A 144,179-nucleotide genomic window follows, 5' to 3' on the forward strand; every position below is an offset into this window, starting at 1 on the left:
TCCTGCACACAGGCCCACTGCTTTAAAGAAGAGAAAAAAAAAAAAAAAAAAAAAAAAAAGGGGCCTCTGACCTGAGCTCATCATTGCGCATCCATTCCATATGCTTGCATGTGACATCACATACAACATGCACGTGGGCTTGATGTGAGAGGTGGATCAGTAGGATGAGTGTGCCAGGACAGGTAGAGGTCTCATCTCTGCTTCCTTTCACCACTCTGCATATCATAGATGAGAAGAGAGTACAGCGGTGGGGACAGAAGAGCAGGAGGAGTTCAGAGGTGGGGACAGATGTGCAGGCAGGGTACAGTGGTGGAAGAGATGAGAAGGGGGTTTAGCAGTGGGACAGAAGAACAGGGGGTTCAGCGTTGGGCCAGATGGGTGGGGGGGGGGTAGGGTGCTAAGAGCAGTGGGGCAGATGCGAAAGGAGGTGTATTGGTGGGGCAGATAAGCAGGGGGAACAGTGGTGGGGCAGGAGAGCAGGGGGGTACAGAGGCGAGACAGATATGCAGGACGTACATTGGTGGGGCAGATGAGAAAGCAGGTTACAGTGGTGGGGCAAAGGAGTTCAGCTTTAGGACAGATGAGAAGGTGATTCAGTAGCGGGACAGAAGAGCATGGGGATGCAGCGGTGGAGCAGATGTGCAGGGAGGTACAGTGGTGAGGCAGATAAGCAGGGGGGTTAAAGTGGTGGGACAGAAGAGCAAGGGGGTACAGTGGTGGGGCAGATGTGCAGGAGGTACAGTGGTGGGAGGGATGAGAAGGGGGTTCAGCGGTGTGACAGAAAAGCAGGGTGGGTGGGGGTAACAGTGATAGGGCAGAGAGAGAAGAAACAAGGTACATTTGTGGGACAGATGAGCAGGGGGTTACAGCGGTGGGGCAGATGTGCAGAGGGGAAAGGAGGTACATCGGATGAACACATGAGCAGGGGGTTACAGTGGTTGGGGCAGGAGGTACAGTCGTGGTGCAGATGAGTTCAGTCTTAGGACAAAATGAGAAGATGTTCAGTGGTGGAGCAGATGAGAAGGTGGGGGGATGACAGTGATCTGAGGTGTGAAGGTGCATGAATTGGGGCTGATCCGAGATGTGCGAGTGCAGGATGTTAAATTCCCACTACTAAAAAGTGGTTTACAGCATTTACTTTATAAAAAATCTTTTTGGTGATTGAGAGTGTGAAATTGACATTTGTTATAAAATCGGCATGCTAAATTTTTTTGAAAACATTTCAGCACACTGCTCAAAAGGTTGCCTACCCCTGGTCTACAGTATGCATTTCTTAAAGAGGAGCACCAGGCTCCTTCGGGGAAAAAAAAAATAAAAAAAAAAAAAATTAAGTTAGCAACTACAAATACTGTAGCTGCTGACTTATTAGGGCACTTACCTGTCCACGAATCCAGTGGTGTCCGCACCGGAGATGTTTTCAATCGGCTCTCAGGTGCTGCCACTGCTATCTCAGCTAATGGAAACCGGCAGTGAAGCATTGTGGCTTCACAGCCAGTTCCCTATTGCGCCGCAGCATAGTCAGCTGGAAGCATGTACTTGTCAAAACCAGGTGACTATAGCATGTTAGACCACTTTTAAAATGAATCACTTGCCGAACGGATCACTATCTATATCCACACACACACATTGCGGTTTGCAAGTGCTTTACTGGGATTATGGCTGAAGATATGAGCCATAACCCCGGTATCATTTTTTTTTTGCAGTCAGTGGCTGGCTTTCTAATAAACTGTTATGAGCAGCGTGGGGAGGGCTGCCCCCGACACTTGCTGGTGTTTGAGCTCACCGTTTCAGCCAAGAAACAGTTCGATGGTGCAGATACTCTTTGATCGACTCTAGGGCCTTGGAGGACCGGAGTGACGTTATGACATCACTTCAGGTCCAGGCTGCAAGTAATTTATTTTTTTAAAGCAAAAGATCAGGGGTAGAATGTTGTGGGTGGCCTTGTAGGTTGTGGTTAGTATTTTGAATTTTATATTTTGGAGTAGGGGAACCAGTGTAGGGATTAGCAAAGAGGAGCAGCAGTCACAGATTAGTAAGGCATTTCAGTCTAGCAGCAGCAACATTCATAATAGGACTGAAGGGGGGATAGCCTGGGTAGGCCAGTGATGAGAGTTGCAGTAGTCGAGGTGGGAAAAAACCAAGGAGTGACCAAGTTGTTTTGCAATGTCGTTAGTCAGGGGCAAATTCTGGAAATGTTGCAGAGGTTTAGGAGGCAATATGTAGCCAGTGATTGGATGTGGGGGCTGTAGGATAGGTCAGAGACTAGGATTACACCCAGCACCTTGGCGTGTATGGAGGAACCAATGGTTGTGTTGTTGATCTCAATGGTAAAGTTGGGAGGAGGAAATATTACAAGCTCAGTTTGAGAAAGATTGAGTTTAAGTGGTGTGATATCCATACCGATATGTTGCTCAGCAGGTTTGATATGTGAGGAGATTGAGGGGGTGAGTTGAGTGGAGAGATCTGTATCATCTGCATAGGAGGTGGCAGTGGAAGGTTATCAACTGGCCCAGGGAAGAGGTAGCGAGAGAACAGGAGGGTCCCAAGGATGGAGCAGAGGAGATTGTGTAGTATGCTACACTGAAAATGCGCTGAGATAGGAGGAGAAGAGGAAAGAGCAGAATCGGAGGCTGGAGGGAGTGGAGTTTGTTGAAGAGGAGTGGGTGGTCAACTGTGTCAAAGACAGCATAAAAGGTCCAAGAGTGAGTATAGAGTAATGACCATCAGTTTTAGCAGTTAGTAGGTCGTTTGAGAGTTTTAGTTGGGCAGTTTAATAGAATGTTGTGGGTGAAAGCCGGATCGAGAAGGTCGTCATTGAGGTAGGCGCTCATACGGTTGTGGAGAAGGTGAATACTATGAACAGTTGTTCCAGATTCTGTTCACTCCAGTCTTAATAAATTCCTCCCATTGTTTGACAACCAAATTCTGCTGTGGTCAACATCCATTTACCTTTGCTCCAATGTTTAGTGATCAAGGATAATCACACGTCGTAACCAACGTATTTTTTTGTGCCCCAAATTTCATATCCTTGTTACTTGAGAAATAGTTCAGTGACATACCAGTTCTGGTGTTCTGAACCCAGGAAGGAGGTGACCATATAGCACACTAAAGCACTTCTAAAATTAAACTTGGTGAAAAAAAAAAAAAAAAAAAAAAAAAAAAAAAAACTCACACAAAACAGATGTAGAAAAATAAAGTGCTTTAATTAAGCAAGACAGAACAGTGCATTAGGAATGGGGGTCACATGCTGCACTCTCTCAGCTTCACATCTGCTTGTTTAAGAGAAATCCAGGTGTTCAGGGTGCAGGAGCGTAGCTTGGACCATATTAAGTGATTGTTCAACCCAAATATCTGAGCAGCAAACTGAGCTGCTGCCTCAGGGGACAGAACCGTAGAACATCCAAGACCTGCAGCAGGATAGAGGGTGCAAGTTAAACATTTTCTGGTTTATTAAAAGCAATGTTATTACTCATAAGAACTGGTTGGCTGTTTTTTTTAGTAGTGTGCGTGCATTTCTCTTACCACTGGGCATCCTCAGGGAAGACCAGATATCCTGAGCTCCCCAGTCAGCCGTAAGAGGGGGGCAGTTAATTACTGGATATGCAGTATTTCCAGAAAGAACAGGGCCCAAGCCATTGCTTCTGCCGGCAACTGCAACAAACACCGTGGGAATGCCATCGCCTAAGAGTGAAGCACAGAGAACTAAAATGTGAATACAGATTTTGACAATGCAAGAGTAAAACGGGGCGCTATAAGGAACCCATTAAATAAAGTATATCTACACACACACACACAAATATACTAATTGCTTTATTATTGAAAACCTCAAAAACAAATAAAATGTTGCAACATAAAATCATGCAGTGTAAAGGAGCTGAGGACTTTGTCAAGATTTGTATTTTCGAATGGGTCATACTCTTGTTTCTTGTATCCTAAAACTACTACCACAGCATGCTCAATTGCCATTATTCACATCTGTATATTGTGATAACCTTAAACAAGAGGCAGAGCATAAGAAGTCAAACTCAAGCAAACCTTTTTTTTTTGGCATAGATAGACTTGGCAAAAATTCAAACTTGAGGCCCATGCACACTAGAATGCAGTGTGGGAAAGCCATGTTTCTGTGCAGCTTCCTGCACTGCATTCCAAATCACACTACCCTTGCTATCTGTGGTGGGTGTCAGTGCAAATTTAACACCCCAAACACAGATGGCAAACAGTGCATTGGCCCACACTGTACAAAAGTACCATGCGTTTCAAAAAGTAGCACATGTACTACTTTTGGTGCGGCCTGGTGTGATTTCAGCCCATTCAAAATTAGTTGGGGCTGAAATCGCACTGCAAGTGAATCTTACGGGAACTGCACAGCGTTCCTGTACGATTCACATGAAGTTACTAGTGTGAATGGGCCCTTGCAGTATATTGGCGTTTGTGAACCTGCTAGTAAGATTTAGATCTAATTTCCTGTTCCTCTGACATGAAATGATGGGAGCGGGTGTGTGTCTGGTGCAGGAACACAAAAGCCAGTAATAACCTGACAGCTTCCAAATGCCCCTCCTATTTTACTGGAGAAAAAAAAAAAAAAAATAAAATAAAATTAAAAATTCAGTCTTGTCCTCACTGAAGAGGTTTCCCACCAGGAAAGAAGCATAAATCTTACAGTATGAGACAAAGGCTGCAATAAAAACCCAACAGGGTTTGCATACCTTCCCCACTTTAAGTTCTGACCTTAACTGGAGAATGCTATGATGTAGGGGTAGAACCAATCGTCTTTTCCATAATAACCTAATCAAAATACCTTTAAAAAAAACTCTTCATAAAGTGTGATGTGCTTGATTTTCCTATCATTTACTTAACGAGGAAGTAAACATCCATCATAAGGCTTACCTATAGAGGTAATGTAAATATCTCCTAAACTTGCGCCATTTAGGAGGTATTTACTGTACATGCAGCCAGTGAAATCACTGGCGCATGAGCTCTGAAGGAACGGCCAATCGTGCGTTTCTTCAGAGCCCTGTGCCGTGATCGGCAGCTCTGGCTAGTCACAGAGCCAAAGTTCACGAACATGGAAGCAATAACGGTGAAGATGAAAGCTGTCTCCAGCGATGATAATCGCATCGCTGGAAGGCTTAGTTTTGAGGCAAGTTTCACATAATGTGCTAGTATGTGATGCATACTAAAACATTATGCCTTTGCCTTGCAGGTAAGGGGGAAATAAAAAAAAAAAAAAAAAAAACACACCACGCACTTCTTAGGAGGTGAAGAGACCCCATTCTAGCAAAGTGGGAATTCTTACCTTCATATTCAGACTTGATTCTCAGCGTTTCATCAGGACCCTTGTGGGCAGAAGTCACCCTGAGTTCACATGGAATGCCATAGTTTGCACAGGATTTCTTGATTTTCTCACAATGCACCAAGTCTGAAATGGAACCCATCAGCACAACCACCCTTCCTTGGCTCACACTGGTCAGTAAGAGCTGAAAAGACAGATGTCAGTCTTTTCAATCAGCAGCAACACAATTAAAACACACAGTAGGTTTAGTGATTACCAGCCAAATGATCTATACATGTTCAGCTTCAATTCTTGTAATGTATATGCTTTTACTACACTCCACAGCCAGGTCACTACACCACCTTGCAATTTAGCTTACCGACTCCTTAGACAACAGTTCAGATCTCTTATGAAGAGAGATGCTGGAGGTGGGAAGGTGACACATGAAGCCACACTGCTGAACCAGGAACTTGTGTAACAGATGTGTTACAACCACAAAACTACACAGAATTACAAAAAGTCAAAGTATTAAAAGGGGTTGTAAACCCTTGTTTTAAAAAAAAACAAAACAACAAAACAAACACCTGGCAGTGACTGGCCCCCCAGTGACCACCCCCATTTCACTTACCTGAGCCTTGGAACTTCACCCGGCAGGGGCACGCTCTTCCTCTGCCCGGGGTTCTCGGCTCTCGATTGGATAGATTGATAGCAGCGCAGCCATTGGCTCCCACTGCTGTCAAATCCAATGACACGGGAGTCAGGGCCAAGTCATACATTCGGCGGCTATGGACACCGAATGATGGACTCAGGGGCGCGCTTCTCCTAGGGGGTTATCTGATGTGGGGTGGAGCCACGAGAGGTGCCAAGGGACCCCAGAAGTCGGCGTTCAGGGCCACTCTGTGCAAAAACGAGCTACACAGTGGAGGTAAGCATATTTGTTATTTTTTTTAAATAATCGAAGCTTTACAATCACTTTAAGACTGAATTTAGCAGTTTACATGGATTTTAGCTTGAAGGTCATGGAAGGTAAAAACAGGAGGGTGGGAACATTTCTATTGTAGAAGACTAGTTCTATAGCTGCACTGCAGAACTATGCTAAAAGGACACTGCTGCAACACCTAAGTACTGATCCAAGGCAGGACAAATGGGACAAAAGTGGGGGAAGATGGTAGTTGCGCTGTGATGAAAAAACCCAACAGGGTTTGCATACCTTCCCCACTTTTTAATCGAAGCTTTACAATCACTTTAAGACTGAATTTAGCAGTTTACATGGATTTTAGCTTGAAGGTCATGGAAGGTAAAAACAGGAGGGTGGGAACATTTCTATTGTAGAAGACTAGTTCTATAGCTGCACTGCAGAACTATGCTAAAAGGACACTGCTGCAACACCTAAGTACTGATCCAAGGCAGGACAAATGGGACAAAAGTGGGGGAAGATGGTAGTTGCGCTGTGATGAAGGGGGGGGGGGGGGTGGGGGAGCTACAAAGATGACTAAAGTGGCAAAGTGAACTAAAAAAGCAGAAAACGGGCCAATGCATGAATAGATCCTACATGCTAAAAGAACATGGTGGGGATGCAGTGCAACGCAACGTAGCTGATCAACATGACATGTTGCGGGCAGATAAAGCCTAATATATAAAAGGTAATCGTGAAACAGTGACTGCTTGAATATAGCAAAACAAAAATGCATATACTAACACAAATAGGATGAATGACACCATGCAAAAAAAAAAAAAATATATATAGTGCAAGAAAAATATATGTGGGCTAGTGCCCCATTAGCAAAAACGTGCCAGATCCTGGTGAACTACAAGTGACAAATCCCTAGGACAAACATGAATATTAGTTCTAATATATCCTCCACTGTGGTCGCTGCAAAGTTATTTTACATGCTGTATACTTTATTTTTTATATTTCGCTTGGCATGTTCATCATTGTCACTGCCTGTATACATGGAACGTCTACACCTGCGGGTCATTTGCAACACAGGATGTACACCTTACAGCTGTAAGGTAAGCCGCTTGCAAACACGGAGGTGTCCTCACTGAAGATCCCCCCTCCCTTCACGATTGGACTTGTTTTGTGTTTCTCATCACGTGTTTGTTTTTTGGACTGGATGATAGAATTAATATTCATGTTTGTCCTAGGGATTTGTCACTTGTAGTTCACCAGGATCTGGCACATTTTTGCTAATGGGGCACTAGTCCACATATATTTTTCTTGCATTATATATATATTTTTTTTTTTTTTGCATGGTGTCATTATTCATCCTATTTGTGTTAGTATATGCATTTTTGTTTTGCTATATTCAAGCAGTCACTGTTTCATGATTACCTTTATATATTAGGCTTTATCTGCCCGCAACATGTCATGTTGATCAGCTACGTTGCACTGCACTGCATCCCCACCATGTTCTTTTAGCATGTAGGATCTATTCATGCATTGGCCCATTTCTGCTTTTTTAGTTCACTTTGCCACTTTAGTCATCTTTGTAGCTCCCCCCCCCCCTTCATCACAGCGCAACTACCATCTTCCCCCACTTTTAACAAAAACCTTTGCCATTCTAATCACTGACAGAATTTCCATCTTCACAACTGTACAAATACAATGTACTGATAGCAACCATTTATCTTACCTCCACCCTGTCAGCAACCCACTCGAAGTTGCGTTTCACCATCTGCATCGCTTCTGGAGTGATTTCTTTCAGATCCCGGTAAGTCTGCAGTAAACACACAGGTCACCATAAACATCCTCTAGGACCACTTTAGGAATATTTAAATAAAAAATAAACTCAAACTTTTATTGCACATTTAGGGACAGATATTTCAAGACTGACTCATAAAAGCAGTGTATTGCAAAGGATTAACAGAGCACAAGATTTCACCTAGATATGATTGAGGACCTGGAACACACCAAGCTTTCTTACAAGGGAGATCTCAACCTGTTTGTAGACTGTGTGGGCATCACACACCTGGCTTGTAGAAAAGCCAGGATCAAGATTTCTCCTAACAAGCATGGCCAACACAGGGGGATGAGCACCCTGTGTCATATTTCCCATATTCAAAACCTATCTGCCATCTTTAGGAAATGTTCAATACCGGTTAGTAACAAATTCATTGACTACATTAAAGGAAAGGCAATACATTTAGCTTTAGATATGCTTTTTGGACCGATTCATCTGGTTGCAGAGGTCCATACAGTATGCAAGAACTGTATGTGTCTGGAGCAGTGTTGAGCTGCATGTAGATGGCCTATGTTACTCGATTGAGATGCAGCAGATGTACAGACTCACCAGCACATCTAAATTTAAAAAGGGAAGGGTGCACGCATCCCTGTCAACTCAGATGGTATGGGCGAGTCTACACAGCTATTGCATCTCCATTGGCCAACATAAGCTGCCTGCATGCAGCTCCAGACAGATACACAAATGGCGCTTGCACACTGTAAGGGTCTTTGCATGTGTATGTATTAGCCCAAACTCAAACGGATATGTCTACAGAGCTTCATTTACAAGCCTCCCAACAGCATTTCGTTACCTGTTTATCTTTCTGTTGGCTCTTATCTCCTGAAGGCCACAGACGCCACGAGTCATTGTCAATCACGTCAGCCAGAACAAGTTCTTTTTTGGTCACATCAACCCCAAATTCAATCTGGTGTAGATACAGAAAATAGCAAAAGATTACTTGATGATCGATTATACATTTAAAAGAATACTATTACAAAAGGAATCGTTCAGTATACACAAGTGACACTTACCAGAAAGAGATTGACATGACTTTCACTTTGCCTTGCGGTTTTGTGTTGTTGGATTATTAGATTTCATATATACATTAGTAAATCCTTTAAAGTTATCTTTTGCATATTGGGGAATCTGATTGGCAGAGTGGTTTAAAGAGCAAATTTTAGGCAATAAAAACGGCCTATCAAGGAAAGCTGCTACTGTACCAATATCAGAAAGTTCACTATCATTTAATTCTAAAAGCCATCTAGAAAGCCTATGTATGATGAGTGGGTCCACTTCCTGAGCCTGTAACTTTACCTTAGCCTCTGATATCACCAGAATCAACCTTCTATAACATTTTAAAATTTGATTTCTTTCTCGTACATCACGGGACACAGCCTCAGTAATTACTGATGGGTTATATAGGGTATCACTAGGTGATTGGACACTGGCACACCCTAAACAGGAAGTTCAACACCCTATATAATCCCTCCCCTTACAGGGATACCTCAGTTTTTTCGCCAGTGTCTTAGGTGTTGGTCACATGTAAAGATGTGCTGTGATGAGCCCCAAAGGGAATATCCTATACTGGGGCAAGCCATGCAAACCGGATCCATTTCAAGGTGTCCTTTTTAGGCCGAATTGGATGGTACCCGGGCCTCGTGTCCGAAGAAACAAGGTTTTATCTGTAACGCTTCTCTTTTTAGAGAGCTGGACCCCGGGATCGAGTATTTGGTTTTTCTAGCCATATCCCTGGCGGGGTGCTTCACGGGCCCAGAACTGTGGATCCTCCTTTTCTAGGGGGCTCCTGTCTCTGAAGGCTTTCCAAGCGGAGCCCACTGTGAGAGGTGAAGATTGGGTCTGTATAACAGAACCCTGCAGCTGGATAAGGTAAGGGAGATTGCTCAGAATTTTAATTCTAGTAGGTTTCTCCTTTAACCACTTGCTTACTGGGCACTTCAACCCCCCTCCTGCCCAGACCAATTTTGAGCTTTCAGCACTGTCGCACTTTGAATGACAATTGCGCGGTCATACAACACTGTACCCAAATGAAATTTTTATCATTTTTTTCCCACAAATAGAGCTTTCTTTTGGTGGTATTTGATCACATCTGGGATTTTTATTTTTTGCTAAACAAAAAAAGATGGACATTTTTGAAAAAAAAAAAAAAATCATGTTTAATAGTTTGTTATAAAATTTTGCAAACAGGTAATTTTTCTCCTTCATTGATATGCGCTGATGAGGCAGCACTGATGGGCACGGATAGGCACAGTTAAGGCGGCACTGATGGGCACAGTTAAGGCGGCACTGATGGGCACAGTTAAGGCGGCACTGATGGGCACAGTTAAGGCGGCACTGATGGGTGACACTGATGGGCGTGCTGATGGGTGGCACTGATGGGTGGCACTGATGGGCGTGCTGATGGGTGGCACTGATGGGCGTGCTGATGGGTGGCACTGATGGGTAGCACTGTGGGCACTGATGGGTAGCACTGTGGGCACTGATGGGTAGCACTGTGGGCACTGATGGGTAGCACTGATTGTTGGCACTGTGGGCACTGATGGGTGACGCTGGTGGGCACTGGTAGGCAGCACTGCTGCCTATTGCCTTGTGTTAGAAGATCGCCGTGATCGGGACTGATGTCCCGATCACGGCCGCCGGTGATCGGGTTTTTTTTCCCTCCTCGCGCTGTCAGCGCGAGGAGGAAAAATAGCCGATTACCGGCTCTGTTTACATCACATGATCAGCTGTCATTGGCTGACAGCTGATCATGTGGTAAGGGGTCGGGACCAACCCCTTACTCTGATCTGTGATCAGGCGAGTCTCATAGACTCGCTGATCACCGGGCGCGCAGGCCGCTCATGCACGGGACGACGTCAATAGACGTCGTCCCGGCAATTTAGATCCGCGCTGTTGCCGTCATTTGGCAATGGCCCGGATCTGAAGCTGTTAAGTAAATGTATGCTATGCCTATTGTCGCCACCGGGGGCTGCCAAGAGCACATACCTTCACATGCTTTATTTTGTCTGTGTCAGTGTTCACGCTGCAGTGCTCCTCCAGCCGAGCTCCAGGTAGAATGGGCTGGGGGGGGCCCCCTCTTCCACAGGGATATCCCCCCAGGATTAGGGGGGCCACGGTGGTCTGAAAGGCGGTAGTATACCGCGCTGCTGCCGCTACTACTACTGGCAGATCCCATCATCTGCCAGCCTCTCTCCTTCCTCCTCCCCTCCATGCTTGTCCCGGAGGGCCGCCTCGCGCAGGAAAGCACTCGTTTTTGAAAACCGAGGAGGGTGGCGGAGCGTTAGAGCAACGTCCCTAGACTCCCACACATCGCTGGCTGCACAGGCTATAAAAAGCACACTTTTATAGGTGCACGCAACCTTTGGAGGGACACAGAGCTGACGGTCGCATGTAAGGTGGGACACAGGCATTCTCCTAGGCAGCATTTACTTAGAAACATTTGGCTGGGCATTGGTAGCAGCGACAGTTGCTGTACTACATCGCTCAGCAGTCAGTGTTTTATTTGTGTGATACCGCCACCTTGTTGCTTTGCACTATGGGTAGAAGAGGTACAAATACCCCAAAAACCAGAGGCTCTAAGTGGAGAGGTCAGACCCATCCTCGATCTAAATTGATTCCTAAGGATTCGATCCTTTCGCATGGAATCAATAGGGTGGTCAGTAGTCTCCATCCTACAGGGAGGAGAATTTCTGGCATCAATAGGCATCAGGGATGCGTATCTGCATGTACCCATTTTTCCTGCTCATCAAGAGTACTTGCGCTTCGAAACAGGATGCCATTTTCAGTTTGTGGCCCTGCCTTTCGGGCTAGCCACTGCACCTCAAGTATTTACAAAGATCTTGGCTCCTCCTCTGGCCAGATTAATCGCTCGGGGTATAACTGGCATAGCATACCTAGACAACCTGCTCTTGATAGACCGGTCGGTAGCCTGTTTGAGCGGGAACTTGATGACCACAGTCAACTACCTGGAACACCTAGGTTGGATTCTCAACCTAGAAAAGTCTCTTAAAATCAGTAAGAAGACTAGAGTATTTGGGCCTGGTCATAGATACAAGCCAGAAGTTATTTTTACCTCAGGCAAAGATCAGTGCCTTAAGAGAGCGGATTCAGGTAGTCAGGACCAAAAAAGGTCCTTCTGTCCGTCTTTGTATGACGCTGCTGGGAAAGATGGTGGCTTCATTCGAAGCAGTTCCCTATGCTCAGTTTCATTCAAGACTGCTGCAACACAGTATCCCGTCTGCTTGGAACAAGGTACAGGCATTAGATTTTCCGATGCAGTGCCTCAGTTGGTGGTTAATACCCGAAAGCCTGCAGAAAGGGAAATCCTTTTTACCGGTTAACTGGACAGTGGTAACAACGGATGCCAGTCTTTCGGGTTGGGGAGCAGTTCTGGAACAGTCTGTGGTCCAGGGGGAATGGTCCGAAATCGAGAAGACCTTACCCATCAACATTCTGGAGATCCGTGCGGCATATCTAGCCCTAAGGGCCTGGACTCTCAGGCTACAGGGCTGCCCTGTCAGGATCCAGCCCAACAATGCCACAGCAGTGGCCTACATCAATCATCAGGGAGGCACCAGGAGTCGTGCAGCTCAGGAGGGAGGTGAACCAGATTTTAGTCTGGGCAGAAAAGCATGTTGCATGCATATCAGCAGTTTTCATTCCATGGATAGAGAACTGGGAGGCGGACTATTTGAGTCGCCAACGGTTAGTCCGGGGGAATGGTCTCTTCACCCCGATGTCTTTTGGGCCATATGCCAAAGATGGGGGATACCAGATGTAGATCTCTTTGCGTCCAGGATCAACAACAAGGTCGACAAGTTTGTGGCAAGAACAAGGGATCCTCTTGCATACGGGATGCGTTGGCGATTCCGTGGCATTAGTTCTCACTGTTTTATGCTTTTCCTCCTATTATGCTACTGCCACAGCTCCTTCGCAGGATCTGGTAGGAAAAGAAGTCGGTACTTCTGGTGGCCCCAGCGTGGCCCAGAAGAGCTTGGTATGCAGAGATAGTAAGAATGACAGGGGGTTCCCCATGGATCCTACCGTCACGTCCAGACCTATTATCTCAAGGTCCAGTATTCCACCCTGCCTTACAAACGATAAATTTGACGGTTTGGCTGTTGAGACCCACATTCTGAGGAGTCGTGGGCTTTCAGGTCCTGCAATTTCTACTTTAATCAATGCTAGGAAGCCAGCTTCCAGAGTGATTTATCATAGAGTTTGGAGGACTTACTGTATGTATCCTGGTGTGAAGCCAGGGGTTGGCATCCCAGAAAATATGTCATTGGTAGAATTCTTGACTTTCTACAAATAGGATTAGAGATGAAGCTGGCCATGAGTACCATCAAGGGCCAGGTCTCGGCCTTATCAGTGTTATTTCAACGACGACTTGCTTCTCATTCCTTGGTCCGAAGCTTTATGCAAGGGGTGATTAATCCTCCAGTTAAAGCGCCCCTAAACCCCTGGTACTTGAATTTGGTTCTGTCGGTTTTACAGGAACAGCCTTTTGAGCCCATATGTCAGATTCCCTTGGTCTTATTGACAAGGAAGTTATTTTTCCTGGTAGCCATCGCTTCTGCTAGAAGAGTATCAGAGTTAGCAGCCCTTTCCTGTAAAGAGCCTTATTTGATCATGCATAAGGATAGAGTGGTATTGCGCCCTCATCCTAGCTTTCTACCAAAGGTGGTTTCAGATTTCCATCTAAACCAAGATATTGTTCTGCCTTCCTTTTTTCCAGATCCCTGTTCCTCGGAAGAAAGGTCACTACAGTCTTTGGATGTAGTAAGGGCAGTCAGGACCTATCTGGAGGCAACTGCTCAGGTTCGTAAAACAGATGTTTTGTTCATACTACCAGAAGGTCCCAATAGAGGGCAGGCAGCGTCAAGGTCTACCCTTTCAAAATGGATTTGACAAAATGATTATTCAGGCTTACGGTTTGAAACAAAAAATTCCACCTTTTCAGGTCAAGGCACACTCCACAAGGGCGATTAGTGCCTCTTGGGTGGTGCGTCACCGGGCCTCTATGGCTCAAATCTGTAAGGCCGCAACCTGGTCTTCAGTCCATACATTCACCAGATTTTATCAGGTGGATGTGGGAAGGCATGAGGATATCGCCTTTGGGCGTAGTGTGCGGAAGGCAGCAGTACGAGGTCCTCAGGTCTGAATACACCCTACGTGTGTGGTCCCCTCCCCTCAAATAGCATTGCTCTGGGACGTCCCATCAGTAATTACTGAGGCTCTGTGTCCCGTGATGTACGAGAAATAAAAAATCCCATTTTCTAACAGCTTACCTGTAAAATCCTGTTCTTTTGATGTACATCACGGGACACAGAGGTCCCGCCCCTCTTCTAATACACTTATATAGCTTTGCTACAAAACTGAGGTATCCCTGTAAGGGGAGGGATTATATAGGGGGTTGAACTCCGTTTAGGGTGTGCCAGTGTCCAATCACCTAGTGATACCCTATATAACCCATCAGTAAATTACTGAGGCTCTGTGTCCCATGAAAAGAAGAGGATTTTACAGGTAGGCTGTTAAAAAAAAAAAAAAAAAAAAAAAAAAAAAATCCTATTTTTGGCAGCAAGAGGCCTCTTCGTAACACCACTTTAGCGGATAGCGATATCCGTTTATGCCACAAAAACACAGCAGGCTGCGTTGTGGAGCCTGCGGTATGGCCACACACACAAAGAAAAAAAAAAAAAAAAACAAACACAAAACTAAGGTCCTGAGCATGTACTCCCATGTATTTCAAGGCTTTCTTTTACATTTAAGAATTTTACTTTGAATGACAGTTTTGGGGGGGGGGGGGGTTAAAAAATTATCCAGTTAACAAGAGGAAGGGCGGGACTTTAAATGAGGTCATGACTAAATTACCATCAGGTACCTCCATCCCTAAGCGTAATGGTCAAAGAGGGGGAGTCGGGACTTTAAATGAGGCATTGGCTGACAACCAGATAGAATAAATAATAATGTTTAATAAATAGGTATATACAAATATATTCATATAAACAGATAATGAATATGTACCATACCATAATCATACATAATTGTACATTTAATAATTTTATCGGGCTATCCTAGGCTATACTTGGTGCTTATATCCTTATTTCACATATGGTAAACAACAATCACTTGTCACCATTCTTATGCACCCTACTTTATGTACTTAGCCTATTATTTCTGACATCCTTTTGGGCTCTTGGTCCTATCACATTCCCATTCCACTTTTCACCAGTCTTCTTATTTTTCCATTTTTGGATTCATCCCATTTCATTACTTATCCTTACTTCTTTTGGCATTTTAGGTCCCCTTCACATTTGCTTGCCCATTGCTGTATGTGCTGATCCCACTGCCGGACCATTACCTCAGCTCCCGGTTGGATGCCTCCGCCTTGCTCTCGGCTCCATGTTCATGGGTTGGCATACAGGGTGGTTTTGCCAGGTACAGTGGTGGTGCATTTATTGTGGTTTTGCCCCTTCTTTATATAATTTTATTACCTTTCCAATCAACCCATCTCTCCCCCCCACTTAAGGCCTAAGTTCTCTGGTTATGTATTTTCCAGATGCAACCAGACGTATATCGCATTGCTCCTGATGAGTGGAGGGTTCCACGAAACGCGTAGAGCTTCTTAGATGCGATGTCATCATACTGATATCACCTGAATACCCATTGTGGTCTCTTTAGGATCATGAATGAATTTATATCTTTTTTGTATATTGCCCATGTGGAATAAGGGAGGATTAATTGTATTAATGGAAATTATTAAATGTACAATTATGTATGATTATGGTACATATTCATTATCTGTTTATATGAATATATTTGTATATACCTATTTATTAAACATTATTGTTATTTATTCTATCTGGTTGTCAGCCAATGCCTCATTTAAAGTCCCGACTCCCCCTCTTTGACCAAAAAATTATCCAGTTTCAGTTACACTAATCCCTGACCCATATGCTTACACTAAAGCAGTTACTGTGCAGTACTGTAGAGTCTAGTTTTCTAAAAATGTCAGAATTTCAAAAATATCCCATCTCCCATACAAGAAGCATACACGTACCTTCATGTCCACCAGGGTACAGTCCTGTGTAGACCATGCTTTCTCCAAAATCTCAAAGATGGCCACTGTGGAATGCTTCATGATGTCCACCTCCGCCTGACCAATCACAAGACCAGCACCAGTAAGCTTTGCAGCAATTAGCTGTTCTTCAGACCACTGCGGATCATTATTGGCATCATCCTGCAGTTAAAAAGCAATGCATATATTAGTGGCATTAAGAACAAGGACTAGTGACTGCAGTCGCTGAAAGTGAACAGAAAATTAGCCCACCTTGAAGAACATCTCTACTTTGGGGGGATAAAACTTGTATCCTTCTTTGACTCCAGGATTTCTCTTGAGGAAGGAGCCAGTGGCTATTCTCCTGCATACCCACTCAATAGGAATCATCTCACAATGGGTGGCAATGAATCCTGTCTCACTACACTTCTTGACAAATGCAGTCTTAATACCTGAGAGACAAACAGCCAAGATTATTTTAAATTCCCATGACAAAATCTGATCAGAGGGGGAAAAAAAAAAAAAAAAAAAAAAAAAAAAAAAAAAAGGGGATTATATAGAATACACATTATATTTATTTATATTAATTAGTGTGTAATTGTCATTTCTGTCTGTTGCTTTATTCCTCTGCTATCGGTATGGAGAAAAATGGTGACCCGATGCAGGTGCTTCAGCACACAGCCTGTGATTGACAACATCAGCTCCGTTCCTGTGTGCTCTATGAAGGGAGGCGTCTCTCCTCCCTCCAATCACCTCTCAGAGCTCTCCTGACTGAGCTCTGCAGTATGTAATTTCATCTCTCCACCTAGTTTCCTGACAGCTCAAACAAGCTTTATAAAAATTCTGGACTTTGTCTGCTTTCTTCTCTACAGCCAAACAGGTATAACTTATGTAGGAGGATTGGTTTAATCGCGGTTTTACCTAAGGTCAGTCACTTCACTGGGTATATGTAAGGGTTTATAACCACTCAGCAACTCATAATACATAACTCAGCAAGAACACAAGGTCACCAGATAACAGTGCAGAACAATCAAGTGTTCTGAAAGTTCCTTAAAGTGTAAACTAATAGTTTATTAAAATTGTATTTATTTTTTTTTTTTAAACCTGTATACAATTTAAAACACATATTGTGTTTTACCAACATCACTACAGGTTTTCTGAACATTCGTTTTTCCCTTCCAAAAAGTGATGTTCCATAGAGTCTGAACAGGCAGTGAGAGGGGGGAAGTTATTAACTAGACTTATTCCTGTGTGCAAGTATAAGCTTGAGCCACTGAGCTTTGTAAAAATTTTCAGCCTGGTATTTTTTTTTTTATCTTAGGTTAATTCCAACCATAAAAACATACAAAGCAGCCAAACATTTCCTTTAAAGCGAGAGTAAACCGCTGGGTGTTTCTTTCCTAAACTGAAAAGGTAAATGTCATAATGTACTGGTATGCATTGCATATAGGTTTAAAAAAAAAAAAATTCAAGTTAGACTTACCGGTAACTTGTTTTCCTTGAGTCTTTCAGGACAGCACTTGAGAGAGTGACTCCTCCCCTTGCCAACAGGAAACACCTCTTCCACCAAACTTTAAAAGGAGGCTCCTTTCCACACATTGTCAGTAGTAGTAGAGAACCTCCGGCCCCAAACTGGAACACATAATCGAGATATGATTAGTCACAGTATATATATGAAAAAACAATAGGGCGGGATGCTGCTGTCCTGAAAGACTCAAGGAAAACAAGTTACCGGTAAGTCTAACTTGAATTTTCCCTTATCGTCTTTCAGGACAGCACTTGAGAGGATAATAGAGACTTACCCCCCTAGGGAGGGACCACAGCCTGCAGAACCTTTCTGCCAAAAGCCTGATCACCTGCTGATAGGAGATCCAGTCTGTAATGACGGACAAACGTTAAGTAGCTTGACCACGTAGCCGCCTTACAAATCTGATCTGGGGTGGCACCAGCTCTTTCTGCCCATGTAGTGGCCTGGGCTCTTGTTGAATGAGCCCTAATTCCCAGCGGGGAAGATAAACCCATTTGAGAATAGGCTACAGAAATAGCTGTCTTAAGCCATCTAGCCAATGATGCTTTTGATGCTTGTTGGCCTTTCTTGTTTCCAGAGAAAAGAACAAATAATGAATCTGAAACTCTAAACCCTCCTGTTACTTCCAAATACTGTAATAGGATACGTCTTACGTCTAAATTGTGAAACTGCTCTTCCTTTGCACCCGAAGGGTTAGCAGAAAAGGTTGGTAGAGTAATCTCTTGAGACCTGTTACTAAAGCTTGCCACTTTTGGCAAAAACCCCGGATCTACTTTAAGGACAACTCTATCAGGAAAAACTGACAAAAAAGGCTCTTTTACTGATAGGGCGTGCAGTTCACTAATCCTTCTTGCTGAAGTAATTGCGACCAGAAAAATAGTCTTCAAAGTTAAATTCTTTAGGGATATGGCCTGTAAAGGCTCAAATGGTTCTTTTGCCAGAGCCTGCAGAACCACCGAGAGATCCCAATTTGGGAAATGCTTCACCGGTACCGGTCTCGACCTGGAAAGTGCTTTGAAAAATCTCATGATCAGAGTTTCTGAAGATAAGGATCTCTCCAGATAAACTCCCAAGGCAGCCACCTGCACCTTAAGAGTGCTGACCGCCAGATTCTTGTCTGCACCCTTTTGCAAAAATTCCAGCACTGAAACTAGGTCTTTAACCCCCCTATGTTCGGAATGACAGAAAGAAACATAGACTTTCCATACTTTGGCGTAAATATCCCTGGTTACCTTTTTCCTACTGGAAAGCAACGTAGCAGTTAAACGTTCTGAAAAGCCTTTGCTTCTCATTAATTGCTCCTCAGATACCAGGCAGTGAGCTTTAACCTGTCTACCCCTGGATGAAGCACTGGCCCCTGAATCAACAGATCCTGACTGAGCGGGAGATGCCAACATGGTTTGATTGCCAACTGCAGAATCGTGGAAAACCAAGCTCTCTTTGGCCAATATGGAGTAATCAAAATGATTGATACTCTCTCTTTCAGTATTTTCCTCAACACTAGAGGGATTAATCGAAATGGAGGAAAAGCATACCCCAGGTGAAAATCCCACGGATGTGCCAGAGCATCTATCCCCTGAGAGCAAATGTCTCTCTGAAGGGAGAAAAAATTCGGGAGCTGCGTGTTTTGTTTTGAAGCAAACAGATCTACCTGCGGAAGGCCCCAAACACTGGTGATTAATGCAAACACCTTCCTGTTCAGACTCCACTCTGATTCCTGAACTTTTTGTCGGCTCAGATAATCCGCTACTTCGTTCAATGTGCCTTTTAGATGGACTGCGGATAGAGATAGTAAGTGGTTCTCCGCCCACTCCAGAATCTCTACTGACAGTAAGTGAAGGGCCCTGCTTCTTGTGCCTCCCTGTTTGTTCAGGTAGGCTATGGCCGTGGCATTGTCCGACAAAATCTGGACATGGCAACCTATGAGGTTTTGAGAGAAGAAAGCTAATGCTAGGGCAACTGCCTTCAGCTCTCTCCAATTTGAGGATCTTTGGGCCTCGAACTGGGACCATGTTCCCTGCGCTAAGGCTTGACCCATGTGGGCCCCCCATCCCTGCAAACTGGCGTCTGTTGTGACCACTTTCCCGGTCGGAAAAGACCAAAGAAGACCTCTTTGCAGTACCACCTGACTTTTCCACCACCAAAGTGAACGTTTGACTCTGGTGGGAATCTTTACTTTTGTATCCAAACTCTCCGTCCTGTGGTTCCATGTCCTTAGAAGGAACCTCTGGAGAGTCCTGAAATGCAGCCTTGCCCATTGGATGGCTGGCATTGAAGAGGTTAATGTCCCCAGAGCCGACATAACCTTTCGGACTGAAATCAGTTGATTTGTTTGTAGTGCCGTTATTACCCTTTGGACCTTGATCTTTTTCTCTTCTGGGAGAAAAATCTTTTGCTCCACTGAATCTATCAAATAACCCAGAAACAGTACTTGCTGAGCTGGGATGAAATTTGATTTTTGAACATTCACTATCCACCCTAGTGACTCCAAATGACTGCGGGATTTGTTCAAATCCTCCTGCAACTTTTCCCTGGATGGGGCAAAAAAGAGGAGGTCGTCCAGATATGGAATTACCGCAATCCCCTGGAGTCGAAGAGGGGCGAGAGCTTCCGCCATTATCTTCGTAAAAATACGAGGAGCTGACGACAGGCCGAAGGGAAGGGCCCTGAACTGAAGATGTATAATCTCCTTGCCCATATTCACCGCAAACCTCAGGAACTTCTGGGACTGAGGTGCTACAGGAATATGAAGATAAGCATCCCTCAGATCGATTGATGCCATAAAACAATCTTTTGTCAGAATGTTTCTGACCGTGAAAATTGAGTCCATACAAAACTTTTTGTATAGGACTGACTTGTTCAGGGGTTTTAGGTTGAGGATAAGACGGAAGTTTCCGGATGGTTTTCTTATCAGAAAGATTTGTGAATAGAAACCCTGACCCTGTTCTTCTGGGGATACTGGTATCACTACCCTCTGGTGCCTCAGATCCTTTAAAAGGTTCTTCATGGCCAGAGCCTTTGTTAGATCCCTTGGTAGGTTTGTTACAAAGAATCTTTCTGGCGGGCGATCCGAAAACTCTATCCTGTAACCTTGGGACAGCATGTCCAAAATATATAGACTTTCTGTCATGCTGGCCCAAAGGGGAAGGAAACTTTGAAGCCTTCCCCCCACTGGTACGCACAAGTCATTGTGCTTTACCGGAGGCTGCAGGAGGATGGAAAAGGACATTTCCTTTGCCTTTACCCTTCTGCAATGCCCAATTTTTTCTTTTCTCCTGGGGTTTGGTTTGTTCTTGAGCCCTTTGGGAACGAAAAAACCGTTTAACTGGCTGCTTTTTCTTTTTGATGGGAAAAAGACTTCTTTTTATCAGCAGTTCTATCTAGAACCGCATCTAAATCAGGTCCAAAAAGCAAGTCACCCAGGAACGGTATCCCACACAGCTTGTTTTTGGATGCCGCGTCCCCCCGGCCAAGTTTTCAACCACAGAGCCCTTCTGGCTGAGTTGGCTAGGGCAGCAGATCTAGCTGTCATTTTAATTGATTCCGCTGAAGCATCCGATATAAATGCGACAGCGGCAGACAGAGTTGAAAATGAATCCAAAATTTCTTGTTTTGGTGAGTCTGCTGAGATATGGGCCTTAAGTTGCTCTAACCAGAACTCCATATTTCTGGATACCACTGTAGTTGCCATAGTAGGTTTAAGATTTCCCATGATGGATTGCCAAGCCCTCTTTAGTAGCTGGTCCATCCTTTTATCCATGGGATCTCTCAACACCCCCATGTCCTCGAATGCCAAATCTGTAGACCTCGAGACCTGGGAAAACGCGGCATCTAGTTTGGGGTTTTTGTTCCAAACCGCCGCTGGATCTTCATCAAAAGGGAAACGCCTTTTTAAGGCTTTGGGAAAGAAAGGCTCTCTCTGGCTCTGCCCACTCTTTCTTAATAGCTTCAGAAATAACAGAGTGTACTGGGAAATTGCGATTTTTGTGCTCGCTAAGCCCTGCATACATTTTATCATGCAGAGATAACTCCTTTCTTTCCTCCTCCAGACCCAGTGTGGTATAGATTGCTTTTAACAGGCCATCTACCTGTTCTAAAGACAATTTAAATCTTGAAGGTAAATTTTCTCCTTCCTCACCCTCATCAGAATCCTCAGATTGAGAGGGGGAATGTCCCTCTGGGGTAGGAGATGCCTCAGTCTCCATCACCGGGACTATAAGTGAGCCTTGGGAGGACTGTGAGGTAGTAGGCTGACTCAGGGATGGGTTTGCTAGGGAAGAGCGAAATGATTGAATAGTCGCATCAAGTTCCTTTTTAACTGATGCAATCAAGTCGCTGCAAGCGGAAGAAGCTTCTTCTTTAACTAGCAAATCAATACAAGCTTGACATAACGTCTTCTTCCATCCTTCAGGTAGCTTGGATTTACATGAAGGACATTTTCTTTTTGCCACTGGATCAGAGCTCTTGGCCTGCCATGAGACAAAAGAAGAAACCATCCCAGTGAGACAACCTGTCCTATACCCAAGGATGCTCACCACAGGTGCACAGTAAGAGCTAACTGCTTTATGTGCCCAGACAGGCCCCTGCCACCGGGGGGGGGATAGAGAGAGAGAGAGACCCCACAGTACAGGGAAGACAGTATACAACTGCACCTTACCTGGGCCTTGCTGGTGCCTGTGCCTGTCCCACTCGCTGCCGCCATCGATTCCATCGAGGAGCGCTTGCTGTGTTTGTGTGGCTAAACGCCGGTTCCGGACTCCAATAGCGCCAGTGCGCCGGACCAGAACCGCTAAATAAGCACCAGCCCCGTTCCTCCCCTTTCCCTCTGCGATTTCCGGCGGAAATGACGCCGCACGCCTGTTCCGTGGGCGCCGCCCCCTCCGGATGCCTCACTTCCGGCGGATGGAGCCCCGCTGCCATCCCCAATATGGCGGCGGTGCAATGAGCAACAGGCGGTGGACCTGAGACAAAAATATAGTAAACGGCCACCGCCTGTCTTGCCGCCACCTAGGAGCGATGCCCACGACAGTCGGACTCACCCTGAGCCCATATGAAGAGGGAGAGGGAGCCCAGCCAGCAGCACTTCACCTCAGCTGTGGAATGGGAGGAACAGCTCTCATGAGGTAAAAGGTGTTTGATGAAAAAAACCAGGAAACCTGAGCTCCCAGGACAGCACCTGAGAGCCCTGACTTCCCCACGAAGTGTTCCCTCCGGAGGAAACACAAAAACTGACAATGTGTGGAAAGGAGCCTCCTTTTAAAGTTTGGTGGAAGAGGTGTTTCCTGTTGGCAAGGGGAGGAGTCACTCTCTCAAGTGCTGTCCTGAAAGACGATAAGGGAAAAAAGTGGTCAGAGATGGGAGTTTCCTCCCACTTTAAATAGAAATCATCAATTTCCAAGATAACAAAACCTACACTTCCTACACTGCCTCAGACAATGCACAGTACAGATATGCATGACCACAGTACATAAATCAACTCCCCTGGCAACTAACAATCTGATGGCACAAATTATGACTTGTCCCTAAGGAGAGGGAGAGGTAGGTAGGTATATTGGCATCAGAACCTGCAACCTCTTAAAATGTATTTTCTATTGGTGGTGCCACTAATATACTTCATATATGCATGGCACCATGTAGCAGGAAAGGGGTGAAGAACAACCCAGTCAAGGAACGGAGGCAAGGGATCCAGTGTTATATACATTTTTGGTATGCCTCAGCAATAGGTCAGCAAAGAACATTGAACTTTGAGCCATGCTGTTTGTCGGAAATGGCATTGATCCCCATTACAGTTTCTGGGGTCCACATCGCTCCAAAAGAACAGTTTAGAAATAGTGCTGTAAATTAGATAAAATTCCTTTCAGACGGCTACAATTAACTAATTTGCAGACTTTTCCCCAACTGCCCCACAGAGGGCATAAATGTGTGCTTGTAATTCAATTACTGCATTGCCAGAAGAGATCTGTGTCCCGAGCAAATACTCACAGCATGCATCCTAATTTAGCCATTTCCTTCTTGGAAATAAACAAGGAATATTGTGATTTCTTGTATGGGTCAATTGTGTAAGATGTCCTTAAATCAACCAAAAAGATAACAGATGACTTCTTTCAAATCAGACATTAAAGTTCTGAGAGTTAATCCAGCATCTGTCCAATACTATTGAGCGGATGGGTGGATGTGTGCAACCTTTACTCCATTAAATCAGTCCCCAGATCTCAATTAGAAGTTTACCAACAACCCAGTGTACTAATCAGAAATAGACAATGATGGCTCTTATTAGAGAAGTATGGCCAAAGCCTTTTTGGACGCACTTCTGGGGATCACAGGCATGCCCTTGGTTCCGCACTCCTGTGTCCCAGATTCAGCCAACAGTTGGCTAAAACCCGCTGTCAGAGCCAGTCCAAGCTCTGCAGGGAACCCAACAATGTTGGGAGCCGCCCAGATTCCTGACCCGCATCCTGCTGAGAGCCTGAACCCACCGTTTTAGACCTCGCCACAGCCCAGCTCTCCAGTGAGCACTGGTGACTGACAGTGACTGGCTCACTGAAGACTGAGAACTGAGCAGTCAAAAGTCCACTGATCAGTCAGTTCTCAGTGTAGAGCCAGCAAGGGAAAGCTGCAGCATCAAATCAATGCTGCAGCCATGTAGGCAAGTATGAAGGTTTGTTTTTTGTAAACATATACATGGACATGGGTCACTCAGTGAAATATTTTAGGGCCAAGGTTTAAGCAGTCTTCTAAATTTTAGTGGGTTACGCTGACAAAAGTGGAAAACAAATCATTTAGGCTCCTGCAGATGCAGTGAGCTTTGAGTAGCTCATCTGCAAAAGAAGCCCACACTGTGGCTGCTATTTGCTTCCAAATTTTTAGTGGAAAACCTAACTCAATAATATAATCAATAAATAATGCAATGAAGGCTATTAAAGGAAGACAGCAAACTTATAGCATGTGATAATTCTTACCGGCCTCTTGAAGCAGTTTGAAGACACAGCTGGTGGTCTTGTTAGAGATGGAGGCTTTGCCCTCCATGTGATCCTTCCTGGCAGCATTCCCTGCTGTGATCTGATCCTTGGACTGCATGAGAACACATCCTGGGTGATCAGGCAGCTCATACACCTCTTTTGTTTTGCCCTCATTGATCTTCTTGCCAAGTCTTAGTTCTAAATACAAATATAAGGTCTGTAAGTTGTGCAAATCAAATAACAGAGTGTTAAGCAACATTTACAAACATCCTTTTTTGTTTGCAAAGTAGAAATGACCTCCAGGCTACAGGACGGCCGAGACAGGCCTAGAGGATCATTGCAATCTTTGCTCTAGGCTTGATGCATGTTCCCAGATATGTTCTATTTCAGAGGCTGCTAAATGACTGGTCCTGGAGAGCCTAGAGAGTAAGGCACCATCCATGTTTGAAGACCTTGTTGAGCCAACATATCATGGGTGCTCCTTAAAATTGCATAAGCATTTTAATTTCCAAATTCAACATTCTAAAAAATACATTGAAATTCTCCAAAGTAGTAGACCATGCTTGTTAGTAGGGTTGTCCCAATACCAAGCATTTGCCCAAGTACTTGTACTCAGGCAAATGCTCCCGGTACCTTGAGAGTCAGCAGTGATTGGCGCGTGGGGGAGTTACAAGCTTCTCTCTCCCCCCCCCCCCGGCTTTCAGCTGCTTTAGTGACATACAGCAGTGATCGGTGCTTGTAACTCCCCCACACGCAATCACTGCATCCTCCATGCCCCCTCCGTTCCAGCTGTCCTCCTTTGTGTATGGATAGAGTCAGCTGACTCCGTCCATTCACATAACTGAAACATTGTAATCTCCTGTGATTACGATGTCTCAGTTTATGAATGGAGAGGAGCCGCTGTCTTCTCTCCATTCACTCTCAGTGCAGCTGAGGCTGCAGAGAAAGGGACTGGGGAATCTCTATCCCCGGTCTCTGTCTCAAGGGGGAGATATCAGGAAAAAAAAAAGTATTGGTAATCGGTATTGGCGAGTACTTGGGGGGGGGGGGGATGTAGACTCATCAGAAATCTTTCATATGATAATGTTAACATACAATGGCTCAGAGGATAGGGAATTGAGAAGTCTAAGTAGCATAAATGTTAGGGTTGCAAAGATACCGGCATCGGTGCTGATACTAAGCATTTGCACAAGTACTTGCAAATGCTTCGATACCCAAAACCAATACCTTTGCAGTGCTATTTGACCCCATTCAAAATGAATGGGCTCAAACCGCACTGGAAAGAATCGCATGTGACTTGAACAAGAATGCAGTGCGATTCCTATCCAAATCACACACTGTTTGTCCCACCGCTACTGTGAACCCAGGGCTGTCAGTTACTTCAGCCTCAGTTCACATAGTAGCTGTGCAGGAAACTGCATATGATTGGGATAGTAATTGCACCACATTCCTGTTCAAATCACATGCGATTCTTTGCAGTGCGATTTGAGCCTTCTCATTTTGTAAGGGCTCAAATCGCACCACATAGGTATCAGTAAGGGCCAATTCACACCAACTTGTGCTATAATGTATGAAAAAAGCATGTCCCTTTACCATCCATTTTTATTGTGTTTTAATGTGCGCTGACATACACTAATATGCAATTCGCACCGAAACAGCTTGAGATGTGTGAACCAGCTCCATTGAGAGACAGTCACAGGCTCCTGACATGCAAATTGGATGCGGGGAAATCCCCATCCAATTCACACTGGTGTGAACCCAGCCTTAATGTTAATAGGCCAGAGCCTCTACTGCCCCCTGTACAGTGGAGTCGGGTGCTGAGAGTTACAGTCCCAGCTGCAGTAGTCAGATTACTGCGGGATTGCTTGCACTTCAGCTTCACCATTCAGTAGACATCTTGCTTTTTTTTTAATTTTCTTCATAAAATGCATGGCGCTCTGTTTATAGAGGATAAACACCTCCAATCACAGTGCTGCGCAGTCATTGAAAAGAATGCAAAAAGTTTACTGAATAAGTGAGCCACCTGAAGTGATCTGAGTACTCCAGCTGGAACTGTAAATCTGGCCATACACTTATCAAAAATTCATAAAGTCCAGCAGAGTCTGGCCAAATTTTGATCAATGTGGCCTCTACTGCATGAGAGAATTTGCTTATTTGATCAACTTCTGTTCATGTCCCCAATTCAGCTAGGGATTTTGCAGCTGTGGTGGCAACTCTGCACATGCTCAGTTTTAAGTGAGTTCCTATGCTGAGCATTTCCTCCCCATCACATCTGAGCAGCCCATTTGAATATAAAGTCACTTGTGGGTGTATACACACACTGGTAAATGAGAGCCCACTCCCTTCCCCAATGGGGAGGGAAAAATATATATATATATATATATATACACACACACATATACATATATACACACACACACTAGAAGCTCCTCCTGCTTATGGTTCCCTGCAGACAGGCGAGGAAAGATCTGGGTCATGCGACAGCTGTATATCAATTAGGAAAAAGGTACTTAGGATTTTTTTTTTTTTTTAATTAAAATAATTACAGTGCCATCATCCACAACCAAATAGAAGGGGCCATGTAAATTAAACAGCTTGTTTAGTATAAGTTTACAGTCAATTTATTAAAGAACACACATTGATTATCACCTGCCAGTAGGCAGTCTATTTTAGCAAAGGACAAAATAAGAGGAGAACTCTGCACTTTCCAGTATGGTAAAAGTATACAATGTATCAGTGTTGAAATGTTCTGCCCTGAGCTCAGGAATGAAGATAAATTGTAACATTTCACCAGGAGGGAGATCGTTCTGTGAATGAAAGCAAGCTAGAATGTTTTCAGTTTCATAGTATTTCAGGGTGAATTTATTTCTTCCTATGGTGCAGGGTTAGCATGTAAAAAGAAAATTGTGCAAAAACACCAAGTAATATTGCAAAACAAATATTTAACACTTTGGGTAAACACTACTTTTGAGATAAACACTGTACAAGTTATCTTAACTCTAAAATGTATGCAGTATTTATCTCTTAGTGAATTGGCCCCTTTCACGCAGACAATCCAATCCACCTGTCAGTTTTTCAGGCAGACCCTCCAGTCTCTTCTATGAAGTGGCAGATGTCAGCAGACAATTCTTCTGACACCCACCCCCATCTGATCCAGTCCGCCAAAAACAGACAGATGGGGGACCTATTCCCCATTAGTCTGGCATGGAAACAGACAAGCGGGCAGTTTTCAATCCGATTGCCCCATAGATGAGTGGGCTGTGTCCGCTCTGTTTATCGGAGACGGACCTGTCATCCGTCTGCTCAGTGGGGGATCAGCAGAGAGGTCCTGCTGAGCAATCAGATCCCACTTTACAAGCCGCCCCCCCCCTTCTTTTTGGGCCTTAAGGCAGCTGCTGATACCCTAACCAATTCCCATAGCAGGCTGCAGTGCCCCTGAGAGCCCTCACTGTGCTGCAAAACCTAGAGCAGAGCCACCCATATTGCCCCCCCAACCTTCAGCTGTGCACCCTAGACCCCTAAAGTCCTTCTCTCCTCATCCCTTACAGAGCCACCAAATCTGCAGGAGTCCCCACAACCCCTTCCCCAGTAACACCAGAATTTCAGTATATGTTTTGTATTCCTGTACTTTACTCTAGGTTCACACATGTGCTGGGGGGGACGGGCAGTAGAAAACACGGCACGGTTTTACATAATGTCGCAGCATCATGTGGGTAGATCATGTGATGTGTTTTTCAAAAAGGTTCAGAGACTTGTTTCCCTGCGGGTACAGCAGTATATTTAATGAACGAACTGATGTATCTGTGATATGCACATGGAAACGTACAGACCCTGAGTGTGAGTATAGGCTTTATTCACTGTCAGGGTATGGAAGTTCTGGAAGAAAGCACTGGGCAGGGGTCAGAACACTGAAAACCTGTGATCTACATGATTAGATAAGACAGAGGAAGGGAACCTGGCACCAATCAGGGACAGGCCCTGACTGGGACAAAAAATAGGCCTGGGCATTTTAGACTGAGCAGCCCATGGCATATTTACTGGGAGGCATGGAGAGCATGAGGTGGCAAAGAGAGCACAAGCAGGGGCAGAGAGCTCAGAGGGGCTAGAGAGGGGGGGGGGGCTGGAGGCACCTGAGAGCATGGTTGGAGCCTGAGAGCACTGGGGAGGGGGCACAATGAGCATTGGGAGGGGCTTGAAAGCTCTGGGGGGGGGGGAGTTGGTGATCAGGGGGCGGGAGCCTGAGAGCACTAGGGGGCAGTAGAAAGAAGCTTGACGGGAGAAGCAGCTGCATACACAGTAGAAGAATCCATCTCTTTATTTTTCTCCTACAGCCTCTGAATGCCCACGGGAGGGACAGAATGAGAAGCAGGCATTGGAAGGCTGTAGGAGAAAAATAAAAAGAGATGGATTCTTTTACTGTGTATGCAGCTGCTCCTCATAACCAGGCGCCCACATGGGGAGACAACACTCACTTTCCCTCTGGCCGGCGGCTGCGTCTCACGTAGACCCCTCCCTCTTTATGGTCACAGCTAACGTGACCTGTAGTCTCCACCCCCTGGCCGAATTGTAATGGCAGCCAAAGGAGCGGCTCAGCTGCATTGGCCCCACAAGCACATGCAGCCCGGTGTGCCCTATGGCAAGTCTGAGCCTGATCAGGGAACACAGAACCATACAGTGAGCTCATCTGCTGCCCACACATGGAGGAGGCAGGCTGACAGAGCAGTGTGATCAGGAGAGGGGGACACAGGAGGAAATCACATGACCAGTGATTACAGAGCACACAACACGTGTTCATCTACTCACCGGAGACCGCTTCCATCTTCACCCAGGTGTACGCTTCTCCCTGCAATGACAACACAGCGTCAGAACACAGACACATTGTTTTATATATAAAACCCCCTCCTCTAATCACTTCATACACAGTGTGCTCCCAGGCCGGAGCACATGGCTATATTATTACCTCGCCTAAGGTCCGTACAGCTAGAGGACAGCTCACCAATGTAGGCACAGAGCCCCGGGGAAACCGACTAGTAACGAAGGCATATGCCCCCGCCCCCTCTGCCGGACCAATCCAAGAATCAGTAAAGACGAACACTGTCCCCGCCCCTCCGTCTGTCCAATCCTAGAACCAGTAAGGAAAGTCTTTGTCCCCGCCCCCTTACGCCTGCCCAATCTCAGCTCCCCTCTCCGTGTTCCCTCAGCGTATCAGAGGACAGCCGTGCCGCTGCTGGCGGGGGATTCGGAGCTCTCCTCGGGTTATATGGAGGGAGAAGTGTATAGAGCTGCCAGTAGTAGCCCCAGCACACTTTGCTCTGAATATAGTGGTGGGGGTGGCACAGGCATTACAACTGTAAGGGGCCCACATGTCTCCAGTCCAGGGGCCCGACTGCCCTCCCCCCCTCAATCAGGATGTTGCCGGTGTCTTGCCGAGAAAGTTCCCTCGGCAGATAAGTTCCCCTCTGTACTGCGCAAGCACTGCGCTTGCGCAGTACGAATGACTAGGAGCCGCCGAAAACAGCCGAAGATGAAAATCTTCAATCAGCTGTACACGGCGCCTGCGCCCTAGGTCCAGGCTGAAGCCCCACCATCCAAGTGGACCTAGAGGGGGAATAAAAAAGTGCCGAGTGAACCGAGGCCGTGCCCGAAGCGTGGCGAGCGAAGCGAGTCCGCGAGGGGCCCCCTTACAGGCATCGTGTACAGCCGATTTCTTCTGCATTTCGCTTCGGCTATTTCCGCCGGCTCCTACTGCGCAGTAGATGGGGGTCCTTATCTGCCGAGAGGAACTTTCTCGGCAGAACACTGGTGAGAGGAGGATAGAAAACGTCACTATAATTTTCGCCAGCACCAATCCCCCCCCCTTAACAGCTGGCCCGCCTACAATCAGCACAAATAAAAACTCAAGTGTGTTTCTTTAGTGCTACGTTTGTGCTGTTTTGTGCCATAAAAATTTACATTTGTGCTGCTTTTATTTTTAAGATATTAGCAATTGTTTTTGCCAGACCATGACATCACCTAGCCCCCTACAACGTCCAAATGACACAAAACTGGTCTCGTTGGTTAGTGCTACGTTTGTGCTGTTTTGTGCTGCTAAAAATTCCATTCTATATTTTATCGTTTTTGCGTTATTAATGATTTATTAAAGGTCAGTCAGCCCCCCTACAACGCCCAAATGACACGAAACTGGTCTCGTTGGTTAGTGCTACGTTTGTGCTGGTTTGTGTTGCTAAAATTTTTATTTGTGCTGTTATGGTTTTTAAGTTATAACAGTTTATTTTTTTTTCAAACCCCACTCACTTTGCCCACCATACAATCAGCACAAATAAAAACTCAAGTGTGTTTCTTTAGTGCTACGTTTGTGCTGTTTTGTGCTGCTAAAATTTCCGTTCTCCCTTTTATCGTTTTTGCGTTATTAATGATTTATTAAAGGTCACCGAAGGTCACTCAGCCCCCCTACAACACCCAAATGACACAAAACTGGTCTCGTTGGTTAGTGCTACGTTTGTGCTGTTTTGTGCTGCTAACATTTTTATTTGTGCTGTTATGGTTTTTAAGTTATAACATATTTTTTTTTTCAAACCCCACTCACTTTACCCCCCCTACAATCAGCACAAATAAAAACTCAAGTGTGTTTCTTTAGTGCTACATTTGTACTGTTTTGTGCTGTTTAAATTTATGTTCTATCTTTTATCGTTTTTGCGTTATTAATGATTTTTTTTAAAGGTCACTTAGCCCCCCTACTACACCCAAATGACACAAAACTGGTCTCGTTGGTTAGTGCCTCATTTGTGCTGGTTTGTGCTGTTAAAATTTTTATTTGTGCTGTTATGTTTTTTTAGTTATAACAGCTTGTTTTTATATTTGTGCTTTTTTTGTGTCATAATAATAAAAAATTGTACTGCTTTTATTTTTAAGATAATAGCAATTTGTTTTTTCCAGATGATATCACCACGCTCTCCTGTCACGTACTTGGTTAGTGAGCTCCTGGTTAGAAAGCAGCCATGGAAGCACAGTGCGGTATGAGTGCCTGTGATCAGTCCAGTAAACTGTGTGGTAGCAGCAGTCAGCAGGTGGATGTGGCGGCAGAACCAGCTGGTGGCAGATGAGCTGGCACTGAGCTTGGCTGGTGGCAGATTGTGGGTAAGCAGCTGGAAGCAGGAGACAGATGAGACCTTGCTGGGCTGAAGAGCTGTAGCAGGCTGGATGAGCAGGATGCAGGGTCAGATGAGCCGGGTCCATAATGGTCAGGCAGATCAGGCATAGACGGCACACAACAGGAAAGTCGGGTCACAAGCCAAGTCAGCAACAGGAGGTAAATCAGGCAAGAAGAGAAGGCAGAAGCAGAATCCAGAGACGAGCCAAGGTCAGGGCAGGTAGCAGTCAAACGGAGGTCAGGAGCAAGCTGGGTTAGGATCAGAGGTCAAACACAGGAATCAGGAATGAACACACAGAAGCGGCACACCAAATTGCAGCCTGTTTAAATAGTCTGTCTGGTGCCAGCATTGGTGACAGGCTCGCGCTCATCTGCCCAGCCAGTTGCCAGTCTGCGCATGTGCATATGTATGTACAGGGAGACATCATTTGTGCTATGCAAAAGCCTTCCCTGACACCCCCTACAACAGCCAAACAAAATGAAAACGGGCTGGTTGGTTAGTGCCACGTTTGTGTTGGTTTGTGCCTATTTACTTTCCATTCTATCTCCTTTTGTTTTTCAGTTATTGTTTGAACCCCCAAGTTATTCAGTTATTTAATAAAGGTCACCAAAGGTTACCCCAGCCCCCCTACAAGAGACAAAAGGCATGAAACTGGGCTGGTTGGTGCCTCCTTTGTGCTGGTTTGTGCTGTTTAAATATCAGTTCTACCACTTTTTGTTTTTCAGTTATTTACTATTTATTAAAGGTCACCAAAGGTCACTCAGCCCCCCCTACACATGAAACTGGTTTGGTTGGTTAGAGCTGCGTTTGTGCTGTTAAAGTTATTATGTGTGCTGCTTTGATTTCTTAATTGTAAAAGTTTGTTTTTATTTGATCAAACCCCACCCACTTGGCATCCCATGTTATTAGATACTATAAGGCCTCATGCACACGAGACGCTGTTAAACGTGTTAAATAGTAAATAACTGAAAAACAAAAAGTGGTAGAACTGATATTTAAACAGCACAAACCAGCACAAAGGAGGCACCAACCAGCCCAGTTTCATGCCCTTTGTCTCTTGTAGGGGGGCTGGGTAACCTTTGGTGACCTTTATTAAATCAACAATAACTGAAAAACAAAAGGAGATAGAATGGAAAGCAAATAGGCACAAACCAACACAAACGTGGCACTAACCAACCAGCCCATTTTCATTTTGTTTGGCTGTTGTAGGGGGTGTCAGGGAAGGCTTTCGCATAGCACAAATGATGTCTCCCTGTACATACATATGCGCATGCGCAGACTGGCAACTGGCTGGGCAGATGAGCGTGAGCCTGTCACCAATGCTGGCACCAGAAAGACTATTTAAACAGGCTGCCATTTGGTGTGCTGCTTCTGTGTGTTCATTCCTGATTCCTGTGTTTGACCTCTGATCCTAACCCAGCTTGCTCCTGACCTCCGTTTGACTGCTACCTGCCCTGACCTTAGCTTGTCTCTGGATTCTGCTTCTGCCTTCTCTTCTTGCCTGATCTACCTCCTGTTGCTGACTTGGCTTGTGACCCGACTTTCCTGTTGTGTGCCGTCTATGCCTGATCTGCCTGACCATTATGGACCCGGCTCATCTGACCCTGCATCCTGCTCATCCAGCCTGCTACAGCTCTTCAGCCCAGCAAGGTCTCATCTGTCTCCTGCTTACCCACAGTCTGCCACCAGCCAAGCTCAGTGCCAGCTCATCTGCCACCAGCTGGTTCTGCCGCCACATCCACCTGCTGACTGCTGCTACCACGCAGTCTACTGGACTGATCACAGGCACTCATACCTCACTGTGCTCCCATGGCTGCTTTCTAACCAGGAGCTCACTAACCAGGTACGTGACAGGAGAGCGGGGTGATGTCATCATCTGGAAAAAACAAATTGCTATTATCTTAAAAATAAAAGCAGCACAAATTTTTATTATTATGACACAAAAAAGTACACATATAAAAACAAGCTGTTATAACTAAAAAACCATAACAGCACAAATAAAAATTTTAGCAGCACAAACCAGCACAAATGAGGCACTAACCAACGAGACCAGTTTTGTGTCATTTGGGTGTTGTAGGGGGGCTGACTGACTTTTGGTGACCTTTAATAAATCATTAATAACGCAAAAACGATAAAAGATAGAATGGAAATTTTAGCAGCACAAAACAGCACAAACATAGCACTAACCAACGAGACCAGTTTTGTGTCATTTGGGCATTGTAGGGGGGCTGAGTGATCTTTGGTGACCTTTAATAAATCATTAATAACGCAAAAACGATAAAAGATAGAAAGAAAATTTTAGCAGCACAAAACAGCACAAAGGTAGCACTAACCAACTAGACCAGTTTCGTCTCATTTGGGTGTTGTAGGGGGGCTGAGTGACCTTCAGTGACCTTTAATAAATCATTAATTAAGCAAAAACGATAAAAGGTAGAACGGAATTTTAGCAGCACAAACCAGCACAAACGTAGCACTAACCAACGAGACCAGTTTCGTGTCATTTGGGCGTTGTAGGGGGGCTGACTGACCTTTGGTGACCTTTAATAAATCATTAATAACGCGAAAATGATAAAAGATAGAACGGAGATTTTAGCAGCACAAAACAGCACAAACGTAGCACTAACCAACGAGACCAGTTTTGTGTCATTTGGGCGTTGTAGGGGGGCTGAGTGTCCTTTGGTGACCTTTAATAAATCATTAATAACGCAAAAACGATAAAAGATAGAACGGAAATTTTAGCAGCACAAAAGAGCACAAACGTAGCACTAACCAACGAGACCAGTTTTGTGTCACTTGGGCGTTGTAGGGGGGCTGAGTGACCTTTGGTGACCTTTAATAAATCATTAATAACGCAAAAACGATAAAAGATAGAACGGAAATTTTAGCAGCACAAAACAGCACAAACGTAGCACTAACCGAGACCAGTTTTGTGTCATTTGGGCGTTGTAGGGGGGCTAGGTGATGTCATGGTCTGGTAAAAACAATTGCTAATATCTTAAAAATAAAAGCAGCACAAATGTAAATTTTTATGGCGCAAAACAGCATAAACGTAGCACTAAAGAAACACACTTGAGTTTTTATTTGTGCTGATTGTAGGGGGGCCAGCTTCGCTGAGCTCAATACTCTCTGCTTATCCATCCCAGCGGAGGCAGAGCCTAATAGCTGATGCAGGATTTGCTCAGACTGTGATTGGGCAGGACAGGGACAGGGGGAGTGGCCATGGACAGTGCACATGGACACAGATAGCAATAACAGATCAGAGAGTGCTGCATGGAGGGTAAGTCACAAATATTTAATGTGTGCTGCTGACTGTGCTGCCTGTACATTTTAGTGGGACACCCTTAGGCTGACTAGCTGCCCATAATTGATTTACATTGTGAAAATGGATGACTCTGGGTGCAAATGAGTTACATTTTGCAGAGCCTTTTCACTATGTAACAGTCATCCTCATCCACAGTCATCCTCATCCATTTTCACAATGCAACTCAATCCTCTTCATCCGCACCCAGCATCTACTCCATCCCTCCAGTCTCCACAACGCACGCTTCCCCACCCAGGCCGACCACCATCCATCCCTCCAGTCTCCACAGCGCACGCTTCCCCACCCAGGCCGACCACCATCCATCCCTCCAGTCTCCACAACGCACGCATCCCCACCCAGACTGAACACCATCCATCCCTCCAGTCTCCACAACGCAAGCTTCCCTACCCAGACTGATCACCATCCATCCCTCCAGTCTCCACAACAAACGCATCCCCACCCATGCCGAGCACCATCCATCCAGTCTCCACAACGCACGCATCCCCACCCAGGCCGAGCACTATCCATCCAGTCTCCACAACGCACGCATCCCCACCCAGGCCAAGCACCATCCATCCAGTCTCCACAAGGCACGCATCCCCACCCACGCCGACCACCATCCATCCCTCCAGTCTCCACAACGCACGCATCCCCACCCAGGCCGAGCACCATCCATCCAGTCTCCATAACGCACGCATCCCCACCCACGCCGACCACCATCCATCCCTCCAGTCTCCACAACGCACGCATCCCCACCCATGCCGAGCACCATCCATCCAGTCTCCACAACGCACGCATCCCCACCCAGGCCGAGCACCATCCATCCAGTCTCCACAATGCATGCATCCCCACCCACGCCGACCACCATCCATCCCTCCAGTCTCCACAACGCACGCATCCCCACCCACCCTGACCACCATCCATCCCTCCAGTCTCCACAACGCACGCATCCCCACCCACCCTGACCACCATCCATCCCTCCAGTCTCCACAACGCACGCATCCCCACCCACCCTGACCACCATTCATCCCTCTAGTCTCCACAACGCACGCATCCCCACCCACGCCGAGCACCATCCATCCCTCCAGTCTTCACAACGCACGCATCCCCACCCATGCCGAGCACCATCCATCCCTCCAGTCTCCACAACGCACGCATCCCCACCCACGCCAAGCACCATCTATCCCTCCAGTCTTCATAACGCACGCATCCCCACCCACGCCAACCACCATCCATCCCCCAGTCTTCACAACGCACGCATCCCCACCCAGGCTGAGCACCATCCATCCCTCCAGTCTCCACAACGCACGCTTCCCCACCCACGTCAAGCACCATCCATCCCTCCAGTCTCCACAACGCACGCATCCCCACCCAGGCTGAGCACCATCCATCCCTCCAGTCTCCACAACGCACGCTTCCCCACCCACGCCGAGCACCATCTATCCCTCCAGTCTCCACAAAGCACGCATCCCCACCCAGGCTGAGCACCATCCATCCCTCCAGTCTCCACAACGCACGCTTCCCCACCCACGCCGAGTACCATCCATCCCTCCAGTCTCTACAACGCACGCATCCCCACCCAGGCCGACCACCATCCATCCCTCCAGTCTCCACAATGCATGCATCCCCACCCACGCCGAGCACCATCCATCTGTCCAGTCTCCACAACGCACGCATCCCCACCCACGCGGCACTTTACCGCCGACGCACCTACCGCCCCAGTGTGAAAGGGGCCTTACTGTTAAATATTTAAAGCACTGATGACTTTTAATCCACTTTTCATATATTAAGGTGTAAGAGTGTTAAAATAAAAGTGGGTGCACCGAAGAACTCGGTGGGATGGCCAGTGGGCCGATTCGGTGGGACGACCAGTGGGCGGGCCCTGGAAAATATTGGGGGTCGGGCCCTGGCCTAAAGCTGTGTAAGGGGTTTATGATGGCTGCTCTGGGGGTGGGGGTGGGCAGAGCCGGTACAAGGGGTGGGCGGAAGGGGCGGATGTCCTGGGCGGGACAATTTATTGGGGGTGGGGGGGGTGCAGTGAAGTCTCCTAAAACGGGCATCACTAAATGGCGGACCTTGGGCCAAATGCGGACCGCCTCACTCTCCTATGCGGCTCCCTGCGGTACTGCCATTTAGCAGTCTTTTCTTCCCTCTGCTGTCTCTGTAATCCTCACACAGAGCCGACAGCGAGAGGCGGAACTGTTCTGGATGGAGGGCAGAGCTGCCGGAGGTTAACAAACAGGTGATTGGCTGCTAGGATGAAGGGCGGTCTCAGCAACCAATCACCATCTTGCAACGCTTCATCCCTCCAGTCTCCACAACGCACGCTTCCCCACCCAGGCCGATCACCATCCATCCATCCCACCCCAAGGCCACTCCAGCAGTCTAAGGATTTGAAATCTCCGCTCTTCTCCATGTACGCCTCCAGGACAGACCAGATCAATTCTGACTGGTCAGCACAATCCAATCAGAATTGATCTGGTCCATGCCAGAAGCACCTAGTTCTTGTTCACACTGAGGGCGGGTTTGAAATCCTGCGAGTTCAGCTGAAGTTCGGGGGCAATTTGAGAGACATGTGTGCGGGTTCATGCACAGATGTCTATTGAAATCGCCCACGAAGTTGTCAAAAGTAGTGCAGGAACTACTTTTGGGAACCGGTGAGGCGTCACACCGATTTAGACGGTCCTGTTGCCAGCAATAGGCTCCGTTTTGGCATGTAATTTGAAATGTCAGATCGGCCCGAGGTGAACGGGGACTAAAAGTGATTGTAAACAATCACCTTGTAATACAACCCATTCAGTTTAGGGGCACGTTCACACCATATGTGCATGGAAACTGATGGGAAAACTGCGCAGATTTCACTTGCAGAGACATCACTGTACCGCAGTTTTCTTGCACGTGGACTTCAGTTTTTATGCATATCAGTTATGTGCCCTATTCACACCAATGTTGGTGTGACACCAGTTCTTTTCCCTGTGCATAAGGCTGGGTTCACACTGATGCGAAGTGGATGTAGGTTTCACCGCATCCAATTCGCATATCAGGAGATTGTGACCAGCTCTCAATGGAGTTCACTCATCTCTGGGGCGGGCATGGTTCAAATTGCAGGGGGTCCTGTGCGTCTTTTGGTTTGTTTCAGGTGCGAATTCAGCGAAAAATTCAGACCTGATTTGCACCTGAAACGGTGAACAGGGACGCCCCGGACCCCGCAGCTATTGTGAACCCTCTGCATACACGTTGCAGATTCCTGCACAGAAAAAATCTGCATGCTGTGGTGTGAACAGGGCACATAGAGAACCATTGTTTTTTTTTGTGTCCTTGCAGAACAAGCGCAGAAAAACTAACGTCTCTGCACCATGGTGTGAACGAAGCCTAAAACTGAAATGCAAGACAAAACATTTGTGTATAGATATAAAAAACTTTTTTTTAATACCGCTTTTCCTTTTTTTTAATAAGTGATCACAGCTGGGGGGGACGAGAGGAAGCAGCAGCACACCGAGCTTCCCAGTGAATGGCTGTGCAGAGGGGCACAAGTCTGATCATTGGAGGAGAGCAGGCTGAGTTCCCAGCATAGCTAGAGAACTGACCATGGTGTGTTCTCCTGCTTACACCCCTTTCACACTGTGGTGTTTTTCAGGCGCTTTAGCATTAAAAAAAGCACCTGTAAGGTGCCTGAAAGAAACCTCATCTGCAATCCCAATGTGAAAACCCGAGTGCTTCACGCTCAGACCCCTTTCACACTGGGGTTTTTTTAGGCGCTTTAGCGTTAAAAAAAAGCGCCTGTAAAGTGCCTGAAAGAAGCCTCATCTGCAATCCCAATGTGCAAGCCCGAGTGCTTTCACATTGGGGAGCTGCGCTGGCAGGGCGTCAAAAAAAGTCCTTCTTTTTGCAGCGCTTTCGTGTTTTTTCCACCAGGCTGGGTGTGCTGATGGCCCGAGCCCTTTCACACTTCCAGCGCCCGAAAAACGCCTGAAAAACGCCCCAGTGTGAAAGGGGTCTTAGTGTGGTCAGTTTTTAATAGAAAATCAGAGGGACTGGCAGGATTACCAGGGATTTCACACAAAGGAAGCTACACAAAGAAAACAGGATATGTTTTCATACAAGTACATGGTACAGCAGGCACAAATCCAGGAATATGAAATGCTGGGATAACAAACACTTTAAGGAGAAGAGGGAAAAGAGCAGGGATTTCACATTCCCAGACTGCTGGAGTGGCTTGAGGCCTACCATCTGTCAGGATACCATCTGTCAACTCAATACGCATATATTTAGACCTGGAACAACCTACGTCCTCTGTCAAGTTTTTTTGAACCACTTCGCACCTGGCCTATAGCAGATTGACGGCCGGGCGGTGGTTCAGTTATCCTGACTGGGCGTCATATCGTCCAGCAGGATAACATGCCGCCGCACGCCCGTGGGGGTGCGCATTGCGGCGATCGGTGAAGCGGTGCTCTACCGATCTTGGTAAAGAGCCCCTGGCGGAGGCTCTTTACCACATGATCAGCCGTGTCCAATCACGGTTGATCACAATGTCAATAGGAAGAGCCGTTGAACGGCTTTTCCTCACTTGCGTCTGACAGACGCGAGTAGAGGAGAGCCGATCAGCGGCTCTCCTGACAGGGGGGTCTGCGCTGATTGTTTATCAGCTCAGCCCCCCCTCAGATGACCACACTGGACCACCAGGGACGCCACTAGGACCACCGGGGAAGGGGGCAACATGTGGATGGCGAGGTATGTACCCCATAGCCATCCACATGTGCCAATCAGTGCCCACAAATGGGCACTGATTGGCACCATTATATTTCAGTGATGCCCAGCAATGCCACCCATTAGTGTCATCAGTCCCACCAATCAGTGTCATCAGTGCCACCCATCAGTGTCCATCGGTGCCACCTGTCAGTGTCCATCAGTGCCACCCATAAGTACCCATCAGTGCCGCCTATGAGTGCCCATTGGTGCCACCTATGAGTGCCCATCAGTGCCGCATACCAGTGTCACCTATCAGTGCCCATCATCAGTGCCACCTCATTGGTGCCACCTCATTGGTGCCCATCAGTGCCGCCGTATCAGTGCCCGTGAGTGCAGCCATATCAGTGCCCATCATTGAAGAAGAAAACTTACTTATTTACAAAAATTTTTAACAGAAACAAAGAAAAACTTGTTTTTTTTCAAAATTTTGGGGATTTTTTTTTATTTGTTGCGCAAAAAATAAAAACCACAGAGGTGATCAAATACCACCAAAAGAAAGCTCTATTTGTGGGAACTAAATGATAAAAAATTTGTTTGGGTACAGTGTTGCATGACCGCGCAATTGTCAAAAGTATTGGGACGCCTGCCTTTACACGCACATGAACTTTAATGGCATCCCAGTCTTAGTCCGTAGGGTTCAATATTGAGTTGGCTCACCCTTTGCAGCTATAACAGCTTCAACTCTTCTGGGAAGGCTGTCTACAAGGTTTAGGAGTGTGTCTATGGGAATGTTTGACCATTCTTCCAGAAGCGCATTTGTGAGGTCAGGCACTGATGTTGGACGAGAAGGCCTGGCTCGCAGTCTCTGCTCTAATTCATCCCAAAGGTGTTCTATCAGGTTAAGGTCAGGACTCTTTGCAGGCCAGCCAAGTTTCTCCACCCCAAACTCGCTCATCCATGTCCTTTTTGGACCTTGCTTTGTGCACTGGTGTACAGTCTTCTTAGAACAGGAAGGGGGCCACATCCAAACTTTTCCCACAAAGTTGGGAGCATGAAATTGCCCAAAATGTCTTGGTATGCTGACGTCCTAAAAATGCCCTTCACTGAAACTAAGGGGCCAGGCCCAACCCCTGAAAAACAACCCCACACCATAAAACCCCCTCCACCTAATGATTTTGACCAGTGCACAAAGCAAGGTCAATAAAGACATGGATGAGCGAGTTTGGGCTGGAGGAACTAGACTGGCCTGAGCAGAATCGCATTGGGAGAGCCCGGAGAGGTGCCAGTGGGTGGAGGGAGGGGGTAATATCCCCTCCCGCCGCCTGTAAAAGCAATACAGCGGCTAATCAGCCATTAGGATTGCTTTTAGATGAAAAAGCATCACCGGCTGGAAAAAAAAAAAACAGTTATGGCATACAGCTGCAGCCATAACCCTACATATATGTAAGTGATTTGGTGGCAAGTGGGCAATATTTAAAAATGTACTTAGTTGTGTCAGCAATTTTTTAAGAGGTGTGAATAGGCGTGGATCTGTCAACGACCCAAATTGTGCCTAAAGGGGAAGCTGCAGTAGATAATTATAGTGTAGAAAAGTAGGGGAAGGTTGAACTCCTCCCTGCAACTGGGAGAAGGTCTAAAATCCTTGGGTATTATACCACTGACACAAATATCTAATTCCTTGTGTAGACCACCTTTGTGGGTCAGGAACTATAAGCAGCTCAATTCAGTGTGGGATTATTCCATAGTGGGTTGTTTGGGGAACTACTTTAAGAAATAGAGACAGTAGTTTCCAGCATGGTGGTACCTTTGCAAGGGGGTACTTGACTTTTATAGATGTTATATAATGTTTCAAAAGACGAGATTATAGCAGCTTCAGTGGCTTTACAGGCGTTAGCCATGGAGGGTTGAAGCCAGTCATGAACACTGACTAGTTGTGACTCTAAATAATAGAGGCAAAAATTAGGAAATGCTAGACCCGCTACGTGGGTCGGTAATTTCAGGACTTACAGTGCTATTCTAGGGGTTTGGCGATGCCAGAGAAACCTTGTGCAAATAGCATCAATCTGTTTGACTTTACAGAGAGAATTAGCCACAGCTTAAAAGAATTTTGGTAGATAAATCATTTTGAGCAGATTAACTCTACCCATGAGATCCAATAAAGGATCCATCCACTGTCTGGTCCACTCTACCCACATACAAAGAGATACATTCTTCTATAATGAGGACTCGTATGGAAGAAGATGTACAAATGTGAATAGGCAGCAGTTCTATAGCCAAAGCAAATAATAATGGGGTAATGGACACCCCTGGCATGTACCTTGGTAAACGGAGAAAGCAGCTGAAGCAAAAGTTTTTACGTGAACTCCAGGCTACCAGGTTGGTATATAATAGTCATATCTAAGATATCATCTGGGGAGGAAAGCCTTTGAGCTGCAGTACATGAAACAGGCCACTCTACACTGTCGAAGGCTTTACAAGTATCTAAGGCCTGGTTTACACCTATGCGTGTTTTAGTGCATTTTCAGTTTTGCAGAAACACACTGCAGTCCATTTAACATGGTTTCCTATGGGTCAAGTTCACATCCATGCATTTTCTACCTGTGCGTTTTTTTGGAAAGGGTGAGGAACTTTTTTCCTACAGCAGGTTGTGTTTTTGGTTGGACTTTAACGGAAATGCAGTGGAACGCATAAAAAATGCAGTGCTTGCATTTTTTATGCATTTCTGCTGTGTTCTTGCTGGTTTTTCCTGCAGCCAACAGACACTTCCCAAAAACACAAAACACATGCAAAAAAAAAAAAAAACAAAACACACCCGGAAAATGCATCAACCGCAACCTGCATAGATGTCAACTAGGCCTAGGTCGACAATGGCTCACATGCCAGAGTGATCATGAGGGTATTGTAAGTTGTGAAAGAGCCTCTGAATAGAAAATCTTCCAGGAATAAATCCCCCCTGATCACTCTTCACTAAACGTGCAACCACTTTATTAAAATGTTAGCGAGATCTTTAGCCAAGATCTTAACATTAACATTGATTAACGAGATGGGTCTGTAGGAATTACATAGGTTGATCCTTGTGCTGCTTTAGGATAGGAACGATTAACCCCTCCCTCAAAGAGGAGGAAGAATGCCCTCCTCCAAGACCACAGTAAAGGTCCTGAGAAGATATGGACTTAATAAATGTTTAAATGTAGCATACCATTTGTCTGGGAAACCATCCAGGCCTGATGTTTTATGAGAAGGCAATCCTGAAATCACAAACTCCATCGCATAAGTAGAGATAGGAGCATCCAATCCTTGGCTCCGGTGAGGAGACAGGGAATGGTGAGAAATGTGTGGCAAATATTTGGATAAAAGGTCATCCGGATATTGTGCAGTACTGGCATTTAAAGAGCAAAAGGACATGAAGGCATCCAGAACCTCATGATGTGAGGTGCTAAGTTGGCCAGTGGAGGTTCAAATGTGAGGGATAGGGGTAGGGACATACCTGTATCCTCCAGAAAGGGTTTGGCTAAATATGCTAGAAGACGACCAGCCTTGTTACAAAGCTCAAAAATGTTTTGGGTAGTGTATAGCATTTTCTTTTTAGTGAAATCTAAGAAATCAAAGCTCATATTCCCTACGTTTATGTAACCAGGTAGCATGGGTATCTGAGGTAGGGCCAGCACTGTAGTCAGTCTTAGCTTGAAACACAGTGGCTTCTAGTTTGTCTGTGCACACTTGAGTGTTTTATGCCAAAATGTATTCTGCTACATGTCTTTGGTAAAAAGAAATTTCAATAAGGGTATCTTAATTGTTATGTGTGAAAGTTATAGAGAGTCTACAAACTGTGGTGTGTGTGTGTATGTATGTGTGTATATATATATATATATATATATATATATATATATATATATATATTTTATCGTATTTCTTGAGACCCTGAGGTATTTAGTAAGAGGCATAGTGAGGTTTTGAATTTGTGTTTTTTTTGTCACAAGTTTTTAGAATATGAAGAAATGAAACACAATTTTTTTTTTTACTATTTGTTTTGTAAATTCTGTCACTGTCATAAGAGTAGTTCAGTGTCCCCATAGCGGGGGGGGGGGGGGGAGATGAGGGATTTTTATTTTTTTCCACTGTTATTGCTTATACAATGATGATCACTATATAAATAATAGTTTTAGCTGTCATGAATGGGTTAACAGCTTGCTTATGGTTGTGGTCTGTGATTGCCTATAGCTAATCACATGGTACAGGTAGCCAGGTACCATGTAAGTGCTGTGGCCAATCACAGATCACAACCCTAAGCAAACTGTTCATGGATGGAAATCCATTCATGACAGTTTGTTTAAATTGTTATCATGTGATTGCTATAACCATATCACATGATACCCGGTAATTGTAATCCACTGTGTCTGGTCACAGGAGGGATGCGCAGTTTGTGGGCTTCCAAGACCTTTTGTGAAACATTTCTCACAATATATTGCTTTTGTTTTTACCTACGTTTGTTGAAGAAAAGAACACTTTCCTGGTGCCTCCATGGCAGCATACCTGTGATAAGCTCCACCCCGGAGTCCTCCCCTCAGGATAGTTAATACATTATAAAAGTGACAACCATACCCCCCCCCAATAGCATTCTCCTTTTTTTCCTCATACCTGATGGATAGTGTCAGTGCGTGTCTTTTCCTCTGCCATGTGCAGCTTCCGTCTGGGTTCAAGCCTCTCCCAGATGCAGTCCCCTATCTTGCGCTGCTAACAGCGCTGATAAGAGGGGAGCCCCTTCTGAGGGTCTTTTGGGGCAGCAGCAGATTCCAAACTTGGAACGACAGTCCTGCATATTGGGCTAAGCTGGCTTTCTACGGTGGGGATAGGTAAGGGCTTCCTTTTTCTGAGCCTTTTGTATATTGTGCCTGTATATTTCTTTTTGTCCTGTTTTTCCTGTCTTCTCTGGCTTCCTGTGTGCGGCGAGCGCCAGGGCGCGGAATCGCCACTGAAGGGGTGGTATTCTAATGTCTGTTACCCTCCGATTGGCCGAGCAATGCTCCGGCTGTTCGGCGCATGCGCAGGCAGCTGACGCTTGCGGCGCCATCTCTCTTGTGAGTAAAGCCCTGTGGGCTTTCCCTCACTTGGGGCGGAATCGTTGGGGGGCGGAGCGGGGAAGGGGGTCGGGCAAGTCCGCCTCCCCTTTCCCTATTTATATGTTTAGAGCGTTAGTTAGCCTTAGGCTCATTCTTAACAGGTCCTGCCCTTGGAATGATCCTGTAGCCTCAGTAGTGGACGTATATGGTGAGTAATTTCTGGTGTTTTAGAGGGGGGAGTAATTTTTTTTTTTATAAAAAAAAAAAAGGTACATGTTCATAATAACAGAGAGAAAGTGGCTTACTTAAATACATAGTATATATTTCTTTGGCTATATGTTTCTTTTTTTTGGGTATATGTGTAAAAAAAAAAAAGAAAAGTAATATATATTAGTGTAGCTATACTTAGTGACAGGGGGAAATGCTGTACATTCTTTCCCCTTTTTTATTGTATGGCTTTCCCTTTTCTCTGCTCTAGTATTCTACTTTGCTGCTTTTCTCCCTCTGCCTGCCCCCACAGTTATGAGTCAGCCGCCGTCAGACCAAGACCCTCGTTTTCTTAGGTAAGGACACGCACCTAATACAAAAAGAAAAAAGAAAAAACATTTTTTTTTGAGCAAAAGAGTGCCTTTACGCTGTTACTCTAGTTTCAGCCCTATACGCCAAGACATGTCTAATAAGACTTCTGGCTGTCACAGTGGACACTCCCGGCCAAGTTCTGATCACAGTCGATCGACTAGTTCTCGCCACCATTCCGATGGGAGGTCAACTTCTAAAAGACATTGGTCATCCAGCCCTCCCAGGCGGGAAAGTGCCAAAAAATGCCGGGCATGTGCAGCAACTCCTATGAGAGATAAGCTGATCTGCAAAGACTGTTTTTGGGGTTATGCTGAACAAGAAAAAGCTGAAGTTCAGCAGGTGACGGATTTAATAAAAAAAGTGGTCAAGGACTTTTTAGCCAAGCTAATGCACTCATCTCCCTCGCAAAAGGTCATAGCTAGTGGGCAGGTTCACCCTTCGGAGTCAACCCTTCCAGGCCAATCAACCGCGGGTCCTCAAGTGGCCACATCAGGACCACTGCCACCGACCACAGGAGACAAAGATGAATCAGATGATTCTACGGCTGAATCAGAACCCTCAGGCTTTAACTTCTCTTTAGTGCAGCCATTTGTTTCTGCGGTCAAGCAGGCCATCAGCTGGGAGGAGGCGGAGGAACCGCCTAAGAAAGCTAAGTCCTTCAATTTTTAAAGAAAAGACTTGCCTTTTTTCCCTTTATGGAAGATTTGAAGGATCTTATAGAGGGGGAATGGAAGAAGATGGACAAACGCTTCTCCTTAAACAGACTTCAAAAGTTATACCCTTTAGCAGAGTCTGACTCTTCTCTTGGACACTCCTCTGGTGGTCGATGCTGCAGTGGTGAGCCTAGCTAAAAACATCACCCTGCCAATGGAGGACTCAGCCTCCTTTAAGGATCCATTGGATAGGCGCATCGACTCAGACCTAAGGAAAGCCTACCAATTGGCAGGAGGAGCCTGCAGGCCAGCTATAGCATTAGCTTCAGTTTCTAATGCCATCAGGGTCTGGACCGAGAATATTGAGGTTGACAATTCGTCAAGATCTACCTAAAGATGACATCATTAAAGTACTGGAGGAGCACAAATTATCTGCAGACTTCGTAGGGGAAGCAGCAATTGATGCGGTGAGGTATTCAGCTAGAGCGATGTTGCACACGATTATGGCCAAACGAGCTCTGTGGCTGAAACCTTGGGCAGCCGACGCAGCATCGAAACAAAATTGGTGCAAAATCCCCTTTGACGGGAAAGCTGTGTTTGGGGATAGGCTGGAGTAGGCAATCTCTCGAGTGACTGGGGGAAAATCAGGATTATTTCCCCAGGACAGGAGGGTTAGGCGTCCTCGAGTTGTTTCTTCTAAATTTCAGGAACAGGAACTTCTCTCAGTTCCGTCAAAGTAGGGATCCCAAAAAGAATTGGAGAAGTACTCGAGCCACTTTTCTGAAGTCAGACAAACAGAGGAGTCTCTCCAACCTCCAGGAGGGGAGGAAAACTTTTTGACAGGAGGCCACTCCAACTTCCTCCAGTAGGGGCCAGGTTGAAGAGGTTTGCCGAAGTCTGGTCCAGCCGGTGCAAAGATCCCTGGGTGGTATCTACGGTCTGTTTTGGTCATTTTTGGACGTTCCTAGATCATCCCACACAAGACTCATTCATTCTAACAAAACGACCAGCTTCACCCCAAAAGGCGGTGGCTCTGCAGAAATATCTTCACCTACTGCAGGTTCAGCAAGCGGTAATCCCTGTCCCTCCTTCCGAGAGATTCATAGGATTCTATTCTCCTCTCTTTCTTATCCCCAAAAAGAGTGGAGAATGGAGACCAGTAGTGGATTTGAAGAGGTTAAATAGTTTCATTCATTTGGACTTTTTCAAAATGGAATCCTTACAAACTATCAACCAGATGGTCCAACCGGGAGACTAGATGATCTCAGTAGACTTGCAAGACGCCTATTTTCACGTCCCCATTCTCCCTGTCTTTCAGAAATTTCTAAGGGTGGCGGTGGGTCCCACACACCTCCAGTTACAGTGCCTTCCTTTCGGTCTGTGCACATCCCCAAGCATATTCTCGAAGGTGTTAATCACAGTCCTGGCGCCCCTCAGGGAAAGAGGACTGCGAGATTTTCACTTTCTGGATGACATCCTACTGCTAGCACCCAGTACAACGCAGCTTCTGGAGAGGAGGAAGTCACTGTGTCAGCGAATTTCGATCTCAGATCCCATGAGGAGGGGTCTCCTCTGGTGGTCACAGAAGGGCCTAATCTCAAGACCTCGTCTTCTTCAATGCCCCTCCTGAAAAATCCTTACCACCGATGCGAGTTTGATGGGTTGGGGAGCACACTGTGATCACCTTGCAGTACAAGGGAGGTGGGACTTTCCAAGACATTGGAGAATACCCCCTTTGCGGGAGTTACGGACAGTCTATCTAGCCCAAGTGAGTCTGGGAGAACATCTACACCAGAAGCAAGTCCTAGTACGCTTGGACAACAGAGCAGCAGTGTCGAATATCCAAAGACAGGGGGGAACCCACAGCATCCCTATACTAAGAGAAGTGGAGCCCATTATGTTGTGGGTAGATAGAAATCTGCTGGATCTGAAGGCGGTCTACCTTCTGGGCCATCTGAACAAGGAGGCAGATCATCTGTCTCGTCGTTTTCAAGACAACAACGAATGGTCTCTTCACCCCTCGGTGTTCAATTGGATCATGAGTCTTCAGAATCCTCCGGAAATCGACCTTTTTGCCTCACCAATGAATATCAAACTGCCAAGATTTCTCGCCTGCCTCATCCTCATCACAGAAGCAGTAGATGCCCTCTCGAGCATGTGGCATTGCAAAACAGCTCATGTGTTTCCTCCCAAGCCCTCAATCTCGAAGTTTCTGCTCAGGTTGATGAAGGAACCAGTCAGAGTGGTGGCAATTCTCCCATACCGTCCGAGGAGGCTGTGGTTCCCCTGGGCAATGGTCCTCAGTACATGTCGCCCGCTCAAGATTGCAGTGCTTCCTAAACTCCTCTCCCAAGGGAGATTTGTGCATCCAGCTCCTCACAAGCGGAATCTGCATGTTTGGATGTTGAAAGGGAGAAACTCCAGTACTTAGGTTGCTCTGCAAATGTGATCTCGACTCTTTTGAAGGCCAGAAAACCCTCCATGAATTATGTTTATTCAAAAATCTGTAATAAGTTCAAATTGTTTGTGGCAGACAAGTGTTTGGATCCCATAATGCCATCCACTGCACTCCTCTTGGATTTTCTACAAAGGTGGCCTGGACCTAGGTCTCAGTCTCAGTTCACTTAAGGTTCAGGTGGCCGCTATCTCGGCAGCCACCCAGAAAAGATAGGCAGAAAACTCGCTCATCATTCAATTCTTCAGGGCAGTCAAAAAAATCCGGCCTCCAGTAAAACGTTCTTTTCCTGCTTGGGATCTGCCCTTTGTCCTGGACTGTCTGATGTCTCAGCCTTTCGTCCCTATAGAATCCGCTTCCCTATGGAACCTGACGCTCAAAACAGTCTAATTGCAGTGACTTCAGAAAAAAGGGCCTCGGAATTACAAGCTTGGGGGCAGTAGATGAGCACATATCTTTCTTTCCGGATAGGGTGGAACTGCGAAAAGTACAGGGGTTTGTCCCAAAAGTCTCTTGTCGGTCCACTCTCTCAGAAGCCTGAGCACTTCCTACCTTTACAGATCCACTCTCAGGTTCACTACAAGAATTGGACATTTCCAAGGTGCTAAGATGCTACCTGAAAGCCACAAGTACCTTTAGAGCATCAAACAAATTGTTCATACTTCCTTGGGGCAGGAATAGAGGAAAGGAAGCTGCATCAAGAGCTATCGTCTAATGGATTTGCAAGCTGATCCAGAAAGTGTATAGGGCTAGAGGGATGGATCCTCCGGCGATGAAAGCCCTCTCAACTCAACGAGGGCAGTCTCTTCATCGTGGGAGACAAGGGCTAATGTCTCTCTAGATAACATTTGCAAAGCGGCCACTTGGTCATCCCCAAACACGTTCATGCGTCATTACAGAATTGATCCAGGGGCACTCACTTCAGTGGAGTTTGGAAGAAGGGCGATTGAGTCAGCTCTTGCGTTTCCTTAATAAAATTTTCTTTATGAGCATTACCCACCCTGTTAGCTATTTATTTTATCAGAGGTATGCTGCCATGGAGGCACCAGGAAAATAGAAAATTGTATCATACTTACCGTAATTTTCCTTTCCTGGTGCCTATCCATGGCAGCATACATGCCCTCCCATCGTTTTCAATATAATAGGAGAATGCTATTGGGGGGTATGATTGTCACTTTTATAATGTATTAACTATCCTGAGGGGAGGACTCCGGGGCGGAGCTTATCACAGGTATGCTACCATGGATAGGCACCAGGAAAGGAAAATTACAGTAAGTATGATACAATTTTCCGTTTTATTAGTAAGCATAACTTTATCTAATGCCAAAATAAGTATTTATCCAAATGATTTTTATACCATAAACTGTAGAGGGGCAAGTGTCAGCTAGCTGCTTAGGAATGAACGACATATTTGCCCATAGCAAATAAAACAGTTTTTGTTTTCCGACTGCTAGGGTATGCGCACAAGGCCCATTTTCATCAACACAAATAACAGCAATGCAAATTTATTGCCGTTTTTAATCCTTTTTAATAATTTTAATCTTTAATTCTTCTTTTAAACAATGCTTCCATATTTCATTCAGTCTTCATTCTTTTTTCAATCCTTTTTTCTAGCTGCTTTTTTTTCACTGGAAGATGCACAAACCTAAAAAAAAAAAAATTGAATGAAGACGGATTAAAAAAGGAATGAAAATGGAGACCTGCTTTCCACTTGTTGTAGGGGCCAGCAGGACAAAAACTGCAGCATGCTGCAGTTTTAAGGTATGAAAGAAAATGCAATGTACCAAAAACACATGGCTAACATTTAAGTGAAGAGACTGGCAAAAAAGTAACACCTGAATGAAGAAGCACTGTCCTTTCTGCTTTTAGTAGAAACACAAGGAATAAAAAGGATTAAAAACACAGTTATTAGATGGCAGGGTGCACATACCCTAAAAATATTTAAAAGGGAAACTGGAAAATGTTGTTTGTGATCCCTGATCCCCTGTGTAACTTCGAGGCCCCATAAGCACTCGCATTTCCCTATTTCACCTGTGGTATGGACATAAAATACAGCTGAAATAATCTACATTCAGTACCCCAAGCACTGTCAACAAGGCATCTAATCTCTCAAATCAGATAGTGGTTTTCTTATTTTGGGGGTCATCTGAAAATATTCCTGCCCTGTGCACAGAGATCTTAACCCACTCAATAGAGCACGGGAGGGTAGTAACTCCCGTCAGATTTTTTTACATCTGTGTTCCATTGGGGAGATTTCTCTTCACTTCTTGTCCCATAGCCACACAGGAAATGAGAAGAAAACCCTGCAAATTAAGGGAATTCCTTGGGGACCCCCAGGTCACCAGAACTAGTGTCCCCGATATTTCCCCTTTATTACTTTTCTGAGGACAACCCAAAATGTGGGATTTTCTTTTACTTTCACTTTCAATGATAATGGTAAACAGGACAAATAGAGAGGGTGAATCTCCTTAATGGGGGGCACAGACAAAAATAAAAAGTGACAGGTGTTCTAATCCCTCTCGTCTCTTTCCAAAACTATGAAAAAAGTTTTGCCTTTAGTTATGCTTGAAATGCAGTTCAGGAGTACAGATGTGATCCTGTTTTAAGTTTACAGTCACATGACAGTCAGAATAAAATACGTTTTACTGTGAAATGCTGCATGTCTGACAGTATCAAACCGTTTCCTTCTGACCATGCAGAGATCACATTGAAGTCATTAGCTCAGTCAGAAATGAACAATAAAAAGAAAATCTGCAGCATCAAAGTGCTTATGTAACCTGATCTACAGTTACATGTAATAACACATGGTAATATCTCACCTGGTCATTTACACTTGGCTGTCCTAATACACCGCCTGTTGGCTGAGGCTCCCAAGGACTGTTATGACTCTGAGGAGGACTGATCAGTTTTACTGCTAAAGGTATTTCACATGAGTTAGCAGAATCCTGATGTGACTGTTTTGTTGGCTTGTGAATCCATACCTGCTTCTTTTTATCTGGACAATGAAGTTCTATGAAAAAAATGTGCAGAAAAATTTGAAATTTCACACTCCGTTCTAACAAAAGATCATCAAGACTAGGGTCAGTTATGAAAAAGACATTATCCCAGTATGTCCACCTATAACAGTTATAAGTGGATTTTCATTTCATTCAATGACTGATTTTCTGAACCTGCTGGGGCCATCAGAGATCTCACTTCTGGATTTTTCATTCCAAATCATCTATCTTTTTGCTAAGTTAGTTTAGCATTCTGGGGGAGCTTAAAGGGGTTGTAAAGGTAAAAATTTTTTCACCTTAATGCATTCTATGCATTAAGGTGAAAAAACTTCTGACAATACCGCCGCCACCAGCCCCCCCCCGTTTTACTTACCTGACGCCTCGAAAGTCAGCTTTGCGTTCCCGACATCTATTCCTCCGCTCACCCTGGCCACTGATTGGCTACAGTGGATGGATTGGAAGCAGCGCAGCCATTGGCTCGCGCTGCTGTCAATCACATCCAATGATGCGGCGCACTGGGGGGCGGGGCCGAGTGATACAGTGAGCGGCTATAGCCGCCGGCTGTATCATGGGAGCGCGCCCGCAAGCACTAACCACCATGCGAGGGAGCTCGCATTAAGGTGGTTAATGCTTGCGGGGAGGAGCTGAAACAGCCGCCGAGGGACCCCAGAAGACCAGGTTCGGGGCCACTCTGTGCAGAACGAGCTGCACAGTGAAGGTAAGTATAACATGTTTGTTATTTTAAAAAAAAAAAAATTTTACCTTTACAACCCCTTTAACTAACGCTGGCCATACATGTTCAAGTTTCTTGTACAATTTTCTTTTAGATTTACCAAAAACCATATAATATGAGGTGAAAACTAAACAACACTTTCAATTGTTTCCAATTAGGCAGGCCCTTGCACTACATAGCTGAAGGTGAAAATTGTACAGAAAATTGTATGAAAATTGTATAATGTATGGCCAGCCTAAAAATGATGCACCCAGAATCTGGTGCAGCTGTGCATAGTAAGAAATCAGCTTCCAGGTTTTATTGTAATTTAATTTTAATTTACCAAGCTGAAGTTAGAAGCTGATTAGTTACTATGCACAGCTGCACAGATTCTGAGTACACCAGTTTTAGTAAATCTCCCCATGTCTTTGGCTGTTAGTACTAGATGACAGATGCAGATTTGTTCTCCAATGAAAGAAAGGCAGAGCAGTGGCGTTGCCTACAGCATTGTGACTGTTTATAGGGTAGTAGAGATAAACAATAATATGAACAAGATTAGAATGTCAGTTAAAGCTGAAAACTAAAAATTCTCCCCTGCAGTGGGGTTGCGTCTGCACTGCAAGGGTTGTCTGCTTGTTTAGTCTAGGGTATTGATCTCTAAACTGTGGCTCTTTGGGAAATATTTCATCCTCTGACACCAACAATGGGGCATGATTACCCCCACTGACACCAACAAGGAGCACAATTCCTCCCAATGAAACCAACGATAGGGCACAATTCCACTCAGTGACACCAAAGATTGGGGCACGATTCTTACCACTCAATGACACCAACGATGTGGTACAATTCCTCTCACTGACACCAAAGATGGGGCATTTGTTTACTGATGCCGGTGTTCTGTCGAGAAGTGCCCCCCATCGAATAGTGCCCAGTAGGTACTGCGCATGTGCCGTACAGAACAGCACAACAGCTGATTTGCCGATCAGCTGGGGTGACATAACCACGCCGCATGCAGTGGTTACTCATGGGAGATACCATTTCACAGGCACAATTTAAACCTATACAAACAGTGGGGGAGACCGTAGTTCTCAGATTGCGCATCGCTGCTGATGGAGGGCAGCTAGTGGTTGTGTTGAAGAGCTGGTTTTGTCTGTGTTGCAACCCGCTCTTTCACACAAAACCGAACGTTCAACACAGCAAACCCGCCCTGCTACACAGACACAACCGGACCATCAGCGCACTTTAAAAAGACCCGCAACAGCGAGGCACAATGTGAGAACTATGGTCTCCCCCTGCTGTTTTTTATAGGTTTCAATTGTGGCCGTGAAATGGTATCTCCCATCGAGAGATGCCTCCTACGATGTGCGCTTGCGCCCTGGTCACGTCACTCCAGCTGATCAGCAAATCAGTTGAAGTGCGGCTCCGTCCTGCGCATGCGTGGGCACTATTCGATGGGGGGCACTTCTCAACAGAACGGGACATTTTCTACTTCAATGGTCATAATCCGGCCCCCAACCCCCCCCCCCCCCCCCCAAGTTTGAAGGACAGCAAACTGGCCCTTTGTGTAGAAAGTTTGGAGATCCCTGGTCTACGGGTCTTTAAGAGCAATTGTTCTTACTCAGTCCTCTGTTCCCCTGACAGGTGGCGACCCTCCATGCAGTGGACTGTCCCTCAGCCTCCTCATGTCCAATACAGGGATTTAGATCCTGCATCGGTCTTGACATCAGGACTGTAGACAGCCAAAGCATTGGGGAGAAGCTAAAGGGACCAGTCTAGCAACCATAGGAACCTGTAGGAGCAGAGAGTTAAATAAATAAATCTACTTTTCCATGCCCGCTAGACCTAAACGAGCTGTTAAAGGTTGCAGTACAGATGCAGTCCCACTGCAAGGGAGAATTTTTAAGTGTCCTAGAGTACAGCTTTAACACCAGAAGAGATATACAGTTTCTTATGGGTTTTTTATGGTGTATATTTTACTGAACTGAATCTTGGAACTCTTTTGTAATTTGGCCTGTCAGCATCTTAACTGTATTAATATCAACTGTAACATAATAAAGAACCACTCTTGTAATAAATATTGTACTCTTATAACTTTGCGTGATTACGTTTCAAATGATTAAATTCACTATATGATTTTTTTTTTTTAAGAAATTTTTTTTTCCCCACACTTACTGTATATGCAAACCAAGGTGTTAAAACACCTTTAAAAGAAAAAGGCAGAACAAAAAAGATAGTAATGGTTTATCTCAACCCCGTTACTTTATTTTGTTGGTCTGCAGATAAATGGTGAGAAAAATTTGCCATATAATTCGTCTCTTGTAGTCCACTGAAGGGCAGGGAAGGTCTTTAACCTTCGGTTAACATTGCTGCCTATAGAAGAATTTGAACACTGGAAAAAACTGTAGGCCAGTCCAGGATAACCTCTCCTACCAGCATGCCTTAATTTGTAGCAAAGCAGTGAAGCCAAGAGCATGATCATTAACACAGAGGAATGATCCCAACAGGTTTGCATCTTTCATGAGGATCCTCAAAAAAGACAGGAAGGAAGGACCCCAAAGCCTGGGACACCTATGCCTTGGCAACAAACAAACTGGTATATCCAGAGACCCAATCACTTGTCCCACAATGACAGAATGTTGCATTGCAGAGGTCTGGAATGAAACTAGACAAATGGAACTGTCTCAAATGATGCAACCATCAGGACCTCATGCAGGAGCAGAGAGTCTGACAGCTTCTGGTCTGGAGAGTTCAATTCTCAGACCTGAGTGCCTTAAGTTTCTCCTCTAAAAGGAACACTCCAACCTTAGCTGTGTCCAGGATGAGACCCAGATTCTCCAGATATGTCAGTTCCAGCAGCAATTTCTCAAGGTTCAGGCTTCATCCGAACTGCTGTGATGTCTAGATGGTCAAAGCTACGTTGTCTGACAGAGCTGAAGCTGACTGTTGCCTCAATAGGAGGTCATCTAGGTATATCACAATGAGGATGCCATGAAAGAGCAGCAAGACTAGTAAAACTTGAGGTGCAAATCAGAGGCTGAAAGGCAAGGTGCTGCAAGGGACCCCATAGCAATGCATAGGATGGGTGAACTGGCGCTGCAGGGACCCCACAGCAAAATATAGGAATCACTGCTTCTCCACTGGAGCCGTTGTTGACACCTTAAACAAGAATACTAAGGAGAACTCATTGGAGATCTGTTATTCTGTATGGTAATACAGGAAGGTTGGAGGTGAGAAAACAACAATTAGATTAGTCTTCAATACAACAGAGCTGAAGGAAAAAAAATGAAGGCATGCTGGTAGTAGGAGGGGATATCCTGGGTTGGCCTACAATTTTTTTTTTTTGCCTATAGTAAAAGTAAAAGAATAAAAAAGTGCTAGAAAAAAAATTAGATTAGTCTTTAACACAACAGAACTGAAGAAAAGAATGTTCATACTCCCTAAGGCACCAGCAAAAAAAGGAGACATGCATGTAATAGGAGGGGTTATCCTGTGTTGGCCTACAGTTTTTTTGTTGTTTGTCAGTGAAAAATCCTCATGTAGACAACAGGGTGATTTACTAAAACTGGAGAGTGGAAAATCTGGTGCAGCTGTGCATAGAAACCAATCTGCTTCCATTTTTTTGTCAAAGTTTAAAGTATATCTAAAGGCAAAACTTTTTTTTTTAAGGTTTTGGATAAAGTGACAAGGGATTAGAATACCTGTTAATTTTTATTGCTGTATGTGCCCCTGTTTTATCCTCTCTATTTGTCCTGTTTACCATTATCATCGAAAGTGAAAGCAAAAGAAAACCCCACATTTTGGGTTGTCCCCAGAAAAGTAAAAGAGGGGGAATCTTACATCTGGGAGTCCCCAAAGAATTCCCTTAGTTTGCAGGGATTTTCCCTCACTTCCTCTTTGGCTTTGGGACAGGAAGTGAAGAGAAAGTACCGCAATGCGACTCAGATGGTGAAAAAAAAAAAAAAAAAAATCGGACAAAAGTTTTGTCTATAGTTCTACTTTAAAACTTAACAACTTAGGAGCTGATTGGCTACCATTCACAGCTGCACCAGATTTTGCACTCTCCAGTTTTAGTAAATAAACCCTAGTATGACCTGGGAGTTAAAGACTTCCTGGGTCCCTCAATGGGCTAGAAAGAAAAATAAATAAAACCATGTGAAAGAGAAAAAATAAATCAGTATACTGAATAATAGAATTACATGTATTAACCACATATAGTTTTTATAATACAACATATTTTGCAATAGTGATCCTTTAAGCATTAGAATAGGTGTTGATCAATATTAAAACAACTGAAACTTGTCTCACCATTGGGGGAGGTTTTTCGCTTTAGTGCAGATAATGCTTGATTACTGAGCGTCACTAAACTTTCTTCTTCTGTTAAAATAGAAGAACAGATCTGAGAAATACAGGATTTACAGATCAAATGTTGTGAATGAGATCAAAAAGACAAGTAAAAGTCTGTACCAAATCAAAGTGACAGCAGGAGCAACACTCCTTCAGGAGAAAGAATGGGATGGACAAGCCACTGCCACAACTGGGAGAAGATACGGACCTACGCTTTTCAGAAGTGGCATAGGAGCCTGGGCTGAAGACTGGGTTCTCTACGAATTGCTTATCTACTTGCATTTTATCTACTAAATACGTTTCTCCCACAAATGTTTAGTTCACAAAAATAAATATTGTACAGGTGCTAAACTGCAATTATTGCTAGTAGCCGTTATAGCCGTCCCTGCCAGGAGAACACAATGGCTTAGTGGGAGGGATACCTCCATCAACACTGACTGTGTTGATGGGGGAAACAAGTGATTTTCTTTCCTTCAACCACCGTCTATGGCTGGCCTTTAGTCTTTTAATGTGTAGCGATCCCCCTAATCACTTTGAACAGTGTAATCTTCTCCCAGCTTAAATGATTAGTAATCAGTTACAGAGATTTATTTTTTACATGTGGTGATCAGCACTGCTGCCACTCCCAAGTACTTCTTATCTTGCTCTTGTACATGGCCTGATTGGCAAAAGGGAAGCCTAATGCCCCGTACACGTGATCAAACATCCATGGATTTTTTACGATGTTGGCTCAAACTTGTCTTGCATACACACGGTCACACAAATCTTGTCGGAAATTCAGAACGTTAAGAACGCGGTGACGTACAACACATACGACAAGCCAAGAAAAATGAAGTTCAATAGCCAGTGCGGCTCTTCTGCTTGATTCTGAGCATGCATGGAACTTTGTGCGTCGGAATTGTGTACACACGATTAGAATTTATGACAACGGACTTTGCTGTCGGAAAATTTGAGATCCAGATCTCAAATTTTGTGTGACGGAAATTCCGATGGAAAATGTCCAATGGAGCCTACACACGGTCGGAATTTCCGACAACAAGCTCCCATCGAACATTTTCCGTCGGAAAATCCGACTGTGTGTACGGGGCCTTGCTTGCAAATCTGAAGCTGCATATGGCTGAGCTTCTTTGATGCAGCCCAAATAAATATTATATTTACCTGAGAGGTTCTCTGCTCCACTAAATGATCTGGACTCCTCTAGACAGATTGCTTGGTTTGGGACACTACCACATGCTTCATTTTCAGCAACCTGTGCTGTAACTTTTGGAAGATGTCGCAATATGTGATCAATCTGATTGAAGAATTTTACTGTTTGTCTCATTGTACGTTGGTTTTCATTGTTTTCGTCTTTTTGAATGCAATGATATTCGTATTTTAGGTTCTTGTACTTTCTTCTGCACTGCTTCCAGTCTCTGTTGATCCCATACTCCATCAGTCTAAGTGAGATCTCTTCAAAGACCTGTTTGTTCCTGAAGGTGCCATCCAGCCGACGGGATATCATCTCATCTGACCAGATGTGCAGCAGAGATTGGACTTCATAATCGCTCCAGTTCCTGCCCCCTCCTGTGTCATTTGGAGTCACTATTCTGAAGTCATTGTCAGGATCATCTGGGGTATCATCTGGATAAATAAAGGATGATACAGGAGTTACAGGTGAATATACACTAGTACTTTGGACACCAATATCAGCATGTACCACTCGTTACTCAGTTTGTATGATATTTTTGAATATGGGAGGTGTGGTTACACTACATTTTCCACAGCTCTTAGTGTTGCCCCAGGGAAACCACTTGTTTGCTTTTATTCCTCTTTAATTGCTCCATTTAAGGTTTGAACCTAATAGGATGCTAAGAAGCAATTCAGAACATTCTTTTGAGAAACTATGCAGGGTTAAAGTGGTTGTTAAGCCACTCTGACTAGTTTATATCATCCGCTCTGGGTCCTAATGATGTGTCCCCCTGTGTGTGTGATTTATAAAAAAAATGCTGATTATACCTCATTTCAGAGCGCCGATCTGCGCTCACGTGACCGGCCAGCTCTCTCTTCTCCCTCTCTGATAGCTGCAGCAGGTGGGGCGGAGATTCCCCCACTGACTTCAGGCAGGACAAGGAGAGGAGGAGAGAGCTGGCCGGTCACGTGAGCGCGATCGGTGCTCTGAAATGACGTATAATCAGATTTTATTTTATAAATCACACACACAGGGGGTCACAGCATTAGGACACAGAGTGGATGGTATGAAAATACCATACTGTTTGTTTCAGCAGCAGGAGGGGCAGGGGCTGGCACTGTCACAAGCTGACAGGTAGGGAGGGGAAGGGGGAGAGCAAAGAGGAGAGTAGACAGGAGAGAGCGGCTGACGGAGGAATGTAAACTGACCACAGTGTCAGGGCACAGCACCCATGATGAACCGTGGTCAGTTTACAGAGGGGAAGGCATAGCCAGGCAGGATCAGCCAGGTATTCCAGGTGATACAGGGGGCCAAATTACACAGCACAAGCACTGTGCTGTATAACATGCTTTAAAGGGACGGGATCCAGGAATGCTTTAAGGATGATTGCTACAATATCAATGTATAGGAATGTAGGAGTCGAGGCAGTCAACAGCATGTAAAAGGAAGATGGCACTGAGCCCCACTTCACAGTGGTGTCCTGGCATGGTGTGTAGAAAGACGTCACTCTCCTCCTGGTAGACTTATTGTACCTATGGGTGAAGTGACACTGCTGCTTTGCCTAAAACCAAGCAAGACCTGTCAAAACTGTGGTAGGGGAAGTGGAAAATGCTACCATCAAGGCCCATGGAGACCTTTAATAAGCCATCAGAGGACTAAGGCTAAAAATAAATATTCATTTTTGAAGGGCTGGTTTGGCTGAAACGATTATAGGGGGCATTCTGGAAAAAGGGTCACACTTCTCTCTCCCTTCACTAAAAGTAGCTTCCACAGTTTTCCAACCAACAAATTCGGCCTTTTTCAAACCTGCACTGAACTGAAAGTTGGAAGATGATCGAAGGCTAAAGGGTAACTCAGACAGTTCCTCTTTTAAAAGATTAAGGCTCGGTTCACATTGGTACGATGTGGGAAACCCTGCAAATCCACTGCGGTTACCGCATCGCACCTGACTCACAGGCAGTTCATACTGCCCTATGCGAACCGCTGGGAGTGTCAATACAAAGTTAGTGACACCCCCCAGATCGGTTCGCATATCTCAGTGCGAACTGTCAATTCGGACAGGAATTGGATCGCATAGGTGTGAACACAAAAAAAAGGGTCCTGCACGACTTTGTTTCCGAATGCGATGTGAATTCAGCCAAGCATACAATCTGTATGGCTGAGTTCGCATCGCACAGATATCGCATGTGATTTGCAGTGCGTTGCGAATCACATGCGATGTCTGACATACCACCAATGTGAACCCGGTCTAAAGGATTACCTTTACCAAAAAACTGCCTATGCAGATAAGGGGCATCTGTAGATAAAATCAAACTATGCATCTTTGACTAAAGTTGAATATTGCCCTTGTTATAGGTGTAGGACATTTACGTACAGTACCTCCTGAAGCCTGACTGGAATACTCCTAGGACATTGCTAGGATGTTGCTAAGAGAGGACTAGTCATTACTGCTCTCTTCCACTATTACAGGAGTGAGCTCTGAAACGCTGAGCTCAAGGCCTACTGCATCAGGGGAATGAAAAAACATGTGAGGGGGTTTGAATCAGAGAATGAGCTCACAGCTGTGATGATGGAGGCGAGCACCTGAACACTTAGTAACTAGCACTCTGAAAATACTGTGAGAGGGAAGGATACTTTGTTGCAGTAGTGGCTTCAGTAAAGGAACCCTCAACTGGCTCACTGGAAATCTAGGGAAGGGTGGGTCTCTACTCCAACCTGAAGAGTTTTTTAAGACTACTGCCCCTAGGTGGATTAGGTATCTAGGGCTTTTTGACCTTTCCTGTCTCTTTTGTTTTCATGTGGTGCATATATTGCCGTTACTCTCTTGGTTTTCTTAAGAGACCCTGATACCACTGTAATTGCGCTTTTAGTTTGCTTGTTTTTGCTTGTCTGCAGGCTAAAGTCACAGATAGTTATGCAACGTATACTAAAAATTACAAAAAACCCAAAAGTATGTAATGTCCAGCCAATGCTATTAAGCAGTTATCGTTTAAAACTTCCATGTAAAAAGACCTTCTGTATGGTAATACCCCCTGCATCTTCTACTCCATGCACCAACCTGGAATAGAAGGGCTGAATTATGCACTATTACTATGAGCAAGAAGAAAAAAGCAAGGCCTTAAGAAAGGATATCCAAGTACTGTTTTCCTGTTGGAGAAGACCTGTTGGCTCCTCCACATTATTCACACTACCTTGGGTATGCCAGAAAAAAAAAAAAGGGAAGAAATACGGAGAGGGACACTTTTCCTGCATGACCAGATTTATGGCAAGATACAAGAGGACCTGTTATCCAAGAAGATGTATGTTATATATTTTTGTTAGGACAAAAATAAATTATATATTTATTATTATATACAGTATATCATGCACAAGTGAACAGGTACCAGGGAACAGTCCAAGGAGGTTTGTCCTGTAAAGAAAAAAGTACTAACTATATCAAGATGTGCTCGCCACTAACGAAAATAAACTTAGGTCAGTTCCTGACTAACAGGAACACTGACCCAGTGTTTTTTAGTGTTCTGTCTGCACTATGTTCATGTAAATCTGGGAAACAGAAGCTTCATGCTGGAAAGCCCAGGAAACACAGATCTTGTAGAGTGTGCCTTGACTGGAAAGAGTAGAACCGTATCCTTAAAGTGATTGTAAACGATCACCTTGTAAAACAAACCATTCAGTTTAAAATAGAAATTAAGGCAAAACATTTTTGTATAGATATAAAAAAAAAAAAACATTATAAATGCCTTGTTTCCCTTTTTTATAAGTGATCACATCCTCTCTGTTCTCAGCTGCATACTAAAGCTCAGGGAGGAGACACAGCAGCACACTGACCTTCCCTGTGAATGGCTGTGCAGTGGGGACATGTGAGGAAAAGTCTGATCATTGCAGGAGAGTACACTGAATTTCCAGCATAGCTAGAGAACTAACCACAGTGTGTTCTCCTGCTTAGTGTGGTCAGTTTTTAATAGGAAAGCAAAGGCACTAGCAGGAACATCAGGGATTTCACATAAAGGAAGCAATACAAAGAGAACAGGATGCTTTCTCATACAAGTACATGGTGCAGCAGGCACATATCAGGAATATGAAATGTTGGGGTAACAAATGCTTTAAAGGGGTTGTAAAGGTTCAGGTTTTTTCACCTTAATGCATCCTATGCATTAAGGTGAAAAAACATGCGACAATACCGGCCCCCCCCATTTTACTTACCTGAGCCCGTTCACCTGCTGCGCTCGCCCGCGATTTCCTCTTCGCCGCTCAGCCTGGCCGTTGATTGGCTAGAGTGGATGGATTGAAAGCAGCGCAGCCATTGGCTCGCGCTGCTGCCAATCACATCCAATGATGCGGCGCGCCGGGGGGCGGGGCAGAGTGATACAGTCAGCAGCTTGTTAAGGATAAGAAAGGGGAACTTACAGTACAAGACGGAATCTAACTTGGACACTTGCCTAGCAGTGATAATGCCAATGAGGAATGCTATCTTATGAGGTAGAGTAGACAAGGGAATACCTCTGATAGGTTCAAAAGGCATTTTCTGAAGAGCCTGGGGAACGAGTTGAGATCCCACAAACTCAACGGAGATTGTACAGGAGGAACTATGTAAGTTACATCTTGTGCAAAGGCATTTACTAGGGAATGAGGGGCAATCAGCCTTTGAAATAAGAGCCATTATTTGTCCCTAATGGTATCCAAAGCAAATTGTTGATCCAGGTTGGATTGTAGAAAAGTTGGGGTCTGTCCCATGGTTTAGTTCTTGTGATTAAATTTTCTAACCTTGCACCAGGCAAAGTACTCTTTCCATGTAATATGATATATCTTGCGTGGCCTCTTAGCTTTCAGGAGCATAGAAATTACTGATTCAGAAAGACACCCCTCCCTCACGGGACCTAGGCTTCAACAACCATGCTGTCAAGGCCAGGGACTGTGAAAACCGAGTTGCCCTTGGAACAGGGGATCTGGGTAATTTTGAAGGGTCTCTGGGGTAAGATCTGTTGAAGTTGAAGTACCACAGTCTCCTGGGCCAAATCAGTGTGATGACAATCACCAAAATTCCCTCGATCTTGATCCTGTGGTGCAGACAAGGAAAGAAAGAAATGCATAGATCAGGTTATATTAACCCCATCGATCAGTATACCACTCAGCTTTTACCAGTGGATCCTTGCACTTGGAGACAAATTTGTGCAGTTTGTTATTGATCTTGGAGGCTAGGAAGTTCACATCCAGTGTTTCCACCTGCGATACTGTACAGGTCTTGGAAGACCCTTGGGTAAAGATGGAGCAGGTTAGAGCAGGCCAAGAGATAACTGAATCTAATAATACAATATCAGGCAGAAGCATAGCCCAGACAAGCCGGGTTACACATGAGTAGATCAGAGTCCAAAATGGTACAGAATCAAAGTGGAGTGTAGGATGACTGGGTCAAGCAAGAGCACACCAGGTAGCATCTGCTATCACGAGTACCGGTGGTGTGTGGAACAGGTGCTTTAGACATAGGCAGTGGGGAGCTGGCCAATCACTGTTGTTTCCAGGTAAAGTGAGTTGTACTTTTTACTGACACTTCAACTAAGTACGCCAAACTGACAGGTTAGTCCAGGAAACCTCCTTAGGCTGTGTCAGGAGAAGTGTCAGGAGAATCTTCCAGATTCCAGGGTTTGACTAGCCAAAAGACATCCTGGTCCAGGGTCCCAGGTGGAATTAGTATGTCCATTGACTAACTTCTTATACCACGTAACCAGAAAGTTGAGCTGTAACGGCCTGGAGAGTAAATAGGCAAATCGGACAGGGCTGTTTCCTCTGCATTAGGGATCGAACGGGTTTGCACATACTAAGGCAACTTAAACATACCAAGTATATATTTTGGTTAATCAAAACATCATTTGCAGTAGCAGGGGGTGTTATGTGGCCGAAGGTAACATTATCACTGATAAGCAGTAGCAAGAACAAACCGAGATAATAACTAAGACGGTGACCCTTGCAATGAAAGCAATGGCAGGAAACTAACACTGAAAAGCCAAATAGACAGTGTTAAGTGCATGTGACAGAGCTGTTTTTTTTTTTTTAATCGACTAATTTTGATTAATTATAATGCACATACGGATCCAACTACTTTTAGCTGATCTCCTTGCATTGCAACTCTGCATTAATCAGTGGTAAATGTGGTATACACTATATACGGCGTCACCCTACAGTGTATTTAAATAGCACCGTTGTTATGGCAACGGCCAAAGCCGGACATATCGGGGCATGGCTAGGACGTCACACATCAATCAAAAGCAAGCGCCGCCATCATGGCAACAGCAGAAGCCAATCCACACGGCAAAAATATCACAGCTTATCAGCCTCTAAGGACAACAATGTTAAAAACGGATGTTATCAAATTTGCCTACACTTAGCTCACTGAATGATCCCAGTTAACCACATCTATATTTACCATCACTGTCCAGGCTGTCCGGTGACGTCACGGACATCGACGTCACCGGACTCCTCCCCCCTTCCCTTCATTAGCAGACGGAGGCACTTGGGGAAGGGGGAAGGAGTATTTCCGACGGAACTCCCTGAAGACCCAGAAGCCGGCGGAGAGGTGAGTACCGCTCAAAAAAATTAACGATTAATCGAGGAATTAATCGTTAATTTCCGCAGCCCTAAAAAAAAAAAAAAAAAAAAAAAAGAGGAAAGACATCCACCCTCCTAAGGAACCAATATAGCCCTAAAATTATAAAGCTATATATTCCAAACTGCATAAAGATAGTTGAATGTCATCAGTGCAGTGTATGGCAACTATGGTTTCCATGAAGTAGATTTATGGACTGATAAAACGAAACAACCACATTAAGAGGAGGTGGGCTAAAAGGAACACAAATGTGGGGGCTTTTGTTTTCTTTAGGCCTACCTAAAGTGACCATCCCAACTTCGAAGCCTATAAATGCATTTTAAGCTTGCTGCCAGACCATAATAATAACAACCATATAACCCATTTGTATCAGTGTTTAACATAACCTGCATGTGAATCCAATACACTAAAGAAGCGTAACAATGAAATATGACCAAAGTCTCATGCTTACACCACATGACTGTAGTACATTAGGGATTTGTTACGGCATCACCATGAAAATGACATTTTCATTCATGTACAGACCCAGGGACTGGAAGATCAATGGGCATTTTACAAATACAAAAGCAGAATAGGGGCTTGTTCCCATGGCTTTCCCTGTTTCATTTAGATGTGGACATAGTGGAGGAAAGATTCAGAGGAAAACAAAAGTGCATACAAAGCAGTTGCTCTCTATGTATATACAACAGGCCTGTGCATAACCTAAAAACTGCTTGGAGACCAAGCTCACAGTCACACACTCGGACTTGTACTAAAATCTCGCTATACATGAGGTCACGAAGATCCAGTTCCATAAAAATTGGATAAGAATGTATCAACTAATGAATACTGAATCAATTTGTCCACATACAGTACACGTATCTTCCATATGGATATAACATCGGACTGCACTGTTTGTTTCATGCTGGGTGCGGCAAGGCTGTATGTACATACAATCTAACCACAGAAAAATTGAATTACAATTTATGGAGGTCCGATCAGTAAAAATTTCTTCCAGTAAAGGTCCGAATCGCATGATTCATCCAATCCTCCCATCCCCCATATCATAATAGCGTTCTTACATCAGTGTCCTCAGTCCCCCAGCATATCACAATTATCCCCGCCCCCTTTACATCACAGACTCTCAATTCACAGTTCCCCCCTTCACAGTAGTGTTCTGAACCCCCCTTCACCCCCCCCCCCACAGCCATGTCCTCTACCTCCCCTTACATCCCCCAACAGCCATGTCTTCTACCCCCCTTCACACTCCCCCCCCCCCCCACAGCCATGTCCTCTACCTCCTCACACATCCCCCCGCAACCATGTCCTCTACCCGCCTTTACAACCCCCCCTCCCTCCATGTCCATTTCCTCTTCCCCATTTCACATCCCACCACAGCCAAGTCCTCTACCCCCCCCTCCCACCCTCCCCTCCCCCCTAAAGCCATGTCCTCTACCCCCCTTCACACACCCCCACAGCCATGTCCTCTACCTGCCCTCACATCCCCCCGCAACCATGTCCTATACCCCCCTTTACATCCCCCACAACTATGTCCTCTACCTCCCTTTACACCCACCCCCTCTTGTTCATGTCCTCTACCTCCTCTCACATCCCCCCACCCCCACAGCCATGTCCTCTATCTACCCCCCTTCACACCCTCCCCCCCCCCCCCACAGCCATGTCCACTACCCCCTCAGATCACCCCTACAGCCATGTCCTCTACTCCCCTCACATCACCCCTACAGCCATGTCCTCTACCCCCTTAACACACCCCCTGCCCCCCACAGCCATGTCTTCTACCTCCCTTCCCTCCACAGCCATGTCCTCTAACCCCCTTCCCTCCACAGCCATGTCCCCTACCCCCTTAACACCCCCCTCCCCCCACAGCCATGTCCTCTTCCTCCCTCCCCTCCACAGCCATGTCCTCTACCCCCCTTCCCTCCACAGTCATGTCCCCTACCCCCCCTCTTCCCCCCACAGCCATGTCCCCTTCCCCCCCAGCCATGTCCCCTACTCCCCCCTTCCCCCACAGCCATGTTCTCTACCCCCTTACCCCACCCACCCCCAGCCATGTTCTCTACCCCCCCTTCCCCCCCAGCCATGTCCTCTACCCCCCTTCACACCCTCCTCCTCGCCCCCACAGCCATATCCTCTACCCCCTCACATCACCCCTACAGCCATGTCCTCCACCCCCCTCACATCACCCCTACAGCCTTGTCCTCTACCCCCTTAACACACCCCTTGCCCCCCCACAGCCATGTCCTCTACCCCCCTTCCCTCCAAAGCCATGTCCTCTACCCCCCTTCCCTCCACAGTCATGTCACCTACCCCCCCCTCTTCCCCCCACAGTCATGTCCCCTACCCCCCTCTTCCCCCCACAGCCATGTCCCCTACTCCCCCCTTCCCCCACAGCCATGTCCTCTACCCCCTTACCCCACCCACCCCCAGCCATGTTCTCTACCCCCCCTTCCCCCCCAGCCATGTCCTCTACCCCCCTTCACACCCTCCTCCTCGCCCCCACAGCCATATCCTCTACCCCCTCACATCACCCCTACAGCCATGTCCTCCACCCCCCTCACATCACCCCTACAGCCTTGTCCTCTACCCCCTTAACACACCCCTTGCCCCCCCACAGCCATGTCCTCTACCCCCCTTCCCTCCACAGCCATGTCCTCTACCCCCCTTCCCTCCACAGTCATGTCACCTACCCCCCCCCTCTTCCCCCCACAGTCATGTCCCCTACCCCCCTCTTCCCCCCACAGCCATGTCCCCTACCCCCTTCCCCCCCACAGTCATGTCCCGTACCCCCTTCCCCCCCAGCCATGTCCCCTACTTCCCCCTTCCCCCACAGCCATGTCCTCTACCCCCTTACCCCACCCCCCCAGCCATGTTCTCTACCCCCCTTCCCCCCCCAGCCATGTCCTCTACCCCTCTTCACAAAACAGCCATTTCCTCTACCCGCCCCCTTCACATCACCCCCTCACCCATATCCTCTGCCCACACACAGAGCCATGTTCTCTGTCTTCTCTGGTAGTATCGCCAAAATGCATACATCTTACCATGTACTAAACACAAAGCACTCCTCTCCAGGTACTCCACGTTTCATTCCACTAAAAGCTAACAACAAGCTGGACTACTTCCAATACTGCACACAGTTAAGAGGATGCAGAGACTTCCACACATTTCTGGACAGCGGGCGACACAACATTGGAAGAGAGGCGGGAGCTGCCTCTCTTCCAATGTTAATTTTAACTGTTAATTTTTCAAGTTACCCACCAGGTGATTGGTTGCTAGGACGCAGGGCAGTCGGAGCAACCAATCACCAGCTTGTTGATAAGAAAGATTAACCCCCCACGTGAAGTGGGAAGATGCATCCCACTGGAACTTTGCTCCTGTGCCAACGCATCAGTACTGACACAGCCTTCATCCTGCTCTCTGGACCAGGTTCTCTGCCCAGGGGCTCCCCAAGATCCTCCTCCATCTCAGGGTGAACCTCGGATGGGCCTCCCTAGGACCCGTTACTCAAAATCAGGTCCAAAGGCTCCTCGTACCCCCCAGCCGGCGGCTACCTCGTCTGCACGACGGTCCGTGGTTGGGATGGCGGCCGGTGCGCACACAGCTGCGGAGTCGGGCGCGGCTGTGGCCCCCACAGGAGCGGAGATCCTGGCGGCCATTACATCCTGCAAGGAAGCCCTGACAGCTAAGTATGACTTCTTGACAGTGGATGTCGGTCTCATCAGCCAGGATATGGACAAATTTCGGTCCCACATTACGGAAGTGGAGGACAGGGTCTCCACGGTGGAGGAGATGGTCCGGTTGCACTCCAGAGAGGTGAGGGCCCTGCAACTCCAAGTGAAAGCGCTCCAGGAGCGTGCACTAGACACAGAGTACCGCCTCAGGCGGAACAACATCCGCATACTTGGATTGCCTGAGAGAGCTGAGGGCCCTAGACCCGCTGAGTTTACTGAACAGTTACTGTCCACTCTGTTCATCCTGGGTAATTTTCGTAATGGAAGGAGCCCACAGGGTCCCGCCGCTCCCCCCGAGACCTGGGGCCCCTCCGCGCCCCTTCCTGCTGTGGCTGTTAAATTACCGTGTTTGGGATCGCATCCTGGCAGCGGCATGTGCCATGCCTGAAATTAAATACGAGAATACCGGGCTGTTCTTTTTCCCGGATTTCTCTCAGGAAGTACAACAACGCCGCAAGTCCTTTACTGACGTGAGACGCCAGCTCAGAGAAAAGGGAATACGCTTTGGCCCTTTGTATCCCAGCAGGCTGCGGATCACTGATGGTGACAACACTCGTTTCTATGACACCCCGGAGGCTGCGGCGGCGTGGCTGGATACTTGCTAACTACATACAGCCGAGGAACCATGGTCGAGTACATCCAGCAGGGAGCAGCTCAGTATCACTTTCCCCTTCAACAGGATTGTTTCCTGGTAACTCCCAGCATTACCCACTCTCTGTCTCCAGTCCTTTTCTCCCTGCTACATTCCAACTTTGTCCTAATTGAATGTCAGATATTTTTTGCTGGCTAGACTGCAGCTCACTCCTGCCTGAGGAACTCCAACAGCTACCACTGAATCACCCCACCTTTGATCAGAAGAGACCCCTGTTGTCCCCTGTTTCCCTCCCCACACTTTGGATCCCCCTCCCTGAGCCAAGACGGACCTCTCCGGGGAGTGCTTCATCCACCTCCGGCCCTGAGGCCCAACTTCTAGGGGTCCCTGTGACCTAAGGATTCTATGTTTTTTTCAGTTATGGGACAAAACCCTGCATCAGTTTTTATGGTTCTCTGGCCTATTTTTTTGGCCTCTGAGCTGGGTATGTATGATGTCTGGGTAGGGTGTTATGTGTTCTGGGGAGAGGGGTTTCTCTGTTTTGAAGATATGGATACACAATGTGCTGCTGAAATGCTTCGTTGGTCTCTGAACCCAATGAATATATGTGCCAATATTGGGTTTACTTACATCTGTTGGGTTGTTAGGCTCATCCTACTCCTGTTCCCCCCTGGTGTTCCATGATGGCTCCCTCAGATGCTGAGCTACTGACCATTTTGTCGTGGAACGTCAGGGGGCTTAACTCCACATACAAACGATCACTGTTATTCCAATATTTAAAACTGAATAACCCCAACATAGTGCTGTTGCAGGAGACGCACTTAACTGGTAGCAAGGTTCTGGCTCTGAAAAAGCCCTGGGTGCAAAGGGCACTTCATGCGACCTATTCCTCGTATTCTCGAGGGGTGTCTATACTGATCAGCAAATGAGTTCCATGTGTAATTCATGATGTTCATTTGGATCCCCAGGGGAAATTTGTTATGGTAGTGTTGAGCATTTATAACAAGAAATATGTCATCGTGAATGTCTATCTGTACACACTCTATGAGAGGCTGGCTCCGCATTGCCCAGCGTATGTTCTGTTCATGGTAGATTTTAATGCTACACTGTCCCGTGACCTAGATAGGCCTTCCCCTCAATCTACTTTTAATCCTGATCTCGGAACGTGGGCTTCACCCCCATGATAGAATGTACTCCTACTTTTCGACCACATTTAAAACCTCCTCCCGAATTGATCTGGCTTTTGCCAATGCTGCCCTGCTGGCCAGCATCCAGAAGGCAAGTTACCTTCCCTCTGGCCTCTCTGACCACCACCCACTTAAATTGACCATTAGGACCAACAGGTCGTGGAGCAAAGCCCATTGAAGGTTACAACCCCATTGGATTAATAACAAGGCAGTCCATGACAGAGTTTCTCCTTCCTTGCAGGACTATTGGGCGCACAATGCGGGGTTAGCCTCCCTGGAGATGACATGGGACGCTTCCAAAGCTCACAGCAGGGGTCAGTATATTTTGGCTGTGGCGGCGGTGAAGGTGGAGCTTGGGGACAAGGTCTCTGACCTGCAGCACAAGGTTGAAGTGGCTCTGAATCAATATTCGGCCTCAGCAACGGTCCTCAACTTTGAGCACCTTTCATCGCTTAGGCGAGAACTGCATCTCCATGTTTTAGACACCACCAGGCTTGGTATACAACATAGCAGACAGGAATACTTTGAGTATGGAGACAAGAATAACAAACTACTAGCGCTGCTAGCACAGCAGGATAGGCCCTTAGCGGTTATATCGGAAATCCTTACGGCAGATGGCGTATTAGTCACCTCTCAGTTTTATACCTCTCTGTATGTCTCCTCACTCCCTGATGGTTTTGACCCTACACCTATGATCTCCATGTTGGACACGCTAGCACTGGGATGGCTCTCTGATGCGGAGAGGCAACTCCTTGTCTCAGAGATCATTCCAGAAGAAGTCACAATGGCCATTAAGTCTTTCCCGGCAGGTAAAACCCCGGGGCCGGATGGCCTGCCCATAGAGTATTATAGAACCCACACAGAACTACTTGCCCCCAAACTAGCTCTGATGTTTCAAGCCTGTTTGCAACAGGGCTCCTTACCGTCCTCTATGAGGGAACCCATGTCTTTCTCATTCTAAAGCCTAGAAAGTGTGTGGCCTTGCAATACAAAAATAGGGTATATATCAATAAAAATGTACCATCATCCAAATAGGTTGAAAAGGATCATTTGGGAGTATGGGCCCCACCCCAAATTCACCGAGGACAAAGAGGGCAAGTAGACTATTGCGGTACATATAAAAGGAGATATAACTATAAAGTACAAATCATTGTAAAAAAAACATATACATTAAAAAGGTTCAGATGACATGATATTTCAACATGTTTTGCGGATTTACCACTTCATCAGGACAATACAGCTTCAGAGAGTGTGTAGCAACAAGGCCACCCGGCCAAGTCTCCCCCGGCGATTGGGAAGGGGATATATGACACAGGCTAGATTCTAAGTCATGAATATATTAGTATATGGAGCCCAGAAACCTATGGCCATAGAGGTATGTATACATCACAGGTTTAAATGAGCCTATGTTGGCTGCATCAAACATGTATAGCAACAGGTAAGAGAACCTTGGGCGTAATATCCAGGATCAGTGATGTAATCTTCAGGGCTTGTCTGGGTCTCCTACTAGATATATATAAATAAATATTGTGAAATTTTACTAATGATTTGTAGTTTATAGTTATATCTCCTTTATATGTACCGCAATAGTCCACTTGCCCTCTTTGTCCTTGGTGAGTTTGGGGTGGGGCCCATACTCCCAAATGATCCTTTTCATTCCAAAGCCTAATAAAGACCCTAAGCTGTGCGCCTCCTACAGGCCAATAGCACTTCTCAATTGTGATCTAAAAATACCAACCAAGTTACTGGCCACTAGACTTAATAGAGTAATAAAATCCCTGATTGACTCTGATCAAACGGCCTTTATGCCCGGTAGGTCCACAGACATTAATATACGTAGACTATTTTCTAATATTCATGCCCCCCCATACTAACCAGGGCACTAGGACCATTGCCACCCTAGATATGGAAAAGGCATTTGACACAATGGAGTGGGTATATCTGTGGGAGGTGCTTAGAAGAATGGGTTTCCCACTGAAATGTATTGCTTGGATACGCACACTGTATACCGGTCCCGTGGCATGCATTAAACTGAATGGCTCCCTGTCTCCTCCGTTCCCCCTGCAGAGGGGCACCAGACAGGGATGCCCTCTCTCCCAGGTTTTGTTCACCCTGGCTATGGAGCCTATTGCTGAGGTCCATAGGGGCTTGACCGAGGTTCGTGGTCTTAGGGTGGGCTGGCTGGAGGAGAGAGTGGCTCTCTACGCGGATGATCTGCTGCTGTTTTTAAATGACGCATGTGACACTGCGGGGCGCACTCGGTATCATGGGTCCTCCTCACCCCCCTCTCTCCCACTCTAGTGTGTTGATCAGTTTACCTATTTAGGTATTATCATCTCAAGAGAGAGTAGGGACTTTGTGCGGCTCAATCTTGACCCTGTCTTGGTAGCAATTAAAATCAAACTGAAAGCGTGGAGCAATCTTCCCCTTTCCCTCATTGGGCGCATCAATCTTCTCAAAATGAAAGTCCTCCCTAAATTTACGTACATTTTTCGGAGCTCCCCACAATGGCTGACCAAAACTTTCTTTAATTCTCTTAAACAACTCTTCCTATCCTTTATTTGGGGGCCTAAGCCACCTAGATTCAAATACACCACTCTGACCAGGCCTGTGAACAGTGGGGGCTTGGCTCTCCCTGATTGCCACAAGTATTTCTTGGCCACTCAGCTTGTGACCGGCCTTTGGTGGTTGCAGCCAGACCTGACCAACTCTGCGACGGTGCTGGAGGCGGCTATAGTGGGGTCTCTGGAGGCCTTGAAGGGGTTGCTATTCAGGAGCCTAAAATGCCTCACCATCTCACCCCTTCTATGCGTACCATTATGCGGGCATGGAAGGTGGGTGAGGCGCTGAGAGCACTCCGAACTCCTGGTCTCCTCACACCCCCCTGTGGCTGAACCCTAACCTATCACAGTTCAATACCATCCCCGATCCACAGGCCTGGGCCAAATACAAAATACTGACCCTTGAGCATGTTATCACCAACAGAGAGCTCACCCCCTTTCATGTTTTATGCAAATGTAATGTGCCTGCACGGGCCCATTTCAGGTATTTTCAAATCGCTCATGCCTATAGGTGTCAGTTTTTAGGCCAATCAGTTGTATTGGCATACTCGGAGCTCGAATCCACCCTAAGGGTGGAAGACTTGGAGAAACCCACGTCTCAGCTCTATGGGTCCCTGCTGGTTGGTGCCGGCCCCGAGTTATCCTCCCTCCGCAGGAAATGGGTGGGGGACATACCGGAGCTGGACGAGGATGACTGGAGGGAGATTTGAGACTTTCCCTTCTCCCCTCTGGTCTCAGCTAGGGACAAACTGGTCCAATACAAAATTGTGCACAGAGCTCACTACACGCTTCACAGGCTGCACCAGATGTCGCCGGCACATTCTCCGGCATGCTGGTGTTGCTCCTACCAATCGGGGGACTTTTTCCACATTTTTTGGGTTTGCCCAGCTATCGAACATTATTGAAAAAAAGTACTCCAGGTGATTGCTAAGGTGACTAAGAATCGTGTTCCTTATGATCCTAAATGTTGTCTGCTGGGGCTGGTGGAACAAATGTCAATGCTCAGAGCCAGGAAAATACTCATATTCCTGCTATTGTATATGCTCGTAAGGCCATTACGATGAACTGGAAACAATCGTCTCCCCCCTCTGTCAGATTCTGGAAAAGCCTAGTGAATGCTAGTTTGCCCTTTTATAAAGCCACCTACTCGGGCAGGGGTTGCCCACAAAAATTTGAAAAGGTATGGACCTGTGGGCTAGACGATAATACCACGGCAACTGATGCAGTAACCAATTCCTAGATTAACATTATATCTCTAGTCTGTTAGTATATTGACCCAACTATTCTCATGTTGCATTATCCTGTCGTTACCAATTTGAGCACAGATTCTTATGAACCTCTCCCCACATTGAGGTTATAGTATAAGTCAGTTTGTTTATGTTGTATGTTGTGCCCTGTTGCGGTCTGTTGCTGGATCAGAGGAACCGCCCCTGCGTGGGCAAAGGTTTGGCCGCTGCATGAGCTAATTTTGTTTGCTAATGAAAAATTCAATAAAAAAGATTTTGCAAAAAAAAAAAAAAAAAGATTAACCCCGGCAGCTCCTGCTCCCACCTCACCCCCCTCCAGAGCTGTGTGGCCTTCCTCTCTCTGCTCTATGAGGTAAGGCTGTAAGGAGAAAATGGCTCCTTAAGTGGCGTGACCGCAGCGGTCCAGACTGGATAGTGATGCAGTCCGCGATTTAAAGATGCCTGGTATATGATCTAAGTCCAGTGTAATATGCATGGTGTGATCGCGCACCTCTACATTATCTATGAAAGTTTGTAATATTGTACAGTCAGAATCTATTTGTGCAGTGCAACCTTTTACATACAAACATCAAGAGACACTTTTTTGATAATATGGTTCATGGCAAAATGACAGGAAAATATCTTAGAAACAAAGTGATAAAAAATGGGAAAGCTGAAGTCCAGAAAGATAATGAAGTTAGGTATGTATTTGAAAAAATAATTGTCTTTTTAAAACACACCTGATGTAAGTACATGAAAAAGCATCTGAATCAACCGTGATATCAGCCTCCTGTAATTCACTGAACAGCAGGACATCTGTGCTGTCAAGGAAAAAGCTGATAAAAGGAGACAGCATAGTCTGCTGCTGTCCCTTCGTCGACCAATCACAGGCTGGGGGAAGTACTCAAAATGTAATTTCCTCAAAGCGATCTCATCAATTCCCCCTAGTGGTTTTTTGCATGGCTGTGTAAATCTCAGAACTGGCTGAGCAGAATTACAAATCCTTTGGCACTGGCAAATCCTTTGGCCTTTGGCATTTGGCAACAGCTCTAGTACAAGTATTATGACTGTTTTAGCTTGTAAGATCAGCTCTAAAGAACTAACAGAAAATCAAGGCTGACAGAGAAAAAGCATAAGAAAAGCTGCAGGGTTTGTATTCTCAAATTCCAGTGCTCCAATTATAGAACAGTCCGCATGTGTTATGGTAAGGCTCTCCCTTTGAGAAGTCTTGGGTGTAAATGCATAATTAGGCCGTGGTTATAAAAAAAAAAAAAAAAATCCCACATAACTGATCAATGACCCTTATACAAGGATATGGCAAGTTCTCACCTACAGATGCGGATTCTTCTTTAATGTGGGTCTCTACAGCATTTCCTCTAGTAGGCAAAGCATGCTCCTCTCTTTCATGACTTTGGCCTAAAGATAAACAGGTGTTGTATTAATAACATTATATTCATGCTTGGTAATACTGGTATAAAGTCAGAAATTACAGTGATTGTCAAGCACAAAGTGCTCAAGATTTTAGCTTTACATTTAAAGTGGTTCCAAAAGGTGTTTACCTTAAAGTAGAACTATAGGCAAAACATTTTTTTATCATTTTGGATAGAGTAATGGAGGGTTATATACCCTGTAAGGTTTAATTTTGCCATATTTGTCCCATTGCGCAGATTTCCCTTTCACTTCCTGTCCCATAGCCAAACAGGAAGTAAGAAGAAATTCCTGCAAATATAGGGAATTTCTTGGGGACCCCCAATTCACCAGAACTAGTGTCGTCATTGGAAGATTTCCCCTCTATTACATTTCTGGGGACAACCCAAAATTTGGGATTGTTTTTTAAAGCAGAACTTCAGTCATTTTTTCATCTTTCCATCTATTAAATCTTCTGCCCTTGTTGTTTTAACTTTAGATAGTAAAACATTTTTTTTTCTGCCAGTAAATACCTTATACAGCCCACTTCCTGTTTCTTGTCTGGTAAAAAGTCTAGGCTTATGACATCATGCACAGCTCTCTCTCCTGTGAGTGTTTGCCAGGAAGTGAGGGGGATGAGTCATAAGAGGGCCAATGAGAGCTGCAGAGCTGGAGGTGTGTGTCTGTGTAAATACAGGAAGTGAATAGGCAGCAGCTTCAGCTGCCCACAGTTAAAATGATTGCAGCCAGACTCAGTGGAGGGAGATTTCTGCAGTATTTTTAGTAAGTACAGAATCACAGTATATATAAAATAATATGCAAAGTGGATGGAGGGAAACTTCAGAATGGCAAAGATGTTTTTATTACAAATTATGTAAGCAGACTGCAGTTCCTTTTTAATGTCACTTTTATTGATAATACTAAACAAGACAAATAGAGAGGGTGCAAATCTCCCTAACTGGGACATAGACAGTAATAAAAACTGACAGGTGTTCTAATCCATCACCACTATCAAAAACTAAAAAAAAAAAAAAAAAAAAAACTTTGCCTGTAGTTATACTTTAAAAGATCTACTTTGTTCTGGAAGGAGAGATGTTACGTAAGGAAAGTGCTGATCCTTGAATAATGTTGCATGTTACATGTGTTGGGAAATGTATTCTTTATCTACATTATAAAAGGTCACTGTCCTGAATCTCAGTAGTAAATTTCAAAATCCAGAAGCAGGCAGACCGGTTTCTTAACTGAACTGTTTACACACCTCCTTAACCCCCAATCCATGTTGAGTACATTAGAGAAAACACTGATTTTGGCTGCAAAGAGACTCTTTAGATGTGGTTATTTGCATATACCGATTTAGAAATTGCTCCCTCTAGTGATATGTAGCTGACATTAAAAATACATGGAGGGAATCTTTACTGACAGCTTCAGAAAGGAACACAAGGGGATGGCAACTCAGTGCAGTATCATTAGATGTTTTATAATAATAAAAAGCTAAATAAACACTTACAGGAAACAAGGTAAAAACCACATGTATATAGCCAAGTGCAGGGAGACAATCCACCCTGAGGAGCCATGAGAGGCCGCCAGCAGCACACTGTCACTAGTTGGGAAGCCAAATCCACCAATCGCGGAAATGAGAAGAACCACCCTGGAGCGCAGAAGGAGATGTGACGTCACACTGTGGGCAGGAGGGGTTTCTACAAACCAATTTATTTATTATTATTATTAAACATCTAAAGACACTGCACTGAGTTGGTGCCCCCTTGTGTTCCTTCTTGTGTTCTCAAAAATTGTTCCTGTGTCAGAAGGTGCTGCTACTGGAGTGTTTTACTCATCCAACCTGCGTGACTTCCATAACGGTATATGTTGCATGCGTGGACTTATTCTCATTCCTAGCCTTTTTTTTTTTTTTTTTTTTAACCGCGCCTTTTTCCATGAACAGTCCGCTTTGCACTATAAGGGGCGTCTCACGTGCATTATACCTATTCCTTGCACCATATTAATCCTTTTTATTGCTTTAGAAAATTCTAGTTGCCTGACTAATCTGCATATATATCTCCAAAGGACTGGTTAAGGCCCCTTTCACACTGCTGCGACTTGAAAGTCGCGCAATGATTTTGCCACGATTTTAGTGAATGCCAGTGTAAACTTGAGGTTTTTTGGACCTCAACTCGCATAAAAGTTGGACCAAAGTAGTACAGGGACTACTTTGAAGTCGCACAGATATGAATGGTTATCATTGGGAAACCTGGGGTATGACTTGTCATGCGACTCTGATGTCCAAAGTCGCAGGAAAAGTTGCACAAATGTGAAATGGGCCAAAATGGTACTATCCACAGGTCAATGTTCTGATCGTGTTTGCCTTAAACATCTAGTTGATAGGGCATTTACTTACCGGTCTGTAATGTAAAATTTACCCTTACTCAGAAATCCATAATCCTTCTGGAGTGGGTTACTTTCATATCTGTTGCCTTAAAAGCATATCTAAATCCAGAAAAAAACAAAATATTTAATATACTGCAGAATACCAGTCCTAAGATGTGGTGGCTGCATTTGTTTGTTTGTTTTTCAGACCAAAAACATTTATAGCAAGTACATACCAGTAAAATACCAGTCGATCTTGCCAGAAATGTCCTTGTCACTTTCTGTGAGCTGAACTGACGGCACAAAGTAGCTTATTTTTCTATTGTAACCTACTAATCCGATCATGTTTGAACAAAATAAGAGCTTCCTCCTCCAAGCTTGGTCTCCTAGATCTCTTGCGGTCACCTGAACGCCAGGTGCCAGGCATAGAACAGAGCTGTCATTGCTCCATACACACAGAGAGAATAACTGAATAAAAGACCGCTGCACACCGATGATGTCCCTGTCTGCACAAGTTTTATTCCAGTGAACAACCAACATGACAGTCACAGACTAAAGCAGTGATGGCGAACCTTGGCACTCCAGATGTTTTGGAACTACCCATAATGTTCTTGCACTCTGCAGTATCCTTGAGCATCATGGGCAGGACCGGATTAACATAAGGGCTATAGGAGCTGCAGCTCCAGGCCCCTACCATAATATAGCCCAAGACACTGAGTCTAAACACAATCACCAGCCTCCAGCCGGCTACATTGCCTTGTAGACAGCTCACTGTACAGGCCAGTACAGTGAGTCTACACACAATCGCTGGTCGCCCACCGCCGGCAGGCATCTACATTGCCTTGCAGTCAGTTGCATGGCTTCTGCGGCGCGGTACCAGTGCGCCAAGGCTGAGCGTGCTCCTCCCCAACATACTTCCCTGCCAGGTGGAGCTTGCTGTCCCGGCCGGCGTGACGTCAGCCAGAGGCTGGCCCGGGACTCGAGGCTCGATGGGAGGAGAGTGCGGGTGGCGCTGCGAGCATGGAGGAAGCACTACACAGCTTCAAGTAAGCTCTGCAATAACTAAGGGGCTGGAGAAGTTGGGCAGATGGTTCTTTGCTATCCTATCCTATGTTGCGTCAGCTCAGCAGGAGGGGGTTGATTCTTGGGGGGGGGGGGGGGGTTAATTGACAATATTATTTGTAATATGCAGCACAGATCAGTGCAATGCCCATCAGAGCAGACTATCAGTGCAGACTATCAGCACCACCTATCAGTGTTGCCTCATCAGTGCCACCTATCAGTGCCCATCAGTGCAGCTCATCAGTGCCACATATCAGTGCTGTCTCATCAGTGCTGCCTTATCAGTGCCACCTATCATTGCCCATCAGTGCAGCTCATCAGTGCCGCATATCAGTGCAGCTCATCAGTACCGTATATCAGTGCCACCTATTAGTGCTGCCTCATCAGTGCCACCTTATCAGTGCAGCTCATCAGTGCCACCTATCAGTGCTGCCCATCAGTGCAGCTCATCAGTGCCACATATCAGCGCCCATCAATGCAGCCCATCAGTGCAGCCTCATTAGTGCAGCACATCAGTGCACATCAGTGAAGAAGAAAAATTACTTATGTGCTAAGAATTTTTTTTTCAAAAATGTCTGCCTTTTTTCGATGTTTAGCAAAAAATTGAAAACACAGTGGTGATTGAATACCAACAAAAGAAAGTTGTATTTGTGTGAAAAAAAATTCTAAACATCTCATATGGGCACAGCATTACAAAACTGCGCAATTGTCATTCAAAGCGTGACATCACTCAAAATTGGCCTGGGCAAGAAGGGGGTGAAAGCGCCCGGTAGGCAAGTGGTTAAAGGAGTTCACATTTGGGAACATGTACCGTATATACTCGAGTATAAGTTGTTCCGAGTATAAGTCGAGGCCCTAATTTACCACAAAAAAATGGGAAAAACTTATTGACCCGAGTATAAGACGAGGGTGAGAAATGCACAGCTACTGTAAGTGGAAAAGAGGGTCAACAATGCCCATTTGCAGCCTCACTGTGCCCATTTGCATGCCTCACTGTGCCCATTTGCAGCCATAGGTCCCCCCGAACTTCAAACTCGGTAGTTAAGTGTTCCTAGATGCCCCCTAGCTGCAGCCAAAATTTGGGGTCTCTGAACCCAAAGTGTCCCGAAATGACATTGCTGCAGATGGACACAGTTGACCAACTTTGGGGCCCCGTATCTCGGGGCCACTTAGTGCTAGGAACCCCAAATGGTTTGCAAACCCAGTGGAACTAGCACCATAAAATATCCAAAGCTGGGGTTCCTAGCACCAAGTGGCCCTGAGATACGGGGCCCCAAAGTCGGTTCGGAAAATGACATTTTTTGCTGCAGAAAAGTGCTTGACTCGAGTATAAGTCGAGGGGGGCACTTTCAGCACAAAAAAATGTGCTGAAAAACTCGACTTATACTCGAGTATATACGGTAACATGCTCCTGCAGCAAACTCACCCAAATCCACTGGATCTAGTGCCAGCAAACGGAGCATCTTCTCCCTGAACTCGCTGTCACGATTTAAAAAAATATGTAGTTCCTGTGTGCCACCAAATAATTGGATATGAGAGAATGTTAATCTATGGGGGTAGCTGTTAACATCAAATATGTTTCCCCCACATGGAAATTATATCTTATCAATGGGTGAATGCAGCACTCACTCCTACAGTAAATTACCCCACTGTGTCATCCTACTGCTGTTAATTGACATACTGATTAAGTGCAAAAAAATATTTTCTGCCTACTTGGTATTGTGCATTGTTGGGCACAATACCCAGTAGGGGTAAAATATTTTATTATTAGTTTGTTTTTTGTTGCTCTTAATCAGTATGTCAATTAATTAGTTATCAGCAGTAGGATGACACAGCAAACTATTAAAAAAAACACAGTCTTGTGGGGCCCGCCTGCCCGGCCACGTCATTCATTTACAGGGTTCTATGAATGGGAAACTACAAGTACCAAAAGTCTTTGTGGCTATCAGCTTGTAGTTCTCAACTAACTAACAGGGTGCTGTTGAGCACTTTAGATAGTTCATTGTCATTTTCTGTCAGAGTGTAACTGCCTGCCTATAAAAGGTAGGAGCAGACAGATGCACTGACAAGTCTACAGGAGTCCAGCATGGCACCCGCAATCTGCTGATCACGGGTGCCATGCTTTCCAGGCTACTAGTAAAAAAAAATTTTTAAAAAATGCAGATTTTTTTACCTGCAAAAAGATGTGCACTCATGTTAATTCTTATAAAAAAAGTTGAACTTATCCTTTAACCTCCCCCCCTCGCCAAAGAGTTAACCACTTTATTTCCATAAAAAGACCCACAGAAATCCTCAACATCAGGCCCATGATGCTCTTAATCTGGCCCTGATCATGGCAAATGTAATTCCAAAACATCTGGGGTGCCAAGGTTCGCCATCACTGGACTAAAGCCTAGTACACACTGGTAGTTTTTTTCAAAAAAAAAAAAAAAAGACAGCTCAAAAGGAGCAACTGTACTAAGGGCACTTTCACACTCACAGCGCCCGGGCGTTGTTTTAGCAGCGATTTTTGGCCGATAATGGAACGCTTTTAACCCTAGCAGCCGAAAAAGGGTTAAAAGCACCGGCAAAGCGCTGCTTTGATTTCAATGGCCAGGGGTACTTTAGGAGCAGTGTAAAGTAAACACCACTCCTAAAGCACCTCAAAGAAGCTGCTAGCAGGACTTTTTTTGACGTCCTGCCAGCGCACCGCTCCAGTATGAAAGCCCTACAGTGATGTTGTCAGCATGTCCTTTCCTTTATTCTCTCTACTAATCTCATGAACTGCCATGTAATGAAGATGAACAAATGCAGACATGATTGAAGTCCAGCCTTTGCCTACCTACATAGATACAGTGGTAGAATGAGAGTAGTTACAAAGAGACAGGAAGAGTTATTTGCAGGATTACCAGCTGAAAATAAAAAAGGAAAAAAACTGGAATATAAACTAATGCAGCCACCACCTATAGGGACTGATAAGCTGCAATATATTACATTTTGTTTTTTTAGGTTTAGATACGCTTTAAAGTCTCCGTACTAGGATGGTATAGGCTAGTAAAGCAAAGTCTATAGAAATACAGCAATCAAATGCAAGTACAAGCAAGGGAAATATGGAAGTCACAGCTAAATATTACAATAAAAATCTCTGTCTACTTACTGAAAATACAATTAATAGTTTTCCTTTGATGCTCCCTTATGTAACAGTGAAAGATATCCTTATCAATTCTAATAACTGTTTCTAAAGTAAACGGCAGTACAATACATAATACAGATAGAAGTGCTTGCAGGAAATATGAGAAGGGCTTATGCAGGCCACTTAACAAAAAACTGAATATTAGTTTTAAAATCTCATAATTTCAGGCATGGACAACAAATGTAACATCTTACCAATGGAATTAAGCTCCTGCTTTATGTTGGGAGTATTATGATCCATGGGGTTTCCTTCTGGAATTTCAGAGATATGACCTAAATATAGGAAATATATTTAGCATTTTAACAACCTCAAACAGACTCGTTATTTACCGAAAAGACAAGCTATAAAGCATCCCAACCTCTCTGTCATCAGGGACCGGGCGCTCGTCAGGGATGAAAAGCTTATTGCATGAGATGCTTTTTTTTTTTATTTAACCTATGGTGCCCATACACTAGATGAAAAAGCGTTTAAAAACCTGTAATTTGGACAGTTTGTTTGTTTTTCGGCCAGTTACCGGGCATAAATCAATAATCGGTTGTGACATTTTTGAGCCAAAAAATAAAAAAACTAAATCGATGAAAAAGTTTGGAAAACTTCTGCGGAACAGATGATAAATTAAAAGGTTATTGTGTTTCTCACCAGTTACAAGAAACGTACAACCAGCGAGATAGGCAATTTTTATATACCCATTTTTTTCTGTGAATGTTCCCTGAAAAAATTAAATTAAGTAATATAGAGACCAAAATAATGCAATAATAAAAACTATTTATTGTTTGAAAATCAGTCATTTCATATCGTTTGCTCTCATGACCCTGTGTTCATTTTTGGAAAATGCGTTTTTTCAACAATGTTTTGACTGGTCTATGGCTAGCGTAAAGCTCAATGCAGGATTCTACAAAGAAGAAAGCAAGTCAGTGGACCATGGTGTGGGATATCTGGAAAGTCTAGTACACAGAAGATTTTTGCAAAGAAAAGAAATAAAACATTTTATGTCTGATTGAATGCTAAAATTGAAACATATTTTCATAACATTAAAGTGAATCTGTGCCCAAACTATGCACACTTATTTATACATTCTAAACAAGCGGTAAAAGTTAAAAAAAAAATCCACAAAAGAGGCACTGAAATCACATTACTTTCATTGCACCAGGATCTGTGCAGGCTCTAATGTAAAAGCACAGCAAGTGTTCCCAAGCTGTTGGGGGGCTATCACACAGGCAGTCCTATCAGATCAGGCTGGATTCACACCAGTCCAAATTCCAGCTCTGTTCTCTGTGCGAAGGAAAAAAGCAGCTGTTCAGCGCTTCCTCTCCATTGTAGCTGCGGAACAGCTGAGCAGGGAGAGGGGGATGTGTAGCGAGGAAGGGGAGAGAATGCCTGATCACAACGGAAAGCATTTGCGAATAAGATGCGTTCCCATAGAAGAATATGTTCCTGCAATTTGCATCGCACTGCCTAGAAAATGCACACGTTTTTTGGGCAATGCGGAGTGCGAATGCAACACACATATGTTAACCAGACTGACTGAAAGTAATAGACTTTAAAATGTTCTGCGAATTGGATGCGGTGTAAGCTGCATCCAATTTGCATAGGTGTGAACCCAGCCTTAATCTGTCAGTTTTTCTGTCATGAACACCTGCCATGAACATTAAAAATTATTATTTTTTTTTTTTAAATCGTGCTTCGAGGGTCGTAGCTCTGCGACCTGGGGTCACCACTGGTAAAAATTTGGGGCTCCTACGACCTATGGTTCCAGAGATACGGGGCTCCTTGCGCAGCCTGTCAGAAGCTAAATACAGAGTGGTCACTTTAAATACAAGCTGACACACTCTGTTTGCAGCAGACTGAGAGGATGAGCTCACAGTGCTTCTCCTCACTTCTTGTTAGAGACACTGAGCTCAATGAACAGCTTGGAGTCTTGGACCAATGGTAAAGTACCATTAGCTCCAGCTGTCCAATAAAAATGCTGCAGTGGAGGCACGCCTCTCACTGCAGTGAGATAGAAGGGGCATGTGTCTAAAAGACACATGCTTCCTTCCAGCCCAGTCCTCTTAAAGCGGAGGCCCACCCGTAAAAAAAAATGCCACCAAAATTCCTAAAAAAATTTTTTTTAAAAATTTGGAAAAAAAAAAAATTTTTATACTTACCTAAACCCTTGTTGCTAGGCAGTCTTCCTAATCTGCCTCTTCCTATTCCACGGCGTGTTCTTCTCCTCGGTGAGCGGCCCCGTTGTCTTCTGGGAACTGTGTGTCTTACCAGAACACCACGGGGCCATTCACAGATCGCTGCGCCGCTCGCACGTGCGCAGTAGGAAACTGGCAGTGAAGCCGCAAGGCTCCACTGCCTGTTTCCCTTACATAGGATGGCGGTGCCGGGACCCGAGAGCCGAGGGACGGTTCGGCCTCGGGCGGCCGACATCACGGGCACCCAGGACAGGTAAGTCTACTTATTTAAAGTCAGCAGCTACACTGTTTGTAGCTGCTGACTTAAATTTTTTTTTAGCTGGCCGGAATCCCACTTTAACTACAAGGAAAATGTGTTTATGTGTATAAAATTTACCCACAATCCCATGTTTTTCTCACACAGTTAAAGGGGTTGTAAACCCTTGTGTTTTTTCACCTTAATGCGTCCTATGCATTAAGGTGAAAAAACTTCTGACACTGACCAGCCCCCCAGACCCCCCGTTTTACTCACCTGAGCCCTTTGATCCCTCGACAGCTCTTCCTCTCTGCCCGGGGTTCTCTGCTCTTGATTGGATAGATTGATAGCAGCGCAGCCATTGGCTCCCGGGTGCCAGGGCCACGCGGGCGCTGGGGCCGAGTCCGGCTTTCTGTCTATAGACACAAAATGATGGACTTGGGAGCGTGCCCGCAAGTTAACCCCCCCGGGAGAGCGCTTCTCCCAGGGGTTTTACCGATGCGAGGAGGAGCCACAAGCGCCGCTGGGGGACCCCAGAAGACGAGTTTCGGGGCCACACTGTGCAAAAGGAACTGCACAGTGGAGGAAAAAAAACCCAAAACTAAACAAAGGTTTAGTGTCACTTTAAGAAAGAGAAACTGATTCTGTTGAAAAGGTACTGTTATATTCAAGCTAAATCATATATTTATATACTAAATGTTATAACATAGGAATTTATTATTTATCTATTTACTGTGAAATTACTAGTTGGAAGTTAAAAATTCAAACTTCAGTAATTTGTCCATTAGCCACCTGCTTGGGTACAGATTTTGAAAACATAGTAAATTACCTTAAAAACAATATATAATAATTACCGTATTTATCGGCGTATAACACACACTTTTTTCCCCTTAAAATCAAGGGAAAGTCGTGGGTGCGTGTTATACGCCGATCCCCGCTATCGCTATGTAAATGTCGGCGATCGCCGCCGACATTCACATAGCGAGTAGTTTTAAATATGGCGCCGCGGAGTTCAGAGGGACTCGGCGGTGCTGAACGAGCGCCGCCGAAATCACAGAGCCGAGATACACATACCCGAGTGTATTCGGCTCTTTCCGGCGCCGCTCACAGTCCCGCCCAGTCCCGCCCTATGATGGACATAACACAGGTCCAATGGCGGGACTGGGCGTGACTGTGAGCGGCGACGGAAAGAGCCGAATACACTCGGGTATGTGTATCTCGGCGGCGTTCGTTCAGTTCCGCCGGCGCCGAGTCCCTCCGAACTCCGCGGCGCCATATTTAAAACTACTAGCATGTGTATGGCGGCGGCGGCAGGCGGTAGACATGGACACTGGGGACAAGGCTGCACTGGGGACAAGGCTGCACTGGGGACAAGGCTGCACTGACAAGGCTGCACTGAGGACAAGGCTGCACTGGGGACAAGGCTGCACTGAGGACAAGGCTGCACTGGGGACAAGGCTGCGCTGACAAGGCTGCACTGGGGACAAGGCTGCGCTGACAAGGCTGCACTGGGGACAAGGCTGCGCTGACAAGGCTGCACTGGGGACAAGGCTGCACTGGGGACAAGGCTGCACTGACAAGGCTGCACTGGGGACAAGGCTGCACTGACAAGGCTGCACTGGGGACAAGGCTGCACTGGGGACAAGGCTGCACTGGGGACAAGGCTGCACTGGGGACAAGGCTGCACTGACAAGGCTGCACTGGGGACAAGGCTGCACTGGGGACAAGGCTGCACTGGGGACAAGGCTGCACTGGGGACAAGGCTGCACTGGGGACAAGGCTGCACTGGGGACAAGGCTGCACTGAGGACAAGGCTGCACTGACAAGACTGCCCTGACAAGACTGCACTGACACTGAAAAGGCTGCAATGACACTAACAAGGCTGCAGATGAACACTGATGAGGCTGCATTGATGGGCATTTTAATGTAAGTTTCTTTTCCTTAAACTTCCCTCCTAAAAGTTTTTTTCCTTAAAATTCTCTCCTAAACTTGGGGTGCGTGTTATACGCCGGCGCGTGTTATACGCCAATAAATACGGTATTTGTATATTACTTACTTATGGTAATTAACCCCTTGCCACCCAGGCCCAGTCTGACACTTCTCTCCTACATGTAAAAATCATAATTTTTTTGCTAGAAATTACTCAGAACCCCCAAACATTATATATATTGTTTTTAGCAGACACCCTAGGGAATAAAATGGTGGTCGTTGCAACTTTTTGTGTCACACGGTATTTGTGCAGCAATTTATTTTAAACGTGTTTTTTTGGGGAAAAAAACTATTTTTTGAATAAAAAAGAAAAACATTAACCCGATTTTTTTGTATAATGTGAAAGATGATGTTACGCCCAGTAAATAGATACCTAACATGTCACACTTTAAAATTGCGCACACTTGTAGAATGGCGCCAAACTCCAGTACTTATAAATCTCCATAGGTGATTCTTTACATTTTTTTTACAGGTTACATGTTTAGAGACAGAGGAGGTCTAGTGCTAGCATTATTGTTCTCGCTCTAACAATCACGGTATATGTAACCTGTGTGTATCTGGCTCTGATACTAGCCAGTGCCTCACCACACGTCCCTGATCTGAACAGAAGCTCAATGTTAGTCTACGGGCAGGAAAGTACAGACGTCCATTTACATCCACTTGTCCACAGACCTAACATGGGTCAGTTAACCATCTCAATACCGGACACTTTCACCCCCTTCCTGCCCAGGCCATTTTTTCACTGTCATACTTTGAATGACAATTAGTAATGCAACACTGTACCCAAATGAATTTTTTATCATTTTTTGAGACAGACAGAGCTTTCTTTAAGCCTCCCTTCACACTAGTGCAACTTGTCATGAGACTCTGGACACCTAAAGTCGTATGACAAGTCGCAGCCTATTGATTTCAATGGCACCTGTTCCAATCTGTGCGATTTAAAGGCGCGATGACTTTGAAAAGTCTCCTCCACTATGCTGTTTTTTTTTTTTTTTTTTTTTGCTATATAAACAGAAAATGCCACAAATTAGAAAATTTAGGCCAAAACGTATTATGCTACATTTCTTTGGTAAAATAATCCAAATCAGTGTATATTATTTAGTCTATGGGAAAGTTTTATGATGGTATTCAGTATATATTTAAAAATAGATCGGTCCTGATGTACTGACTGCCTATCTCATTTCTCGAGGCCCTAAAAATGCCAGGACAGCACAAGCAGGGCTTGACAAATCCCAGGCGTCAGGTCGCCATGGTTACTAGAAATTGCGCCCTGTCGCCTGAGCTTTTGTCAGCCCATTCCCAGGCTCTGGACATGCAGTTCTGGGTACCGAGTAGCTGGTTGCCAACCACGCGGTCAGCTTCTTCTCGGAGGGAGTCTATTGACCTCTCAGAGCCCCACCCCCCCTGCGTGCTTTGTGATCACTGTGTTTTTTGGACACAGCTGATCAGATTGAGGTAAAGGGTCAATCACTGTGGCCCTTTATCATGTGATCAGCTGTGGCTAATCATAGCTGATCACATTGTAAACAGACTTGCTGGTTATTGGCAGTACTTTCCTCACGTGCTGTCACAGTGTGAGGAAAGGAGAGCCGTTACCCGGCAATTCTGACAGGCACATTTACACTGATAATAAGTGCAGCCCATCAGCTCCCATCAGTGCAGCCTATCAGTGCCGCCTATCAGTGCCCATCTCTGCCTCCTCATCAGTGGAGCCTATCAGTACCTATAGGTGCCTCTTTATCAGTGCCACCAATCAGTGCCGCCTCATTAGTGCAGCCTCATCAGTGCACATCAGTGAAGAAAAAATTACTTATTTGCAAAATTTTCTAACAGAAAATAAGAAAAATGTTTTTTTTTTTCAAAATGTTTGTTCTTTTTCATTTGTTTAGCAAAAAATAAAAAACCCAGTAGTGATTAATTACCACCAAAAGAAAGCTTTATCTGTCTAAAAAATATGGCAAAAGTTTCATATGAGTACAGTGTTGCATGACTGCACAATTGTCATTCAAAATGCGACAGCTCTGAAAGCTGAAAATTGACCTGGGCAGAAAGTGGGTGAAAGTGCCCAGCAGGCAAGTAGTTAACATTTAAATTTATTTAATTTCTTTTCTTCTTCTTCACATACCGCTCCTCCGTGTATTCTCCATATGTAAACCTATGTGGTGCATCTGTAAAGATACCAGGGTGGATAAAAATCAATGATTTATTTTTTTTAAATCTGATTTTTTTTTTTAATTTAAATCAGATTTTTATCAATATTATTTTAATAAATTGCTTTTGGAGTAAAAATCTATCTATAAATAGTTTTCTATTTAAGATACATTAATCATTTTGTTTATTCAGCGTGAAATGTTGCTTAGTTAGGTAGCATGAGGCTGTATATTCTGCAATATTTAAATTTTTGGTAAACTCATTTAATTAATCCAAGCTCTGCAAGCTGAGATAACATGCACTGCATTGATGCATTCACACAATTTCACAGTAACCATGAGATAAACCAAAGTTCAGGAATATACCTTTATCCCATTGTTTTGCAAATCTATGTACACTACAAACTGTATGATTGAATCGGTTCTGATATCGCTGTTTTACTAACCCGACAGCTTATTATTCTGAACAGGAAACCATTTTGTTTGCAAATATTAAAGATTCTAACACCAGCAAGTATGAGTCCTTACATTTAAAGAGCGCCTGTCATTTCAGATCCATCATGGCAGCGCCTGTTAGAGAGCATCCACCTGCTGGCGCCACGTCCCTCACCTTGTTGTGTCACTACCGCATCACCAGCCACCCCATTAAAGTGAATGGGACTAGCAGTGAGTCAACAGTGGGTCAGAGGAGGAGCCGATGCAGGACAGAAATGACAGTTGCTCTTTAAATATTCTGATCAGGGGTCTTCAAACCATGGCCCTCCAGTTGTTCAGGAACTACAATTCCCATCATGCCTTGTCATGTCTGTGAATGTCTGTGAATGTCAGAGTTTTACAATGCATCATGGGATGTGTAGTTCAATAACAGCTGGAGGGCCATAGTTTGAAGATCCCTGATTTAAATCGCTTTGATTTAAATCAAGCCTTTTTACTAGTGATTTAAATCATGATTTAAATCGTGATTTAAATTGACTTGATTAAAATCGACTTGATTTAAATCAAATCCACCCTGAAAAATACACATCAAAAATACCCTGTTTCCCCGAAAATAAGACCTAGCATGATTGTCGGTGATGGCTGCAATATAAGCCCTACCCCCCCAAATAAGCCCTACCCTGTTTCCCCGAAAATAAGCCCTACCCTGAAAATAAGACCTACAAGGACTTTAACTAGGGCTTATTTGGGGGGTAGGGCTTATATTGCAGCCCTCACCGACAATCACGCTAGGTCTTATTTTCGGGGAAACAGGGTAAGAGAAGGGGTTTTATCGTTGAAAATAAAGCTTTGTTAGTTCCAAAAAAACTGACTCCTAACTTTTTTGGCTGGCTCTTAGATTCAAAGAAAATTTGTCAAGCCCTGAGTACAAATAACCCCCACATGACCCCTTTGGGGACATTTCAAGGTATTTAGCAAGAGGCATGGTACGTTTTTGAAATTGTAATTTTTTTGTCACAGTTTTTTTTAAATAAAAATAATACATTTGTTTTTTTTCACATACCGTATTTTCCGGCGTATAAGAACCTTTTACACTTGAAAAAACTGGCCAAAAAGCAGGGGTCGTCTTATACGCCAGGTCAGCTGCTCGGATGCCTGCTGGATGTGTGGTAATACTGTATGTAGCTTCGGCTACATACAGTATATACCGCTGAGCCAATCCCGGTGAGCGATGTATTCAAATGAATACAGAGCCTGCTCGAATTGAAGCAACAACCTCTGCCAATCCGAGCAGGCTACATACAGTAGCCTGCTCGGATTGGCTTTGCGAGTCAGAGAGGTGAGGGCTGATGATGTTACAGCCTCTGCCAATCCAAGCAGGCTTTGTAATCATTAATAGAATACATCACTCGCCGTGATTGGCTCCAGCTCCAGCAACAAGGAAGAAGGATATGGCTCCAGCAAGAACAAAGAAAAAGGATATGAAGCATCGGAAGCCTCAGAAGGGGGGTCATCTTATATTGTGAGTACAGGCAAAAAATCTTAAAAACCTGTAAAATTAGGGGGTCGTCTTATACTTAAGTAGCCTTATACACTGGCAAATACGGTAGTTGCTTTCAAGAAGCATAAATTACGCATTTAATTTCCTGACTACCTATGACAATTTTTGGAGGCCCTGGAGCACCAGGACAGTGGAAACATCCACAAAATGACCACATTTTGGAAAGTAAACACCTCAAGGTATATTCTAAGCAGCATGATGAGTCTTTTAAAGACTTCATTTTTTACCACAATTTATTTTATTATTTATTTTATTTTTATTTTTAATTTATTATGATATTTCTGACACATGGAATAGGCATACTTAGAATTACAACCAAAAACACATTCTCCTACTCCTCCTGAGTTTTGGCAAAACTTACAATTATGCAGGGCTTTTTTCAGCGGGAACGCATTTCCAGCACCTCCAGTACTGAATGTACTGTATGTAATGGCAAGGGGTGCTGGGGTTTGCTGGAGTGTATTTTGATGCTGGCTGCTAGGGATCTATTGTTGCTGGAGGGGATCTATTTTTGCTTAGAGGTCTGTTGTTGCTGGGTAGGTCTATTTTTGCTGGTTTGCCGGGGGGGGGGGGGGGGGGGGCTTATGTTGTTGGGGGTCAATTGCTGCTGAAAGAGATCTGCTGTTGAGGGAGGGGTCTATGAAGGCTGACTGATGGGAGATCTGTTGTTGCTGTTCAGGGTCTATTGTTGCTGGGGTGGTCTTTTTTGCAGGGGTTCATTTTTGCTGGGGGAAATGTACTGTTGCTGGGGAGACCCTTTTGCTGCTGGCTGCAGGGGATCTATTTTACTGCTTTTTTGTTATCATTACCAAATTCCATACAAAATACTTGTCTGTGTTCTATAAAAGGGACAGTACTGAGAAGTGGGTGAGGGTGGAATCAAGAAATGGTGCTTGGGGGTAGACAAGAGAAAGGGGGAGTTCCTGCAGCTATTCTTTCAGAAAAATAGCCCTGCATGTGTGAGACTTTTTCACTTTTTGAACTGATTATGTACCGGACATTGTATCCTGTGTATCACACAAATCAACCAATTGTATCAAAACCAATGTATTGTAATGGTCACCTCTATATGAGTGGTCAGTAAATACAGCTTAGTGGAGCATCACCTATAGCAGTCCTAGTTCCTATAAGCCAAGCAAGCCTAGCCTACTGGTATGTGGCTGCCCCCTGGAATACCATGTTCACTTGCCAGGAAGTACAGGAGGTTAAAGAAAGGAAAAAAAGAGTTCCTGTGTTTCCAGGGGTGCAGTTGTCTGCAAGGGATAGCTGGGACTGGTATCTTGCAGAAACATAGTCAGTCAGATGTGCAGAGGGGTCAGTTCAGGCACAGGCAGAGACATGGTCAGCAAATAGGCAAAGGACCAGTCCAGGTAATAGGCAGAAACGGGGTCAATAAACAGGCCTGGGTTAGGTGGCAGCCAGAGGCAACACTGCACTGCTGTGGGGGTGATCAGGAACACTGTTGCTGGCTGCACTGGTCTGGTGACACTAGGGACTTGTGTAGCAGCAATCGGGGACACTTCTGCTGACTTACACAGGTCTGTTAACACTGGGACTAGTGTGGTGGTGAAAATGGTAGACTTCACAGCTGCCTGACCTTTCCTAGGACCTTCAGGAAGGACGAATAATAAATCGGAGTGCCTGACTTCTGCAGTCATCTTCAGATAAACCCGAACAGCCCGAATTACATTCAATGTGTGCAGGGCTTTTTCCCTTTCTCTCCAACTCTGATTTTTCCAGATTGAGAATCAAGCCCAGATGCTCCAGTGTATGAATCGTGAGAGGCACATTCTCCCTCAACCGAAGAGCTGATCACTCTCTGAGCAACAGGTCGTTGCCACTCATTAACAGGTCGTTGCCACTCAATGACCATTACAATACATTGGTTTTGATACAATTGGTTGATTTGTGTGATACACGGGATACAATGTCCGGTACATAATCAGTTCAAAAAGTGAAAAAGTCTCACACATGCAGAGCTATTTTTCTGAGAGAATAGCTGCAGGAACTCCCCCTTTCTCTTGCCCATCCCCAAGCACCATTTTTTGATTGCCTAAACTTAACATTACCCCCTTATCAGGGAGCGCCACTTACCCCACCTTTTGTATTTATCTAAATTAGCCCTCTAGGGGGTCTATTAGGGGAGGATGCATACCTTATTCCTATCCTAAGGCCCCTTTCACACTGGGGCGGTAGGGGCGTCGGCGGTAAAACAGCGCTATATTTAGCGCTGTTTTACCGCGGTATTCGGCCGCTAGCGGTGCGGTTTTAACCCCCCGCTGGCGGCCGAAAAAGGGTTAAAACCCCTCATATAGCGCGGCTATAGCCGCGGTATTACCGCGGTATAGCCGCACTGTCCCATTGATTTCAATGGGCAGGAGCGGTTTAGGAGTGGTGAATACACCGCTCCTTCACCGCTCCAAAGAAGCGGCTAACAGGAGATTTTTTCTTCTCCTGCCAGCGCACCGCTTCAGGTGTGAAAGCCCTCGGGCTTTCACACTGAACAAACAGCAGAGGCTGTTTAGGGGCAGTTTGCAGGCGCTATTTTTAGCGCAATAATACCTGCAAACCGCCCCAGTGTGAAGGGCCACCTCTGTCCCTGATTCTGCACTTTCCCCCTGGACCCGGTCGTCTGGGAGCACTCAAAGAAGAGGGCTCAGTAGACCAGCTCTCTGCTTATCTATCTCTAAGTTCCCTCCCTGACACAAATTTCCAGCTGCTTTTATTTCCTGTGTCGGAGAGCTTGTCAGAAGTTATCATGCTGATGACAGAGGAACAGAGCAGCAGAAAGACACGGGACGTAGAGCTCTGGAGAGAGATAAGTAACACAACAGATATATGTGCCCAGGTCAGATTTCATGAATGGGGTTTACAACCACTTTAAGCAGACACTGATACAAGACTGTTATCATCTGCTAATGAAAAATGGTATTTAGCAGTTTATATTTACTAAAACTATTGCATGCCCACGTTCTGTGTACTGTGGGAGACCAGATATAGTGACTGCAGGGTCCTGGTTTTCGTAACACTTTAAGGCTTTTGCAAACACCAAGGGCTGCTACTGCCGATTGCATAGCGGAATCTGCCAAGGCAAAGGAAGTCTTCAACAGCGTCTCCAGTTTCTTGTTCGCTGGATCTTTAAAGATCTGTACATCGTCTACTGGGCAAGTCAAAATTTTATTGATGTAAGATACCGCTGCATCCACAGCGGGCATACTCCCACCTAAAAAAAAAATCCTCCATAATGATAAAGGAGAGAAAATCTCTTTGGTGGCACAAACACACCATCTGGGTGATTCCATTCAGCATACAACAATTTTTCCAGAAGAGGATGCAAGGGAAAAACTTATGAACTTTAAAGGAGGAGTATAGCCAAAGCTCATTTGGCTGTACTTCTCCAATGGGTCACAGAGAAGAGCTATTCGTTTAGCACTCCTGTGACCCAGTTTCAGCAGAGAGCGGACTGAAGTCTGCTCTCTGCTGACATCACCAATGTCAGTCCAGGCACCACGTAATCCCGACCACGGAGTCTGGATCCGCCAGGTGCCAGGATCAGGGGAAGACTGACAACTCATGGGGCCCCCGGGCAATAGGAGATTTTGGGGCCCCCCAGCAAGCTGCATGCTGTGGGGGCACTCCATAGGAGGGAGGGGCTAGGAGCAGCGAAGAGGGACCCGAGAAGAGGTGGATCTGGGCTGCTCTGTGCAAAACCAACTGCACAGAAGAGGTAAGTATGACATGCTTGTTATTTAAAAATAAATAAAAAAACAAGACTTTACAATCCCTTTAATTAAAACCAGCAACTGTTGAGACAACACCTTGGCCAGGTCTATGTACAGCATAATGTACAGAGTAAGTGGGTCAGGAGTAAGTAACAAACAAAACAACATATAGGAGTACAGCAGTCAGGATGAGCGCCACGCTTAAAGTCCTCACTTACACCAAAGTCCCAACATTCTCCCTATACATCACAGTCCGCAGAGTCAGTCCCCCCTTACATCAGAATCTCCCCTAATGGCAGAGCCCCCAGAGTAGTACCTTACGGCAGAGCCCTCAGAGTGTCACCTTTTATCGGTGTCCCTTTACATACACCTTTGCACCTTAGTGCTTGGTGTGTTAGGCAGCTGGCGGGAAAAGGCTTTAAAAAAAATCCACTTGTTGCAGGCTCTGAACTGCGCAAGTGAGTTGTGGAGCCAGCTGAATAGTGAACTGCTGTGGTTGGCCACAGATTGGACATTGAGGTATGTAACTAAAAGCCATGCTTGATGTGTGCTATGATGTCACTGCACAGGTGTATACCCAGACCTGCTGCCGGATCCGAGGCCGAGCTCAGCAGTTCACCAATCGGATGGCTCCAAATGGCAACAAGCGCATACACACGCACAGTATACAGACACAGTACAGACACAGTATACACACAGACACACACACAGTATACAGACACAAACACAGTATACACACAAACACAGTATACACACAGATAGTATACACACAGACTACATATATACACACACACACAAATACATTAAGCATATACATACACACACACCAGCACTTTTCATCTAGAATTCAGTCTAACACACTGCTGCTGCCTCCATCTCCTGACATGCTGGGACTTGTAGTGCCCCAGCAGCTCCGACACATTCGGTGGTAATACAGGAGAGGAGGATGATGTGTCTGTGCATGGGTGGACAGGTGATGAGTAGGGAGATGTAGCAGAGATTGGGGGAGAAGTTCAGAACATCTTTCCCCCAGGAGAAGTGCATTTCTCACACACAGAAAAACAATTTAACAGCTTCAGAGACAGGAGCTCTGCTAGAGGAAACACAACCTCCCCCCTCCTGCTCACCAGAGAAAGCACTGATAAAACCACATTAAACTCAGCCAAGTTAGTCAGCTTAGCTTGCATCAGCCTGCAGCCCATCCCACACTGCAGGCTGTGTCCCGCCTCCCTCTCCTCTACTTCTGATGTCGGCGTCTCCTGCTCTACAGTCAAAAAAGCCACGCGGGGAAGGGTACACTGTGTTCCCATTGGCTGAGGAGGTAGTGGAGGGGCGGAGCAGCTATAGCCTCCGAAAGTTTACTTCAAAATGATGTCGGTGTCAGACATTTCAGGGACAGATGTAAAAACACACAGATTTTTACAATCTGTCCCTGGTTTTACTGAGGCTGGCAACCCTGATGGGGCCCCCTAGTGGCATGGGGCCCTCGGTCAGTGCCCGAGTGCCCGAATGGTCAGTCCGCCCCTGGCCTGGATTGACACCTGGCTCTGCCTCTCAGCGAGCCACTGAGTGCCTGAGATGGCCGCTTCGCCCCCTCCACAGCTCAGCGCTCCAGTGAGCGAGGAGGGAGAAGAGCAGAGAGTTGTGGCTGACAGTCTATAGCTCTCTGCTCACCGAGCTGTGAAAACCAATCGATCGGCTGTGTTCAATCGCTCAGTTTTCAGTGCAGAGGCGGCGGGGGATGGGTGCAGCATTGGACCCATGCTGCATCCACCTAGATAAGCATGATGGAGGAAAAAAAAAAATCCTTTACTCTTTTAAGGTGGACACAGGGGCCCCAAAGAGGAATACCTAACCAATGAGGACTCAGGGCCCCAGGGTCCCAAACCCGAAGCCAGCTTGAACCATTTCAGAGAGTGATTGTACTAACATTTTCTTCTCCTGTGAGACGAGGACCCCTGTGCTTCGTCAGGGCTCAGATTTCGCAGTCGAATCCACCATCTGACCCTCTTCAAGCTCTACCCCGACCACCTCCTCATCAATGTCTGCCCATTCCTCTTCTACCTCCTGTGGAGGCTCTGGTGAAGGGGGACCTCTCTCCTGTAGCTTACCGCCCTGTACCATGGAGGCAATCATACCTGCAATTTTACCTTCCAGGCCCACCAAAGCAGCCACCAAGTCATCTTTAGTGACAGACACAGTGGCTCAGATGCCCCTGTCACCTCTGGTCTTGGGAAATGCAAATACAGCGGGACGACTAGTGTCCTCAAGACCTGACGGTGGCGCCCCCCCCAGCTGCACTCCCCCCTCCCCTCACTTTCTGGAAGCCTTTCCAAAGCATGCTGCACAGGTTGTGCCTAATTGGCAACCCTGCCAGCAAGGGTAAGTCAACACACAGAAGCCCAAAGAATCCCTTCAGCTGCCAGTGTCCTTCCCTCCCAGAGGCAGTGCTCATGTGCCCAGGCAAAAAATTAGCCCCTGTAATGTGTCCCCTGTTGCCTGACTAGTAACCTGTGTCCTCACAGAACTCCAGCCACAATGCTGCCCTGAGGATGCCAGACTGCACTGCACCTGACCATGTGCACGCCAGAACAAAGAAAAAGCCAAACATCTAAGAATAACAACATGAACTCACAGAAAGCCCCAAAGTCAACCAACAGGACACATGACACGAGCAAATGATGGCATAACAACACAGGGACACAGAGCCTCCCATTGCCCCTAGTGGTTTTTAAGGAAATATCCGGCAGGCAATAAAGATACCTTAAAGGGCCAGACTTACCATTCTCTCACTGCAGCATCCTGTTAAAACAAGGATTCAACCTTTACCCATGAAAGTGGGCACTGTCACTCTAGACCTTCAGGGATTCAATTCCCCCTTACACTCATGGTATACTGCCCTGGACCTATACAGCACCCCACGGGAACACCTTGGTCAGTACCTAACTGAGCAGGGTTCTCTATATGCAGTAGAGCTGCATGATTCTAGCCAAAATGAGAATCACAATTTTTTTGCTTAGAATAAAGTTCACGATTCTCTCACGATTCTCGCGGCGTAACATTTTTCACATTATACAAAAACAATTGGGCTAACTTGACTGTTTCATTTTTTTTTTTATTTATTAAAGTGTATTTTTTCCAAAAAAATTGCATTTGAAAGACTGCTGTGCAAATACAGTGTGACATAAAATATTGCAACAACCACCATTTTATTCTCTAGGGTCTCTGCTAAAAAATATATATAATGTTTGGGGGTTCTAAGTAATTTTCTAGCAAAAAAATAATGATTTTAACTTGAAACCAGCAATTAAGAAAAAGGTTTAGTGTTTAAGTGGTTACACTTCCCTCATTTACACACCAAAGTGTATTCCTTTGATCTAAAGGACAAATGTTACAATGTTTATATTTAGTTCTGTGGTTGAAGAATGTTGTGATACTTGGCAGACTGCCCGTTTTTTTTTCCTCTTTTAGCTGTGGCTTCAGCAGAGCAGAGCATTCTCTGCATAGAAAAAAAATCTGGAAAATACTTTGACAGGATCGCAAGGGGGAAAAAAATTGCGATAACGATTCTTAACCACTTGAGCCCCGGACCATTATGCTGCCTAAGGACCAGAGGTCTTTTTCCAATTTGGCACTGCGTCGCTTTAACTGCTAATTGCGCGGTTATGCAATGCTGTACCCAAACGAAATTTGCGTCCTTTTCTTCCCACAAATAGAGCTTTCTTTTGATGGTATTTGATCACTTCTGCAGTTTTTATTTTTTGCGCTATAAACGGAAAAAGACCGAAAATTTTGAAAAAAAATGATATTTTCTACTTTTTGTTATAAAAAAAATCCAATAAACTCAATTTTAGTCATACATTTAGGCCAAAATGTATTCGGCCACATGTCTTTGGTAAAAAAAATGTCAATAAGCGTATATTTATTGGTTTGCGCAAAAGTTATAGCGTCTACAAACTAGGGTACATTTTCTGGAATTTACACAGCTTTTAGTTTATGACTGCCTATGTCATTTCTTGAGGTGCTAAAATGGCAGGGCAGTACAAAACCCCCCCAAATGACCCCATTTTGGAAAGTAGACACCCCAAGGAAATTGCTGATAGGCATGTTGAACCCATTGAATATTTATTTTTTTTGTCCCAAGTGATTGAATAATGACAAAAAAAAAAAAAAAAAAAATATTTACAAAAAGTTGTCACTAAATGATATATTGCTCACACAGGCCATGGGCCTATGTGGAATTGCACCCCAAAATATATTCAGCTACTTCTCCTGAGTACGGGGATACCACATGTGTGGGACTTTTTGGGAGCCTAGCCGCGTATGGGACCCCGAAAACCAATCACCGCCTTCAGGATTTCTAAGGGTGTAACTTTTTGATTTCACTCTTCACTGCCTATCACAGTTTCGGAGGCCATGGAATGCCCAGGTGGCACAACCCCCCCCCAAATGACCCCATTTTGGAAAGTAGACACCCCAAGCTATTTGCTGAGAGGCATATTGAGTCCATGGAATATTTTATATTTTGACACAAGTTGCGGGAAAGTGACACTTTTTTTTTTTTTTTTTTTTTTTTGCACAAAGTTGTCACTAAATGATATATTGCTCACACAGGCCATGGGCCTATGTGGAATTGCACCCCAAAATACATTTAGCTGCTTCTCCTGAGTATGGGGATACCACATGTGTGGGACTTTTTGGGAGCCTAGCCGCGTACGGGGCCCCGAAAACCAATCACCGCCTTCAGCGTTTTTAAGGGCGTGAATTTTTGATTTTACTCTTCACTGCCTAACACCGTTTCGGAGGCCATGGAATGCCCAGGTGGCACAAACCCCCCCCAAATGACCCCATTTTGGAAAGTAGACACCCCAAGCTATTTGCTGAGAGGCATGGTGAGTATTTTGCAGCTCTCATTTGTTTTTGAAAATGAAGAAAGACAAGAAAAAACTTTTTTTTTTTTTCTTTTTTCAAATTTCAAAACTTTGTGACAAAAAGTGAGGTCTGCAAAATACTCACTATACCTCTCAGCAAATAGCTTGGGGTGTCTACTTTCCAAAATGGGGTCATTTGGGGGGGTTTTGTGCCACCTGGGCATTCCATGGCCTCCGAAACTGTGATAGGCAGTGAAGAGTGAAATCAAAAATTCACGCCCCTTAGAAAGCCTGAAGGCGGTGCTTGGTTTTCGGGGTCCCGTACACGGCTAGGCTCCCAAAAAGTCTCACACATATGGTATCCCCGTACTCAGGAGAAGCAGCAGAATGTATTTTGGGGTGTAATTTCACATATTCCCATGGCATGTTTGAGCAATATATCATTTAGTGACAACTTTGTGCAAAAAAAAAAAAAAAAAAAAAAAAATTTGTCTCTTTCCCGCAACTTGTGTCGCAATATAAAATATTCCATGGACTCGACATGCCTCTCAGCAAATAGCTTGGGGTGTCTACTTTCCAAAATGGGGTCATTTGGGGGGGTTTTGAACTGTCCTGGCATTTTATGCACAACATTTAGAAGCTTATGTCACACATCACCCACTCTTCTAACCACTTGAAGACAAAGCCCTTTCTGACACTTATTTTTTACATGAAAAAGTTTTTTTTTTTTTGCAAGAAAATTACTTTGAACCCCCAAACATTATATATTTTTTTAAAGCAAATGCCCTACAGATTAAAATGGTGGGTGTTTCATTTTTTTTTTTCACACAGTATTTGCGCAGCGATTTTTCAAACGCATTTTTTGGGGAAAAAACACACTTTTTTAAATTTTAATGCACTAAAACACACTATATTGCCCAAATGTTTGATGAAATAAAAAAGATGATCTTAGACCGAGTACATGGATACCAAACATGACATGCTTTACAATTGCGCACAAACGTGCAGTGGCAACAAAATAAATACATTTTTAAAAGCCTTTAAAAGCCTTTACAGGTTACCACTTTAGATCTACAGAGGAGGTCTACTGCAAAAATTACTGCCCTCGATCTGACCTTCGCGGCGATACCTCACATGCATGGTGCAATTGCTGTTTACGTTTGACGACAGACCGCCGCTTGCGTTCGCCTTAGCGCAAGAGCAGGGGGCGACAGGGGTGCTTTTTTTTTTTTTTTTTTTTTCTTTATTATTTTTTTGCTTTTTTATCTTATTTTTAAACTGTTCCTTTCATTTTTTTTTTTTTTAAATCATTTTTATTGTTATCTCGGGGAATGTAAATATCCCCTATGATAGCAATAGGTAGTGACAGGTACTCTTTTTTGAAAAAATTGGGGTCTATTAGACCCTAGATCTCTCCTCTGCCCTCAAAGCATCTGACCACACCAAGATCGGTGTGATAAAATGCTTCCCCAATTTCCCAATGGCGCTGTTTACATCCGGCGAAATCTAAGTCATAAAATGCTCGTAGCTTCCGGTTTCTTAGGCCATAGAGATGTTTGGAGCCACTCTTGTCTCTGATCAGCTCTATGGTCAGCTGGCTGAATCACCGGCTGCATTCTCAGGTTCCCTGTTGAGACAGGAGAGCCAGAGAAAAACACGGAAGACGGTGGGGGGGGGGGGCATTCCCTCCCACGGGTTGTAAAGGCAGTCTAGAGGCTAATTAGCCGCTAGGATTGCTTTTACATGAAAGCCGACCGCTGGCTGAAAAGAATGATACCAAGATGATACCTAAACCTGCAGGCATCATTCTGGTATAACCACTCAAAGTTGTGAATGGCGTACCTGAAGACAAAAAAATGGTTAACAATAAAGCACAGTAAACAATAAAGTATAAATAATTACATACCTGAAAAACAAACATGATAAAACATAATAACAATAACAATAACAATAACAATAAAACACTGCAGAATAGAATACAGTAAAAAAAGAGCAGAACAATAGAGAGAGAGAATAGAGAGAGAGAACAATAAAACGACAACTATTTTTTTTTATTTTATATATATTTTTTTTTTTTTTACACTTTTTTTGTAACTAACTTTTATAACTGTAACCGGTTCCAGGTTCGGGTCTCTCAAAATGCGATGGCATCTTGGGAGACCCTGTGAAAGTGTGCCTAGTCTGTGCAATGCTGTACCCTACGCTAATACTCAACTAGTGAATGGTAGCGTTCAAAACATTCACCAATGCAAGACCAGGATTGTCAGGACAGGAGGGACAATAATAGCGGGTGTCACGCCTATATCCGCGTTTGCTGCAGACACAACATCTTTTTGGGGGGGTTCGTTGGGTAGGGGTACTCGGGAGCACATAAAAATGCCTCTCATGCAGCCGACTGCATTTCGTTGGGGGATGTGAATGGGGGAAGTACGGGCGCTGCAGAAGTGGTGGGTTCCCAATTAGGATTGGCGAATGCAGCAGGAAGGGCACTATGGGCACGACGGGCCTGTGTTTGTCTTTTTGGTGGCAGCGGGACACTACTTGTGCTTGCCACCTCACCAGCTTGAACTGCACTTATGGGACTCGCCACGTCACCAAGTGTTACTGCAGTGCTGGTTTGACTACGACCGGGGTGTACTAGGCCGCTGGTGCTTGCCAGTTCAATAAAAAGCTTCCAAAAAAACTGTTAGCGATCGCAGGGATCAGGCCTGACTCTGCGCACGCTGCAGTTATGCGTTTAGTGTTTTGTAAGTGACAGTGATCGATCGATACTGCACTTGGGTGGGCTGGACTGGGCCGGGCGGAGGGGCAAAACGCAGGTGCTAGCAGGTATCTGGGTTGATCCCGCTAACACTGCGTTTTTGGGAACCCTAAACTGCTGGGGACGCTAGTATAGATCTGATCTGATCGGATCAGATATTGATCCGTTCAGATACTATACCACTAAAGGAGGCGTATGCTGCGTGCGTGGGTGTTAGTGGTACTGGCGCTAACCTGACGCTGCCTGGGGCCGGTGCTTGCTAGTTCACCAAAATGCTACCAAAAAAACTGTTAGCGATCGCAGGGATCAGGCCTGACTCTGCGAACGCTGCAGTTATGCGTTTAGTGCCTTGTAAGTGTCAGTGATCGATCGATACTGCACTTGGGTGGGCTGGGCTGGGCCGGGCGGAGGGGCACAACGCAGGTGCTAGCAGGTATCTGGGCTGATCCCGCTAACACTGCGTTTTTGGGAACCCTAAACTGCTGGGGACGCTAGTATAGATCTGATCGGATCAGATATTGATCCGATCAGATACTATACCACTAAGGGAGGTGTACGGTGCGTGCGTGGGTGTTAGCGGTACTGGCGCTAACCTGACGCTGCCTGGTGCTTGCTTGCCAGTTCACCAAAATGCTACCAAAAAAACTGTTAGCGATCGCAGGGATCAGGCCTGACTCTGCGAACGCTGCAGTTATGCGTTTAGTGTTTTGTAAGTGACAGTGATCGATCGATACTGCACTTGGGTGGGCTGGGCGGAGGGGCAAAACGCAGGTGCTAGCGGGTATCTGGGCTGATCCCGCTAACACTGTGTTTTTGGGAACCCTAAACTGCTGGGGACGCTAGTATAGATCTGATCGGATCAGATATTGATCCGATCAGATACTATACCACTAAGGGAGGCGCATGCTGCGTGCGTGGGTGTTAGCGGTACTGGCGCTAATCTGACGCTGCCTGGGGCGACGCATATCACCGCCGGGCGATCAGGGGGCTAAACCTTTATTAGGTAATAAACGGCGGGTGCCCTGACACTATAAAAAATAAACGAACTAACCTGCGTCACCCGTAACGGTTATACGGTGATCAGTGGTGAAAGGGTTAACTAGGGGGCAATCAAGGGGTTAAAACATTTATTAGGTAGTATATGGGGGTCCCTGTCACTATAAAACGCTGACGGCGAACCTAAATATTTACCTCACTAACTAGCGTCACCAGTGACACTAATACAGCGATCAGAAAAATGATCGCTTAGCAACACTGGTGACAGGGGGTGATCAAGGGGTTAAAACTTTATTAGGGGGGGTTAGGGGGGTACCCTAGACCTACAGGGGGGTGATACTCACTGTCCCAACACTGTAACTGTCACAAACTGACACTATGCAGTAATCAGAAAAAAAAAAAAAAAAAAAAAAAAAAAACCTGCTGGTGTTAGTTTGTGACAGGGGGGGGGGGGTGATTGGGGGGGGATCGGGGGGCGATCGGGGGGGGGATCGGGGTGTTTTGTATGCCTGGCATGTTCTACTGTGTGTGTGTGTGTTGTGCACTCACATTGATGTCTTCTCCCCTCGGCGCTGGAACGGAAAATACCGAGCCGAGGGGAGATGACATCATTTCCTTTGCTGCTGTTTAGCATACAGCAGCAAAGGAGTGTTCCCATTGGCCGGCGGCGATCGCGAGGGGGGGGCCACGAACGGATGGCCTCCCCCTCATCTCGGATCGCCGGGGAACAGAACGGGACCGCTTCGGGCACCGGGGGGGGGTCCGATCGGACCCCCCACCCGCGAGAGGCAAATCACGTACATGTACGTGATTTTGCCTGCCCGTGCCGCCTTGCCGACGTAAATCGGCGTTAGGCGGTCCTTAAGTGGTTAACGATTAATCGTGCAGCTCTAATATGGAAAGTACAGCACTGAAAGGTCGCCTTACAGTCAAAGTCGAAGTCGAAATCTGACTACAGTCATCTAAGCGTCTTAGCCATAGGAATTAATACGACCAACCAACTCCTGATCCCTCCTGGAATCACTTGAGAATATGACCATAGCACACAGAGAGATGTAGTTCAGTGACCATCACCCTAAAGACATTGGTAAAAAAAAACTGAGGAGCTTCCCAAGTAGGAGGAATTATATATGGATGCAATGTTTGGTCGGCCAATGTCCAATCACCTATAGGTGGTGCATAACCCAGGTAGTCATGATTATAGCCTGCTCTGTGTCCCCTGATGTACGATAAAGAAATATATTATGTTTTGGGTGTTCAATCTTCAGGCCTAAAACATTTTTTTAAATGTGTGCACAAAACGCAAAATTGGTTCTGGCAGTGAAAGGGCTACAACTCTTTTTCTAACATTTTACTACCTATTTGCCCTTTTCCTCTAAAGTGCCTTTTTATTATGTTGTTATTCGCCAACAGTCTTGTTTAATGTGCTCATCATACCCTGTCCACTATACTTAGGGACAATCACTGACATCAGCAATTTTCACGTAAAAACAAGTTTCAGTGTTGTGACTCTTCCCACGGTCTCTGCTTTGCCATTCACATAGCATAGCCTGCAGCTATGCTATCAGGGCAGGTCATAAGGTTTAAATACCAGGCACTTAGACAACTTCCTGCCCAAGCCAATTTTCACCTTTCAGCGCTGTCGCATTTTGAATGACAATTGCGCCGTCATGCTACACTGTACCCAAACAAATTTTTTATTTATTTATTTTTTGCGTAACAAATAAAAAAGACCGAAAATTTTGAAAAAAAAACAAGTTTTTCTTTGTTTCTGTTAAAATTTTTTGTAAATAAGTAAGTTTTCTCGTTCAATGATGGGTACTGATAAGGCGGCACCGATGAGGTGGCACCAACGGGCATTGATGACGGGCACTGATAGGCGGCACTGATAGGTGGCATTGATGGGCACTGATAGGTGGCACTGGTATGCGGCACTGATGGGCACTCATAGGCGGCACTGATGGGAACTTATGGGTGACACTGATGGGCACTTATGGGTGGCACTGATAGGTGGCACGGATGGGCACTGATAGGTGGGAATTGATGAGCATGGATGGGCACTGACAGGTGGCACTGATACTGATGGGTGGCATTGCTGGGCATCACTGATGCCTGTTAGTACATACTGGTGCCAATCAGTGCCCATTTGTGGGCACTGATTGGCACACATCGGGCATAATTTGCACATGTGGATGGCCATGGGGTACATACCTGGCCATCCACATGTTGCCCACTTCCCTGGTGGTCCTAGTGGCGTCCCTGGTGGTCCAGTGTGGTCATCTGAGGGGGGGCTGTGCTGATAAACAATCAAAGCAGACCCCCCCTGTCACGAGAGCTGCCAATCGGCTCTCCTCTACTCGCGACTGTCAGACGAGAGTGAGAAAAAGCCGATCAACGGCTCTTCCTATTTACATCGTGATCAGCTATGATTGGATACGGCTGATCACGTGGTAAAAACCCTCCGCCGGAGGCTCTTTACTGAGATCAATGTAGCGGTGTGTCAGACTGACGCACCGCTCCACTGATCACCGCGATGCGCGCCCCCACGGGCGCATGGCGGCTGTTATCCTGAAGGACGTCATATGACGCCCAGTCAGGATAACTGAACCACCGTCCAGCCGTCATTTTGCTATAGGCCAGGCAGGAAGTGGTTAAGTTAAAATGAGCTTACTGGAGAATAACATAATAAAAGCATTTTAGAGGATAAGTGCAAACGGGTGGGAAACTGTAAAAAAAAAAAAAAAAAAACAAGGTGCCTGTGACTGGGCTTTAACGGCTGTATAAACTTTTCAATCTTCAAACAAAAGGTATAAAGTAGTGCAATATTCATCTTTTCTACAGATTTTTTTGAGACTTATACTACTATTATACAGTGATACCTCGGTTCAGGAACGTTTCTGTTCACGAAACTCGGTTCGCAAACAGAAGAGTTGACGAAAATTTGCTTTGGTACGCGAAATCCGCTTCGGTTCACGTACACGAGTCGCGACCATCTTCCCTGCTCTGACACGTGGTCACGACTTCCTGTAGGTGAGATCGCAGTCATAGAGAGACACTGAAAGTGTACTGTGAAGACACTTACAGTATCGAGAAGCTTTTTGTGTGCTTTTTAGCACATACTGTACTGTACATCCCTGTGCACACTTGCTGTAAAGCTTTTTTGTGTGCTTTTTAATCACATACTGTACTGTACTGGACATCCAGTATGGCTCCAAAGAAAATTCAGAGCAAGCATGGGGGTAAGAAGAAAGTGCGGAGCAGTAATGAAGGTGACATGACTGTTCAGAGCAAGCAAGTTGTCGAAAAGAAAGTGCAGAGTGATAATGCAGGTGACAAGAGTGTGTTAGTTAGTGTTCTCTCTCTTCATACTGTACTGTACTGTACTTTGTTTCATGTTTTTGTGGTTCAAAAACAAAAGAAAAAGTTCAGAACGGATTAAGCCAATTTACATTGAACCATATGGGAAAACATGCCTCGGTTCACGGCCAATTCGGTTTGTGACCAGAGTTGTGGAACAAATTAAGTTCGTGAACCGAGGTATCACTGTACTTTGATGAGGTTTATACTTTGACAAGGCATTGTTGTTTTGATAGACATTTCAGTTTACTGCAAACCCTAATGCCCTGTACACACGATAGGATTTTCCGACAACACAATCCATGTTTTTTTTCCGACGGATGTTGGCTCAAACTTGTCTTGCATACACACGGTCACACAAATGTTGTCGGAAATTCCGAACGTCAAGAACGCGGTGACGTACAACACGTACGACGAGCCGAGAAAAATTAAGTTCAATAGCCAGTGCGGCTCTTCTACTTGATTCCGAGCATGCGTGGAACTTTTTGCGTCGGGATTGTGTACAGACAATCAGAATTTACAAGAACAGATTTTGTTGTCGGAAAATTTGAGATCCAGATCTCAAATTTTGTGTGATGGAAATTCAGATGGAAAATGTCCGATGAAGCCTACACACGGTCGGAATTTCCGACAACAAGCTCCCATCGAACATTTTCCGTCGAAAAATCCTATCGTGTGTACGGGGCATAAGAGATGTTTACTGTTTATCTGTCACTTCCTTGTATTTTGTACAGCAAATTGTTTCTCATGAGATATAAAATTTGGCAGATTAGATAAGACATTCATATTAAAATGATATCTCCAACTCACCTGGCAGACAGTCAGCAGCAACAGCAACAGCAACAGGAACAGGTCTCGGGTATGGCAGTGATGATGGTTTGTCATTGTTAATTTTTCTGTACCCAGATGGTTTGCCTGATAAAATAGTATCCAGTTCTTTGAAATATTTCATTGTCTTCCATTGATTCCCAGAATCATGAGCCTTCTTCACCACAGCATACTCATGTTTCAGATTTTTATACTTAGTTCGGCACTGCCTCCAGTCTCTGTCTATCCCTGCTTGCTGGAGAAGACTTGCAATGTGCTCAAAAATCTTCTGATTCCTGACAGTCCCTTTCAGCTGCCCCCTTATACTCTTGTCAGACCAAATGTTGATGAGTGCTAGCGTCTCCCTAGCAGACCAATGCTTTCCTCCCTCATTATGGACAGCTGGTACAAGTAGCAGATCACTGTTACCTCCTTCAGGACTCTGCAGATCTGGCAAAGGGAGGAAAAAAAAAATCATCATTTGATAGTTGTAGCAAAATACACAATACATGATTGCCATACTTCTATCACTAGCACAAATAGCACCATACCCTCCAGCACATACAGCTCATCATGCCCTCTTCCCCTGTATATAGCCCCACTGTCATTCCTCTCCTGCACATACTGTCTCCTGTTATACCCCCTGTCATTCCTCTGCTGTACATAGTGCCCACTGTCATTCCTCTCTTGCAGATACTGCCTACTGTCATTCCTCTGCTGTACATAGTGCCCACTGTCATTCCTCTCCTGCACATACTGTCTGCTGTTATACCCTCTGTCATTCCTCTGCTGTACACAATGCCCACTGTCATTCCTCTCCTGCATATAATGCCTGCTGTCATACCCTGTCATTCCTCTCCTGTACATAATGCCCACTGTCATACCCCCTGCCATTCCTCTCTTCTACATGTCATTATCAGGAACCATGAATCAGACCGAGACAGAAGTATAGTTAAATCACACTTGTTTAATAATAAGGTAAACAGAGTAAACGTAGTCAAAACAAGCCAAGAGAGAACAAGAGTTCTGTAACCGGATCTGGTAGTCAGCCAAGCAAATGTCAGAGAGCCAGAGATAAACGTAGTAGTACAGCAAGCAGGATCAGGAGCCAGAAGGAACGTCAGCCGAGCAAATCTTCAACAGGAACGCAGGAGAAAGTCTCTGTGATGTTGACAAAGGCGAAGGCAGAGATCAAGTAAGCTGGACAGCTTTAAGTAGGCAGGACTGACGAGCAGAATCAACAACAGCTGGGTAACTGTGGAGAGAGATGGGAGTTGGCAATTAGCCGACAGCTGAGCGGCCAACTCAGAGAAATAAGAGCTGAGCCCAGCCCTGACAGTACCTCCTCCTCAACGACCCCTCCCTCTTGGAAGACCACCCGGCTTGAGGGGAAAACGTCTATGGAAATCACGGAGGAGGACAGGGGCATGTACGTCCGAGGATGAGACCCAAAAGCGTTCCTCCGGACCGTACCCCTTCCAATGCACCAGGTACTGTATGCGCCCACAGAACCTACGGGAGTCAACAATGGATTGTACTTCATACTCCTCATGGTTCTCAACCTGTATAGGGTGAGGACGTGGCACTGAGGTGGTAAAGCGGTTGCAGACCAAAGGTTTCAATAAGGAGACATGAAACACATTTGAGATGCGCATACTAGGAGGAAGGTCCAAGGCATAAGCCACTGGGTTAATCCTGTGAAGGATACGGAAAGGCCCAATAAACTGAGGTGCAAACTTCAAAGAAGGAACACAAAGTCGGAAGTCGACAGCCAGACTCTATCCCTAACCTGGTAGGAAGGCGCAGGCAGGCGTCTGTGGTCAGCATGGAGTCTGTACCTATCGTTAGCATGTTGCAAAGCCTCCTGAACTTGTGCCCAAGTAGAACGAAGACCACGTAGATGCTCCTCTAATGCAGGAATACTCTGGGGAACAAACGAGTCAGGCAACATGGAGGGTTGGAAACCATAATTCGCCATAAACGAGGACAATCGGGAAGCAGAATTCAAGGCACTGTTGTGAGCAAACTCTGCCCACTGTAATAGGACTGACCAGTTGTTATGATGGTCAGAAATATAGCAACGTAGGAATTGCTCCAAGGACTGTTTGGCTCGTTCTGTGGCCCCATTAGACTGCGGATGATACGCAGAGGAGAAAGCAAGCTGAATTCCCAACTGTGCACAAAAGACTTGCCAGAACCGGGAGACAAATTGACTACCCCTGTCCGAGACAATCACCTTGGGTAGCCCATGTAAGCGAAAGATCTCCCGAGCAAAAATGGAAGCCAGTTCCTTAGAAGTGGGCAACTTCTTAAGTGGAATACAATGACACATCTTTGAGAACCAGTAAACCACCATAAGGATAACAGTGATGCCTTGGGAGTTGGGTAACTCCACAATGAAATCCATAGACAGGTGGGTCCAGGGCCTCTCTCCATTGGGTATGCGCTGTAGGAGGCCCACTGGAAGGTGTTGTGGAGTCTTACTCTGAGAACATACGGAACAGGCAGCTACAAAGGAAGTTAGATCAGCCCGTAGACTAGGCCACCAGAATTGTTGGGAAATAGCCCAAACAAGTTGATTCTTCTCAGGGTGGCCAGCTGCCTTGGGAGAATGGTAAGTCTGGAGCACGGCAGTACGGAGACTCTCTGGGACAAAGCAGCGGTAACAAGGTTTCTCAGGAGGAGCATAGACCTGAGCAGCAAGAATTTTGTCACCCAAAGCAGAAGTAAGACTGGTGCGAACCGTAGCCAGAATACGATCAGGAGGAATCACAGGAACAGGAACCGACTCTAACTTGAAAGTGGAGGAAAATTGTTGTGACAAGGCGTCAGCCCTTACATTCTAAGTACCGGGTAAGAATGAGACAATGTAATTAAAACTCGACAAGAAAAGAGCCCATCGCGCCCTTCTGGGAGAGCGGCGCTTAGCCTCAGACAAGTATGTGAGATTCTTAAGGTCAGTAAGAATGAGAACCGGCACAGTGGTACCTTCAAGGAGATGTCTCCATTCTTTCAGGGCTAAAATGATCGCCAACAGCTCTCTGTCACCAATCTCGTAATTGCACTCTACAGGTGACAATTTCTTGGAAAAGTAGTCACACGGATGCATATCGCTCTCAGAGTTAGGAGGTTGAGACAGAAGGGCGCCAACTCCAGTCTCAGAAGCATCAACTTATAGGATAAAAGGCAATGTAGGATCAGGATGTGCCAACACAGGAGTAGAAACAAAGGCAGCCTTGAGACTCTCAAAGGCCTTAATGGACTCTGGAGACCAACTCTGTGGGTTACTGTCCTTTCTGGTCATATCAGTCAGGGGCTTGACCAGAGACGAGAAGTTACAAATAAACTTTCGATAATAGCTGGCAAAGCCCGGGAAATGCTGCAGAGGATGTAAACCCACGGGTCGGGGCCACTGTAGGACTGACGAAAGTTTCTCTGGGTCCATCAAAAAACCAACAGTGAAAATGACATAGCCCAGGAATTTAACCTGTTCACGATGGAACTCGCACTTCTCCAATTTACAAGAGATTGTTTTCTCTTGTTTCTGAAGCACACAACAGACATCTGTGTGGTGGCTCTCCAGGGACTTGGAAAATATGAGGATATCATCGAGATAAACCACCACACATAACTGCAACAAATCTTGGAGGACATCATTAATAAATTTCTGGAAAACTGACGGAACGTTACAAAGGCCAAAAGGCATTACGAGGTACTCATAATGGCCTGTTCTGGTATTAAACGCAGTTTTCCACTTGTCTCCCTCCTTAATCCGCACAAGATTGTATGCCCCTCTCAAATCAAGCTTCGTGAAAACCGTTGCTCCCTTGAGGCGGTCAAATAACTCTATAAACAACGGAATCGGGTAGGCATTCTTAATCGTGAAACGATTGAGACCCTTATAATCAATACAAGGTCTCAGTTCACCGCTCTTCCTCTTCACAAAGAAGAAACCAGCACCAGCAGGAGACGAGGAATTGCGGATGAAACCTCAAGAAAGTGCGTCTGCAACATACTCCTCCATGGCCTTATCTCCCAAGACCGACAAAGAGGAAAACCCGGCCACGAGGGTATATGGCACCAGGTTGAAGGTCAATTGCGCAATCATAAGGCTGGTGTGGAGGCAAACTACCGGCTTGAAAAAACAAAAAAATAGGGAAAGGGGGTAATGCCTATAAATAAAATTTCCAGATTGGGTAATGTATGTGGAAGCATATAATACGTCAAATCACATACCCATGGCTGGAAATTGAGCCATACACCTGCTTGTAATATACATGTGTGCAGGGGCGTTCCTCTAGACCAAAGCATGCATGAAAAAAACCGAGGGAGGACCAGAGGGTCACAAGACAGGGTCAATCAATGAGGAGCACACTGGCTACAATTATAAATTGGAACACTTTATTGTAAATATATCAAAAAGAAGTTTCCACCCACATAATGGAAAAAATAAATAAATAAATAAATAAAAACCAACCTCCATCACTGAGAAAGTGACAGTGCAAAAGGACAGATACACCACCTGGAACCACCTGCATACATGTAAAATTTCCCCACACAGCACATCGATTAAACTAAATCCAGCTGAACCTGCTCCTGGGAATAAGAAAAAACCTTGAAAGACAAAGATTTGGATCATAAATGAACAGATAAACAATGCTGAATGATGGAAATAAAATCCCTATATGGAGAGCCTCTGTACAAACTGCCGATCCATGAGCCTGGGATGAAAAAAATCACTGGGAATCAAAACAATGAAGTTTATAGAGTGATTCCTATAGATGATTTATATAAAAGCAGTTCTGTCATTTGCCGTGCCGTCAATACTTTGTAAAAGTCAAAGGATGAGGGCAATGTGAAACCGCAGCTTGTAAACAGCAGATGAAGTGCAGCCTGTCACATACCTTCCGTCCTCTGCTCTCTCTGTGAAGCGGTGTGGAGAAGGGGGAAGAAAAACAGCTGATCTGAGGATACACGTGGTAGCTGGCTGTAGCATGCAGACAATCTCCTTCAGAGTAAACTACCGGCTTTACCTTTGTCAAATACATTGCTAAAATCGCGGTACTCCTCCGGGAGGGAGGACAGTGAAGAGGTGCACAGGACCTTGGCTACCTTCTGGAAGCATGTCTCACTGCATTGTGGTGACTAGGAGAGAACCTCAGCATGGAGCCAATCAAAAGAGGGGTTGTGCCTCTATAACCAAGTATAACCAATAACCAGCGGAACCCTAGGTGAGGAAATAAAATGGAATTGGATTATCTCATGGTGAAGAGCCCCTACGGCCATGGACAACGGAGCCGTCTCATGAGTCACATGGGCAGGCTGTAGAGATCTCCTGTCAAGAGCCTCAATGGCAAGTGGAGTGTCACGCAGCTGAAGCGGAATCGAGTGCTGCGATACAAAGGCAGCATCAATGAACAGGCCTGCAGCCCCAGAGTCGATTAGAGCCTGTACCCAATGGACGACTCAGCCCAAGAAAGGGTGACCGAAACCAGGGGCTTATCCTTCTGGATAACTGGGGACGAAACAACGCCACCTAAGGTCTGTCCATGACAGGACCTCAAGGTTCAGGTGTTCCCTGGACGGGTAGGACAAGACTTCAAAAAGTGACCTGCCTGGCCACAATAAAGGCACAATCTCTCCCTCCTCCTAAAGGCTCTCTCATCCGCAGAGAGATGCGTGAAGCCCAAGTGCATGGGTTCATCTTCAGTGACCAACTCGGTACCAGGAGGCATGGGAGGTGAGGGAGGCACGGGTGGGGCTGCAAAGCTTGGAGGCAAACGTACAGGAGGCTTCCGCAAGCGCTCCTTAAAAGAGAGTCTTTCTCTGAGTCTGGAGTCAATGAGGATGGCAAACTCTCCAGGATCCACCTCTCCAGCTCAGTGGGTCTATCTCAGGCTGCTATCTCATCCTTGATGGAATCTGAGAGACCATGAGAAAAAGCAGCCACGAGGGCCTCATTGTTCCAAGCAACCTCTGCTGCCAGAGTACGGAATTCAATGGCGTAGTCGGCAACAGTTCTCGTACTCTGTTTGATGGACATGAGGCACTTGGCAGCAGAATCGGAGCGTGCGGGAACGTCAAATACCCTTTTAAAGGAGGCCACAAACTCAGGGTAACTAAAAAAACAACGGGTTTTTGCGTCTCCCCTAGAGGGTTTGCCCAGACCAAGGCTCTCTCAGAAAGCAAACATATCACGAAACCTACTTTGCTTCTGTCCGTGGGAAACACCTGGGGCAGCATCTCAAAGTAAATTTCAACCTGGTTGAGAAATCCTCTACATTGAACTGGATCCCCCCTAATCGCTGGGGAAGCAGAGAGGAACAAGACATACCTCTTATAGAGGTAATACTCGAGGCGGGTGCCTGCACAGAGACTGGTGCAGCAGCAGGGATGGCCTGCAACTCAGGTTCTACCGGAGCAGCCACAGTGGGAGTTTCCAGGTGAGCCATGCGACTCAGGAGCGTTTGTGATGCTATGGCAAACTGATCCATGCGGTGATCCTGCTCATCCGTTCTGGAAAAAATATTACTAACAAGTGGATTGACTGTATCTTCTGAATTCATGGCCTTCGCTTACTATCAGGAACCATGAATCAGACAGAAACAGAAGTATAGTTAAATCATACTTGTTTACTAATAATAATAATAAGAGTAAACGTAGTCAAAACAAGCCAGAGTTCAGTAACCGGATCGGGTAGTCAGCCAAGAAAATGTCAGAGAGCCAGAGATAAACGTAGTAGTACAGCAAGCAGGATCAGGAGCCAGAAGGAACGTCAGCCGAGCAAGACTTCAACAGGAACACAGAAGAAAGTCTCTGTGATGTTGACAAAGGCAAAGGCAGAGATCAAGTGAGCTGGACAGCTTTAAGTAGGCAGGACTGACAAGCAGAATCAACAACAGCTGGGTAACTGTGGAGAGAGATGGGAGCTGGCAATTAGCAGACAACTGAGCGGCCAGCTCAGAGAAGGAAGGGCTGAGCCCAGCCCTGACAGTCATGCCCTCTGTCATTTCTCTCCTGCACATACTGCCTGCTGTCATACCCTCTGTCATTCATCTCCTGTACATAGTTCCCACTGTCATTCCTTTCCTGCACACAGTGCCTACTGTCATTCCTCTCCTGTACATAGTGCCCACTGTCATACCCCCTGCCATTCCTCTCTTCTACGTAGTGCACACTGTCATTCCTCTCTTGCACATACTGCCCACTGTCATTTCTCTCCTGCACATACTGCCTGCTGTCATACTCTCTGTCATTCATCTCCTGTACATAGTGCCCACTGTCATTCCTTTCCTGTACATAGTGCCTACTGTCATTCCTCTCCTGTACACAGTGCCCACTGTCATACCCTCTGTCACTTCTCTCCTGTATATAGTGCCCACTGTCATACCCTCTGCCATTCTTCTCCTGCATAAACTGCTCACCGTCATGGCCTCTGGCACTCCTTTTCTTTATATAATGCCTACTGGCATAACCTCTGGCATGCCTATCCTGTACATAATGGGCTCCATCCACTAAAGCAGATCGCATGCAGTATGGGTAACCCATCCCCCTTATGCCGTCATCGACCCGGAATGCCCCAGTCAATGATGTCATAAAGGGAAGCAGTTACATCATCAGGTGGCCCCTCTCAGTTCATTTAGCAGCAAGTAGGCAGTGGAGCTGTCATTTGGTGGGAGCCAAGCATCGGTGTGGGACATTTTTTTGTCAGGGGCTGGAATTCATCATTGGATGTACTTCGGACATTATTTATTTTTTTGGTAAGGGGGGAGGGGGGTTGAACAAAGCACTTGGCAAAGACTGTCTCTTTTTTTCTATTTTCTATTTTACTTTGCACATTGTTTTTGGTGAATGAGTAGGGGTACTGACAGAAAATGAGTCATGGTTGTAAAGGACACGGCAGTCGGCGGCTCCTTAACAACCAGGCGTTAAAATACAGCTAGCTTTCACTACTAAAATACCTCATCAGTTCATAAAATAGCTCATGCGGCATTTTGGTAGCGTTTTTTAGTGAATTTAAAAAAAAAAAAAGTGAAATACGCTAAATCGCTAAGAGGTATTTTACCGTGGATCTTAAAATAGTAGATACCACTTTGTGAATGGAGCCCACTGTCTGCTGACATACCCTCCAGCACGCCTCTACTGCTCATTCTGTTCACTGTCATACCCTCTGTCACTTCTCTCCTCCATGTACTGCCTGTAGTCATACCCTCCAACACCTCCCCCCCCCTGCACATACTGCTCAATGTCATACTCTCTGGCACTTCTCCCTCATACATACTGCCCGCTGTCATACCCTACAGCAATTCTCTCCTGCACATACCTCCCACTTTCATATCCTCCAATACTCCTCTCCTGCACATAATGCCCACTGTCATACCTCTGCACAGCTCATACCATCTGCTGTTATACCCTCTGTACTTCTCTCCTGTGCACACTGCACATATTTATGCCCTCTCTTGCAGATACTGCCCTGTTAAACCCTTCAAAGCTTTGATCTCCTGCACATACTACCTGCTGTCAGACCCTCCATGTTGCTTTCCTTCATATACTGCCCTTAAAGTGGTTGTAAACCCACAAAAAAAAGGCAAGACAAAGACATAATGAGCTAGTATACATATATGAAATACTCACCTTAGATCGAAGCCCACGCAGTGGTCCCAGTTCACAACTCCGGCCGGCGACATCATTCCCAGGTGTTACTTCCGGGTATAGCAGGCTCCGGTGCTGTGATTGGCCGGAGCCACGATGATGTCACATGACGACGCACTAGCTGAAGCAATGGCACGAACGTGTCGTTTCTTCAGTGCGCATGTGCCGATGACGTCCACACATGCTGATACAGGGGATATCTCTTAAATCGTGCAGGTTTAGGAGATATCTGGGGTAGCTACAGGTAAGCCTTATTATAGGCTCACCTGTAGTAAAATGTGGTCTGTAAGGGTTTACAACCACTTTAATGTATGATATTCTACTGTTTGTACCACCATTATGTACCAAATAAAAGTTTGTAAACAAAAAATAAATAAACAAAGGTGATATGACCAATAGGATGATACAGCCCTTGTAGTGCTGTCATACCTTCCATACTCCTCTCCTGTGCATACTGCCTGGTATTCTACCCTCCAGTATTAGCCCTCATGCACACAGGCTGTTAAAAAAACGTTATGAAAACGCCAGTATTTTAGCAGTGACTTTTTTCAGCTTTTTTCAGCGTTTTTGTAATAGCGTTTTTGAGCGTTTTTCCGCGTTAGCGTTTTTGAGCGTTTTTTTTTTTTTCAATGGATCAAAAACGCTAAAAAACGTTGGTGAATGACGTTTTTGAGCGTTTTTCAGCGTTAGAGCGTTTTTACAGCTGAAAAACGTCTCTCAGAACCCACTGGTCCTGGGTTTTTTTTACAGCTTAAAAACGCCTATGCCACTTGCAGCTCAAAAACGCCTAGGTGGGCATGAAGCCATAGACTAACATAGACAGGCCTTTTTAAGCTGCAAAAAAAGCTCAAAAAAGCAGCTGTAAAAACGTCCGTGTGCATGAGGACTTACTCTCTACCATATACTGCCCCTTGCCATACCCTTTGGCACTCCTCTCCTGCACATTCTGCCCACTCTCATACCCTCTGCACTCCTGTCCGGCATATATTGCTCCATTTTGGAAATTCTCTCCTGTGCATGCTGTCTATAGTCACACCCTTTAGCACTTCTCTCCTGCTCCTAGAAAATGTAAATGGATCTCTTCACCACAACATTGTACAACTTGCTTCTACTTCTTATTCATACTTTATAGATCATGTCTTCAGCATTGCTCTTTATATCCCCAACCTTACTTATTCTGCACACTTTTCCTACTTCACAGGAGATTATACTGTTATGGTACGTGCTTTTCTGTCTTTTTTTCCCAAAGTGTGAAATATGCCTTTAAGATTCCTGATAAGAACATAGAAATGAATGGAAGGAATGGCCCTGATACTGATAAATGAGAAGAGATGTGCCTGCACTTCCTGGCAGCGGCCACTAGATGTCGTGGTAGTGAGTGGCAGGCCGTGCTGTGTATGGAGACCCAGCTGGTTTAATGAAGGAATCGCTTGGCTCTGCTACCTGTGTGTGTCTCCGGCCCGGGCTCCTCCTCCTCCATCCCGGCCTCAGGGCCCCCCTGTGGGGCGCTCTCAGTGCCCAGTATGGCGTGCAGCTCGTCATAGAAGGGGATCTTATGGACGGGCTCCCGGGTGCTGCTCCGCAGCGCTCGGTACTCGTACTTCAGGTTCTTGTACTTGGAGCGGCACTGCTTCCAGTCCCGATAGATGCCCAGCTGCCTCATGCGGAGGGCGATGTACATGAAGAGCCCCTTGTTCCTCAGAGTGCCCTGCAATTGCCGCCTGATACTCTCCTCCGACCAGATCCCGATCAGAGCCCGCACCTCCGGCTCCGTCCATGGCGCCGCTCTCTCCATACTGCCAGCCTCTGTTACCAGGGAAACCAGCCGACTGCTGATAACGAATGGGAGACCGGCCTTCCCTCACACTGCAACCAAACTCACCCTGACCACAGCCAACCCAACCTTCCCCCACACACTGCAACCACACTTCACCCCAACCTTACCCCCACACACACTGCAACCACACTTCACCCCATTCTTCCCCCACACACTGCAACCACACTTCACCCCATCCTTCCCCCACACACTGCAACCACACTTCACCCCAACCTTCCCCCCACACACTGCAACCACACTTCACCCCAACCTTACCCCCACACACTGCAACCACACTTCACCCCATTCTTCCCCCACACACTGCAACCACACTTCACCCCAACCTTCCCCCACACACTGCAACCACACTTCACCCCATGCTTCCCCCACACACTGCAACCACACTTCACCCCAACCTTCCCCCACACACTGCAACCACACTTCACCCCAACCTTCCCCCACACACTGCAACCACACTTCACCCCAACCTTCCCCCCACACACTGCAACCACACTTCACCCCAACCTTCCCCCACACACTGCAACCACACTTCACCCCATTCTTCCCCCTCACACTGCAACCACACTTCACCCCATTCTTCCCCCTCACACTGCAACCACACTTCACCCCAACCTTCCCCCCACACACTGCAACCACACTTCACCCCAACCTCCCCCCCACACACTGCAACCACACTTCACCCCATTCTTCCCCCTCACACTGCAACCACACTTCACCCCAACCTTCCCCCCACACACTGCAACCACACTTCACCCCAACCTTCCCCCACACACTGCAACCACACTTCACCCCAACCTTCCCCCCACACACTGCAACCACGCTTCACCCCATTCTTCCCCCTCACACTGCAACCACACTTCACCCCAACCTTCCCCCCACACACTGCAACCACACTTCACCCCAACCTTCCCCCACACACTGCAACCACACTTCACCCCAACCTTCCCCCCACACACTGCAACCACACTTCACCCCATTCTTCCCCCACTCACTGCAACCACACTTCACCCCATTCTTCCCCCACACACTGCAACCACACTTCACCCCAACCTTCCCCCCACACACTGCAACCACACTTCACCCCAACCTTCCCCCACACACTGCAACCACACTTCACCCCAACCTTCCCCCCACACACTGCAACCACACTTCACCCCATGCTTCCCCCACACACTGCAACCACACTTCACCCCATTCTTCCCCCACACACTGCAACCAGACTTCACCCCATTCTTCCCCCACACACTGCAACCACACTTCACCCCATCCTTCCCCTACACACTGCAACCACACTTCACCCCAACCTTCCCCCACACACTGCAACTGCACCTCACCCCAACCTTCCCACATGCTACAACCACACTTCACCCCAACCTTCCCCCACACACTGCAACTGCACCTCACCCCAACCTTCCCACACGCTATAACCACACTTCACCCCAACCTTCCCCCACACACTGCATAGTTGCCAACATTGTAAAAAAAAATGTGGGACACTTTTGTGGCTGTAGGCGGAGCTGTCTAATAATTAGGGGGCGGAGCATTCGTCAGCAGGCGTGGCCTAGCAAAAATAGACAAGTGCGGCGCGCGAAAATAGGCGTGGTTTACGCAAAATTGTGGGCGTGGCTTAAATGGGCGTGACTCTAGAGGGTGTGGTTAGAGTCTGAAATGAATGAGGGATGGAGAGGGGGAGAGAGAGGGAAATGACGGGACAGCAGCCCCAGATCCTACACAATAGAAATATGTGTATTCTAGAAAGTTTAACAATCAGCAGATAAAGATACTCCAAACACCTGGTGTTAGCACTTCAATCATCCCGGCACCATGGTTGTTATGGTGTCAGGATGATTGAAGCGCATTATTTCTATTATTATATTGTAATATAAAATGAAATCATTTAACTCACCATAATGCAGAATCAGTGGGATGCCTGAGCGTGTCACCAGCCACGTCGCCTGCCACCAGCCGTCCGTCCTTGCTTCAGATGTCCGAGCAGAGTCCGTCCTTGCATCAGATGTCCCCGGCGGAGCCCCCCTCACATCAGGAGTCCCCGGCGGAGCCCCCCCTCACATCAGGAGTCCCCGGCGGAGCCCCCCCTCACATCAGCAGTCCCCGGCAGAGCCCCCCCTCACATCAGGGGTCCCCGGCGGAGCCCCCCCTCACATCAGGTGTCCCCGGCAGAGCTCTCCCTCACATCAGGAGTCCCCGGCGGAGCCCCCCCTCACATCAGGAGTCCCCGGCGGAGCCCCCCCTCACATCAGGAGTCCCCGGCGGAGCCCCCCCTCACATCAGGAGTCCCCGGCGGAGCTCCCCCTCACATCAGGAGTCCCCGGCGGAGCCCCCCCTCACATCAGGAGTCCCCGGCGGAGCCCCCCCCTCACATCAAGAGTCCCCGGCGGAGCCCCCCCTCACATCAGGAGTCCCCGGCGGAGCCCCCCCTCACATCAGGAGTCCCCGGTGGAGCTCCCCCTCACATCAGGAGTCCCCGGCGGAGCCCCCCCTCACAATCAGGAGTCCCCCCTCACATCAGGAGTCCCCGGCGGAGTCCCCCCTCACATCAGGAGTCCCCGGCGGAGCCCCCCTCACATCAGGAGTCCCCGGCGGAGCCCCCCTCACATCAGGAGTCCCCGGCGGAGCCCCCCTCACATCAGGTGTCCCCGGCGGAGCTCCCCCTCACATCAGGAGTCCCCGGCGGAGCCCCCCCTCACATCAGGTGTCCCCGGCGGAGCCCCCCTCACATCAGGTGTCCCCGGCGGAGCCCCCCCTCACATCAGGAGTCCCCGGCGGAGCCCCCCTCACATCAGGAGTCCCCGGTGGAGCTCCCCCTCACATCAGGGGTCCCCGGCGGAGCCCCCCCTCACAATCAGGAGTCCCCCTCACATCAGGAGTCCCCGGCGGAGCCCCCCCTCACAATCAGGAGTCCCCCCTCACATCAGGAGTCCCCGGCGGAGCCCCCCCTCACAATCAGGAGTCCCCCCTCACATCAGGAGTCCCCGGCGGAGCCCCCCCTCACAATCAGGAGTCCCCCCTCACATCAGGTGTCCCCGGCAGAGCCCCCCCTCACATCAGGAGTCCCCGGTGGAGCCCCCCCTCACATCAGGAGTCCCCGGTGGAGCTCCCCCTCACATCAGGGGTCCCCGGCGGAGCCCCCCCTCACAATCAGGAGTCCCCCCTCACATCAGGAGTCCCCGGCGGAGTCCCCCCTCACATCAGGAGTCCCCGGCGGAGCCCCCCCTCACATAAGGAGTCCCCGGCGGAGCCCCCCTCACATCAGGAGTCCCCTGTGCCCCCCCTCACATCAGGTGTCCCCAGTGCCCCCCCCTCACATCAGGTGTCCCCAGTGCCCCCCCCTCACATCAGGTGTCACCAGTGCCCCCCACTCACATCAGGTGTCCCCAGTGCCCCCCCCTCACATCAGGTGTCCCCAGTGCCCCCCTCTCACATCAGGTGTCCCCAGTGCCCCCCCCCACTCACATCAGGTGTCCCCAGTGCCCCCCCCACTCACATCAGGTGTCCCCAGTGCCCCCCCACTCACATCAGGTGTCCCCAGTGCCCCCCCCACTCACATCAGGTGTCCCCAGTGCCCCCCCCCAACTCACATCAGGTGTCCCACAGCAGTGCGCGCGCTCCCCCCCACCTCAGAGGTGTGTCCGCAGCATGGCTAGAACCCCCGCCCCTTTCCATATCAGACTGGCGGCGGGGGGGGGTAGGCGGGCCAAGGCGGGGCGGGCCGAGGCGGAGCGGGGAGAGGCGGAGCGGGGCAGGGGGTGGGCGGCGACGCAGAAGCTTCGTCTAGCCCTCCCCAGCCGTCTTCCTGAACTTCCACAAAATGGCGGCCGGCGGAGACAATGTCTCCGCCGGCCGCCGACCTCTAGCGGCGGCGGCGGCGGTTTCGAAAACGGGAACCGGGAAATCCGGGACAGTTGGCAGCTATGACACTGCAACCACACTTCACCCCAACCTTCCCCCACACACTGCAACCGCACTTCAACCCATCCTTCCCCCACACACTGCAACCACACTTCACCCCATTCTTCCCCCACACACTGCAACCACACTTCACCCCAAACTTCCCCCACACACTGCAACCACACTTCACCCCAACCTTCCCCCACACACTGCAACCGCACTTCAACCCATCCTTCCCCCACACACTGCAACCACACTTCACCCCATTCTTCCCCCACACACTGCAACCACACTTCACCCCAACCTTCCCCCACACACTGCAACCACACTTCACCCCATCCTTCCCCCACACACTGCAACCACACTTCACCCCAACCTTCCCCCACACACTGCAACCACACTTCACCCCATGCTTCCCCCACACACTGCAACCACACTTCACCCCAACTTTCCCCCACACACTGCAACCACACTTCACCCCATTCTTCCCCCACACACTGCAACCACACTTCACCCTATTCTTCCCCCACACACTGCAACCAGACTTCACCCAAACCTTCCCCCACACACTGCAACTGCACCTCACCCCAACCTTCCCACACGCTACAACCACACTTCACCCCAACCTTCCCCCACACACTGCAACCACACTTCAACCCAACCTTCCCCCACACACACTGCAACCACACTTCACCCCATTCTTCCCCCACACACTGCAACCAGACTTCACCCCAACCTTCCCCCACACACTGCAACTGCACCTCACCCCAACCTTCCCACACGCTATAACCACACTTTACCCCAACCTTCCCCCACACACTGCAACCACACTTCACCCCAACCTTTCCCCACACACTGCAACCACACTTCACCCCAACCTTCCCCCACACACTGCAACCGCACTTCAACCCATCCTTCCCCCACACACTGCAACCACACTTCACCCCATTCTTCCCCCACACACTGCAACCACACTTCACCCCAACCTTCCCCCACACACTGCAACCACACTTCACCCCATCCTTCCCCCACACACTGCAACCACACTTCACCCCAACCTTCCCCCACACACTGCAACCACACTTCACCCCATGCTTCCCCCACACACTGCAACCACACTTCACCCCAACCTTCCCCCACACACTGCAACCACACTTCACCCCATTCTTCCCCCACACACTGCAACCACACTTCACCCCATTCTTCCCCCACACACTGCAACCACACTTCACCCCAACCTTCCCCCACACACTGCAACTGCACCTCACCCCAACCTTCCCACACGCTACAACCACACTTCACCCCAACCTTCCCCCACACACTGCAACCACACTTCAACCCAACCTTCCCCCACACACACTGCAACTACACTTCACCCCATTCTTCCCCCACACACTGCAACCAGACTTCACCCCAACCTTCCCCCACACACTGCAACTGCACCTCACCCCAACCTTCCCACACGCTATAACCACACTTCACCCCAACCTTCCCCCACACACTGCAACCACACTTCACCCCAATCTTCCCCCACACACTGCAACCGCACTTCAACCCATCCTTCCCCCACACACTGCAACCACACTTCACCCCATTCTTCCCCCACACACTGCAACCACACTTCACCCCAACCTTCCCCCACACACTGCAACCACACTTCACCCCATCCTTCCCCCACACACTGCAACCACACTTCACCCCAACCTTCCCCCACACACTGCAACTGCACCTCACCCCAACCTTCCCACATGCTATAACCACCTTCACCCCAACCTTCCCCCACACACTGCAACCGCACTTCAACCCATCCTTCCCCCACACACTGCAACCACACTTCACCCCATTCTTCCCCCACACACTGCAACCACACTTCACCCCAACCTTCCCCCACACACTGCAACCACACTTCACCCCATCCTTCCCCCACACACTGCAACCACACTTCACCCCAACCTTCCCCCACACACTGCAACTGCACCTCACCCCAACCTTCCCACACGCTATAACCACACTTCACCCCAACCTTCCCCCACACAATGCAACCGCACTTCACCCCAACCTTCCCCCACACAATGCAACCGCACTTCACCCCAACCTTCCCCCTCACACTGCAACCACACTTCACCCCAACCTTCCCCCTCACACTGCAACCGCACTTCACCCCAACCTTCCCCCTCACACTACAACCGCATTTCACCCTAACCTTCCCCTGCACACTGCAACCGCACTTCACCCCAACCTTCCCCCGCACACTGCAACCGCACTTCACCCCAACCTTCCCCCGCACACTGCAACCGCACTTCACCCCAACCTTCCCCCGCACACTGCAACCGCACTTCACCCCAGCCTTCCCCCGCACACTGCAACCGCACTTCACCCCAACCTTCCCCCGCACACTGCAACCACACTTCACCCCAACCTTCCCCCACACACTGCAACTGCACCTCACCCCAACCTTCCCACACGCTATAACCACACTTCAACCCAACCTTCCCATACACACACTGCAACCACACTTCACCCCAATCTTCCCTCACACACTGCAACCACACTTCACCCCCAACCTTCCCCCACACACTGCAATCGCACTTCACCCCAACCTTCCCCCTCACACTGCAACCACACTTCACCCAGGGGCCGCAGCCGAGTGGGGCCCCGGGAGGATGAGAGCACCGCCGGCAGAGTCTTCCAGCCAGGGGAAGAGAGAGGAGAGGAAGAGGCGAGCTGTTCGTATCAGCAGAGAGCGGAATTGCCCGCTGCAATGAGCCCCGGGAAGACTGGAAATTCAAATGAATGCTATTACAGCGGGCAATCCCGCTCTCTGCTGATTCGGGCGGCTTGCCTCTTCCTCTGCACAGGTGAGGCTGTATGGGGCACAGGCAGGCCAGGCTGTATTGGGCACAGGCAATGCTGTATTGGGCACAGGCAACGCTGTATTGGGCACAGGTCACGCTGTATTGGGCACAGGTCATGCTGCATTGGGCACAGGTCACGATGCATGGGGCCCAGGTCACGTTGCATTGACAATAGGGCAGCGGTGGGGGAGGGGGGCTATTTGCAGGGGGGCCCCATACAACATTTTGCTATGGGGCCCTGCTATATCTAGTTAGGCCGCTGACTTCACCCCAACCTTCCCTCACACTGCAACCAAACTCATCCTGACCACAGCCAACCCAATCTTCCCCCACACACCACAACCACACTTCACCCCATCCTTCCCACACACTGAAACCACACTTCACCCGCACACTGCAACCACACTTCACTGCAACCATACTTCACCCCAACCTTCCCTCACACACTGCATCCACACTTCACCCCCAACCTTCCCCCATACACTGCAACCACACTTCACCCCAACCTTCCCTCACACTGCAACCAAACTCACCCTGACCACAGCCAACCCAATCTTCCCCCACACACCACAACCACACTTCACCCCAACCTTTCCTTACCCTGCGACCACACTTCACCCCAACTTTTCCTTACACTGTGACCACACTTCATCCCAACTTTTACTCACACTGCAACCACACTTCTCCCTAACCACAGCCAACCCCCCCCCCCCCACTGCAACCACACTTCACTCCAACTAAGGTCACAAGATTTTTAAAATGAAATCTGGGGACATATTTTTTTTTCTATTGGCAAATGGTAAACTATTTTATAAGCATATTTTCCTGAAATTATATATGCAGTGTATGTGTTTATGGAGTGATATATATATATATATATATATATATATATATATATATATATATATATATATAATATATATATATATATATATATATATATATATATATATATATATATATATATATATATATATATAATGTGCGTGTGTGTGTGTGTGTTATTTCTCACATCATTTCGTCCATGAGATTAGAAAAAAGATACTTTTTTAGAATTTTTTTGGGATACTACCAAATGTTAAGAAGATAAGATAGAGAAAAAACTTTTCAATGCATATTTTGTATTTGTTTTCTTACCAAAGAAGTGCAGGGGTGCGCAATGTTGCAGAGCTCGTGGGTGCGCAATATACAGAGATCAGGAGTGTGCTACGTACACAGTGCAGAGATCAGGGGTGCGCTATGTACACAGTGCGCAAAGATCAGGAGTGCGCTACGTACAGAGTTCAGAAGCACCCTATGTACAGTGTAGCATTCAGGCATGCAATACATAGAGTGCAGAGTTGCGAATTAGCTGATTCTCTTGAAAAGATTGCATTTGGTGATGGTACTGACCACCAAACTCAATATGGGATAAAATTTACACTAACACGAGAAGAGAGAGATAGTACAGAAAGAATGTTCACATCACTTTTGTTGAGTTTCAGAGCTCTTGCGCACAGGTGGCTTAGCTTAGGAACGTACACATTTAGCTCCCATGTAGGCAGCAGTGTGGTAGACTATGCCATCACAGATATGAACCCCACACTCATCAATGGTTTTACAGTCACCCCACAAACACACCTGTCAGACCACAACCAACTACTGCTATACATTAAATCTTCTAGCAAACCCTCACCCAAACTCCAGCGGGCGTCTCTCTGCAACCCGCCACCATCATTTAAATGGTCCAAACAGTCTACCACAAAATACAGAGAGGTAACTGACAGACCTGACCTTAAGAAACAGCTTGAAAACTTCCAAAACAAAACCTATGAGATAAGCCCACGAGGTGTGAACCAGGCAGCAAAGGACTTCCATAAAATATTACAACAAACAATCCAATAAATGGTTCGACAAAGAATGCAAAGCATTAAGGAACACTTTACGATCAGTCTTCAATAACAAACACAGAGACCCTGACAACACTGACCTAAGGATAGCCCATGGCACCCTACAGAAAAAATACAAACAAACCCATAGCCTCCCTGGCGTTTTTCTCGAGTGTGGCTCGGGGTTAAATTTCAGCACCATTAGCGGTAACCCCGAGCCACACTCGGGATTATATCTCAGGATCCTGGTGCGGTATACTTGCCTTGTCCCCAGGATCCTGCGATGTCCCCCTGCTGTGTCCGTGGGCTCTGTCCTCCTCCCGAAGCCTCTGTGTGCCGGGCTCCATTCCCTGTGAGCGTTGCAATGCATGGGGGCGGAGCCTGGTGGCAAATTCAAAAAAGTGAAAATTCATAACACATACAGTACTGTAATCTTACAGATTACAGTACTATATGACATTATTTCACATCCCTTTTGTCCCCAGTGCTTTGTCCAATGCCCTGCATGCAGTTTTATATGATATATACTGTTCTTTCTGCCTGGAAACTGGAGGTTGTCCATAGCAACCAAAAAGTTGATTTAAGTAAAAATTGGCTTTAGACCAGCTAGAAAACAGTGATAGTAAATTAGAACACTTGCAGAATTGAGCGATAGTGAATCATGGGGAAATTTATTTTATTATTATTATTATTATTTTTGTAATTATTTATTATATTATAATTTTTGTGTTTCAAACTTCATCATACCCCGGATATCTACTAGACTCTTGTTTGGACAGATTTAAGTGTGTTATTGCTAAGAATTGCAGGCCTACAATATAAAACGCCAAATTTCTATTCAAAATAATTGTACCGCTTTGAGACGCAAAAATCTGAAATAATCATACAGCCAGGGAGGTTAAAAAGAAAAAGCAAAACTTCATCTCCAAAAACCTGCAACAGCTGGAAGAGGCACTTCAGGAAAATTCTTTCTGGGAAATATGGAAGAATATTGGCTCAGCACCCAGGAAAAACAACCTCCACATCCAAAATGGCGACATCTGGCTCAACTACTTTAAGAACCTCTACAAAGATAATCCAGGAGTAGGCTCTAACTGTAGAACAAAAAGACATCATCAAAAGACTAAATGACATGGAGGAAAAAATTAAGGACTTCCAGAACCCCCTAGATGTACCGGTTATACCACAAGAAATTAGGGAGAAAATCCAAAACCTGCAAACCAAAAAATCCAGTGAGATGGATGGACTGCTGTCAGAGATGATTAAACACCGCTCCCCAGATGTACACACTGCACTATGCAAAATGTTCAATCTGGTCCTGAGTGCTGGTTACTACCCTACAGTATGGAACCAAGGCCTCATAACTAGGGATAGGCCGAACACCCCCCCCCCCCCCCCCCCCGGTTCGGTTCGCATCTAGAACATGTGAACAGACTGAAAGTTTGTGCGAACATTCCAACACCATTAAAGTCTATGGGACTCGAATGTGAGAAATCAAAAGTGCAAATTTTAAAGGCTAATATGCAGGTTATTGTCCTAAAAAGGGTTTGGGGACCCGGGTCCTGCCCCAGGGGACATGTATCAATGCAAAAGAAAGTTTTAAAAACGGATGTTTTTCCGGGAGCAGTGATTTTAATGATGTTTAAAGTGAAATATTCCTTTAAATATTGTACCTGGGGGTGTCTATAGTATTCTTGTAAAGTGGCGCGTGTTTCCCGTGCTTAGAACAGTCCCTGCACAAAATGACATTTTTAAAGGAATAAAAGTAATTTAAAACTGCTTGCGGCTTTAATGTAATGTCGGGTCCCAGCAATATGTATGAAAATCAGTGAGATAAACAGCATGGGTACCCCCCCAGTCCATTACCAGGCCCTTTGGGTCTTGTATGGATATTAAGGGGAACCCCGCACCCAAATTAAAAAAAGAAAAGGCGTTGGGCCCCCAGGCCCTATATACTCTGAACAGCAGTATACAGGCAGTGCAAGCAAGACAGGGACTGTTTGTTCTTATGTAGAATCTGTTTGCAATTTGGAACAGGTACATTTTGTAAGTGTAGCTCCAGCCAAAAAATCTATGTTAAAGCTTTTTGGAAAACATAGGAAAGGGTTATCATCACCCCTGTAACATTTGTTTTGCTGTCTGTGCCACTGTTCAGAAGATTTCACCTCACTTTCTGTCCCAATGACAATTGGATTTTGAAAATTTGGGTTTTTTAAGGGAAACAAGGATTGGTGATAAATCAGTGGAGGAGACATCTTTTACCATATTAACTTTTACAGGAGAGACATTCCCTTCCTAGGGGTAGATTTCCTCTCACTTCCTGTTGTCTCCCTCCGTTTGTAAGTAGGAGTCATTTGTAAGTCGGATGTTTGAAAGTAGGGGCCTGCCCTATATACTCTGCAGAAAATTGGGCCTTAGGTGTTGGTGGTACCAGAACACTGTAAGCCCTCACAGTTACTCTTGCTGGGCGCTGGAACGGGCCCTGCTGTGAAATATTATATCAAGAATTTTAATTACATGCCTCTGTTGAACAGGGTCAGAAAAATTGGGTCTTTGGTGGTGTTGCCACAACACTGTAAGCCCTCAAGTTACTTTTGGTGGGCACTGGACCAGGCCCTGCTGTGAAATATTATATCAAGAATTGGATTTACATGCTCCTGTTGAACAGGGTCAGAAAAATTGGGCCTTTGGTCGTGTTGTGGTGTTGTTGCCACAACACTGTAAGCCCTCACAATTACTCTTGGTGGGTGCTGGAACGGGCCCTGCTGTGAAATATTATATCAAGAATTGCAATTACATGCCCCTGTTGAACAGGGTCAGAAAAATTGGGCTTTAGGCACTGGTGCTGGTGCCACAACACTGCAACCCCTCACAGATACTCTAGTTGAGTGCAGGAACGAGCCCTGCTGCAAAATATTACAGCAAAAATTGTAATTACATGCCCCTGTTAAACTGGAGCAGAAAAATTGGGCTTTAGGCACTGGTGCTGGTGCCACAACACTGTAACCCCTCACAGATTCTGTTGCGCGCAGGAATGAGCCCTGCTGTGAAATATTAGATTTAAAAATTGTAATTACCTGCCCCTGTTAAACAGGGGCAGAAAAATTGGGCTTTAGGCGCTGGTGCCCAGAAGCAAAAATGTTCTTAGAAGCTATCAACATGAACATTGAGGAGGAATAGGATAGTCACTCAGCATAACAGGGTAGTCACTCAGCATAGGCAGTCTTTACGGGATCTCACATTCATAAGAAAATTATTCAGTTACATCAGCATCAGGTGCTTGGTAGCTGGTGATCCAAGATTGATTCATTTTTATGAAGGTGAGCCGATCACCCGAGTCGGTGGACAGGAGCACTCTGTGATCGGTTACAAAGCCTCCAGCGGCACTGAATGTGCGTTCTGAAAGAACGCTGGATGCAGGACAAGCCAGTAGCTCAATTGCAAACTGTGCAAGCTCTGGCCAGTGATTCATCCTCAAGACCCAGTAACCCAGTGGATTTTTGGTTGGAAAGGTCTCCAAGTCTGATCTTGCCCCTAGGTATTCCTGCACCATGTACAACAGACGCTGGCGATGGTTGCTGGAACCGATCATACCTTGGGGCTGCAGACTAAAAAAATTGTCTAAATGCATCGGTCAGACGGCCACCTTCTCCACCGCTCCTTCTGGGACTGACCAAAGCGTCAGCAACACGTGATCCAGGACCAGGACTTTTTACCCTCCCAGGCTCTGTAAACACGTTGCACAAACCTTTCTGCAAGGCCTCCCGAAGATGTTTCATCCTCTGCAACGGCTGGATAAGTTCCGCAACCTTACCCTTGTAATGTGGATCAAGAAGGGTTGCCAGCCAGTAGTGATCCCTCTCCTTGATCACACGAATCCGAGGGTCCATTCGCAGGCTTTGCAGGATCGGGGAGGCCATGCAGCGTAGGTTTGCTGAGGCATTCGGAGTCCTCTGGATCACTAAGGATGACCTGATCCGCAGCCACCTCCTCCCAGCCATGTACAAGTCCATGGGTTTCTGGGGACTGTAAACGATCCCTTGAAGACTGATGCTGAGTGCTAGGCTCCACCTCCATGCTGACACAATCCTAATCCTCCTTCTCCTCCTCCTGCACTTCCTGTGAGATTGGCAGGCCCGCAGGAATACTGTCTGGATAAAGGGGGCCTTGAGAGGTAAGGAAGTCCTCCTCTTCCTCCCTCTGTTCTGCCTCTAGTGCCCTGTCCATTATTCCATGCAGCGTGTGCTCCAACAGGTAGACAAGAGGGACAGTATCACTGACGCATGCACTGTCACTGCTCACCATCCTCGTGGCCTCCTCAAATGGTGACAGGACAGTGCATGCATCCTTTATCATGAGCCACTGGCGTGGCAAAAAAAGACAAGTTCCCCTGACCCTGTCCTGGTGCCATACTTGCACAGGTACTCGTTGGCCCTCTGCTGCGTGTGCAGCCGCTGCAGCATTACCAATGTTGAGTTCCACCTGGTGGGCATGTCACAGATGAGGCAGTTCTTGGGCAGGTTGCATTCCTTTTGAAGGTCAGCCAGCCGAGCACTGGCATTGTATGACCGGCGGAAATGCCCACAGACTTTCCTGGCCTGCCTCAGGATATCCTGTAAGCCCGGGTACCTGCACAAGAACCGCTGCACCACCAAATTAAGGACGTAAGCCAGAAAGGGCACATGGGTGAAGTGTCCCTGTCGGAGGGCAGAGAGGAGGTTGGTGCCATTGTCACGAACCACCATCCCTGGCTGAAGCTGGCATGGCGTCAACCACCTCTGAGCCTGCCCCTGCAGAGCTGACAGAATCTCTGCCCCAGTATGGCTCCTGTACCCTAAGCACACCAGCTCAAGCACCGTATGGCATCTTTTTGCCTGCGTGCTTGCATAGCCCCTTGAACGCCTATGAAGCACCGCTGGTTCCGAGGACAAATCAGCACAGAAAGAGGCCATTGAGGAAGAAGAGGAAGGGGTGGAGGAGAGAGGTGTGGCAGAATCACCACTAGTAGAATTTTGGAGGCGTGGTGGCGGAACAACCTCCAACACTACAGCACCCTGTCCTGCATCCTTCCCAGCTGCCAGCAGGGTTACCCAGTGCGCCATGAAAGAAAGGTAATGTCTCTGTCCATGCCTGCTGGACCATGAGTCAGCGGTAATATGCACCTGACCGCCCTATCCAACGAGGCCAAGACATTGCCTTCCACATGTCGGTAGAGAGCTGGAATTGCTTTACGAGAAAAAAATTGTCGTTTGGGAACCTGCCACTGAGGTACCGCACATTCCACAAATTCTCAAAAGGGGGCAGAGTCTACCAGCTGAAAAGGCAGCAGTTGGAGTGCTAGCAATTCAGCCAAACTAGCATTCAGCTGCTGAGCATGTGGATGGCTGCGACAGAATTTCTTTCACCGGTTTAGCAACTGGGGTAGGGAAATTTGCTGCTACAATCAGACGTTGGTGTAGCGATAGCAGATTGCCCGCAAGTACTTGGCACACCTAATTCTACACCTTCATTCCTGTCAGTGCTGGTTTCTGAGAGGACTGAGGGTATAGTGGGGTTGGAGATCCCAGCTGATGAGGAGCAAGGAGACTTCCGCCTTGTTCTTTGGTGTGGGTCTTTTAAGTACTGTTGCCAACGGGCTGAATGGGAGCTCGACATATGTCTGGTCAAGCATGTGGTGCCCAAGCGGCTGCTGTTTTGGCCATGCTTGATATGCTTCAGACATATGTTGCAAACAGCAACAGTGCGATCTGCTGCACACGTCTCAAAAAAGGCCCACACCAAAGAACTTTTTGGGAAAATGTGCAGATTCAGCAGCGCCCTGCAAATGCGGAGCTTTGCGGTGTGATGCAGTCGGTTGGCTGCCCTTAAGCTGGCCCCTGGAGGGCATCCTGCCTCGTTGGAGATGTGCCTCCTCCTCCTCTCTTCTATCAGGCACCCACATAGAGTCAGTGACCTCATTATCCCCTACCTACTTGCCACTGGAGCAAACCTGGCAGTATGCTGCAGCTGGGGGAACATGACTGCCAGTTTCTTGTCCTTCTTGGGCACCCCCTCTTCTCTCTGGGCTCACGTTACTGCCTTCATCCTCAACCTGGGTACCATCATCAGAGTCTTCAAAACGCTGCACATCCTCCTGCAGCATGTACTCTACACTGTAGTCGAACATGCCCTGAGGGGGCATGATGGTGGGGCTAGGGAAGGAGTGACAGAGGACATTGAGCCGATGGAAGAGGCCGCTTTAGCAGCTGCATTGGCAGACAAAGTACCCTGAGCCTGAGTGACAGAGGATGAGGAGGATGAGGACGGCTTGGTCAACCACTCTACCCAACTCTTCTGCATGTTGTGGCTCAACATGGCCAGTTGCCGAAATAAAGGACAAGCGTGCCCCATGGCCACATGCTGAGGATGCACCGTGTACACAACCAGCACTGTTTGCTGTAGACACAGAGCCTGCTTGCCCTTTTTTAGTGGCCTGTGAACGTCTGCCTCTCCTTTGTGGCCTTCTAGACATGCTGTAAATTTTGTTTAGCAAAAAAAACTACACTGTATTGTGTACTGTGTACACCACCAGGAAAGTAGTAGCAAGTGCACTAGGGGTACACGGTACTGTACAATTAGATTAGCAAAACAATGTCTGAAGTTTACTAAAAACAGTACACCAGGAATGGCCTACAGTAAGGTATAGGCTTGGCTGGACTACAATGCAGTGGATATATATTTTATTTTAACTGCAGCTCAGTGAGTCACCTGCCTGGCTGAAAGTGTCTTTGAACACGCACTCAGGCAATGCCCTAGTCAGGTATAGGCTTGGCTAGACTATATATATATATATACAAGCCTGTATATATATTTATTAAATGAACTGCAGCTCAGTGAGTCGCCTGCCTGGCTGAAGTATATTAGAAACAATACACCAGGAATGGTCTGCAGTGAGATGAAGCTAAACTGTATACAGTGTATATATATATATATATATATATATATATATATATATACACACAAAACCGGGATGCATGTATGTACTAAATACACTGCAGCTATCTGTCTACTGCCTGCCTGACGTATATTAGCAACTGAACACCAGGAATTGCCTGCCTGCTCAAACTAAATGAAATGACACTCTCTCTGTCTCTTTCTGAACAAACGCCACCAAAACAATACACAAGGCCGACGTGCGGGCGGCCTTATATAGTGTGGGGCGTGTATTTAACCTCCTGAGCCATAATTGGCCACAGGCATCCTGCCTGTGGCCAATTATGGCTCTCTTCGCTGACGGCGCTGTGATTGGCCCAAGCATGTGGGTCATAGTGCATGCTTGGCCAATCATCAGCCAGCAATGCACTGTGATGACGCAGTGCATTATGGGCCGTGACACGCCGCTCGAATTTGCCGCGAACGGCCCATAATGTTCAAAATTTGGCAAACAAGCGAATGGCCGATGTTCGAGTCAAACTCATGTTCGACTCGAACAGACAGCCCATCGCTACTCAACACCCATCCATAAGAGTGGAGACCAGTATGATCCAGCCAACTACAGGGGGATATGTATCAGCAGCACACTAGGGATACTATTCAACAGTATCCTCAATAAACGGATCCTCAACTTCCTGACACAACACAATGGGGTTATTTACGAAAGGCAAATCCACTTTGCACTGCAAGTGCACTTGAAAGTGCACTGAAAGTGCACTTGGAAGTAAAGTCGCTGTAGATCCGAGGGGGACATGCAAGGAAAATAAAAAAACAGCATTTTAGCTTGCACATGATTGGATGATAAAATTAGCAGAGCTTCCACTCATTTCATATCTACCCCTTAGATTTAGAGCGACTGCACTTCCAAGTGCACTTTCAGTGCACTTTCAAGTGCACTTGCAGTGCAAAGTGGATTTGCCTTTCGTAAATAACCCTCAATGTCCTCAGCAGAAGTCAGGCAGGGTTCATGCCAAACCATCGCACCGCAGACCACATTTACACCCTGTACAGCCTAATCAAGAACCATGTCCACAATACAAAACATGGTAAGATATTCGCCTGCTTTGTGGACTTTAAGAAGGCATTTGACTCCGTGTGGCACCCAGGCCTGTTCCTTAAACTATTAGGAGAGTGGAATAGGAGTGAAAACATATGAGGTTATCATGGGTTCATACACTGAGAACAGCTGCAGTGTAAAGGTGAATGGGAAAAGACCCAAACACTTCCGGCAAGCCCGAGGAGTCAGACAGGGCTGCAGCCTAAGTCCAACCCTCTTCAACATGTACATCAATGAACTGGCTGCAGCTCTAGAAACCTCCCCAACAGGACTGACTCTACATGACACTGAGGTGACGTTCCTGCTGTATGCGGATGACCTCCTACTTATGTCACCAACAGAGAAAGGCCTCCAAGACAGCCTGGAAGTGCTGGAGAAATACAATGCCACATGGGCACCACCAATCAACTCAAGTAAAACAAAAATCATGGTGTTTCAAAAGAAAAATACTAAACAAACAAAGAGCCCTTCCTTTACATTAAACAACTGCACTGTTGATGAAACTAACAGCTAATCATACCTCGGCTTAGAAATTAACAAATCAGGAAGTTTCAAGCCAGGCATAGAGGCACTAAAAGACAAGGCATGCAGAGCCTTCTATGCCATCAGGAGACAGCTGTACCACCTAAAACCACCAGTGAGAGTCTGGCTCAGAATATTTGATAGCGTCATCACCCCAATTCTTCTTTATGGCAGTGAAGTTTAGGGTCCTGTCACCTACCCAGACCTATCCAAATGGGACCCCAGCCCAACAGAAATATTCCATCTAGAATTCTGCAAGCACCTCCAAGTCCATCGGAGCACCTCCAACAGTGCTTGCCGGTCTGAGTTGGGCAGATTTCCCTTACTTCTCATAGTACAGAAGAGGGTGCTATCATACTGGGACCACCTACAAAACAGCAGTCCCAACTCATATCACCATAAAGCCTTACTGAACAGCAAGGACCAGCCCAAGCAGTGTGGCCTTCAACAACTCATCAACACCTTGTCTCTCAACAATGTGGCCTGACAAAATCTCAAATATAAAACATAATCAATGACTCCAAAGAAAAACATGTTGGAGAATGGAGAAATGAGCTAACAAACTCAAAAAAACTAACTGTTTACCAGTCATTGCAGAGAGACTACAAACTGGCCCCGTACCTGGAAGTGCTGCAAGACCCCAACGACAGACAAACCCAGAGCCTGTACAGCCTGCCACAGACCTTACAATCTTGAATGAACTGATTGCGATGCTTTGCACGGTCTCTGGCACAGATCTTACAATCTTGAATGAACTGATTGCGATGCTTAGCACGGTCTCTGCCACAGACCTTACAATCTTGAATGAATTGACTGCTGTGCTTGATCTCAGATGCGTCTCCGACTGAGTTCCCAGGCTCTTCATAAGATACCAGCCTTATGCTCGGTCCTCTCCTGAAGAGTCCTCCCCTGTTCACTGCAATCCCTTGCTTCTTCCCGCAGGCCAGACAGCAAAGAGACCATCCTACAGACCAGTAGGCTATTAAAACTCTGATCCTTCTTTTAGTAGCTAGGCCTTGGGTCTGCCACTCCCAAGGCAGAACTTTAAGCAACAGCAGTTCCCCAGGCCAGGAGGGCCATGAGGTCAGCAAGCGCCAACCTCCTCCATACGGTGTATGTCCCTTAAATACCCCTGCCCAGAATGCTCGATGGATGAACCACTTCCATCAAATTGTTTCTGAGCAAAGAGTATTCAATATGTCTGACTAGACTGTATTCACAACATCCACCAATGGTGACAGCACCACACATGGTCAGATGGAAATCTGCACAGTCCAGCTAAACTGGTACAGAAACCATTAAATTTAGATAATAATAAGCTGAGTCAAACTGTAGCTTTAACTAACTTAAATGTCAAAAGAATAGCGTCTGCTCTTCGGGAGCAGGGCGCTACATACTCCCCCCACCGCAATAGACGATGTCCCCATTGTCGTAAAAAGCAAAAATGTAACTCTCAATCCTGAGAGTCAAATACCTGAATCCCAACATTTGAGTTTAAAGAAGAGAAAGGGTAAAGCAACAACACATTAAATGATTAACAGCATTACACATGAATTAGAAAGTACAACAACACTCTCCCATGACCATCTAACTATCTGTATCACCCACTCTCCAATTGTTTTGCTAGAAGATCCAATCGAACCTGAAATAAAACACACAAAACAAAACAATAGTATACAAGTCAGTACTTTCCTTGCAAGAAGCAAAACCCCATTTCCCGGGAAATGAAATTTTCTTTCTCGCCATAAACTATATTTCTCATTATATTTTTCTTTTTACTGAATGCTGAAAGTTCGACCTTGTCGGGCAAACTGCTACCACCTAGTGGCAGACGTCGTTGCAATGCAAGTCTCTTTAATCAAGTGTTGAAGGAGTTCAAAAACCTTGACACGCAGTTTCTCCATCAACTGACACTAACTAACTATCTCCCTTAGTTCTTGCATTGAGGGAAGAAAAAGACTATTGAAGTTTTCTTCTTTAGACTGACACCAACAGAAACAGTTACCATAATCGATCACCAATAAAACCGGGGATCAGGCAAAGTCACAGCTTTCCCTTGTGCATCTACTGTGGTGATGAAGTATACAATGTTATCTTTTCCCGGCCGACAGATAACAACTTTATCCGCATATATGTGTTTCCCATAGCTCCAATGCAACAGGCATCTGGCAAACCGATCATCCATCAATGAAGAACATCCTGGCTTCCTAAAGGGCTTTGGTACTTTCAAATAGTCCCAAACGTCTTCACTATACCAGCTCTCTCTGTTCCCCTCAATCTCTTGCATGATATCCCTAGGAACGTACAGGAATTCAAGTCCATATTCTGTGGCCACTCGCTTATTTAACAGCCGTTGAGATCGAGCAAGCCTTGGCAAAGAACGTAAACTTCCCAAACCAGAAGGCACACATGAGACCGGGGATTTGTGTACCATGGCAAAGAGAGATGATTTGTTTGCTCCGGACGGACCGGTATTTTTAGACAAAGTCCCGCTAGTAATTGTAGGGGTTTCCACCTGAGGTGATGTGCTCCCGAGTTCACTGCTGCCCAGTCAGACAAATTAAATGTTGCAGCAACATCATCACTATTCGCCCACAGCATCTCCTGAGACATAGTTTCAAAGAGATCATCATCTCCTGAAAGGTCTGAGAGAGAGTCTATTCGGCAAATAGTCCCCCCATGCACAATGTCCCCTGAGATCTCACCCGTTCCTGACGTGGACTCCTTCTGTGGATCCGGTTCAGGCAATCTCTGAGGTAAACCTCGACCGCGGCCACGGGAGGCTTTCACATACCCAACCTTCTTTTGAGTAGGAACAGCAAGGTCGGTAATCATAGAAGTGATGGCAGTAGCAAAGTCCACTGTCGGTTCCTCAGTGGTAGTTACAGCACCATCTCTCTCAGGAACACTCGGCGTAGTAGACTTTGAGAGCGTAGGCCTGATTGCAGGATTGAATACAACAGTCTCTTCAGTGGTGATGCCTGTGGCCAATCCATCCGGTGGGCCCGGGGCGACACAGTGGGTTGTTCCACAGTGAACAGATACTCCCCGCAGTGTAAGCATCGAACAAACGGTCGAGGACTTGCGATCAGTCCTTCGCACCTGTTACACAGCATGCCCAAAGCCTCTGAGTCTCCCGTTGTATACGGGATGAAATGCCCATGCGGTTTCAGGCAAATCCCTGTGTCGGTCAATAACATTCCAGGCAGCCTGATACTCGTAGTGGTGCCTCCAGAGAACATTCTGGGCCCCATAGCAGACTGCATCCCTGGCATTCGGAACATGGCGACAGCTCAGCTGGACCTTCCTTCTCCGTGTTTAGCCAGACCACACGGTGTCTCACTCAGCACGTAGTTTGGACAACTCCTCCTATTGGCTCCTCTGGTCACACAACTCCCGGACTTTCTTGACTCCGCCCACAGCCGACGCGCCAGTACCTTAACCCGTTACCGATCACGTTGTTGAACACAAACAAAAAAAATGGCAAAGTCCAAAACCCTCTATTTCATTAATTCCTAGGCAAAAAAGATTCCTTTAGCTGCTATAGGTAACTGTAAATCCCGGACAAGAGCCCCCACACTCCAAAGGCAGAACTTTAAGCAACAGCAGTTCCCCAGGCCAGGAGGGCCATGGGGTCAGGAAGCGCCAACGTCCTCCACACGGTGTCTGTCCCTTAAATACCCCTGCCCAGAATGCTCGGTGGATGAACCACCCTGTTTAACAGGGGCGTGTAATTACAATTTTTGATCAAATATTTAACAGCAGGGCTCGTTCCTGCGCTCAACAAGAGTATCTGTGAGGGGTTGCAGTGTTGTGGCACCACCACCACTGCCTAAGGCCCAATTTTTCTGCCCCTGTTTAACAGGGGCACATAATTACAATTTTTGATCTAATATTTCACATCAGGGCCTGTTCCTGCGCTCAACAAAAGTATCTGTGAGGCTTTACAGTATTGTGCCACCACCACCGTCTAAGGCCCAATTTTTCTGCCCCTGTTTAACAGGGGCACGTAATTACAATTTTTGATCTAATATTTCACAGCAGGGCCTGTTCCTGCGCTCAACAAAAGTATCTGTGAGGCTTTACAGTGTTGTGCCACCACCACCACCGCCTAAGGCCCAGTTTTTCTGCCCCTGTTTAACAGGGGCACGTAATTACAATTTTTGATCTAATATTTCACAGCAGGGCCTGTTCCTGCGCTCAACAAAAGTATCTGTGAGACTTTACAGTGTTGTGCCACCACCGCCTAAGGCCCAATTTTTCTGCCCCTGTTAAACAGGTATGTTTATGTGGCTGGGAGGGGGTGGTTGAGGATCATGTGATCCTTAGTGACCAGAGGACTCAGGATCGAATGCCTCTGCAAACCTACGCTGCATTGCCTCCCTTATCCTACAAAGCCTGCGAAAGGACCCTAGAGGGATCAGTACTGGCTGGCAACCCTTCTTGATCCACATTACAAGGGTAAGGTTGCAGAACGTATCCAGCCTTCGCAGAGGGAGCAGAGGATGAAACATCTTCGGGAGGCCTTGCAGAAAGGTTTGTGCAATGTGTTTCCAGAGCCTGGGAGGTTACAATTTCCTGGTGCTGGACAACGTGTTGCTGAGGCTTCGTTCAGTCACAGAAAGAGCGGTGGAAAAGGTGGCCGGCTTGCCTTCAGGCAATTCTTCAGTTCTCAGCGCCCAGGTCTGATCGGTTCCAGCAACTATCGCCAGTGTCTGAATTCCATGGTGCAGGAATATCTAGGGGCAAGATCAGACTTGGAGACCTTTCCACTAGAACATCCACTGGGTTACTGGGTCTTGAGGATGGACCACTGGCCAGAGCTTGCTCAATATGCAATTGAGCTACTGGCCTGTTCTGCATCCAGCGTTCTTTCTGAACGCACATTCAGTGCTGCTGGAGGCTTTGTAACCGATCACAGAGTGCGCCTGTCCACAGACTCACCAGCTACCAAGCTTGACAACAGAAAGTGAGAGGAAATCTACCCCTAGGAAAGGAAATTCTCTCCTGTAAGAGTTAATATGGGAAAAAGGTGTCTCCCCACTGATGCTTTATCACCAATCCTTGTTTCCTTAATAACCCAAAATTTTCAAAATCCAATTGTCATTGGGTCAGAAAGTGAGGTGAAATCTTCTGAACAGGGGCATAGACAGCAAAACAAATGTTACAGGGGTGATGATAACCCTTCCCTATGTTATCCAAAAAGCTTAAAAACAGATTTTTTTGGCTGGAGCTACACTTACAAAATGTACCTGTTCCAAATTACAAACAGATTCAACTTAAGAACAAACCTACAGTCCCTATCTTGTTTGTAACCCAGGGACCGCCTGTATACTGCTGCTGTTCAAAGTATATAGGGCCTAGGGGCACCACACCTTTTTTTTTAATTTGGGTGCGGGGTTCACCTTAATATTCATACCAGACCCAAAGGGCCTGGTAATGGGCTGGGGGGGCAACTTTACATTACAGCCTCAAGCAGTTTTAAATTACTTTTCTGATGGCCGAACGGAGATCTGAGTGGACGAGCCTGTGGTGCACTCCTGCAGTTCTGGAACACACTTGGCTCTTCGCTTCCCCAGCGGGCTTGTTCAGCTCCCTCCAGGGATACAGGGATCCCCCAGATTGTCAGGGCCACCTAAGACCGTTGGAGCGGTGATCGCGGAGCTCTGGCCGCCTGAGAGACAGACCGCGGCTTCGGCCTAACACGTGAAGCGGTGGCCATATTGCTCCACCCGGACACTGCGACAGAGCTTCCTTGAGGCTTTCTCACCTGCCTGAGACCGGCTCTTTTACCGCACGGACACAGGAGACATCCAGTCCACCATCCGCGGCACGCAATCCTCCTAGTGACATTCCGGTATGCCAGCCTGAGGGACCTGGTAAGTGACGGCGGCCATCTTGCTACACCCCGGCGCCCTCCCCGTCCCTTCTGGGCCCGATCCAAGCCCCATACATTCTCCCAGGCACCCCAGCCTAGCAGATCGTAGCCCTCAACGGGGATATTAAAAAGCATCCACCCCGTTCGGGGTTGGGGGGGTACAGAAATTCTATATACGCATTGTATCCTGTTATTGCTCAATTAATATGGACTTCTGTTATGGTATGGTCTATGCCTGTAATGTTCAATTTCATCTACTGATATGATTGTATGTACTATTTGAGCGATGGATAAATAAACAATTTTTGATTCAAAAAACAAAAAACAAAAAAAAAGCATCCACCCCTTCTGTGCATGGGTTGCAGCCACCGCCCTGGCCCCGGAGACCACCCTGCTACAGTATCCACATACGCACCTGGTCCCATTAACCCCCCTGAGCCTGATCACTCCTTGCAAAGCCACAAGAGCTGCCCAATAGGCTCAACTGTTGCCTATGGCCCTATCCATAAAGCTCCACAGGGAAGCGTGGCTGCCCATGGATGGCTAAAGACATGCGCTGCTGAGCTCCATGTCCGCCCATAGCTGACAGGCTATGTTTCAGTCATTGCACATCTTTAAAAAGCATTTCTGCACACAGTCCTCGCTCTGTTGAGTCCACAGATCTGCAGCAGGGCCCAATCCAGCGATACCTGCTCTGTGCATCTCAGCCGGAAACCCGTACTCCCAAAGACAAGATGGCGCCCGCTCGGAACACAGAGAAGAGCAAGCCTCCTCGCCCCTCTCAGCCGGCGAAAGACAGCAGAGAGGAATCCCGGGCCCGCACTGGCTGTGATCTCCAGGTCAGTTGCCCCGCTTCCGGACACAGACCCCGTGGATATGACCCCACAGGCCTCAGGAGGTTCATCCAGATCTGAGGCCTCGGCCCTCCTGTCGGCCTTCCGGGCGGAGTTGGAGACCTGGGCGGTTAAAATGGAGACCTCACTTCACAAAAACCTCCAGGCCCTCCAACAGCAGGTCTCAACTAATAAAACTGCAGTGTCTACCCTAACTGACATTCAAACTGACCATAAAGTCCGCATCACTTCCCTCGAACGGGCCTCCAGGGAGCACTTATACCATATACGGCAACATCAATTGCGCATAGAAGACAGAGAAAACAGGATCCGCAGGAACAATATAAGGCTGCAAAGAATACCGGAGACAGACTTAAAACCTTCTGTCACTGCCATCCTCAACCTAGCTCTGGGAAGGAAGGCTATGTCCCCCATTGAACTGGACCGGGTGCACAGAGTAGGAGGCCCAAGGAGGGATTAAAGCGATCGCCCACGTGATGTCCTCTGCAGGGTACATTACTAAACCCTTAAAGAAGAAATGAGTCACAATGCATGGCGTTTGGGCCCCGTGGATTTTGACGGTTCTGCAATCCATCTCTACCCAGACCTCTCTCGCAACACTCTCTACATGCGTCGAATGGTTTTACCACTGCTAGACCTGAGACATTAAGCCGGAGCAACGTACACATGGGGACATCCCTTCAGTATCAAGGTGACCAGGGCTGAGCGTAAATTTGTCCTCTCTGACCCGGACCAACTCCCAGCCTTCTTCCTCTTTCTGGAGCAGGACCCAACGGATGTACCGAACTGGTTGGACCCACCAGATGACCGCACTAGGGTGCAAGTACGTGACCCTCTCCCATGACGACGTAGGCATCCGAGGTCCAGATCACATTCTATAGGTCCTAAAATGCGTCATCCTACCTCACCGGAAGATTAAGGCAACTTTAGGATGCTGCATGAGAGATATTGACACTCCTCACATAACTAGCACCATTCCAAAATACTGCCTACTTCTTGTCTCCTGGACAAGTCGATGCTTGGAACCCCCCCTCCCTTTTTTATTATTACATTTTCCTTCTTTGTTGCAAATGCTTTCAGCCAGATATGTTACAATGGGCAACCTGATCCGTACTCTAAAGCCTCAAGATAGCTGGTGCAACAAACTGTCAGGCCTTCTCCCTGCCCTTTGCTGGTGTGTTATACATAGCTGGGGTTCGGGAGAGACTATGGGTCTGAAAATTTCTGATGTTTGATTTGGATATGCAATTATTGAGCTTCTACTATATTTTTCCGCACTGGTCTAATCTTTATGTGTTTAGCAGAAAGGTCCCACCTGCATACAGGCGGAGGGGCCGATAATTGGACTGGTTGGGTCCACGGTCTCTTGCCATTGTTCACGTGGGCAACTATAGTTCCCAGTATATGGTTTCTAAAACACTGATTAGCATGCGCGGCAGCTCCTGATATGGACGTGTAGTCAAGGAGCTCCGTCCCACTCCAGCCGTCCGAGGCACCGTGCGCCGCGAATACCCCTATTTTCCACTTGGATCACCCCCCACGGGCAGAAGTTCCGGGGACCCCCCCATGTCCTCGGGGTCCGCAAGGAGAAACCTAGGCACCACATTTGGGACCGATATATCGCGGCCCCCTGTCACAAGATGGCGGCCGCTCCACCACACACTGCCTGTGCTCAGACCGCTGCTCCTTCTTCCTCTCAGATGATGGGCATAACTGTGAGTACAAACAAAAAAGTCAGTGCTACTACCCATACATCACATAGAAAGCAGAGATCCCAGGTGCTCGATCCACAGTCGCTGGCTGAGTAGGGAAATGAGGAAAAGATGATCCGCACTTAAAAAGTGTAATATTTATTGACAAGCCACAGTGACCAAACGCAAATGAGAACGGTTGGCGCGTTTCAGCCTATAAAGACTTAATCATAACCACATTACAGACATGAAACTTTGAAAATAAATAGTAGCTCCAAGGATCACTGGCTCCACCCATTAATTGTCTTAATTGACTACAGGCAATAGAGGGCACTCTATTCGTCGATCCCCCACAGCGCTGGATTGCAGGCCATCCAATATCATCTTCAACGCTACAGCTCCTACTCTCAGGAGCTACAGGAGTTTATTCTGTTAAGCGTTGAGCTTTTATTAAAGAATAACTATTTTTTATTTGATGGCATATATTATATCCAGCGCTGCGGGGCGTCGATGGATGCTAGATTCTCACAATCCATGGCGAACCTCTACATGGGTTGGTGGGAGGAACAAGTTCTGTTCTCTCCCAGCAGCCTTTTGCTAGGCAGATTGTTTGGTATGGTCGTTTTATCGATGACCTTGTAATGGTGTGGGATGGTGACATTATGGGATTGCATGAATTTTTAAAATTTCTGAATGATAATCAGTGAAATCTACATTTTTCAATTGAGCATGATGTTTCCAGTATCAACTTTTTAGACATCACCCTAAAGGGCGATCCAACTACAGGTGATGTTTCAACATGCACCTATAGGAAACCTTGCTCTGGTAACACTACACTTTTTGCAACCAGTTGTCATCCATCCCACACCATCAATGCCATCCCTTATGGGGAGTTTATTCAAGCTAAACGTAACTGTTCAACAAACTCAACTTTTGAACTAGAATGTAAGGTCATCCATCAGCGCTTATTGGACCGAGGTTTTAACGAATCTGTTATATACCAAGGACTAGAAAGGGTTTTGATGATGGACAGAGAAGAATTATTATCAGATAAGCCTAAAACTGAGAGAGAGCATAAAAATAAAAACAAAAATAAAAATAATAACAAACCTCATCAACCTTACAACTCTAGAAATAGAAAAATTGGTAAACCCATTACATTTGTAACCACATTTTCCCAAGAATGTAATCAAATAGTCAGAATAATAAAAAAAAAATCTGCCAATATTACATACAGATAAAGATTTTAATGGAATTCTGCAAGCAGGTTGCCTTTTTTCTAGCCGACGTGCGCCCACACTGGGGACTGCACTATCACCTAGTCTATTTTCATCCAAACAATGCCAACCCACCTGGCTCTCCTATCCTGGCAGTTACCCTTGTAATATAAAAACCTATAGGTACTGTAACTTGTGTGATCTGGGTAAAACATTTGTTGTCACAACTA

General features: G+C 46.4%; 1 protein-coding gene across 3 annotated transcripts; it reads right to left on the reverse strand.

The window, feature by feature from the left end:
- Nucleotides 1-3,184: 3,184 nt before the first annotated feature.
- On the reverse strand, nucleotides 3,185-117,203 carry PAICS (phosphoribosylaminoimidazole carboxylase and phosphoribosylaminoimidazolesuccinocarboxamide synthase). Of its 3 annotated transcripts, XM_073608371.1 has the most exons (16): nucleotides 116,733-117,203; nucleotides 106,641-107,087; nucleotides 81,765-81,842; nucleotides 74,895-74,981; nucleotides 57,661-58,122; nucleotides 56,464-56,532; nucleotides 51,270-51,460; nucleotides 29,366-29,405; nucleotides 24,563-24,760; nucleotides 16,349-16,527; nucleotides 16,079-16,258; nucleotides 8,810-8,923; nucleotides 7,909-7,992; nucleotides 5,297-5,477; nucleotides 3,523-3,681; nucleotides 3,185-3,407 (listed from the first exon to the last, which is right to left on the reverse strand). In XM_073608371.1, exons 1-16 carry the CDS (start codon nucleotides 117,082-117,084, stop codon nucleotides 3,241-3,243), a joined length of 2,988 nt encoding a protein of 995 aa, XP_073464472.1. In that variant the 5' UTR covers nucleotides 117,085-117,203; the 3' UTR covers nucleotides 3,185-3,240. The 3 variants fall into 3 exon arrangements, with proteins under 3 accessions (XP_073464472.1, XP_073464480.1, XP_073464488.1); XM_073608379.1 differs by lacking the exons at nucleotides 74,895-74,981; nucleotides 81,765-81,842 and having other exon boundaries at nucleotides 116,733-117,202; XM_073608387.1 differs by lacking the exons at nucleotides 51,270-51,460; nucleotides 56,464-56,532; nucleotides 57,661-58,122; ... (2 more) ...; nucleotides 106,641-107,087; nucleotides 116,733-117,203 and adding an exon at nucleotides 29,523-29,680.
- Between the last annotated feature and the right edge of the window lie 26,976 nt (nucleotides 117,204-144,179).

The sequence above is a fragment of the Aquarana catesbeiana genome, linkage group LG01, assembly GCF_042186555.1.
Source record: "Aquarana catesbeiana isolate 2022-GZ linkage group LG01, ASM4218655v1, whole genome shotgun sequence".
Lineage (NCBI taxonomy): Eukaryota > Metazoa > Chordata > Amphibia > Anura > Ranidae > Aquarana > Aquarana catesbeiana.

Coding starts and splice junctions, on each gene's coding strand:
- PAICS (XM_073608371.1), bottom strand. CDS start 117,084: ATGGAGAGAGCGGCGCCATGGACGGAGCCGGAGGTGCGGGCTCTGATC. Junction 81,843..106,640: donor TGCTGCTGACTGTCTGCCAG/GTGAGTTGGAGA, acceptor TCCTATATTTAG/GTCATATCTCTGAAATTCCA. Junction 24,761..29,365: donor GAAGATGGAAGCGGTCTCCG/GTGAGTAGATGA, acceptor ATTTGTATTTAG/AACTAAGACTTGGCAAGAAG.